Raw genomic sequence first — 144,179 nt, 5'->3', positions numbered from 1 at the left:
GATTTTCGAAAGTGGGGCATCTTCACAGGATGTGTCCACAACGGAGCAAGCATGGTGCGGCTCACCACTGATGAGGACCAGTTTAGTAATGGTCCGGATATGCAACCCGAGGAGGAAGTGAATAGACTGTATTCATTCCTGAGCAAGAGCCAGCTGATAGTCGTTAATGTGAATCTGAATGGCGTGCCTGTATCAATGAAGCTGGACACGGATGCGAGCCAGTCGATAATGAGCCAAAGGACATTCGACAAGCTGTGGGACACTAAGGCTGCGAAACCGAAGCTGAGTCCAGTCAATGCCAGGTTGCGTACTTACACTAAGGAACTCATACCGGTGCTCGGCAGTGCAACAATCAAGGTGTCATATGACAGTGTGGTTCACGAGCTACCATTATGGATCGTCCCAGGTAATGGTCCAATGCTGTTCGGCAGGAATTGGCTCAAGAAAATCAAACTGAACTGGAATGATGTCAAGATGTTGTCCTCGGTGGATGATACTTCGTGTGCTCAAGTATTGAAAAAGTTTTCTTCTTTGTTTGAACCGGGCATTGGTAATTTTACGGGAGCCAAGGTGCAGATTCACCTGGACTCCAATACAAGGCCTGTCTATTCCGTACATGATGAATGAGAAGGTTGAAATTGAGCTTGACAGACTCCAGCGTGAAGGGATCATATCACCGGTCGAGTTTAAAGAGTGGGCTAGTCCCATTGTTCCTGTGTTGAAGAGTGATGGCATTGTCAGGATTTGTGGAGACTACAAGGTTACGATTAACTGATTTTCGAAACAGGATCAGTATCCGTTACCGAGGGCTGATGACCTGTTCGCCATGCTAGCTGGTGGAAAGTCATTCACGAAAATGTATCTGACGTTGGCCTATATGACCCAGGAGCTTGTCGACACTTCGAAGAAACTCACCTGCATTAACACCCATAAAGGACTGTTCGTCTACAACAGATGTCCTTTTGGGATTCGTTCGGCTGCAGCCATATTTCGGAGGAATATGGAGAGTTTACTGAAGTCCGTTCCTAGAACTGTCGTGTTTCAAGATGACATTTTGGTCACAGGTTGCGACACTGCTGAACATCTGAACAATCTTGAAGAAGTCCGACAGCGTCTGGACAAAGTGGGACTCAGGCTGAAACGCTCGAAGTGTGTATTCATGGCACCTGAAGTCGAATTGCTCGGGAGGAAGATTGCAGCTGATGGCATCAGGCCCACTGATTCAAAAAATGAGGCCATCAAAAATGCACCTCAGAATGTGACGGAGCTGCGTTCATTCCTTGGGCTACTCAACTACTTTGTTAATTTCTTACCCAGATTGAGCATTTTACTTGAGCCACTGCATGTGTTACTAAGAAAAGACGACAACTGGGTCTAGGGTGCATCTCAAGATCGAGCTTTTGAGAAAACCAAGAATCTGCTATGTTCAAACAAGTTGCTTGTTCATTATGATTCGTGTAAGCGTCTTGTATTGGCCTGTGATGCTTCACCAAATGGGGTTGGCTGCGTACTCCAACAAGCAAATGAATCAGGCAAGCTACAATCCAATACTTATGCTTTGAGAAGTCCGTCTAAAGCGGAAATAGCTTACAGTATGGTAGAGAAAGAAGCTTTGGCCTGTGTGTATGGGGTAAAAAAAAATGCACCAGTACCTGTTTGGTCTTCGTTTTGAACTAGAAATGGATCACAAGCCACTCATTTCATTGTTTGCGAAAACAAAGGTATTAATACCAATGCATCATCCCGCATTCAAAGGTGGGTGCTGACATTGTCTGCCTGTGATTACGTCACCCATCATAGACCTGGTACCGAGAATTGTGCCGATGCACTGAGACCTCTGCCCTTACCCACAACTGAGGTGGAGACGCCCCAACCTGCAGATCTACTGTTAGTAATGGATGCTTTTGAGAGTGAAGGAACTCCTGTCACTGCTCAACAAGTTAGGATCTAGACCAGCCATGACCCTATTTTATTGGTTGTGAAACGGTGTGTACTCAGTGATGATTGGTCTGCCACACCTATGGAGATGCATGAGGAGACCAAACCTTACAACCATCGCAAGGATGAGCTGTCCATTCAGTCAGACTGTTTACTGTGGGGTAATCGTTTAATCATGCCTAGATCGAGAAAAATTTGTACGTGAACTTCATAGCATTCATCCTGGTATTGTCATGATGAAGTCCATTGCTAGGTCTCATGTATGGTGGCCTGGAATTTACTCTGATTTGGAATCATGCATGCATTAGTGCAATACTTGCATGCAGCTAAGTGAATTACCAGCGGAATCTCCGCTGAGTCTTTGTCGTGGCCATCCAAACCATGGTCGAGGATCCACATTGATTTTGCGGGCCCGTTCCTAGGAAAGATGTTTTTTGTCGTGTTAGATGCATATTCTAAGTGGATAGAGTGTGTTATTACGTCTTCCAGCACGTCTACAGCTACCATTGAGAGCCTTCGTATCATGTTTGCTATTCATGGTTTGCCTGACATTGTTGTGAGCGACAACGGATCTTGCTTCACAAGTCTTGAGTTCCAGGAGTTCATGAAACTCAATGGCATCAGACATGTGAGATCAGCTCCATTCAAGCCTGCTTCTAATGGTCAAGCAGAGCCTGCCATTCAAACGATCAAGCAAAGTATGAAACGTGTAACTCAGGGCTCACTGCAGAGACGGTTGTCATGTATATTGCTCAGTTATAGGTCAAGACCTCATATCTTACTGGGGTTCCTCCTGCTGAATGACTGATGAAGAGAAATCTCAAGACCAGGCTTTCTCTTATTCATCCTGATTTGAATGATCGTGTTGAAAACAGATGTCAAAGTCAGCAATGGTGTCATGATGTGCCACGTGACATCTCGATCAACGATCCGGTTTATGTACTGAACTATGATCAAGGTCCAAAGTAGATCACAGACATTGTTACAGCCAAGGAGGGTAACAGTGTGTTTATTGTCGTGCTCAAGAATGGACAAACATGCAGGAAACACCTTGACCAGGTTAAATTGCGGCACACGGATGAACTGGAACCGAGTGAGGAAGATGCAGTCAGTGACCAACCAACCATTGTTCACTCATCAGAGGACTCTGCTGACATTACTTACTCTGAACCTTCAGTCTCTGATGTGGTCATGACCACTCCCATCAGATCGGCTACTCAGCCCTCAGTCTCAACAGACTCAATGCTCATCCAGAGCCAAAGTTGAACTGAGACGATCAACTCATGAGAGGAAAGCCCCAGACTGTCATAATTTGTTAAAAATAACTGTTGTTAAGATTTTAAAATACTGCAATTCATGCAAATTAATCCTTTTCAGGACCCAACATTCTCAGCATGTTTCCCTCACTGCCCTTCTTGTTATAACAGGAAGCGTGTTTTTCAAGCTAAATTTTAAGTTACTTCTGCATTTCCAACTAATAATTAAAGTAATAATTAAACACTAGCCTCTTGATGCTGGTTATCATCACCTCTGTTCTTCATTATAACCTTTCAGGAATTCCATATTTATAGCCCACATCACATTGATCATTATGTGAATAAGCTTTCATTTCTCTCCAGAAGATACTGCACACCATCGTAGAGGTAGCGTTAAAGGAGATTCAAATTGGCCCATGGGTTGATGTTTCTAAAGTGACCCTGATAGTTACTGAAAGTCCTAAAGTGCCATTAACAAGTCATAGATTCCTATGTGCTGCAACAAGTTGGGTTCAGCGAGTGAGGTTAACTCAGCATTTCACCTTCTGCATGTCTGGGACAAAGCTAAATCAGCTCCTGTGTTCCCGGTTAAGCAATGCCTCGATCATCCTTGTTTTCAAATCCCTCCATGGCCTCTCCCCTCCCTATCTTTGCAATCTCCTCCAGCCCCACAACCCCCCCCCCCACCCCGAGATATCTGCACTCCTCTAATTCTGGCCTCTTGAGCATCCCTGATTATAATTGCTCAACCATCGGTGGCCGTGTCTTCTGTTGTCGAGGCCCTAAGCTCCCTAAACCTCTCCGCCTCTCCACCTCACTTTCCTCCTTTAAGATGTTCCTTAAAACCTACCTGTTTGTCCAAGCTTTTGGTCACCTGCCCTAATTTTTCCTTATGTGACTCACCGTCAAATTTTGTTTTATAATACTCCTGTGAAGCGCCTTGGGATGTTTTACTCTGTTAGAGGCACTGTATAAATACAAGTTGTTGTTGTTATTAGTCTGCACAGCTTCAGACTGCACTCAGTCAAGAGGTAGATTATTTTTTTCTGCACTTCTCAAGCAGGCCTCCGCAATGTCTCATTATTGGATGGCTACAGATTGTGCAGTAAACTAAATCCACCAATGGTTAGCAAACTTTCAACTCTGCTCTTCGAGCTTACTGTTTATTACTGCCATTTATTTACCTGAGTGCAGATGGTTGCCATCCCGCCTCTGGGTCAGAGAGTGCATATTCGAACCCCGCTTCAGACAGTCCCGGCGAGTGGAGACTGCGGCTCTGAATTCTGGGTTGACATTCAGCGGGTAGCTCAGGTCCAGTGGGTGTGGGTGACGCCCCTCATCGGAAGGGTTGCAGGAGCCCATAAACCCTTCCACCCTATCAGCTGGTATAAAGACAGTTACGACAATGGAAGGAGTGTTCATGTCAGACTACTGATCGGCCAATGAGTCCTTCCACTACTTCACAGCATTTTCCTAAGGGGAAGAGCGTGAGGATGAGACAACAACAACCTCCATACGGATGTGAATACAGAGCCATGGAATTGGGTGTCTGTAAATGAAAAACAATTTGCTGATTTTAGTATTAAATCTTCGAAGCATTACAAGAACAGGAATACATTATCAGTATTTGTTAGCAGCTTTACACAAATCATTAGCAGCACCAACACTTTAGTTGTCTCCCAAACTGCTGCGATTATAATAGAAATCTTATTTACAGTTCCAATGACTCCTAGTGATGGAAATTGTGATGAGCATGAAGAAAATTATTTTTAGGGTAAGATTCCTTTTTTTAAGGCATCTTCTTCTGAGAGTTTAGACGTGTCAGGAAAGGCTGAGGCTCTTTTCTCTAAAAAAGAGAAGACAGAGGGGTGACCTAATAGAGGTCTTTAAAATTATGAAGGGGTTTGATAGGGTACATGTAGAGAAAATGTTTCCATTTGTGGGGAGACACAAAAAATGAGATGCATTGCGTAGGTATGAGGGGCGAGTTGGCTAAGAGAGATTGGGAAACTAGATTAAAAGATATGCCGGTAGACGAGCAATGGCAAACACTTAATGAAATAATTGATCATTCACAACAAATATACATTCCCTTAAAGAAACAAATCTCCATGAGAAAAATAGTTCAACTGTGGCTAACAAAAGAAGCTAAAGATAGGATTAGATTAAAGGAAGAGGCTTATAATGTTGGCAAAAAGAGTAGTCAGCCTGAGGTTTGAGAGGATTTTAGAATTCAGCAAAGGATGACTAAGAAATTGATCGAGAGAGAAAATAGAATATGAGAGTAAACTAGCAAGTGACATTAAAACAGATTATAAAATCTTCTAAAGATATATAAAAAGGAAGAAATTAGCAAAAGTAAGTGTGGGTCCCTTACAGGCAAAGCCAAGAGAAATTATAATGGACAATAAAGAAATGGCAGAGATATTAAACAAATACTTGATATTTGTCTTTACGGTAGAAGAACCAAAAAACGTTCCATAAATAGTGGAGAACCAAGGGTCTAGTGAGAATGAGGCCAACAATTCCGGCCTCCCTGGGTCCGTATGGAGTTCCTACGGGACCCGGGAAGGCATCGGTAATGCCGGTTTCCAGCACGTAATGTGCACGCGCTGGAAACCGGCATTTCCGATCTGTCAAGTTTCTGGCTTGACAGATGGCCACATCTCGGGAGCGAAGACACTTGTAAGTGGAAATTTCCAATATTTATGCTTACAAATGTCCTCAAAAATCTTGCGCCTGAAAAAACAGGCGCATAGCCTACTTTTACAGGCGCAAGTGCTTTAAAAAACACAAAAACATATCAAAATAAAGTTATTAAAACATATTTTATCATTAAAAACTCTCCCCACAACAGTAAGTTTATTTTAAAAAGCTTTTTTAAAAATCGGGAAATTATTTTTTTTAAGACATTAATAACTTTAATTTAAATGAATGTAGTGTAATTATTTTCTATTTATTATTAGTGTTTTAGGTGTTTGGGGCTGTGTTTTGGTGTTTCGGGCTCTATTACAATCATAGTAATAGGAGTTTAGGACCCTGCAGAACTCCTATTATTATGATAATTTACCTGATTGGCTGCCCAGAGCCATGTGACTTCAGCTGTAGGCCTGCGCACGCGTCGACGTGCATGTGCTGCGACTGACAGTCAGGAGAGGCCTCAGCATCGGAAAGTCGAATGTGAGCAGCAGCTTAAGGTAGGTGCGTATTTTTTCTCTAAAATGCCCGCGGGAAGGCCAAAATGGAATTTCAGGGCCATTGAAATTAGTATTAGTAAAGAAATAATATTGGAGAAATTAGTGGGACTAAAAGCCGACAAATGCCCTGCACCTGATGGCCTACATCCTAGAGTTTTAAAAGAGGTGGCTACAGAGATAATGGATGCATTTGTTTTGATCTTCCAGAATTCCCTAGATTTTAGAACAGTCCCTGCGGATTGGACGGTAGCAAATATAACCCTGCTATTCAAGAAAGAAGGGAGAGAGAAAACAGGGAACTATAGTCTAGTTAGCCTGACATCAGTAGTGGGGAAAATATTAGAATCTATTATTAGGAACGTGGTAACAGGACACTTAGAAAATCATAAGATTGGGCAGAGTCAACATGGATTTATGAAAATGAAATCGTGTTTGACAAACCTGGTCGAGTTTTTTGAGGTTGTAACTAGCAGGGTAGATAAGGGGGAACCAATGGATGTAGTGTGTTTGGAATTCCTAAAAGCATTTGATAAGGTGCCACACAAGAAGTTGTTACACAAAATTAGGGTTTATGGGATTGGGGGCAACATATTAGCATGGATTGAGAATTGGTTAACGGACAGAAAACGGAGAGTCAGGTTAGCAGGCCGTAACTAGTGGGATACCACAAGGATCAGTGCTTGGGACTCAGCTATTTACAATCTATATCAATGACTCAAATGAGGGACCAAGTATAATGCATCCAAGTTTGCTGATGATACAAAGCTCGGTGGGAAAGTAAGTTGTAAAGAGGATACAAAGAGGCTGAAAAGGGATATAGAGAGGTTTAAATGAATGGCAGATGGAATATAATGTGGTGAAATGTGAAGTTATCCACTTCAGTAGGAAAAATAGAAAAGCAGAATATTTTTGAAATGGTGAGAGATTGGGAAATGTTGGTATTCTAAGGAACCAGAGGGTCCTTGTACACAAATCACAGAAAGTTAGCATGCAGGTACAGCAAGCAATTAAGAAAACAAATGGTATGTTGACCTTTATTGCAAAAGGATTGGAGTATAAAAGTAAGATGCCTTACTACAATTATATAGGACCCTGGTGAAACAACACCTGGCGTACTGTGTACAATTTTAGTCTCCTTACCTAAGGAAGGATATACTTGCCTTAGGGGAAGTGTAACAATGGTTCACCAGATGGGATGAGGAGATTGTCCTATGAGGAGCGATTGAGTAGGCTAGGCCTATATTCCTAGAGTTTAAAAGAATGAGATCACCTCTCATTGAAACATATAACATTCTTAAGCAGTTTGACAGGGTAAATGCTGGGAGGATGTTTCCCTGGCTGGGAAGTCTAGAACTAGGGGTCACAGACTCTGAAAAAGGGGTCGCCATTTAGGACTGAGATGAGGAGACATTTCTTCACTCAATGGGTTGTGATTCTTTGGAATTCTCTATCCTAGTAGCTGTGGATGCTCAGTCATTGAGTATATTCAAGACAGAGATAGGGAATCAAGGGAATATGGAGATAATGCGAGATGGTAAAAGATCAGTCATGATCTTATTGAATGGCGGAGCAGGTTCGAAGAGTTGAATGGCTTACTCCTGCTCATATTTCTTGTGTTCTTATATTATTAAGGGGAAGCTACATAAGTACGTGAGGAAGAAAGGAATAGAAAGAAATAGAAAGATATGCTAATATGCAAAATCGGGCATCAAGACTGGTCTGGATGGATCTATCTGACTTCCTTTCTCCCCGAAGAAGTGTTCGTCCACTACCTGACACCATGACTAAGCCCAAAAGTCTCCTTGAGCACCTCGAATCTCGTCGCCGAGAGCATGCAGAAAACAGGCGCAGGCAGCAGAAGGAGCTTGCGGCAAACCAGTCCCACCCACCCTTTCCTTCAATGACTGTCTGTCCCACCTGTGACAGAGACTGTGGTTCCTGTATTGGACTGCTCAGTCACCTAAGAACTCACTTTTAGAGTGGAAGCAAGTCTTCCTCGATTTCAAGGGACTGCCTATGATGATGAGTGGGTGCAAGCTCACCTTTTACTCCTGGATGGTGTGACAAGTTGAGGCTCAAACAGGCTCTTCATTGGCCAGTTAGTGAGACAATTATTGACATAACATCTATGAATGGGTCCTGAGAAAGGGTAAATTGGCCGCACATATTCATGGATTTTAGATATTCACGTACAATCAAAAGTTAAATGAGACAATTAAAAGATATCAACTTAGTAAAAATGAAAACTTTTTTGGTAATTGTTGTGTATCTGTAAAGCATGCAGTCCCATGTTCTGCCACCAGGGAGTGCATCCCCTGAAGTCCCAAGGAATCCCAGCATCCCTTGGGAGCACTGGATATAAGCTGGCCCCTAAGGCCTGTTCCTCACTCTGAAGTATCTTAATAAAGACTGAGGTCACTGTTACTTTAACCTCCCTGTGTGCAGCCTCACCTGTGTTAGGAACACAACAGTAATAAAATATGTTGCTGATTCAGACTTAGTTCAGTGGTAGCCTTTGAGTCTAAAGGTCGTGGGTTCAAGCCCCACTACATACATAAGCACATAATCTAGGCTGACACTTAAATATAGAAACATAGAAACATAGAAAATAGGTGCAGGAGCAGGCCATTCAGCCCTTCTAGCCTGCACCGCCATTCAACGAGTTCATGGCTGAACATGAAACTTCAGTACCCACTTCCTGCTTTCACGCCATACCCCTTGATCCCCCGAGTAGTAAGGACTTCATCTAACTCCCTTTTGAATATATTTAGTGAATTGGCCTCAACTACTTCCCGTGGTAGAGAATTCCACAGGTTCACCACTCTCTGGGTGAAGAAGTTTCTCCTTATCTCGGTCCTAAATGGCTTACCCCTTATCCTTAGACTGTGACCCCTGGTTCTGGACTTCCCCAACATTGGGAACATTCTTCCTGCATCCAACCTGTCCAAACCCGTCAGAATTTTAAACGTTTCTATGAGGTCCCCTCTCACTCTTCTGAACTCCAGTGAATACAAGCCCAGTTGATTCAGTCTTTCTTGATAGGTCAGTCCCACCATCCCGGGAATCAGTCTGGTGAATCTTCGCTGCACTCCCTCAACAGCAAGTATGTCCTTCCTCAAGTTAGGAGACCAAAACTGTACACAATACTCCAGGTGTGGCCTCACCAAGGCCCTGTACAACTGTAGCAACACCTCCCTGCCCCTGTACTCAAATCCCCTCGCTATGAAGGCCAACATGCCATTTGCTTTCTTAACCGCCTGCTGTACCTGCATGCCAACCTTCAATGACTGATGTACCATGACACCCAGGTCTCGTTGCACCTTCCCTTTTCCTAATCTGTCACCATTCAGATAATAGTCTGTCTCTCTGTTTTTACCACCAAAGTGGATAACCTCACATTTATCCACATTATACTTCATCTGCCACGCATTTGCCCACTCACCTAACCTATCCAAGTCACTCTGTAGCCTCATAGCATCCTCCTCGCAGCTCACACTGCCACCCAACTTAGTGTCATCCGCAAATTTGGAGATACTACATTTAATCCCTTCGTCTAAATCATTAATGTATAATGTAAACAGCTGGGGCCCCAGCACAGAACCCTGCGGTACCCCACTAGTCACTGCCTGCCATTCCGAAAAGTACCCATTTACTCCTACTCTTTGCTTCCTGTCTGACAACCAGTTCTCAATCCACGTCAGCACACTACCCCCAATCCCATGTGCTTTAACTTTGCACATTAATCTCCTGTGTGGGACCTTGTCGAAAGCCTTCTGAAAGTCCAAATATACCACATCAACTGGTACTCCTTTGTCCACTTTATTGGAAACATCCTCAAAAAATTCCAGAAGATTTGTCAAGCATGATCTCCCTTTTACAAATCCATGCTGACTTGGACCTATCATGTCACCATTTTCCAAATGCGCTGCTATGACATCCTTAATAATTGATTCCATCATTTTACCCACTACTGAGGTCAGGCTGATCGGTCTATAATTCCCTGCTTTCTCTCTCCCTCCTTTTTTAAAAAGTGGGGTTACATTGGCTACCCTCCACTCGATAGGAACTGATCCAGAGTCAATGGAATGTTGGAAAATGACTGTCAATGCATCCGCTATTTCCAAGGCCTCCTCCTTAAGTACTCTGGGATGCAGTCCATCAGGCCCTGGGGATTTATCGGCCTTCAATCCCATCAATTTCCCCAACACAATTTCCCGACTAATAAAGATTTCCCTCAGTTCCTCCTCCTTAATAGACCCTCTGACCACTTTTATATCCGGAAGGTTGTTTGTGTCCTCCTTAGTGAATACTGAACCAAAGTACTTGTTCAATTGGTCTGCCATTTCTTTGTTCCCCGTTATGACTTCCCCTGATTCTGACTGCAGGGGACCTACGTTTGTCTTTACTAACCTCTTTCTCTTTACATACCTATAGAAACTCTTGCAATCCGCCTCAATGTTCCCTGCAAGCTTCTTCTCGTACTCCATTTTCCCTACCCTAATCAAACCCTTTGTCCTCCTCTGCTGAGTTCTAAATTTCTCCCAGTCCCCAGGTTCGCTGCTATTTCTGGCCAATTTGTATGCCACTTCCTTGGCTTTAATACTATCCCTGATTTCCCCAGATAGCCACGGTTGAGCCACCTTCCCCTTTTTATTTTTACGCCAGACAGGAATGTACAATTGTTGTAATTCATCCATGCGTTCTCTAAATGTCTGCCATTGCCCATCCACAGTCAACCCCTTAAGTATCATTAGCCAATCTATCTTAGCCAATTCATGCCTCATACCTTCAAAGTTACCCTTCTTTAAGTTCTGGACCATGGTCTCTGAATTAACTGTTTCATTCTCCATCCTAATGCAGAATTCCACCATATTATGGTCACTCTTCCCCAAGGGGCCTCGCACAATGAGATTGCTAATTAATCCTCTCTCATTACACAACACCCAGTCTAAGATGGCCTCCCCCCTAGTTGGTTCCTCGACATATTGGTCTAGAAAACCATCCCTTATGCATTCCAGGAAATCCTCCTCCACCGTATTGCTTCCAGTTTGGCTAGCCCAATCTATGTGCATATTAAAGTCACCCATTATAACTGCTGCACCTTTATTGCATGCACTCCTAATTTCCTGTTTGATGCCCTCCCCAACATCACTACTACTGTTTGGAGGTCTGTACACAACTCCCACTAACGATTTTTGCCCTTTAGTGTTCTGCAGCTCTACCCATATAGATTCCACATCATCCAAGCTAATGTCTTTCCTAACTATTGCATTAATCTCCTCTTTAACCAGCAATGCTACCCCACCTCCTTTTCCTTTTATTCTATCCTTCCTGAATGTTGAATACCCCTGGATGTTGAGTTCCCAGCCCTGATCATCCTGGAGCCACGTCTCCGTAATCCCAATCAAATATAGCACAGAGGGAGTGCTGCACTGTTGGAGGTGCCATCTTTGAGATGAGATGTTAAACCAAGGCCCTCTTTAACCCGCTCAGGTGGATGTTAAAGGTCCCATGCACCATTCAAAGAAGATCGATGAAGTTCTCCCAGTGTCCTGGCCGAGATTTGTCCCTCAAACAACACCACCATATACAGATTAGCTGGTCATCCATCTCATTGCTGTCTATTGGGACCTTGCTGGATGCAAAATGGCTCCTGCCTTTGCCTTAAACACATCAGCAACTCCACATTTACAAAATGACTTTATTGACTATAAAGCACTTTGCAACATCCTGAGGTTGTGAAAGGTCCTATATAAATGCAAGTTCTTTCTATTTCTTTTCATTTTCAAATATGGGCATTATAATTTTCAGCATTCTCAGCGCAGAGCTTCATGTCTTGGGAGCACATATTGGGAATTCAGACATGCAGCTGAGGAACTGAAGGTGAAAATGTATGGAAAGTGAGAAAAGGGAAGTTAAACAGGGCACAGTGTCTGACAGATTGTCGTAAGTCTTGTTTCTTTGTGTCATTGCACCTCAACACAAGCCAACATGGGCAATTAATTGCTCAACATACATCCTGGTTAGTCGGGATGTAAACACAATAAGAATACAAGAAGAAAGAACATGTACAAGAAAGAACAGAGAATAGTGGACCGATGGAGCAGGTTGCTGGCTTGTGCGGTGAACGCTGATTCACTGAATTACTTCAAGCGAGAGCTGGACCTGTTTCTGGTGTAAGATTCAGCGAAAACATCGACAAACAGCAAAAACAAAGTTTTGGACAGTGCTTGGACACATTTTCTGTTACTGCAGAGAGCAGACAGCAGTGACTTTGGACAGGTCCATACATGCCTCACAGGAATACATATCAGGTGGACAAGGAATCAACGGTAGGAATGGTTGGTGGACAGGCCTTTTGTCTTGCAATCAGTGAGACATTAAGTAAAAGTGGCCGGGGTTTCAGGCCATTGAAAGACAAAAGAAAGCTATTTGACAATGGACTCGTTGGAGCCACACATCGAGGTATAGCCCAGTTGACAAAGGAACAGGCCAGAGACTTGATTTTGCTTTTCAGTTATATAGCCTCAGGGGAAGGACAGTTGGACTTTTGGCGCGAGAAGAAGCATCTTGCAGGTATAAGAGAAGCAGTTTTGGCTGCCATCTTGCTCTCTCTCCTCTCTTCTATGCCTGCTTGCTTTGTTCAACGTACAAGGACTGAGCACTCCATCTGGGATGAAGAGAAGAAACACCAGAGAGCCTTGCTACTTCGACTGGGAAGCTGACCTTGAGACTGGACTTGAAGACCCAGAAGATACGCCTCGTCGGGAGAAGCAGCGAATAAGCCAGAGGGGTAATTGGTGAACATTTATCCCACTGCATCTTTAAGACCACTGCATAGTGTGAAAGGGTGTCGTGTGTCCCAACCAAGCCTTAGGGGTTTTAGTGGGGAGATTTTTGCAAGGATCATAAGCGTACACACATTCTGTTGGACAGATTTCTATTTTGGTACAATTTTGAATCCGAGCAGGGGTGTTTTAGACGTGGGTACTTCGCGTTAGGGGCCTGTTTAGACAGGCCAGACTGTGTGTTGTGCTCTATTTGTTTGTATTACACTACCAGAGTGTGCTTTTACTGGGTGCAGATTTGTGCTTTAACTTGAATAAAAGCATTGTGATGGTTGAGACCAAAAAGATCTGTCTATGACTGTATATTACTGTTCACGACTATAATTCCGGTGTCTAGAACTGTTTTAAGAGGGGTGATTGGAAACCACCAAGGGCAAAACCACTTACATTGGCCGGGTCAGAGATCACCTTGTACAAGAGGTAGGCACTTTGTAACAATCAATGTGATCCCCTGGATTAGTTTTAAATCGCCTAAAGTGATTGGGGAGGAAGTTTCTAACTCAAAAGGGAGAGAGGTAGCATTGAGCCAAGCTGACACCACTTCTCTTTTCCAACACTTGTGTGCCAGTACAAAATAAGTTTATACGATGGTAAAAATATAATTTATGACTGTGTATCATTGGATACAATTAGAGACGATATGTGGAAACTCATTTTGTTTATCCCTTGTAACAGGCAAGATGATAATAGTGGGGCCATTTCCTCCACTTACTGCATTGTTTTTACTACGTAGATTTGTCTCAAGACAATCTCTATAATTAGTTTTAGCAAAATCTAATGTTGCCAGAACACCACATGGAACCAGATGTTTCTTGGTTTTACAACAATAAAACATTTAATAAATGTAACCTTTTTTAAAAAAAAATGACTTACACCCTAAGATACCAATTCTCCCACGAGTGCAACAGTTGGTGTTTTTTTAATAATTGAGTGTTATATTTTCCCGCTGCTCAATATCTCGGAGGAATGCCCATTTCTCTTCAGAATTTAACTATCAAAATCAAGAGAATATGCAACTTGGAAGGTTGTGATTCCAAAGAATGGAATTTCATTGGCCGAAATGAAAAGAAAAAGCAAGAGCCATTTACCATGCGGCTGCAGAAAGATCTTCAATGTTCTTCAAGCAGCTGATGAGCCAGCCGCTCAACCATGTTTGTTAATCCAGCTGTTCGACCATGTTTGTTAATCCAGCTCTGGGATGTACAGAATTTGTTGAAGAATATCACAAAAAAACCACGCTAAATGCCAGGATAGTGGAACTATGGAATTCTCTGCCCAAAAAGCTGAGGATGATAGGACAATTCGAGCGGAGAGCAATCGAGTCTTGTTCGGTAAGGATAGCAAGCGATATGGAGCGAAGGCAGGTAAATGGAGTTGAGGTACAGATCAGCCATGATCTAATTGAATAGCGGAGCAGGCCAAAGGCACCTGTTACTAACATTTTCAGACAAGTCTGGACACTGTAGTCGTAAAAAAATGGGCACATTTTTGTTGGGGGACATACAAATTCAGTAAATAGCGTGGTAGTGTGTGACTGAAAAAGTCAACAAAGTCTGACCAACTCAAGGGCTGCCAGGAGATCCCGCAGCATTTACACAATTTAAAAAGAGCACAAGGCAAGCCATGAATGTTACTTTAAAGATAGAGCAGCGATATATATGGCTAGGAAGGATATAGTAGTTGCTAAAGATATATGCTAAAGCACTACACTGACATGGGAAAAAAAATAATCGAGAAGATAGCAAGGAAGGTAACAGTGAAAATTGTAACTTTACCCAAAGCTGCCAAGATGGGAAAGAGAATTATCATGTCCAAACCACCTTATCACAAACTACTGCTCAAGTTTAAAAGAAAACATGCATATAATCATTGATGCATCATGGACTCATACTAAATTACAACATAGTGAAAAATGAATTGTAGATCTATTTAGGGGTTAGAGCGTGGAAGGCAGAGGGATTGCAGGGATTGGAGGAGCACGCAGAACTTGTGGTATCTACCATAATACTCAGATTTATTCTATGATTTTGCACAATATTTAACATCAATGTGTCCATACAAAAGTATACAACCGCATAATAGGCCAGCAATGAGGTACTCAAAGTTGGTCTCCTTACTCGTAATATAACATTAGCTTTTTTCATAGAGTAAGGAGAACTCTGCATCGAGCTGGCCTAAAGAACACCACTTATAAAAGCACTGTCATCACTCCCACTTGAAGCAAGCATAAATACTGTAACACACATTATGGAAGAAGTAGCTAGTGATGGGTCACTATGAGAATGGATAGCAGTAGTGACTGGGGCTCAGCTGTTGAGAATCCTTCCTCTATTATATTGAGATACACAGCAAACTCCCACCAAGAGCAATGTGATAATGACCAGATAATCTGTTTTAATGATGTTGATTGAGGGATAAATATTGGGCAGGACACCAGGGATGACTCCCCTGCTCTTCTTCGAAATAGTGTCATAGGATCTTTTACGCCCACTGGAGAGAGCAGATGGGGCCTCGGATTAACATCTCATCCAAAAGTCCTGCACTGGAGTGTAAGCCTAGATTTTTGTGCTCAAGTGGCTGGAGTTGGACTTGAACCCACAACCTTTGTGACTCAGAGGCGAAAGTGCTACCCAATGAGCAATGACTGGCAGCTTTGGACTCCACCCTCTTGGAGTTATGGAAGGCTCCAAATTGTTAGGAGAACAATTATATGCAATGATGAAGGAGGCATTTTGATGGCTCATAGATGCCCATTGTTCTACACTCAGACGGATGAGATGTCCTTCAGAAGTGGCTGCTTGGAATACCATAAGAGTAGCTGGCTGGCACACAAGTCAACATCAGTTCTGTGACATTGCAAAGTCCTGCATAAGTGATAGTAGATGCTACCACTGAAAGCAATGAGCCCACAGTGAGTTCAGTAAAGGAGACTCCTGGCACTGGTACAGGTGCATCAGGGTTAAGTAGGAGAAATGTCTGTATCTCCTGCAGTTCACCAGTTGCAAAAACAGTTCTCTCTCTCTTCTTAGGCAGTCCCTCGGAGTCGAGGATGACTTGCTCTCACACTAAAAATGAGTTCTCATGTGACTGATGAGTCCTATGCGGGACCGACAGTTTCTGTCACAGGTGGGGCTGATGGTGGTTGAAGGAATGGGTGGGTGGGGTGCTTGGGTTGCCATGTGCTCCTTCCGCTGTTTATGCTTGGCTTCAGCTTGCTCTTGGCGTAGAAACTCGGTGTTCAGCACCTTCCTGGATGCTTTTCCTCCACTTTGTGCGATCTTGGGCGAAGGATTCCCAAGTGTTGGTGGGGATGTTGTAATTTTTCAAGGAGACTTTGCGGGTGTCCTTGAAGTGTTTCCTCTGCCCACCTGGGGCTCGCTTGCTGTGTTGGAGCTCTGAGTAGAGCGCTTGTTTTGGGAGTCGTGTCAGGCATGCGGACGACGTGGCCCGACCAACGGACTTGATCGAGTGTGGTCAGTGCTTCAATGCTGGGGATGTTGGCCAAAGCAAGAACACTGATGTTGGTGCGTCTATCCTGCCAATGGATTTGCAGGATCTTGTAAAGGCAGCGTTGGTGCTATTTCTCCAGTGCTTTGTGGTGCCTGCTGTACATAGTCCATGTCTCTGAGGCATCTAGGCGGGCGGGTATCACTACTGCTTTGTAGACCATGAGCTTGGTGCCGGGTTTGTGGTCCTAGTCTTCAAACACTCTCTTCCTCAGATGGCCGAAGGCTGCACTGGCACACTGGAGGCGGTGTTGGACTTCGTCATCGATGTCTGCCCTTGGTGACAGTAGGCTCTCAAGGTATGGAAAATGGTCCAAGTTGTCCAAGGCCTCGTCATAGATTTTGATAATCGGGGAGCAGTGTTGCATGGTGGGGGCAGGGTGGTAGAGGACCTTTGTTTTACGGATGTTTAGTGTAAGGCCCATGCTCTCGTATGCTTCACTGAAGGTGTTGATGATGGCTTGGAGTTCGGCATCCGTTGTCTGCGTACTGTAGTTCGATGATAGAAGATGGGATGACCTTGGATACGGCCTGGAGGTGGCGGAGGTTGAACAGTTTTCCAGATTAGCTCCACTCCAGCGGGGAGCTTACTGAGGGTGAAATCGAGCTTTACAGCAAGGAAGATCGAGAAGAGCGTTGGTGCGATGACACAGCCCTGCTTGACCCTGGTCCGAACATGAATTGGGTCCATGGTGGATCCGTTGGGCAGGATCATGGCTTGCATGTTGTCGTGAAGCAGGCGAAGGATGGTGACAAACGTTTGGGGGTGGCCAAATTTGAGGAGGACGCACTATAATCCCTCACGGGTGAGAGTGTCGAAGGACTTGTGAGGTCGAAGAAGGCTATGTACAGGAGTTGCTGATGTTCCTTACTTTTCTCTTGAATTTAGCGCGCGGTGAAGATCATGTCCATTGTGCCCCTTAGTGGGTGGAATCCGCATTGCGACTCTGGGAGGAGTTCTTCAGCCACAGGGAGAAGGCGATTGAGGAGGATTCTTGCGATGACTTTCCCTGTCGTAGACAACAAGGAAATTCCTCTGCAGTTACCGCAATTAGACTTGTCGCCTTTCTTGAAGATGGTTATGATTACCACATCTCTGAGATCTCCTGGCATGTTCTCCCCCTTCCAGATAAAAGAAATGAGTTCATGGATTCACACCAAAAGTGCTTCTCTGCCATGTTTTAGTGCTTCGGTGGGGATTCCGTCTACTCCTGATGCCTTGTTGGTTTTCAGTTGTCGGATTGTCTTTTCTATCTTGTGCTGAGATGGTAGCGGGCAGCATGCTGCCGGATGGAGTCGAGGATATTCATGGCAGAGTCTCGGTTGAGGAGATCTTCGATGTGCTCTTTCCAGCGAACACTGACTGCCTCTTTGTCCTTGATAAGTACCTCTCCATTCTTGGGCAGCAGTGAGATAGGGCCTTGGGTGCTTGGGCCATAGGTGCTCTTGACTGCGCTGAAGAATCCTCGCACGTCATGGTTGTCGGCTAGTTGCTGGATCTCCTGCGTTTCTCCACCCACCATCTGTTCTTTAGGTCGCAAGTTTTTTGTTGGACCTCGGCCTTCAGCCGTCTGTAGAGTTGCTTTCCGGCTCTCAAGTTGTGTTGCTGTTTCCAGTCCAAGAATGCCTTGCACTTGCGGCTTATTAGCTCCTGGATCTCCTGGTCGTTCTCGTCGAACCAGTTTTGGTGTTTCTTGTTCGAGTGACTGAGCGTCTCTTCACAGGTGCTGATTATGAAGGCCTTGAGACCAGACATTCAGCATCTCTGGGTCACTGGGAGTTGCCAGGTTGGCAGTGAGGCGCTGGTTCTTAGTCAGGTCATGGAGTGCTCCAGCGTTGATTTTCCTGCGGCACTGTTTCTGTTGTCGTTGCTATTTCGGGGCTGCGTTGATTGTGATGACAGAGTGGATTAGGCGGTGGTCTGTCCAACAGTCGTCAGCTCCTGTCATGGCGCGGGTGATGTGCACGTCCTTGCAGTCCCTCGCTCGGACAATGACGTAGTCTAGCAGATGCCAGTGCTTGGAGCGAGTGTGTTGCCATAAAGCCTTGTACTTGTCTTTCTGACGGAACAGGGTGTTGATTATGACAAGGCCATGTTCTGAGCATTTCGTTAGGAGGAGTGTACCGTTGGAATTGGATTTCCCTACCCCCTCTCTGCCAATCACACCTCCCCAGAGGTCTGTGTCCTTTCCAGATCTGGCATTAAAGTCACTCGTTCGTACTCAGGATAGGTATTGTTCGAGGCTGATGTAGAATTCCTCTTACATAGAAACATAGAAAATAGGTGCAGGAGTAGGCCATTCGGCCCTTCTAGCCTGCACCGCCATTCAATGAGTTCATGGCTGAACATGCAACTTCAGTACCCCATTCCTGCTTTCTCACCATACCCCTTGATTCCCCTAGTAGTAAGGACTTCATCTAACTCCTTTTTGAATATATTTAGTGAATTGGCCTCAACAACTTTCTGTGGTAGAGAATTCCACAGGTTCACCACTCTCTGGGTGAAGAAATTCCTCCTCATCTCAGTCTAAATGGCTTCCCCCTTATCCTTAGACTGTGTCCCCTGGTTCTGGACTTCCCCAACATTGGGAACATTCTTCCTGCATCTAACCTGTCTAACCCCGTCAGAATTTTAAACGTTTCTATGAGGTCCCCTCTCATTCTTCTGAACTCCAGTGAATACAAGCCCAGTTGATCCAGTCTTTCTTGATAGGTCAGTCCCGCCATCCCGGGAATCAGTCTGGTGAACCTTCGCTGCACTCCCTCAATAGCAAGAATGTCCTTCCTCAGGTTAGGAGACCAAAACTGTACACAATACTCCAGGTGTGGCCTCACCAAGGCCCTGTACAACTGTAGTAACACCTCCCTGCTCCTGTACTCAAATCCCCTCGCTATGAAGGCCAACATGCCATTTACTTTCTTAACTGCCTGCTGTACCTACATGCCAACCTTCAATGACTGATGTACCATGACACCCAGGTCTCTTTGCACCTCCTTGGTCTCGTCTGTAGCTTCCAGTGTTGGAGCGTACGCGCTGAAGACCGTAGCGCACTGGTTAGGGTGAGCCGAAGAGTCATGAGGCATTCGTTTATCCCACAGGGGGACTCTCTGAGACGGCCAACTAGTTCATTTTTTATGGCAAAGCCAACCCCATGGAGGCAGCGATCTTCTTCTGGTTTACCTTTCCAGAAGAAGCTGTATCCACCACCTTGTTCCTTGAATTGGCCATACCCTGTCTGCCGGGTCTCGCTCAGGGCGGCGATGTCGATGTCGAAACGTCTGAGCTCCCGGGCAACGATAGCAGTTTGCCATTCCGGCCTGTCGTTGTTGGGTTTGTCCACAAGGGTCCTGACGTTCCAGGTCCCGAACTTCATTTTGAGCATTATCCATTAGTTCATTCATCCAGCAGGATCCTACACTGCCACCATTGTAGTATTTACTAGCTTCTTAAATGATTCCAGTGGTTTTCTTTCCATTACTCAATCAAGACGTTCATTTCATGTGTGAAGAAGTATTTCCTAATATCAGTTCTCAATTTACCTTTTACTAACTTGAACCAGTTCCCCTTGCCCTACAATCACAATTTAATTTAAAGTAATATTTCGGATCTGCCTTTTTCATACCCCAAACTATCTTGTATACCTCTGTCAGATCACTTCTCAGCTGACGTTTTTCCAGGCTAAAAAGTTTATATTTCTTCAGTGCATTTTTGCAACTATGGATCAGCTTACTGGCTCTTCTCTACACTCGTGTTACTTGTCAGCCAGAACTGGACATAGTACTCGAGCTGTGATCCGAGCAAAACCAATTGCAATTTAATCATGACTTCCTCTGACTTATACTCTCCTGTTTTGCCTATGTGGTTTAATATTCCTGGCCTTTATTGATTGCTGCTGTGCATTGGTTGGACATATCGAATAACACATCGACTAAGACTCCGAGGTCTTGCTCAACTGCACCCTTAGCTATTTCAATACCATGCATGTAGTTGTATGTCACTCATTTTTCTTTCCCATGTACAGTACTTAAAAGAAAGGAAAAAAAGAAAGACTTAGATTTATATAGCACCTTTCCACAACCACCGGACATTTCAAAGTGCTTTACAACCAATGAAGTACTTTTGGAGTGTAGTCACTGTTGTAATGTGGGAAACACAGCAACAAGCAAGCTCCCACAAACAGCAATGTGATAATGACCAGATCATCTGTTTTTTGTTATGTTGATTGAGGGATAAATATTGGCCAAGACAGCAGGGATAACTCCCCTGCTCTTCTTCGAAATAGTGCCATGGGATCTTTTATGTCCACTTGAGAGAGCAGACAGGGCCTCAGTTTAAGGTCCGAAAGATGGCACCTCAGCATTGCATTGGAGTGTCAGCCTAGATTTTTGTTCTCAAGTCCCTGGAGTGGGACTTGAACCCACAACCTTCTGACTCAGAAGTGAGAGTGCTACCCACTGAGCCACTGGCTGACACTCATCGGCATTAAATTTCATCCATCATTTTTGTGTCCACATGCATATTTTTTTTCAACTCATTCTGCAATTTCTGAGCTGCCTCCTTTGATTTACCGACCGTTTTAGCTTGATATCAACTACAAATCTGACTACTTGGCGTTGAGTTTCTGAATCAACTTTAGATAAATGAAAAAACTGCTAAAATATAATTTTGTTGCAGCCACATGAAGGCAAGGGTCACATAGAGCGCGGGTCAATCTTCTTGCAGCCACGACAAAGACTGTAGTTATTTCAAAATTTAGTTTTTAATCTTTAAGCAGCTTGCACGGAGCAAAAAAGGAACGTGGCTGGGGAATTTCCCATTTTTCACGTGTCCACATTTTGACAGCAGGAATGATCTCACCAGCCAGTACATATGACCTTATAGAGTGAATCGTTCAACTTTGGCGGGGGGTGGGGGGGTGTGAAACGGGTGTTATCGGATTGGACGTGCATTATAAACCCCACCCAGTTCTCCTTTCCACTGACTTCAATACACAGGAAAATTTGGAGTGTGTATAACTGGTGGCCGATTCCATTTGCCCGGTTCATGCCTCTGCCGAAATTGAACATTACCCAAAGCCTTTGATGGTACATACGGAAGATTATCATCATGCAATGATACTTACCCCTTCATGTATCGAGGTGAAGTCAACAGGAAACTGAAGCCGCTGGATAATAATATTCTTGGAGCAGCCATTACAGTTTTTTCAATGAAGCACTTGGAGTCCAAGTAAGATTACTACAACTTTAAAATGAAACATGAACAAGGTTTACACATCTCGCAGAAGGTAGATTCTATTATCATCACAATGAAGCCCTTTTATTCATGCTTCACAGAAAAGAAAAGGGATAATTGGATGGATAAGTTAGATGGACAGTGCTCGTCTCTTCCTCAAAATATGTTATTATGTTTATTACTTTGTTGAAACTAGTGAACAAATATAGGTCTCAATTTTCCACGAAGCATCGTTTTGGAGTACATGAAGAGTTACGCCCGATTTTTTGGGACCTAAGTACGCCAAAAAAAAATTCTAAAGTTTCCCCGTTGAATTTTTTCATTTTGGCCTGACGTGACCCGACCTTTAGTTTTGGGGGTGGAGTCTTGATCTGCGCCAAAAAGATCGGGCTGCCATGGTAACCAGGGACAGGGACACAATGCGAGCGGAGGCTGCAAAGTGAAGCATACAGCCAGCTCCCAACACATTAAACAAATTGAAAAGCACATATTAGCAATTTACCTCCAACCCTGCCGGAAGGGCTTGCCAGACCAGGACCATTCTCGGTCTCTACATGTTCGATTCTCTGATCTCTCTCTCTCTCTGTATCTGGCCAAGGGGCTTGCTGGTGCGCTCTCCCGCCCCTAGCCCTGGCTGAGTGGTCTTCTGGTCTGCTCCCCCACCCTTAGCCCTGGTCGAAGGGCTTGCTAGTGCGCTCTCCTGCCCCTGGCCCTGGTCGAAGGGCTTGCCAGTGCGCTCTCCTGCCCCTATCCCAGGCTGAGTGGCCTCCTGGTCCACTCCCCCACCCCTAGCCCAGGCCGAGTGGCCTCCCGGTCTGCTCCCCGGCCCCTAGCCCAGGCCGAGTGACCTCCCGGTCTGTTCCCTTGCCCCTAGCCCAGGCCGAGTGGTCTCCTCCCTCCCAGTCCCCCACACCTAATTACACCCGAAAGGCTTCCCCCCACCCCCTCTCCCTCTCCCTCGCCCCACCTCTCTCTTCCTCCTCCACCTCTCTCTCCCCCTTCTTTTACCTTTCCTGCTGCTTACCTGCGCCGATTTTCTTTCCTGCACCGATTTCTTTAACAAGGGTTTTCTCAAGAGACCACATACGCTGGCCTAAGTAGAAATGGAGTAACTATTATCTGGCCAAAGTTGCTTAAATGGCCAGAATTGGCGTAGGTGGCTGGTAATACCCCCTTTTGAAAAAAAAAACTTACCTAAAAAAAACATAACTAACTGAGTTACGCTGGTGCAAATTGATTGGGGAAACTGGGGATTTTTAAGTTAGGCCAGAAAAAGCAGCCTACTCCCAGAAAAACGGCGCAACTGTTGGGGAAAATTGAGCCCATAGGCTTTAATGAGGAAAATGATCTATGGCCATACCAATGTATGAAAATGACGGACAGGAAAGGACCAGCTGATCCATTGAATCTGTCCGAAACAGTTATGTTGCAACTTGATCATTATGAGCCCCCCCAATCCTTCCCATCCACCAACAGCCATGTAAACTCCTGCAATAGGCAAAAAAACAGATTTTAAAATCCTAGGCCAATTCAGGAAAATGGAAATTCTGTGAAATTCCTTTCTGAACCCCGAAGGTGAACAAAGTGAGCTCCAGAAGACCACAGTGACCATGAGGCACATCACTCACACTCTACTTTCCATTTGTATGCAATAAGTCAGCATTTGCTATGAACTCGGCCAGCTCGCTTCTGAAGTGAATTCACACTTACTGCATGAATTGGCGTCTTGTCCTAAAGCTGACCATCTGTGAAAAGAAAAACCTCTGACATCGAATGTGGTTCTTTGCTTATGTAACTGATTTGTTATTATTATTATTACAGGTCTGCCCTCAAGGCCTCCATAATTAGCACTTGTGAAGAAACGCTCGGTCACTCAACCAGGAAACACGTGGAGCTGCATTTTTGGGTGGTTTGCGACCGAGCTTTCGTCATGTTTTGACCCTCAGCGGCGAAAAAACGGTCGCAAAGCCCGGGCGCGATCTCAGCCCCTTGTTTGCGGCGGCGTTTGGAAGGACTGCCGGGGAGAGCTGCGCCGGGGAGTGGAACGACTCAGATTGCATTACCGTCTGAGTTTCGGCACTCACCCAACCCGCGCGCCACGCCCAGAATAGCGGCAGGTCAAACCTGTCGGTGCAGCCCTGCCAGCAGCGGTAAGTTGGAAAACCTGCAAAAAAGTTAAGTTAAAGTTTTTATTTGTTAATATTTTTGCAGCGATTTGTTAACTAAGGTTCTTGGCAATGTTGTTTGAATGTTTTTTTCCTCCCTCCCAAGGGCTCTCTCACAGCGCTCCCGGCCCCACACTAAAGTTGGTGAGGATTGCGTTTTTGCGCCGCAAAATTAGTGCAATGCCCCCACCCCCCCCCCCTTTGCAATGCGCCCCTGGTGCAGACCCCAAAGGCTGAAAGTTAGGCCTTAAAAATTGGTAACACAGCAAAAATGATCATTCTCATGTATCGCCTGTGTTTTCACCCAAAAACCCCAAAATCCAACCCCAAGACTGGTTCGACGAGAACGACCAGGAGATTCAGGAGCTAATAAGCTGCAAGCACAAGTCATTCTTGAACTGGAAACAGCAACACAACTCGAGAGCAAGAAAGCAGCCCTACAAACGTCTGAAGGCCAAGGTCCAACAAAAAGCTCGCGATCTAAAGAACAGATGGTGCATGGAGAAAGCACAGGAGATCCAGCAACTAGCCGACAACCACGACGTGCATGGATTCTTCAACGCAGTCAAGACCACCTATGGCCCAAGCACCCAAGGCCCCACCCCACTGCTGGCCAAGAATGGAGAAGTACTCAGAGAGGCAGTCAGTGCCCGCTGGAAGGAGCACTTCGAAGATCTTCTTAACCGAGACTGTCTTCGACGCAAGTGTCCTCGACTCCATCCCACAGCATGCTACCCACCATCACCTCAGTACAACCCCAGCCCGGCATGAGGTTGAAAAGGCCATTCGACAACTGAAAAACAACAAGGCCTCAGGAGCAGATGGAATCCCCGCCAAAGCACTAAAACATGGCGGAGAAGCACTATTGGTGCGAATCCATGAACTTATTTCTCTTATCTGGAAGGAGGAGAGCATGACAGGGGATCTCGGTGACGCTGTAATCATGACCATGTTCAAGAAAGGTGACAAGTCAGATTGCGGTAATTACAGAGGAGTTTTCCTGCTGTCTACCACAGGGAAAGTTATCGCAGGAATCCTCCTCAATCGCCTTCTCCCAGTGGCTGAAGAGTTCCTTCCAGAGTTGCAATGCGGATTCCGTCCACTAAAGAGCACAATGAAGATGATCTTCACCGCGTGGCAAATTCAAGAGAAATGCAGGAAACAACACCAACCTCTGTACATAGCCTTCTTTGACCTCACAAAGAAAGGCCTTCAACATTGTCAACCATGAGGGATTATGGAGTGTCCTCTTCAAATTCGGCTGCCCTCAAAAGTTTGTCACCATGCTCTGCTTGCTTCATGATGACATGCAGGCCGTGATCCTGACCAATGGATCCACCACAGACCCAATTCTCGTATGGACCGAGGTCAAGCAAGGCTGTGTCATCGCACCAACACTCTTCTCGATCTTCCTTGCTGCAATGCTCCATCTCACCCTCAGTAAGCTCCCTGCTGGAGTGGAACTAATCTACAGAACAAATGAGAAACTGTTCAACCTCCATCGCCTCCAGACCAGATCCAAGGTTGTCCGATCCTCTGTCATTGAATTACAATACGCAGACGATTCTTGCAGCTGCGCACACTCGGAGACCGAACTCCACACCATTGTCAACACCTTCACCGTAGCATATGAGGGCATGGGCCTTACACTAAATATCCATAAGACAAAGGTCCTCTACCAACCTGCCCCCACTGCACAGCACTTCCCACCGGTTATCAAAATCCACAACGAGGCCTAGGACAACATGGACCATTTTCCATACCTCAGGAGTGTACTGTCAACACCCTCAAGGCCTCCTTGAAAAAGTGCAATCTTCCTACTGACACCTGGGAATCCATGGCAAAAGACCGCTCAAATTAGAAGAGAAGAATCCAGGAAGGCGCCGAACATCTCGAATCTCTTCGCCAGGAGCAAGCAGAGACCAAGCGCAAATAGTGGAAGGAATGCACAACAATCCAAGCACCCCAACCAACCAGCCCTTCAACCAACTTCCCCTCAACTACTGTCTGTCCCACCTGTGGCAGAGACTGTAGGTCCCGCATCAGACTCATCAGTCACCTGAGAACTCATTTTTAGTGCGGAAGCAAGTCATCCTCAACTCTGAGGGACTGCCGAAGAAGAGAACTTATTTGTATGACCTTGTTTACCTATCTCATTCTCTGCCTTTGACACGAGTGTCCTCGACTCCATCCCACAGCATGCTGCCCACCACCACCTCAGCAATACCCCAGTACTGCACGAGGCAGAAAAGGTCATCCGTCAGCTCAAGAACAACAAGGCATCAGGAGCAGATGGAATCCCCGCTGAGGCACTAAATTATGGTGGAGAGGCACTATTGGCATGAATGCATGACCTCATCTCTCTCATCTGGAAGGAGGCGAGCTTGCCGGGAGGTCTTAGAGATGCCATCTTTAAAAAGGGGGACAAGTCTGACTGTGGCAACTACAGAGGAATCTCCGTTTTCAGCCACTGGGAAAGTCATTGCTAGAATCCTCCGCAACCGTCTTCTCCCTGTGGCTGAGGAGCTCCTCCCGGAGTCACAGTGCAGATTCCGTCCCCTATGGGGCACAACGGACATGATCTTTACAGTGTGACAACTGCAAGAGAAATGCAGGGAACAGCACCAACCAATGTACATGGCCGCCTTTGACACTGTTAACCGTGAGGATTATGGAGCGTCCTCCACCATTTTGGCTGCCGCCAAAAGTTTGTCGCCATCCTCCGCCTGCTCCACGACGACAATGCAAGCCGTGATCCTGACCAACGGATCCACCACAGACCCAATCCAGGTCCGGACCGGGGTCAAGCAGGGCTGTGTCATTGCGCCAACCCATTTCTCAATCTTCTTCGCTGCAATGCTTCACCTCTCACTCAACAAGCTCCCCGCTGGAGTGGAACTAAACGATAGAACCAGTGGGAACCTGTTCAACCTTTGTCGCCTCCAGACCAAATCCAAGACCATCCCATCCTCTGTCGTCGAGCTACAGTACGCGGACGACCTTTGCGTCTGCGCACATTCAGAGGCTGAACTCCAAGTTATTGTCAACAACTTCACCGAATCATACGAAAGTATGGGCCTTACACTAAACATCCGTAAGACAAAGGACCTCCACCAACCTGATCCCACCACATAGCACTGCCCCCCAGTCATCAAGATCCACGGCGCGGCCCTGGACAACGTGGACCACTTTCCATACCTCGGAAGCCTATTATCATCAAGGGCAGACATCGATGGCGAGGTTCAACACCGCCTCCAGTGCATCAGCGCAGCCTTCGGCTGCCTGAGGAAGAGAGTGTTCGAAGATCAGGCCCTCAAATCTGGCACCAAGCTTATGGTCTACAGGGCTGTAGTGACATCCGCCCTTCTGTATGGCTCAGAGACGTGGACCATATACAGTAGTTACTTCAAATCGCTGAAGAAATACTACCAACGGTGTCTCCGTAAGATCCTGCAAACCCCGTGGAAGGACAGATGCACCAACATTAGTGTTCTCGATCAGGCCAACATCTCCAGCATCAAAGCACTGACCACACTTGACCAGCTCCGTTGGGTGGGCCACATTGTTCTCATGTTCTCGCTCCCAAAGCAAGCGCTCTAGTCGGAACTCCTACACGGCAAGCGAGCCCCAGGTGGGCAGAGGAAACATTTCAATGACACTCTCAAAGCCTCCTTGATTAAGCGCAACATCCCCACCGACACCTGGGAGTCCCTGGCCAAAGGCCGCCCTAAGTGGAGGAAGAGCATCCGGGAGGGCGCTGAGCACCTTGAGTCTCGTTGCTGAGAGCATGCAGGAAAGGAGCGTGCGGCAAACCAGACTCCCCACCCACCCTTTCCCTCAACAACTGTCTGTCCCACCTGGGACCGAGACTGTAATTCCCGTATTGGACTGTTCAGTCACCTGAGAACTCACTTTCCTCGATTTCAAGGGTCTGCCTATGATGATGATCTCATTCAAATAGTCCATTCACATGGACACAGTCTAGTCCCATCATTTTTAAATATCTCAATCAAATCTCTCCAAATTGTATGTTTTTAAAGAGTAAAAAGACCCAGTTCTCCAAGCTTAGTGTGATAAATAAAAGCTTTTAAATTTAATTTAATTAATTTAGTGACTCTCCTCTAAACCTTTACCAGGGCTTATATATCCTCTATCAAGTGAAGAGTCCAGAACTGGACAGAGTATTGATAGAATACATAGGGAGAAATTGTTTCCACTGACATCGGAGTCGGAAACAGAGGACACAGATTTAAGGTAATTGGCAAAAGAGCCAGAGGGGCAGGGAGTTGTTATGATTGTGGTGTATCTAGCACACAAATCACTGACTCCACACGGTCTGGTGTAAATCTAACTGCTGTGACCTTCGTCCTTTATTGTTCAGCTCCAGAGTGCCTCTCAGGTGTGGTGGTCAGCCTTTTATAGTGCCTGTTGCAGGTACTTCCAGGTTTCCCACCACAGCGCCCTCTGTGGTGTAGCATAGTGCTTACATTACATTTAAGGTACCAGGACGATACACACATCAATAGATAACATCACATTTGTCCAACAGAAGGCAGGTAGGCATAGACAGTGCATTAGTATGGTACATGTTATCTGGTACATTAACTAGTTATTGACTGGTAACAGATCCCTGATTTCCTTGTTAGCCCTTTATCATTAATTGTACTTCATATCCATTATTTTACACAAATACAGTGGCCATTCAGCATTAAAAAATTAATTCTTATTATAAATTCGCCATCTCACATTAACATAACTCATTTTAGACTCGCTTTGCCTTACAGAAGTCCTTTGTGGGGACCACCACATGGTAAGGCCTTTTTAAGACTCCCGGGTGCATTTCCTTTTTAAGGCGCCATCTTTGCTGCAGGAGGATTCCACGAGGCTTCTCTTTGGGCGCCGCCATCTTTGATGCTCTGGACCGAGGCCGCCGCCATCTTGCTCTCCGCCGCTCCGGATGCCCTCGGCCACCACCTGACTTGCTGCCTCTCCTGCGGCCGTCGTCGTCGCTTCTCCGGCGGCCACCGTAGCCGCCTCCCCTGTGGCCGTTGTGGCCTCTCCAGCGGCCGCACTTGCCGCCTCCCCGTGGCCTCCCCTGCGGCCGCCGACCTCCAGCTGCTGCCAACGCCCGACTCTCCCTCTGCATGGCCCCCTCTGATCCGCCGGCCATCCTGGATCCCTCGCCCGGCTCACCCGACCCCCACTAGGCCCCTCTCTGCAGGGCTGCTTGCCTGTGGGGGCTGGGGCTGCAGGATCTCTGTGTGAGGTCCGGGCCTGGGACTTGCCTGTGGGTGGATTGAGGCTGCAGCTCCAGCTCGGTCGGCGCTGCTCTCTGGGGACCCGGGGCACGGCAGCACCCTGGGGAGCAGCAGCCTGTGGAGTGGTGAAGTCTTCCCAGCTCCCACGGACCGTCCCCGTCCACCTCCGGCCGAGGAGTGTCGGCCCATCGCCTGCAACAACCCACAAAGGTAAACCGTGCGTCTCGTCCCCATGGGATACCTGCACCATCACTCTGCCGAGAACAGGTATCAGTTCCCTGGTGTAGGTACGCAGCTTCACCGTGACCGGGACCAGCTTGGGTCGTGCAGTCGGGTTAATCCACAGTTTATCAAAAGTTCTCCGACTCATCAACGACGGACCCGAGCCCGTGTCCACTTCCATACTCACAGAGACTCCGTTGATTTTTACTTCCCTTATCACTGGGGGCGAATCGTCGGTACACGTATACAGTCCCAATACCTCATCATCCTCTACCTGCTCCTCGCTGGATGGTGGATCATCCCCCATCTCCTCAGCCACATGGTGAGTCAGATTTCTTTTACACATACGCTGAAGGTAGCCTTTCGTGTGGCAGGTATTACACGTGTACTCCGCAAACCTGCACTGGTGAGCCCCATGGCTTCCTCCACAACGCCAGCATGGTGCTTCTTGATTGGCCCCCCTCAGCGGACTCTGAGTTCCAGGACCCTGAGGTCCGTGCTCTCTGCCTCGGGCAGAGCCACGTTCTGCAGTTTTGTCCGTGGTGGGCGCTATCCTGTGGACAGTGCCTGCCGGGTTCGAGACTGTGTGGATTATTTGCTTGGTGCTGCAAGTCGAGGTCATATGCGCCCGGCTGATGATGATGGCCTTTATCAGAGTGACTGTGGGTTCCGTGGCCAGCAGCTTGTGAAGGAGGCCCTCGTGGCCAATCCCCATAACGAAAATGTCCCGCAACGCCTTGTCAAGGTGTGCACCAAAATCACACGGCGCGGCGAATCTCCTGAGGTCCGCAGCATATTTGGTGATATCCTGGCCCTCAGGTCTGCAGTGATGGTAAAATTTGTATCTGGCTGTGAGGATGCTCTCCTTCGGTTTCAACTGGTCACGAATGAGTTCAGTCAGCTCCTCGTATGACTTGTCCATGGCGCTCCCAGATGCCAGCAAATCCCTGACGAGACAGTAAACCTCATCTCCACAACTGGAGAGCAATATCGCCTTACGCTTATCTCTCATTGCGTTCGTGTCCTCCGTCAGGTCGTTTGCTGTGAAGTAGTACTCGAGCCTTTCCGTGAAGGCCTCCCAGTCATTGCCCATGGTAAAATCCTTTAGCGAGCCCAGAGTAGCCATGGTTGCGTGGAGTTCGTCCCATCCTCGTCGCCAATGTGGTGTATGTAGCACACAAATCACTGACTCCACACGGTCTGGTGTAAATCTAACTGCTGTGACCTTCGTCCTTTATTGTTCAGTTCCAGAGTGCCTCTCAGGTGTGGTGGTCAGCCTTTTATAGTGCCTGTTGCAGGTACTTCCAGGTTTCCCACCACAGCGCCCTCTGTGGTGTAGCATTGTATTTACATTACATTTAAGGTACCAGGATGATACGCACATCAATACATAACAATGATCTGGTATGCACTGCCTGAAAGAGTGGTGGAAGCAGATAGTAACATTCAAAAGGAATTGTTTCAATGCTTGAAAAGGAAACATTTGCCGGGCTATGGGGAAAGAGCAGGGTGAGTGGGACTAACTGGATCGCTCTTTCAAAGAGCCGCACAGATACGCTGGGCTCCTTCTGTGCTGTATGATTCTATGATTCAATGAGGGTTAACCAGATTTTGTACAAGGACACAATAATGCTTTTTGCTTTATATTGCATTGTCCTAGCAATACATCCCAATACTCTTATTTTTTCATTCATTCTTGCACTTCATCAAGCATGGCTTCCTACTGGGAGTGTGAGTGCACAGAATTTACCCTCATAACTTGTTTAGATCAAGACTTCAACGACAATTTTAAAGAAATCTTAATTTAGGGTTGAATAAAATGAATGATGTGCAACTGCCCCGACAACAGATCGATTTATTTTCTTCCTCAGTGACCTGTTCATGTTCTATTTTCAGATTACTCTTGGTCAATTTTTGCTGTTGTGCATTTACCACATTTCAGATTCTGAATCAGATTCAGTTCAGAGCTAGTTCCACTGCACATTGACTTGGTAACAATGGGGCAGAAATTCCGATGTCCCGGACCCGTACGAAGTTTCTACGGACCCGGGAAGGCATCGGAAAAGCCAGTTTTCAGTGCGCAATGCGCATGCGCTGAAAACCGGCTTTTCCGATCTGTCACGCTAGAGCTTGACAGATTGGAGCCAGATCGGGAGCGAGGACATTTGTACGGGCAAGTTTGGGCTATATACCCATATCTTGCCCGGCAAATGTCCTTAAAACTTTTGCGCTTGAAAAAGTAGGCACATAGCCTACTTTTATAGGCACAAGTGTTTTAAAACACACAAAAAGAATTGTAAAATAAAATTTAAAAACACATAGTTTATTGTTAAAAACCCTCCCCACTACGGTAAGTTTATTTTTAACCATAATTAAAAAAACTTTTTTAAAAATTGGGAAAATATTTTATTTAATAACTTTAATTTCAATTAATTTTAAATATGTGTGGTCTGTTTTTTATTTTTTATTATTTTGTGTGATTGCTTTTGTTCCCATTGAGAACTCCTAGATACGTGAGTCTCAGTGCTATTAATGGGAACCTGTGAAATACTTAGCTGATTGGCTGAGCAGTCACACATGACTGCATCTTCTGCGTCGGGACCTTCTGCACGGGAGTGTGCTTCACAGCACGGGAGGAGAAGGCCCCCCCATCGGAAATCAGGACGCCACCAGGTAAATTTGTAAAAAATATCCAGCGAGGAGGCAATTGTCCACGGGAAGACTCCCGGAGGGATTTCTGGGCCAATATATCCCAGCAAAGAAACATCCCTGAAGAGAAGAACCCTGTCCAATGCAGCTTTGCCTCAACTCCACCAATAACTCGCATTTATATCATCATAGGCAGTCCCTCGGGAGCGAGGAAGACTTGCTTCCACTCCTGAAGTGAGTTCTTTGGTGGCTGAACAGTCCAATACGAGAGCCACAGTCTCTGTCACAGGTGGGACAGATAGACGTTGAGGGAAGGGGTGGGTGGGACTGGTTTGCTGCATGCTCTTTCCGCTGCCTGCGCTTGATTTCTGCATGCTCTCGGCGTTGAGACTCTTAAGTGTTGCCCTCCCGAATGCACTTCCTTCACTTAGGGCGGTCTTTGGCCAGGAACTCCCAGGTGTCAGTGGTGATGTCGCACTTTATCAGGGAGGCTTTGAGGGTGTCCTTGTAAAGTTCCCGCTGCTCACCTTTGGCTCGTTTGCCGTGAAGGAGCTCCGAGTAGAGCACTTGCTTTGGGAGTCTCGTGTCTGGCATGCGAACTATGTGGCCTGCACAGCGGAGCTGATCGAGTGTAGTCAGTGCTTCAATGCTGGGGATGTTAGCCTGGACGAGGACACCGATGTTGGTGCGCCTGTCCTCCCAGGGGATTTGTAGGATATTGTGGAGACATCGTTGGTGATATATCTCCAGCGACTTGAGGTGCCTTCTGTACATCGTCCATGCCTCTGAGCCATACAGGAAGGCGGGCATTACTACAGCCCTGTAGACCATGAGTTTGGTGGTAGATTTGAGGTCCTGGTCTTCGAACACTCTTTTCCTCAGGCGGCCGAAGGCTGCACTGGTGCACTGGAGGTGGTGATGAATCACCGCATCAATGTCTGCTTTTGTTGATATGAGGCTCCCAAGGTATGGGAAATGGTCCACGTTGTCGAGGGCCGCGCTGTGGCTTTTGATGACTGGGGGGCAGTGCTGTGTGGCGATGACAGGCTGGTGGAGGATCTTTGTGTTACGGATGTTTAGCATAAGGCCCATGCTTTCGTATGCTTCAATAAATACGTTGACTATATCCTGGAGTTCAGCCTCTGAATGTGTGCAGACGCAGGCGTCGTCCGCGTACTGTAGCTCAACGACAGAGGTTGGGTTGATCTTGGACCTGGCCTGGAGGCGGCGTAGGTTACACAGCTTCCCACTGGTTCTGTAGTTTAGTTCCACTCCAGCGGGGAGCTTGTTGACTGCGAGGTGGAGCATGGCAATGAGTAAGATTGAGACGAGGGTTGGAGCGATGACGCAGCCCTGTTTGACCCCGGTCCGGACATGGATTGGGTCTATAATGGATCCGTTGGTAAGGATCCCGGCCTGCATGTCATCATGGAGCAGGCGAAGGATGTTGACAAACTTTTGGGGGCATCCGAAACGGAGGAGAACATTCCATAGACCCTCGCAGTTGACAATGTCAAAGGTCTTTGTAACCTCGAAAAAGGCCATGTATAAGGGCTGCCGCTGCTCCCTGCATTTTTCCTGCAGCTGTCGCGCTGCAAAAATCATGTCCGTTGAGCCCCGTAGGGGACGAAATCCGCACTGCGACTCCGGGAGGAGCTCCTCGGCCACAGGGAGAAGACGGTTGAGGAGAACCCAATGGCTGATAGCAGGGAGATTCCCCTGTAATTGCCGTAGTCGGACTTGTCTCCTTTTTTAAAGATGGTCATGATCACTGCATCTCTGAGATCTCCCGGCATGCTCTCCTCCCTCCAGATGAGAGAGATGAGGTCATGTATCCGCACCTACAGCGCCTCTCCGCCATACTTTCACGCCTCAGCAGGGATCCGTTCCCATAGCCTTGCTGTTCTTGAGATGTTTTATGGCTTTTCCTACCTTGTGCAACATTGGGGTTTCAGTGAGGTGGTGGCGGGTCGCATGCTGCGGGATGGAGTCGAGAACACTCGAGTCAAAGGCAGAGTCTCGATTGAGGAGATCTTCGAAGTGCTCCTTTCCAGCGGGCCCTGACAGCCTCGGTGTCCTTGATGAGTGTTTCCCCATTCTTGGCCAGCAGTGGGGTGGGGCCTTGGGAGTTTGGACCTTTGAGGTCCTACTTTTTCATTTAACACCTAGTTCCCTAAATTTAACTTGTAGGACCTCATCCCATTTTTTAGCTATATCGTTGGTATTTATATGCATCACGACAACTGGCTGTTCACCCTCCCCCTCCAGAATGCCCTGCAGCCGCTCCGAGACATCGTTGATCCTTGCACCAGGGAGGCAACATACCATCCTGGAGTCTCGATTGCGGCTGCAGAAACGCCTATCTATTCCCCTTACAATAGAATCCCCTACCACTATAGCTCTTCCACTCTTTTTCCTGCCCTCCTGTGCAGCAGAGCCACCCATGGTGCCATGAACTTGGCTGCTGCTGCCTTCCTTTGATGAGTCATCTCCCCCAACAGTACCCAAAAAGGTGTATCTGTTTTGGAGGGAGATGACCGTAGGGGACCCCTGCACCACTTTCCTTCCACTGCTCTGCCTGATGGCCACCTATTCTCTATCTGCCTGAGTAACCTTTACCTGCGGTGTGACCAACGCACTAAACATGCTATTCACGACATCCTCAGCATCGTGGCTGCTCCAGAGTGAGTCCATGCGCAACTCCAGTGCCGTAATGCAGTCTGCCAGGAGCTGCAGCTGGACACACTTCCTGCACACATAGTAGTCAGGGATATTGGAAACGTCCCTGACTTCCCACATAGCACAGAAGGAGCATGGCATGGGTCTGGTACCTCCTGCCATGACTTAACCCTTAAATTAATTTAATTTCCAACAATGACAAGGTTTCTTACTGTTAAGGAAATAAAAAGAAAAAGAAAACGATTAAATACTCACCAATCCACCAGCCAATCATTTACCCACTTGGCTGTAATGTCACACTTCGATTTATTTTTACTTCTTTGTTTACTTTCTGCCCCTGCACCAGCTGGCCTCCTCGACTGCCGCCGCTCCCAGTTGCTGCTGTCGCCTTTTACCCTCCTGCGCCGCCCGCTCTCGCGATGCTGGCCTCCCGGTCTGACCAGACTGAACCAAGTAGGTACAAAGTGCAAAGCGTACTGGCAGCAAGTGAGTTATACCATGGCCTGTGAATGGCGCAGAGGGAGCTCTGGTCACATGATCACATACATAGTCACGAATGGTGAGAATAATATTTGGAGCATGTATTGTAACTAATATTACAAAAACAAACTCTACTTCCATTTATAAAGAGGGACAAAGGAGCACTGAGTACTTTTAAAGCTGGCTTGACGTCCCACTGGTGGTACATGCCACATGATGTGGAGCCCTTGTGGTGTGTGACCGCCGCCTCTCTAAGGAGGGTGGGGGGGGGGGGGCGGGGTGGTCTCATGTAGTTCTATTCTAGTCAGATCGATACCCGAACCTGTTCATTTTGCCTCTCTGTAAGTGGAATCCGTTTCACAGTGTAAGAGTGACAGTATAACTGACCCCTTACAGAGGAACTTGGATATTTCTGTGTCTTTGATATGTGGATTGCGACTATAGAAACCCCATAATTCCCTTGTTCTTCTAAACAGGAGAGATATCAAAACTGTAATACTGGGTCCAAAGCAAGAATTCCAATCATAGTATCATATGACGTTGAAAAAAAAAACCTTACCAATAGAGATCAATGGCAATCAAACCTTTTTCAGTCACTTTCAATGATTAGGTATTCTAGTGCTCAGTGCTTGACAAAATTCATTATTTGTTTTTATTACCCACTGGAGCAGCACCATGATGCTTTCGGCCACATATATCATCCTAAATCTTAATCTGTGTAAGTAAAGCGAAGGAGAATTTGAACAAATTATCGATCTAAATATGGCTGTTAGCAAAAAAACAAAACACAAAATGCTTTTATGTTTGAACTGCCGGGGCTCTGGATTAGCAGAAAGTAAGCCACCGGCCCTCATAACCTTCTGTAATTTAGGAAGAGTACCAATCACTGAATATTTCAAAACACCGCGTTACAATAACCTTTACTGAGGAAGGTTATATAGCCACTTTGGAACCAGATGGTCACAAATTTGCAACCCCAGGGCTATCGAATATCCAATTTACCTGCCACACTGTGACAACATTCTCCTGTTATTGACAGCGAGCTCCGAGACTACAGGATATTACCTCAGGGAAAGAGGAGCAATGAAGATAGCTGCCTCTCTCTCTCTGTGTAAACCCGCTGAAGGTCAAGAATGGCAATGTCACTGTGCTTGGGGTGTCCAACCCACCCAGCAGAAGGAAGGGCCCACCTGCTGTGGGAGCTGAAAGAAGCAGAGAACCTCAAGGAAAGAGGAACGAACTAAAACAAACGTACTGAAACTCATCATCGTGCTCGCTGAAAGTGCAGACTTAGCTAGTTTTCCTAACAAAAGGACTTATGTATGAGTGGTTTGCGTCATTGTTGGCACATTGACGTCTTAGTTGTTACCAATAGCAACCATGCTATCCAGGGAGATAATGGACTGCTTGTCTGTTGACATTTTCTTTTAACAGGGTCTTCTTCTTCACACAGATGCTTCTAGTTAAAAATTGTGCCATTCGAACACTTAAAAAATTGCATTATTGAGAACACTGTATGACATTAGCAGCCTGCCACCATGTTGTTAACAGATTGTCTGCTCAGCTGTATCCATCAGGAAATTCTAGACTGTGGGCCAGTAATTCCCAATTGCAATGGCCCTTTAATTTCAAGATTATAACAAAGGTGCCACCTTCACAGCAGTCTCCCTTGCTTTGATGATGCACATTGTAATAAGCCGTGGAAAAGACAAGGCTCTGTGTTTCTATGTTTCTACTGACAGGAGTGTGATAACATTGAGAGCGTAGAGTGTGAAGATGGGGTAAAAATAGTACAGCGACACATGGAGCCTCGCTGCAATTCTTCAATACTTAGCAGTTACTGACAATGACAACAGTACTTTAATTCTCTCTATTGTAAAGTTTTACCAGTTACCTTAGTAACCTGAAATGAGCTGTGACCAAAAGATGAGACAACTGATAACAAAAATACTGATTCTAAAAAATCTGATCAATTGATAGTTCTGCACCAAAGGCAGTTGCTCACTTGCTTACCCATAATATATTCAAGCTCTTGCAAAGTTTAAACCTTTGAACAGCTAATGCTCTCTGAATTTATAACGAGCCCTGGCTTTCTAAAACTGATTGCTACTTGTTTTTAAAGAGGAAAGTATTGAGAAAGTGGAACTATTGCCTTGCAGTACAGCTCAGGGCTGTCACATCTCAAATTTAGGGATTAATCCCAGCATCGGCTAATATTGATTCTCTGCTGCCACCAGAGCGCAACTTTCACTGGACATCTGCCAGACTGGTGATGGTTCAGAAGAATATAGCAGCCTGACGTTTTAAGCCACATTGTCAAAGAATTTGGTGCAACTCTTAAAAGTGCATCTCACCTCTGCTTGGCAGACGTAGGGGTGGGGCGGGGGCAGGGGAGGGGGTTAATTTTTTCTTCAGACAACAGTGTAAATGGGTGATATTGGGAGAGGTGCATAACAGGCGGCTAATCCAATATCACCGTTACTTAAAGTTAAAATTACACCCACAGATAGTAATTTGCAGTGACTATGGAGAAGTCCAGAAGTCAGGTGGAACAGGCTCGAGGGCCTAAATGGCCTACCCATGTTCCTATGTTTCAGCCATAAAAGCACATCAACTGAGATCAGTTAACTCCACAATTACCAAGATCAAACCTGGAACCTTCCTGGTTTGTATGGCTCAGCTACTCACTGTAGCCCCAATTCAAAATGTGTTGAATAACGTAATATTAATGACTCTTGTTGGGAGCCTATTCCACTTATCTACTATTCTGTGAGAAATAAAAAAATCTTCTAATCTCGAAGTCTCGATTTAAGTTAATAACCTGTTTGCTATTATTCCTCTGTCAGTATTTTACAGACTTGGCTCACATTCTCCCTATATCTTGAGCAGTGAAGGGGTCATTGTGGTTATGCCAGATCCTGTCCTCATCCGATGCCACCCCCAGCTCACTATGTCCACCCCCAGCAGGGGTCGCTGGATAGGGACTAGCAGCGAGTATGTGCGCTGATTCTTCCCTCCCTTATTGGCTGCTACAACTGTCAATCAAGATCCAGATAGTCCTGCTGACCTGGATAAAAGAAGCCACACCTGGAAAATGTTGAAGTACATTCTATAGTTATTTCAACGTTCTTGCCCAGCGCCGCACTGAACAGGTCTGACGCACCACAACGCCCCTCCCCACTGCGGACTTTGCATGGACCTTTGGTGGTCACTACTGGGCCACCACAGGCAATCTGGACCGGACCAGCGGCCCGGCACACAAAGAGGAGTGAGGGCTGCCTGATGGCGGTGCGGTCGACCGACAAAACAAAATGGCGGCCTAGGACACACATGGCCTCTCCTTTAAGGGGCGCCACGGGCGGATGTCCACGCTAGCCTGGCGTCCCAAGGGGCAATTTCCCCCACTGGGCGCAAAGGGGTCCGCGTGGGGCGGAGGGAGGTCGGTGCGCATTGTCCAGGGCGCAAATTGCCAGGCGCGGTGCAAACTACAGGGATTCCCCCCCCCCAATCCTCCCCCCACCGCTCCGCTGCTGACAATCCATCTTAAACGTGTCATTATCGTGCGCACCGCCGATCTAACCCCCTGACGGCAACATTCCCCTTGGAAAATCTTCGGCCCGCCCGGCAGTGTAAAAACAACCTTTTTCCTGGTGGTCCAGTGAGGCTGCAGTTTTCTGCAGCGGTGGTGCGGCTTCCCTTAAAGGGGAGGGCTCAATGCCGTGGCCGGCATGTTTTTTTTATTGTTGTCCGACTGCGTGTTTTGGCCCGACAAATATGCCCCTGGGTTCGGCCGGGCTGCCAACAGGCAGCCTGGCACCCTCCCCTCTTGGGTGCCAGGCTGCTGGCCCGGCCAAAACCTTCCCTGGTGGCCCAATGGGCCAAAGTTTTATAATTGCGGAGACTCCCCCCTTTAACAAAAATATACTAAAATGTTACCACTGCCAGTAAGTGTCTAGGTTCCCTCCGTTGGATCAGATCAGCATTCAGCCTACTGGGGATGAGAAAGACAGGGACATTTTTCATTTATGCACTGCAAAAATCAGAGGCTTTAACATTTCCGTCATAGCCCGAACTAAAATATTAAACATGCTAGTTAAATTATTAATACGGATTTAAGTTCAATATAATCTGATGTCTGAATTTCTGCTGACAGTCTAATTATCTTTTGGTTTCTTTAATGGCACAGATGTCGGTTGTTTTCTCCTTCGGGCTATTTTCGAGGCAAAGCCAAACGGACATTAAATTATTTACTTGAACATAAGCAGAAAATATATAATTAATTGAGAATGAGTTTAGCTCAATCAAAAGCTTTTCTGATAAACACTCTGATGTCTGATGAACACTCACATTGGTGTGGTAATGTAATGGCTGCTTTTATTTCAGACTCCCTGCAGCATTCCTTTTAGATATAACAAACATTATAAGGGTGTAAATGCTACAGGAAGTTTGCTCCCATCAGAGGACCCTCCAGTGTTCAGATTACAATATGTAAGTAAAATGCATAGGAACAGGAGTAGTCCATTATGCCCCTTGAGCCATTCAATGAGATCATTGCTGATCAGTATCCTAACTCCATTTACCCGCTTGGTTACATATCCCATAATACCCTTACCTAAGAAAAACCTATCAATCTCAGTTTTGAAATTTTCAATTGACTGAGTCTCAATTGACCGGTTATTTGGGGGAGAGAGTTCCAGATTTCCACTACCCTTTGTGAGAAAAAGTACTTCCTGATATCACCTTTGAATAGCCTTCTTCTAATTTTAAGTGTCAATATCAGTGTGTGTATGAGCCGAAAATTTTTTTGGACTTTTAAAATGGATCTGTACCCTTTTAACATGGAGACGCACATGGGCTGCGTTTCAAAATGGAGTTTAAACATTTGGACTTTAAAAAGGACTGCTGGCAGAAGCTGTCTTTCTTTTGGGTTGCCATGGGACCAGTCTCAAGGCTGACATCATGAAAGGCAAAGGCCTTTTCATTTCGAACTTTGTGTGATTTGTGGGAAAACACCTTTTGCCCATGGGACCGGGATGTCTGGATGGACAATAAGGCTAAATGTAACACCTCTGGACTCTTTCAATGAAGGAGCAGTCAAGAACTCAACAAACAGTTAGCACTTCGAGAACTGCTCATCTACAGAAATGGCCTACCATTGTTTTCATCAAGTTGACCAATCCAGGACAGAGACGTCACCAGGAAGACCAACTAGCATCTCTGCGACCATGGCAACCAGGAATTGCTCAGCCAGTTTTGTGTATTATAAGGGGTTTAAAGATACTGAACTTTGGCGATTCAATGGCTTACTTTTCCTCTACCATCTGGAACGGGATTTCCCATGGGGCTACGCGTCCATCAACTCTCCAGGAATGCCCGAAGTGAGTGCCTCGCCGTGCCGCCTGAATGTAACTCTCTCGGCCTCATCGCATGCCTCTGTTAGGCAAGGTTTTGTCTTTAGAGTCGAATGGACCCGGGACCGTGTGAATCATCGACAAGGGCTGGTAATTATATCCACCATACACCTCTGGAAATTCCCAAGACCGCCAGCATGTTTAGCTGCTGAGGAACTGCAAGTGTCCAAGACGCAGGCTAACACGTGTGTATGTGTGAGGAGGCTTCCAAGTGTGGGTTCTGACCAAACCGGGAGAGGGGTTTAGTTAGAAGGGCTTCCATTATCTAAGCTTAGATTCTGGGAAGGGGGTTGGTTCGGCGTAACCGACAGGGCGGGTATTTAGTCTAAGCTTTTAAGCTAATGTCCACAGTCACCTACTCTTTAAGCCATTAGCGAGAGGGGTAGGAGTTGTTGTTTTGAGAGTGTAATAAAAAGAATCGATCTTTGACTAACCTGAACTGTTTCGTTTTATCTGAGTCAATTATAATCTATCCATAGTAACTCCTTGTGTCCGAACTTGGGGGTTGTGGGGCTTGTGGTTCGCGGCATAATTCAGAAGACCAACTGGATGTCATCCGCTCACAGCCGGGTTACACAGTAATCTGGGGACGCTACGCATCGGGCATAGGAGAAGACCTATCTGACCTTGGTCTCTCTCTCTCTGTGGGCTTACCTGCTAATCGACGGGCTAGGCAGGAACTATTGGCAAAAGCTCCTGCCGTCCAAAGGGAAACAACCCGAATCGGGGAGTTTTAAAGCATGGGTCAACTCAAGGGAGAGTCATAGAGACACGGGGCACAAAAACACCCTACACTCCCCACCAGAGGAAATAGTTTATTTCTATCGGCCCTATCAAATCCTTCAATCATCTTCAACACCTCAATTACATCACTCTTTAATCTTCTAGACACAAGGGAATACAAGCCTAGATTATGCAACCTGTCCTCATAATTTAACCCTTTTAGCCTCAGTATCATTCTGGTGAATCTGCACTGCACCCCTTCCAAGGCCAATATATCCTTCCTGAATTGCGGTGCACAGAAATGAACTCTACTCCATAGCCTTATATCTCCCTCTGCTTTGTATCTCCAAGTTTGCAGATGACACTAAGCTGGGTGGCAGCGTGAGCTGTGAAGAGGACGCTAAGAGGCTGCAGGGTGACTTGGACAGGTTAGGTGAGTGGGAAAATGCATGGCAGATGCAGTATAATGTGGATAAATGTGAGGTTATACACTTTGGGGGCAAAAACGCGAAGACAGAATATTATCTGAATGGTGACAGATTAGGAAAAGGGGAGGTGCAACAAGACCTGGGTGTCATGGTACATCAGTCATTGAAAGTTGGCATGTAGGTACAGCAGGTGGTGAAAAAGGCAAATGGCATGTTGGCCTTCATAGCGAGAGGATTTGAGTATAGGAGCAGGGAGGTCTTACTGCAGTTGTACAGGGCCTTGGTGAGGCCTCACCTGGAATATTGTGTTCAGTTTTGGTCTCCTAATCTGAGAAAGGACTTTCTTGCTATTGAGGGAGTGCATCGAAGGTTCACCAGACTGATTCCCGGGATGGCAGGACTGACAAGAAAGACTGGATCAACTAGGCTTATATTCACTGGACTTTAGAAGAATGAGAGGGGATCTCGTACAAACATCTAAAATTCTGACGGGATTGGACAGGTTAGATGCAGAAAGAATGTTCCCGATGTTAGGGAAGTCCAGAATCAGGGGACACAGTCTAAGGATAAGGGGTAAGCCATTTAGGAACGAGATGAGGAGAAACTTCTTCACTCAGAGAATTGTGAACCTTTGGAATTCTGTACCACAGAAAGTTGTTGAGGCCAGTTCGTTAGATATATTCAAAATGGAGTTAGATGTGGCCCTTACGGCTAAAGGGATCAAGGGGTATGGAGAGAAAGCAGGAATGGGGTACTGAAGTTGCATGATCAGCCATGATCATCTTGAATGGTGATGTAGATTCGAAGGGCCGAATGGCCTTCTCCTGCACCTATTTTCTATGTTTCTATGTTTCTATGTTTATCCAATTCTCCCATATAAATCTCAGATAGCAAGGCATTCTCAGACAACCCTCTGCATAAAGACATGTCTCCCAACCTCTCTGCTGGCTCCCATTGACAAATTTAAATTGATAGCCCCTCATTACTGACTTCCCAACCAGAAGAAACAGTTTGTCCCTATTCCCTCCAGCAAAACTGTTCATAATTTCAAAAAATCTCTATTAAATCTCCTTTTAGCCTTTTCAGCTCTAGCAGTAATCCAAGTATCCCAAGGCTCTCCTCATAACTATGATTTCCCATCCCTGGCATCATCCTGGTTGTAGCCCTGCAGGAAGATTTCACCAGATTTTAAATAAATCACCGTGTCTCTCTACTCTGTGTCATCTTTGTTGTTGAGGAAGCAGACGGCTGGCCTGCTCTCAGGCTCTGTCAGTGTTGCTATCAGGTTGGTTGCCAGGAAATGGACAAGGAATGACTCAGAATGGCTCACCCTGAAAGGTTCCCGCCCACTCAATGTCTACACCTGTCTCTGATGGTTTGACTGACAGCACAAGTTCACTTTGGAGAAAAAACCCATAATGCTACATTTCCGAAGTTTGGCTTATGTAGAAGTTTAACTTACAGCGTATTCTGTGCTGTGCAATGCATTGCAAATGCCTGGCCCAATTTTATATTATTACACGCACTGGTACTGAACTCCTCTGGTGCAAATGCTGCTCATTCTCATTTGCAGGAAATAATGCTGCCATTTTATACCAATGGGTATAGAATAACAGTCACTGCACTTTGAAAGTAATTCACCTTGTTCAACGTTTTGAGATGTTGACATAACGCTCTGTATAAATTCAGTACCATAACAGTGAACTAGGCAACAATAATCCAACCCATGAAATTGGGAAACAAATAATCCACTTTCCTATTGGTTTTATTCCTGTTGTCACTTGCTGGATTATCTGGTTTTATCCCACCACATCCTTCTCATTCTACAGAATTGAAGAGAGATGTTGTTCCTGAGAGTATGCGAAAGACAGCACCTCTGACAGCGCAACTCTCCCTCAGGAGTGTCAGCCTAGATTTTTATGCTCAAGTCTCTGGAGCGGGACTTGAACCCACAACCTTTTGACTTGTTAAAGTTAACGTGTGATGCATTCCCCATTATCTTTTTGCAAAATCTTTTCTGACAATAATCATCTCTTAAAGGAATCCTCACGGGGCTGGAAGCATCAGGGAATTGTTGGGAACATAATTTATGAACCACAAGAGCAAGACAGCTTGAAACGTATTGAGCTGTGATTATTTTCAGAGCGAAAAGCATCAAGACAGATTGGGCTAGAATTTCGCCGACTTTGCGACCGGGTTTTCGCTGCGATTTGACCCTCCGCGCCGAAAACCCGGTCGGCGGGATCGTTGGAGTACCTTTTTGCGGCGGCGCTTCCACATACTGCCGGCGAGAGGAGCGCCATTGTGTAACACCGCAAATAGCGTTTGCGATCGATTTTTGGCTCTCTTAGGACCCATATTCTGCGCTCAGAATACCGACAGGTCAAACCTGTGGTGCAGCCCTGCCAGCATCAGTAAGTATGAAGACCTGCAACAAAGGTAAGTTAAAGTTTTTATTTTTTAATTATTTTTCAGCGATTTAGTAGGTAAGGGTTTTGTGAATGGTTTATGAATGGTTTTTTTTGTAATTTTTTTTGTTGCTGTTTTTCCCCCCTCCCAAGGCCTCTCTCGCAGCACTACCGGCCCCGGACTAAAGTTGTCAAAATTCGCGGTTTGCGCTGCGAATCCTCGTGCAATGCCGATTTTTACCATTGCGCAAATTAAAGGCCGAAAAACAGGCCGAAAAGCAGTCGCGAAGCAAAAATGGTAATTTTGGCGTAAAACTACCGTTTACCGAAATTCTAGCCCATTATGTTTTAAATGAAAAATAAGCGAGAATTAACGGAGCCCCAAAGATCAGGAATTTCCACAGAACATATCCCTAACAAAATAACATCAATTTGGCAGGATATCAAGAAGGATCAACGACATTTAAGAAAAGTACATATAATTATCATGTCATTATCAAAAAAAATGTATAAAACCAATGGTGATATCTACTTCGATACATAAGCCCTTTCCTTTTCAAGAGAATACTTCATCTTGATGATCTCCGGCTAGAGTGATGAACGCAGCAGCATTATTGACGCAAGTCACGGTTCATTGCCTTGAATATTTAATGGTGCTCAGTGGGCTGCGTCTTGCTTTTGTCTCTGCAGTTCTGAACTGCATTAGTTTCCACACGGTCAAAGTTAGCACTGAGCAGCACAGGTTTCCCACCATATGGAGGGAAATTGGAGCCAGGGGAACCTTCTGAACTAAAGCGAGTCTAACTAGATTAAGTGGATTCGAATAAGCCTCCAAAAAAAAAGCGCAAAGCTGAACAGTAGCACCGTAGGTTTAAAATAAGATTTTCAGAAACATTTGCTAAATGCAGCTGGCAGCTGCAGGATATGGAACTTGGACACCTATAGAAGGCAATCCATAAAAAATAAAGGAGATTTCAATTGTATTTATTTAAAACATTTTAAACTAAAGGATAAACATCTCTGATCAACATCACATTGCAGCTGCACACAACAACTTGCATTTATATAGCGCCTTTAATGTAGTAAAACATACCAATAATGTTATCTAGAGAACAAAAGATTGTGACAAACCTGACACTGAATTTTAAAACCCTATGGGTAGATTGTGCGATAGCGTAAAATGGGTGATAGCGAGTTGGTTGTCATCACATCACCATGTGTGTTGTCTGGGAGTATTATTCCTACTAAAATCTGTCAGACTCTTGGGCGAGCCTTAACTTCGAATTAAACACTGGGGGAGGACTGATGGCATCGTCTTTGGCCCTCACCATAAATTCCTGGCCCATTGGCAGCAGCTCCAAGCTGATTTCTCCAGCAGTATTGATCTACAGTGACCAACGTTACAGGAGATTCCATGATGGTTCCAATGGTAAACTGGCAGACCCCCCCCCCCCACAGGAAAATAGTAAAGACCTGGTTATGCCGAGTCTGTGCCATTCCTGGGAGTTTCCTGATTGCATTGTAAGGGGCAGAACCTCCCCGCCCTCTCCCTACAAGGCAACTCCTGGCTGGGGTGGAGTCAGGGACGGTGGCCCCTCTGCTGGGAGTTCCTGCTCACTAGGCTAATTGGGACTCGGCAGATCGGCAGAACCCTGAATGAGCTGAGGCACCCTGGTTCCACAAGAGTGCATGTGGGCCCTACCGAAGAGAGGATTTTTTTAAAGTTATGGGGTGCAGATGGAACCAAGGCCACAGACCCTTGGATGAGCTGAAGGTTATGGGGTGTGGAGGATGGGAGGCTGGTAAAGAGAGTGTTGGAGTAATCAAATCCAGAGTTGGCAAAGGGTTTCATGTGGCAGCTGGCAGATGGACTGAGGTAGGGCTGGAGGCAGGCATTGCTACAGAGGTGGAAGTAGGCAGTCTTTGTGTTGGAAAGGATATGGGGTCACAAATTCAGCTCAGGGTCGAGTGGGATGCCTAGGTTGCAAACTTTGTGATTCAGTCTGAGACAATGGTTGGGGAAAGTGATGAAGTCTGTTGCAAGGGTATGGAATTTATGGTGAGGGTCAAAGACAATGGCATCAGTCCTCCCCCGGTGTTTAACTCGAGGAAGTTAAGGCTCACCCAAGACTGCAAGTCGGAGAAGCAATCAGACAGTACAGAGGCACTGGAAGGATTGAGAGAGATAGAGCTGGGAGTCATCAGTGTACATGACACTGGCTACATGTCTACAGATGATATTAACAGGGGGCAGCTCATAGATGAGGAAGAGGAGGAGGCAAATGATAGATCACTCAGGAGATGATGGTGCAGGGTTGGGAAGGGAAGCCAGTGCGAGAGATACTCTGGCCATGATCAGATAGGCAAAAGTGGAACCAAGCAAAGGCAGTTCCATTACACAGAAAGGAAAATAAAATGCTTCAAATTCTGAAGGAACATCACTTATTAGAGGATCAAATGTAAACAGCGGGAGCTCTTATGGAACTCTAACTTAATAAAACAGGATTACTGATGGTACCTTATTTGGAAAGACAGTGTCTAGCTCCCAAAAATTTCTGGACTTCCGCCAGGGGCAATATATTGGTGTGCAAAATCAAAGCACATGGTATTGGGGGTAATATACTGATGTGGATAGAGAACTGGTTGGCAGACAGGAAGCAGAGAGTCGGGATAAACGGATCCTTTCCAGAATGGCAGGCAGTGACAAGTTGAGTGCCGCAGGACTCAGTGCTGGGACCCCAGCTCTTTACAATATACATTAATGATTTAGATGAAGGAATTGAGTGTAATATCTCCCAGTTTGTAGATGACACTAAACTGGGTGGTGGTGTGAGCTGTGAGGGGGACGCTAAGAGGCTGCAGGGTGACTTGGACAGGTTAGGTGAGTGGGCAAACGAGTGGCAGATGCAGTATAATGTGGATAAATGTGAGGTTATCCACTTTGGGGGCAAAAACACGAAGACAGAATATTATCTGAATGGCGGCAGATTAGGAAAAGGGGAGGTGCAACGAGACCTGGGTGTCATGATTCATCAGTCATTGAAAGTTGGCATACAGGTACAGCAGGTGGTGAAGAAGGCAAATGGTATGTTGGCCTTCATAGCTAGGGGATTTGAGTAAAGGAGCAGGGAGGTCTTACTCCAGTTGTACAGGGCCTTGGTGAGGCCTCACCTGGAATATTGTGTTCAGTTTTGGTCTCCTAATCTGAGGACGTTCTTGCTATTGAGGGAATGCAGCGAAGGTTCACCAGACTGATTCCCGGGATGGCAAGACTGACATATGAGGAGAGACTGGATCAACTGGGCCTTTATACATTGGAGTTTAGAAGGATGAGAGGGGATCTCATAGAAACATATAAGATTCTGACGGGACGGGACAGGTTAGATGTGGGTAGAATGTTCCCGATGTTGGGGAAGTCCAGAACCAGGGGACACAGTCTAAGGATAAGGGGTAGGCCATTTAGGACTGAGATGGGGAGAAACTTATTCACACAGAGAGTTATTAACCTGTGAAATTCCCTGCCACAGAGAGCTGTTGATGCTAGTTCATTGGAGATATTCAAGAGGGAGTTAGATATGGCCCTTACAGCTAAAGGGATCAAGGGGTATGGAGAGAAAGCAGGAAAGGGGTATTGATGGAATGATCAGCCATGATCTTATTGAATGGTGCTGCAGGCTCGAAGGGCCGAATGGCCTTCTCCTGCACCTATTTTCTATGTTTCTATGTTTCTATAAGTTGCATTGTCAGGATGATTTTTTTTATACCTAGACTGTGGTTATAAATCAGGCGTTAAAGTTGAATTAGTTGAGAAGAGGTCCTTGCCCACCTGGTCTGCATAACCTTTGATCCTACCACCATATCCTTTGAGCCTGCCACCAGAACCTTTGATCCTACCACCATAACCTTTGATCCTACCACTGTAACCTTTGATCCTACCACCTTAACCTTTGATCCTACCACCATAACCTTTGATCCTACCACCTTAACCTTTGATCCTACCACTGTAACCTTTGATCCTACCACCTTAACCTTTGATCTTACCACCATAACCTTTGATCCTGCCATTATAATCTTTGATCCAACCACCATCACCTAGATTCTGCCCTTTAAACCTTTCCCTAATTTTAGTGCCTAAATAATATCCATTGTGAAGAGCATTAATCTGTAAGTAAGTATACTTACAACAGTCTCCAACATCAACAACATAAAAAGAAAACATTGAAATGTACTTCACAAAGGTGCCAGACGTCAGAAGCACCAATACATTAACTACATCAATAATGTATAACTAAGCACCACAGGGATGTAAAGAGAGTAGAGAAAGAGACAGGCAGGAAAGAGAGCCCCCACACGCCAGTAATCGTGTGGAATTCGAATGCAGTAAATCCAGAGCCTGCAAATTGAATTCTCAATATGCTCTCCCAGTGTATGGAGCTCTGCTCCAAAAATGCTAAAGATGAAAATTCACCCCAGCTTGGCCAGGTCTCAATTCTTTAGTGAGCTCTCTGTCACCTATTTCAGAATAAAACATCTTCGACAGTTAATTATAACTAAGACCCGACATATCTTAGTTTACATCACTGCGCCAGCATAACTGTGAGCTGACAATTCTATCTGCACATGTGGATCAATAATCTTCGATACAGCAGGCCACCTTAAGATAGCTCTCATGCCAGAGTGCCAAGAACCAGTATGATATTCCCGACTATTCCAACCCATTAACTTTTCTCATATGTTTTTGCAGCAATGGATGATAGAGAGCTTAGTAAAGAATTGAGATCTGGCCAAGCTGGAGAACAGTAGACAGAAAATTGCATCATCGTCAAGCTGTGAGAGTTGAGTTCATGCTTGGTGACCTCAGAGATCTCCCTTTTTTATTTTTGGCGACAAATTGAAAACAGTGCTGTCTGGGTCAGAAGTAGTTTATAAGCCAGTGAACCATTCCCATTCTGTTTGGCAGAATTAATGTAATATTTTTTCAATGTTGTTCAGAGTTTCCCTGCCTCTTTATGAATACGTCATACCTTTGATTCATGGTACCAAATCCTCTCAAATTATTCATGGCGAAAGCGCAACGCCGAGAAATCGGTTCATGCCCGAGCCCAGTGGTGCCAATAACCACCACGCTGAAAAGTGATGCGCAAGAGGACCATGAAAACCCGGTCATCTTGTGTCATCAAGATATGGCCGACGTACTGGGGACACAGCAGGCCGGCTCTGAAGAGGACAAAATTCCACCAGCGGGGATTCCGGCACCAGGCCCACAGTGAGTCTAGGAGGGGGACTGGAAGATCGAGGGGGACGTGGAGCGGGTGAGCAGGTTAGCAGCGATGGTTGGCAGCAGCCCACGGATTCAACGTGGAGCCGTGAGCAGCGTACCTGCTCTTCCTCGCTCCACATTCAGGCAGGTGAGACATTTGAGGTTTTCTTTTTAACTTCTCTTTTTTGTGGCAGCCCCCAGCGGTCCCTTTAAGGGTTGCTGGTTTGGCTGCGTTAGGCCTGTGAAAACTGACCACAGCCTGCACAGCCTATGGAGGCAGGAGAAGCTAGTTTCAGATGACTCCAGGGCACCCCAAACAATTTAGCATGTGGTGCTCTCCCCGCGCAGAATGAGTGCACGTCGCCATATTGAGTCTGAAAGACGTGTGATGCGCAATCCAATATCTAAGCCCGTGACTTTAGCCTGGGTGAGGTTTGCTTATCACATACACGTGTTAACTCAATGTACACCCAGCTTTAATGCTATTTGTACAGGTCTGTTTCCTTTGTGTGCCAGGAGTACATGCTTCGAATACCCTGCAAAAAGAAGAAAGAAAGAACTTGCACTGATGCAACACCTCAGGACATCCCAAAGCATTTACAGCCAATGAAGTCATTTAGAAGTGTAGTCACTGTTGTAATGTAGGAAACGCTGCAGCCAATTTGCGCACAACAAGGTCCCACAAAGAGCAATGAGATCATCTGCTTTTTAGAGATGTTGGTTAGAGATTTGACCTTCAAAAAAAACAATCCAGCCTAAAAATGGAGACGGGGAGAAGTTAAAGTAGATAAATGAAAATAACTAAGCGGTTAAAAATAATCATATATTATTCATGCGATGTGTGGGTTCTCAGCAGCTACAGCAGATCATTTCGAGAAAACAGCTGATATCATAACACCACCAGCAAAACAATCAATAATGTGGATTTGCTACATATTAATTTCAGTGAGTTGAGAGCAACTATTTCCAGCAGATTGGTCGAAATGAGTCATGCAAAGGTCAGATCATTTTATATCATGCAAAAATAGTTCCATATTTTTGGGGCCTGTGGAAACGAGCAACTTGGTTAGCTGCTGTTTTGGTAAAAATAAGGTTACTTCATGGTTATTTCTGGCCCATCTAGAACAGGAGTAGAAATAGCTTAGCACAGTGCAGTAATAACAAGAACATCAACAACTTGCATTCATAAAACACGTTTAGTCCCAAAGTGCTTCACAGGAGCACGAGCAGACAGAAATTGACACTGGGACAAAGAAGGAGATATTAGGACAGATGACCAAAAGCTTGGCCAAAGAGGTAGGTTTTAAGGAAGGGTTTAAAGGAGAGAGAGGCGGAGAGGTTCAGGGAGGGATTTCCAGATCTTATAGCCTCGACGGCTGAAGGCATAGCCAGGAGATTCCCCCAAAATAGCTCTGCTTGCTTGCACTGCTCTTGCTTTTCTCTTCAAATGTTCATGTCTAGTACTCATTCGGGGGCATCTGTACCTGGTGTTCTAATGGATGCCCAGTTGATGGAAGTGTATCAAGGAGTGTGCACTGATTTTCTGATGTAGTCTATGTGATTTGGATGATGGTGGTGGTAGTGGCAAATGCATACGATCACTGGTCTAGTGGAGAAATTTGCAGCTTGGGTCCAAGGTGGTCTAGTGTTGAGTATGCATCCTTCCTTCTTGGCTATCTACAATAGGGTCTTGGCAGCACAAGGAGGATCATACAACTCCTTCTATGACTTTGTGGGAAAAGATGTCATTTGGTACGGTATTACATAAGAACATAAGAAATAGGAGCAGGAGTAGGCCATTTGGCCCCTCGAGCCTGCTCCAGCATTTGGCTGATCTGATCATGGACTCAGCTCCATTTCCCTGCCCACTCCCCATAACCCTTTTTTCCCTTAGCGCTCAAAAATCTGTCTATCTCCGCCTTAAATATATTCAATGACCCAGCCTCCACAGCTCTCTGCGGCAGAGAATTACACAGATTTACAACATTCGGAGAAGAAATTCCTCCTCAACTCAGTTTTAAATGGGCGGTCCCTTATTCTGAGACTATGTCCCCTAGTTTTAGTTTACCCTATGAGTGGAAATATCCTCTGCATCCACCTTGTCGAGCCCCCTCATTATCTTGTATGTTTCGATAAGATCACCTCTCATTCTTCTGAACTCTAATGTGTATAGTCCCAACCTACTCAACCTATATTCATAAGTCAACCCCCTCATCTCCGGAATCAACCTAGTGAACCTTCTCTGAACAGTTTCCAATGCAAGTATATCATTCCTTAAATACGGAGACCAAAACTGCACGCAGTACTCTAGGTGTGGCTTCAACAATACCCTGTACAGTTGTAGCAGGACTTCTCTGCTTTTATACTCCATCCCCCTTGCAATAAAGACCAACATTCCATTTGCCTTCCTGATTACTTGCTGTACTTTTTGTGTTTCATGCACAAGGGCCCCCAGGTCCCTCTGTACTGCAGCACTTTGCAATTTTTCTCCATTTAAATTATAATTTGCTTTTCTATTTTTTTCTGCCAAAGTGGATAACCTCACATTTTCCCACATTATACTCCATCTGACAAATTTTTGCCCACTCACTTAGCCTGTCCATATCCCTTTGCAGATTATTTGTGTAATCCTCACAATTTGCTTTCTCACCCATCTTTGTAGCATCTTTAACATAGCAAATCTGCCCAGGTGCTTCATAGTTGGGGCTTGGAACTGAGCAGGAGTCGGAGAGGGAGTAGGAGATGTGGTCAGAGAGAGTTATTTTGAAAATAATTTTGAAGGTGAGTTTAGATGGGGAGTTCCAGAGAGTAGGGCTAAATGGCTTAAGATAACACCACTGAGGGGAGAGTAGAGGGAGGAGAGAATGTGCAATATATCGTTGGAAGAGCTGAGGGTTGTACTCAACTGATAATTCTCAACATTTTCATTCCCCAAATAGTTTATACAGATTCTGATAACATTTAAGAACATAAGATGTAAGAGCAGGAGTAGGCCATTCGGCCTCTCGAGCCTGCTCCGCCATTCAATTAGATCAAGGCTGATCATCGACCTCAACTCCACTTTCCTGCCCGAGCTCCATATTCCTTGATTACCCTAGACTCCAAAAATCTATCTATCTCAGCCTTGAATATATTCAGAAACTCAGCATTCACAGCCCTCTGGGGCAGAGAATTCCAAAGATTCACAACCCTCTGAGTGTAGAAATTCCTCCTCATCTCGGTCTTAAATGGCTTATCCCTTATCCTGAGACTGTGCCCCCAAGTTCTAGACACTTCAGCCAGAGGAAACAAGCTCTCAGCATCTACCCTGTCAATTCCCCTCAGAATCTTGTATGATTCAATGGGATCATCTCTCATTCTTCTAAACTCGAGAGAGTACAGGCCCATTTCTACACAATGTCTCATTACAAGACAGCCCTTTCATCCCAGGAATCAATCTAGTGAACCTTTGTTGCACCGCCTCCAAGGCAAGTATATCCTTCCTTAGAAAGTACAGTACTCCAGGTGTGGTCTCACCTAGGCCCTAGACAATTGTAGCAAGACTTCCTTACTCTTATACTCCAACCCCCTTGCAATAAAGAACAACATGCCATTTGCCTTCCGTATTGCTTGCTGTACCTGTATGCTAGCTTTCTGTGTTTCTTGCACGAGAACACCCAAATCTCTCTGAACACCACATTTAAAAGTTTCTCCCCATTTAAAAAATATTCTGTTTTTTTATTCTTTCTCCTAAAGTAAATAACCTCACCTTTCCCTACATTATGCCACCTCACTGCCCACTCACTTAGTCTATCTATATCCCTTTGCAGACTGTGTTCTCCTCACAGCTTATTGTCCCACCTAGTTTTGCACAACTTGTGGACATAACACGCTGTCTTTCTACCCTGTTTGAGGTCAGTTTCACTGACATAATTATTAGCTGGTGTCATTAGTCATGGGGCATTCTCCGTCCGTTAATGGACTAGGTGCAGCACTTCCAAACATATTTGAGCATGCCATGCATCAGGATCCCCAATCACAGCCATGTATACCATTCTACACTGATGCCACACAGAGGCAAATTGAAACAAATACTTCTAAAACTTTTCAAAATAAACCTACACTCTGATTACGCCACTCTGATCGTAAATGTAAATAGAGACCAGGGTGTCTGGGTTTTGTAGATAAATGTCTGTGTCTTAATGTAATAATATACCATTACTTATTATCAATAGCTGAAGTGAAAAGTCTGACAGAGTTCCAGTTAGAGGAGGAAATACTGCAGATCAGGAGCTTGCGTTGTCTCAGGTTGAAGTAAAGCTGAATGTTTAAACAAATAGTCTTTGTTCTGGCTTACTTCAATTTGCTGTCCCGTGCTATATCTGCTATATGTTGGAGAGCAGCTTCACGATTTAGTTCCCCGATACTAGCTTTCACTCTGGCCAATGTAAAAATTGTCCCATTTTATACTTCAAGGCATTTACTGCAAATGTCAGAATTACTGCAACAACTTACATCTATGCAGTGAAGACTGATCTGGTGAACTCCTGCAGTGTTTCCGGCGGGGGTCTGGCAGAACAACACAGAGGTAGGCCAGGACCTGGAATAATAAATCTGTGTTTCTTTCATTTCTTTCATCTTACCCCATCAAAGACTGCAGAGCACCCAAGTGTAAATTGTTGTACGTCAAAAGACACGGGCACGGATTCAGAATTGCTAAAGCTGCTCAGTACCATGTTTTTTAACCTGAGTGCATCGTCACTGAAACGTGGGACGGGAAATACGCTGATGTTTAAGGCTTAACTCTTTTAAAGCTGAAATACAAAAATCATTCTTAATCTCTCCCACTTCACATTTACTTGAACTGCGATCTCCAACTCTGGTTGGATGTATTCCTGAAGATTTCATCACCTACCCAGTCAAACCGCCTTTTTTCCCAGCTCCAATACCTGTATAGTGAATAAACAAGTGTGTTCAAAAAGGTGAAAAGAACACACAAATCTTTTTTAATGCCCTTGCAATTTGTCTCCCTGGTCGCTCGCAGCTGTCTCCAGGAGATTGGTCTTCAATTCCTGGAGACTCCAGGACAATTCTGGAGAGTTCTACCCTGAACTATAGGGCTAAGGCAGGCAACCTCGGGCCATCCAAATGTCATTCTGGAATTGGCGATGAAGAGCAAGAGTGGGACACAGGTACCTGAGTCATTCTTCCTTTGGTTTTCTTGAGGAAAGGGACAGAATCTAAACTTAAGCATCTCCAAACCATGGCTAAGATCAAGGGCTGCATTATCGCTCCTCAATCAAGACTCTGCCTTTGACTCGAGTGTTCTCGATTCCATCCCGCAGCATGCCACCTGCCACCAACTCAGTGAAACACCAATGTTGCACGAGGTTGGCAAAGCCATAAAACAGCTTAAGAATAATAAGGCTACGGGTGCGGATGGAATCCCTGCTGAGGCGCTAAAATATGGCAGAGAGGCGCTGTTGGCGCGGACACATGACCTCATCTCTCTTATCTGGAGGGAGGAGAGCATGCCGGGAGATCTCAGAGATGCAGTGATTGTGACCATCTTTAAAAAGGGGGACAAGTCCGACGACGGCAACTGCAGGGAATCTCCCTGCTTTCAGCCACTGGGAAAGTTATCACTCGAGTTCTCCTCAATCGTCTTCTCCCTGTGGCCGAGGAGCTCCTCCCGGAATCACAATGCGGATTTTGTCCCCTTCGGGGCACAACAGACATGATCTTTGCAGCGCGCCAGTTGCAGGAAAATTGCAGGGAGCAGCGCCAGCCCTTATACATGGCCTTTTTTGATCTTACAAAGGCCTTTGAGACTGTCAACCGTGAGAGTCTATGGAGCGTCCTCCTCCGTTTCGGATGCCCCCAAAAGTTTGTCAACATCCTTCGCCTGCTTCATGATGACATGCAGGCCGTGACCCTTACCAACAGATCCATTACAGACCCAATTCACGTCCAGACCGGGGTCAAACAGGGCTGCGTTATCGCTCCAACCCTCTTCTCTGTAAAGTCCTGTCCCCTCAGCACAGATTCACACGAGGCATGTAGTGAAGTCAAGGTCACACTGGACCTGCATATTTATTTCACAGCTCTGGAATGCTGCACTTGCCTGAGACCTGTCCTTATATACCTGTCTCTTGCAAGTGCACCCCTGGTGGTAAGGTATGCTGGTGGTTACAGGTCATATCTTATTACAGTCATGTATTGCATGTTAGGATACAGTTATATATAATAATGTAAGATACATGACATCACCCTCCCCCAAGGTCTTATTGTCTTTATAGGTTCAGTCTCTCAGGTGGTCTACGCTCTCGCGTGGAGCGTCTGAGTTGTGGTTCAGTTGTTTGCCTTGAAGTCTGTTTTTCTTTGGGTGTGGTTGCTGGTATCTCGCCTGGGCTGTCTGTTTCGATTGGTGTGATTGTTGTTGACTCGCCTGGGCTGTCTGTTGGGATTGCCCTTTCCTCAGGTTGTTCCCTCTGTCTGTCCACCAGGTGTGGTGCGAGTTCCACATTGTAGTCTGCCTCTGGTTCCGCAGTGTTGTTGGTAAATCTGCTTTTGACTTGGTCTACATGCCTCCGGCAGGTTTTGCCATTGTCCATTTGTACTACCAGTAGCATGTTTCCTTCCTTGCCCGTTACTGTCCCTGCAAGCCATTTGGGCCCCCTGCCATAGTTTAGTACAAACACTTTGTCCCCTATCTCATTCCATCTCCCCCTCGAATTTCTGTCATGGTACTCAGTCAGCTTATGGCGCTTTGCCTCAACGATTTCGTGCATGTCTGGGAGGATTAACGAGAGCCTTGTTTTTAAAGTTCTTTTCATCAACAGTTGCGCGGGGGGGATCCCAGTTAGTGAGTGCGGACGAGATCTGTATGCCAGCAGCAGTCGCGACAGGCGACCCTGCAGCGTGGGACCTTGGATTTTAAGCATGCCTTGTTTAATGATTTGCACTGCTCTCTCCGCCTGGCCGTTGGAGGCCGGCTTGAACGGTGCCGTCTTGACGTGATTTATGCTGTGGTCAATTATAAAGTCTTGGAATTCTGCGCTGGTGAAGCACGGACCATTGTCACTGAACAATATGTCATGGATTCCGTGCGTTGCAAACATGGTTTCGAGGTTCTCCACATTGGTGGAGGTTGTGCTCGAGTTTAAAATGGTGCATTCGATCCACTTTGAAAATGCATCTACAACTACGAGGAACATTTTGCCCATGAATGGGCCCGCATAGTCTACGTGCACCCGCGACCACGGTTTGGTAGGCCAGGGGCTCAGTGGATCCTCCCTGGGGGCATTGCTGAGTTGGGCACAAATGGTGCACCTTCAGATGCAGAGCTCCAAGTCCGCGTCAATACCAGGCTACCAGACGTGGGATCTGGCTATGGCCTTCATGAGAACGATCCCCTGGTGCTCGCGGTGGAGCTCCCGGACAAATGCCTCTCTGCCTCGCAGAGGCATGACTACTCGGCTGCCCCACATCAGGCAGTCTGCTTGTAGTGATAGCTCATGCATGCGCCTGTGAAAGGGTTTTAATTCCTCGGGGCAGGCATCGCGAGCCTCTGCCCAGTCACCGGTTAGGACACATCTTTTTACGAAGGATAACGTGGGGTCGCTGGCTGTCCAGGCTCTGATTTGGCGAGCCGTCATGGGCGAACCTGTGGACTCAAAGGCATTGATTGCCATGACTATCTCACAGTCCTGTTCGTCAGACCCTTCCGTGGTCGCCAGGGGTAGCCTGCTGAGCGCGTCGGCACAGTTGTCTGTGCCTGATCTGTGCCTTATGGTATAGTCGTAGGACGCCAGCATGAGTGCCCACTGTTGAATTTGCGCCGAGGCATTGGCGTTTATTGCCTTGCTCTCGGATAGGAGGGACGTGAGGGGCTTGTGGTCGGTTTCTAACGTGAACTTGGCCCCGAAAAGGTATTGGTGAATCTTTTTGACACCGCACACGCACGCGAGCATCTCCTTCTCTACCATTCCGTACCCACGCTCCGCCCGCGAAAGTGACCTGGAGGCATAAGCTATGGGTTATAATTTGCCCACACTATTGACATATTGAAAAACGCACCCGACCCCATACGCTGACGCATCGCATGTGAGAACTAGCTTTTTACCTGGGTCAAAGAAAGTCAAAACACTGTTGGAACATAGAAGGTTGCGTGCCTTATTGAAGGCGCATTCCTGGGCGTCCCCCCAAAACCAATCGCACCCCTTCCTGAGTACCACGTGAAGAGGCTCCAGCAGCGTGCTTAAGTTCTGCATAAAGTTTCCAAAGTAATTGAGTAGCCCGAGAAAGGCGCGCAGTTCTGAGACATTCCGGGGCCTGGGTGCCAGGCGAATTGCTTCGGTTTTGAACTCTGTTGGGCGGATTCCATCAGCGGCAATCCTTCTGCCCAAAAATTCAACCTCGGGTGCGAGAAACAGGCACTTAGATTTCTTGACTCGTAGGCCTACCCGATCCAACCGCTTTAGTACTTCCTCCAAATTACGGAGATGGGAGTCGGTGTCCCTGCCCGTGATAAGTATGTCGTCTTGAAATACAACCGTCCCCTGGAAGGACTTGAGCAGACTCTCCATGTTGCGCTGGAATATGGCAGCTGCCGACCTGATGCCGAATGGGCATCGATTGTATATGAAAAGGCCTCGATGTGTGTTGATGGTGGTGAGTAGCTTGGATTCCTCGGTCAATTCTTGCGTCATATACGCAGATGTGAGGTCTAATTTTGAGAAAAGTTTACCTCCAGCCAATGTGGCAAATAAGTCCTCCGCTCTGGGGAGCGGGTACTGGTCCTGTAGGGAGACTCTGTTTATGGTAGATTTGTAGTCCCCACAGATTCGTACGGATCCATCAGGCTTCATGACTGGGACGATGGGACTTGCCCAGTTGCTAAATTCCACAGGAGATATAATGCCTTCCCACAGAAGCCTGTCTAGTTCGTGTTCAATCTTTTCCCTCATCACATAGGGTACAGCTCTGGCCTTGTGATGGACCGGTCTAGCATCCTGTGTGATGTAGATTTTGACTTTGGCCCCTTTGAAAGTGCCCACACCTGGCTGAAAGAGATGTTCAAATCGCTTTATCACTGTTGAGCAGGAGGTCCGTTCCTCTAATGACATGGCATGGACATCATCCCATTTCCAGTTTAGCTTTGCCTGCCAGCTTCTCCCCAGCAGTGGTGGGGGTCTCCGGGGACAATCCACAGGGGAAGTCGGTTCACTGTCCCTTTGTGTGTGACAGAGAGCATGGCGCTGCCGAGGACTGGTACGATTTCTTTGGTATAGGTCCTTAGTTTGGTGTCGACCCTTGTGAGATTTGGTCTGTTGCTTTTATGCGGCCACAGTTGTTCAAATTGTTGAGCGCCCATGAGAGATTGACTCGCTCCTGTATCCAGCTCCATGTTGACAGATATCCCGTTGAGTAGGACCCTCATCATTATAGGAGGCGTTCTGTTGTAGGAGCAGCGGCCATTGATCGTGTTGACCCGCTGTACATCGGTGTCCCAGGTACTGTCCCCACCATCTTCTGGTCCGCTTTCCGACCCATCCGATTCGTATACCAGCCGAGCTGCCGTTTTTTTGCACATGCGGGCCAATTTTCACAATTTCTGCAAACAGCCTGCTGAAATCGACATCCCCTTGATGAGTGCCCACCCCCACACCTCCAGCACAGACCTGTTCCATTGTTCAAAGTGTTCCCAAAGAATGAGCTGCGTCTGGCTGTTCTCTCTTGAGCTTCTCTCAGTTTGTAGTTGATTGCTCGCATTGTGGGTTGATGAGGTGTGAACGGCCGTTCCTGTGGCCCTTGATGGCTTCTGCCTGCTGTCGAGAGCCTGTTCTCCCGGTTTTGTCTGTGTGTGGGGGTAGCAGCTTGTTTAGTGCTGTGAACTTCTTCTTCCGATATTTCGTTAGTTGTCGTACCTGCATTGTAAATCAACCTCGTTTCTTCTTCCCCTACCAAGAATGTCTGTGCAACCAGTGCTGCTGCCTCTAAGGTCAGGTTCTTGGTCTCTATGAGCTTTTGGAATATGCCTGCGTGGCCTATTCCTTCAATGAAAAAGTCTCTCAGCATTTCTCTCCTCAGTTCATTGGGGAACTCACATAAACTAGCCAACCTCCGAAGTTCCGCCACAAAGTCGGGTATGCTCTGGCCCACACAGCGTCTGTAGTTGTAGAACCTGTGTCTGGCCATGTGTAGGCTGCTCGCTGGCTTCAGGTGGTCTCTTTCCAGTGTGCTCAATTCTTCAAACGACTTGCTTGCTGGTTTCTCGGGTGCCAACAGATCCTTCATTAAAGCGTATGTTTTCGAGCCACAGCTGGTCAAGAGATGGGCTCTTCTCTTGTCTGCCTTATCATCGCCTAACCAGTCTTTGGTTCCAAAGCTTTACTGGAGCCTTTCTATAAAGTCCTGCCAATTGTCTCCCGCATTGTACTTTTCATCTGATCCGTTGTTCACCATTCTGTGGATTCTGTAATCCCGTAGCTCGTCGCCACTGTAAAGTCCTGTCCCCTCAGTACAGATTCACACGAGACATGTAGTGAAGTCAAGGTCACTCTGGACCTGCACCTTTATTTCACAGCTCTGGAATGATGCACTTGCCTGAGACCTGTCCTTATATACCTGTCTCTTGCATGTGCACCCCTGGTGGTAAGGTATGCTGGTGGTTACAGGTCATATCTTATTACAGTCACGTATAGCATGTTAGGATACAGTTATATATAATAATGTAAGATACATGACATTCTCAATCTTCCTCGCCGCCATGCTCCACCTCACAATCAACAAGCTCCCAACTGGAGTGGAACTAAACTACAGAACCAGTGGGAAGCTGTTTAACCTACGTCGCCCCCAGGCCAGGTCCAAGATCACCCCAACCTCTGTCACTGAGCTGCAGTATGCGAATGATGCCTGCGTCTGCGCACATTCAGAGGCTGAACTCCAGGATATAGTCAATGCATTCACTGAGGCCTATGAAAGCATGGGCCTTACGTTTAACATCCGTAAGACAAAGGTCCTTTACCAGCCTGTCATCGCCGCACAGCACTGCCCTCCAAGCATCAAGATCCACGGCGTGGCCCTGGACAACGTGGACCATTTCCCATATCTCAGGAGCCTCTATCAACAAAGGTAGACACTGATGCGGAGATTCAGCATCACCTCCAGTAAGTCAGTGCAGCCTTCGGCCGCCTGAGGAAAAGAGTGTTTGAAGACCAGGCCCTCAAATCTACCACCAAACTCATGATCTACAGGGCTGTAGTAATACCCGCCCTCCTGTATGGGTCTGAGGCATGGACGATGTACAGAAGGCACCTCAAGTCGCTGGAGATATAACGATGCCTCCGCAAGATCCTGCAAATATCCTGGGAGGACAGGCACACCAACATCAGTGTCCTCGACCAGGCTAACATCCCCAGTGTTGAAGCACTGACCACACTCGATCAGCTTCGCTGTGCAGGCCACATAGTACACATGCCAGATACGAGACTCTCTGAGCAAATGCTTTATGCGGAGCTCCTTCATGGTAAATGAGCCAAAGGAGGACAGTGGAAACATTATAGGGACACCCTCAAAGCCTCCCTGGTAAAGTGCGACATCACCACTGACACCTGGGAAACCCTGGCCGCAGACCGCCCGAGGTGGAGAAAGTCCATCCAGGAGGGCGTTGAGCTCTTTGAGTCTCGCCGCAAGGAGCATGAAGAGGCCAGGTGCAGGTAGCGGAAGGAGCGCGCGGCAAACAAGCCCTACCGACCCCTTCCCCCGACGAATGTCTGTCCCACCTGTAACAGGGTCTGTGGCTCTCGTATCAGACTGTTCAGCCATCAAAGAACTCACTTTGGGAGTGGAAGCAAGTCTTCCTCGATTCTGAGGGACTGCCTATGATGATGATGATGGTGGGTACTAGGCCGCAGCCTCCCAACCTCAGGTGCACCACACTCGAGCACCAATCAACTCAAGCTGCTCCATGTTTTACTCCAAAAGATTCCTGAGCTTTTTTAAGTCAGTGCTTTGGAAAACTTTCAATGTAATGATTGTACAATACCTCATGATGTCAAGCTTCTTATCATTGTGACCTAAGTCACCATCAATCAGTTCTGCTTGCGATCTGAGTTTACTGACTAATGCAGAAGTCAATGCAAATAGATCATGCGTGTCAGAATATAAAATTCTCATTTTGTGAAATAGAAAATAATGTGGGAGACAAATGTCTTTCTTTTACAATTACTTATGTCATTTTCTAATCACTTTATGAAACCGTGAAGCTGGAGTCTCTTGGGTCCCTTCTACAGTGATTGTGTGACATGCAGTGCAGAACATGAAATCTGCCCTTTACGAACTGACAAGTCTTACATGTGAATATGGATTTTTCGGAAAACATTTTATTGGGTAAAATTACACTTTCGATTCACAGATCTGTTCTATTGCGAATCCAATAGTGTCATGTCAGGGAACAGATATAGTACAGACATACTGGGGGGACTATTAACCTAAAAAAATGGGTAGGTTTGGAGCATGGGGGTAGTTAACTGTCAAAAATCAGAATCCCGACCTGAACCCACCTCCAATCAGCCCATTTCCGGTTTTATGGAGGCAGGACGGGAGGCGGAATGGGGATGGGTAGCCAACCTGCTCCCAGGACGTGGGACGGTAAGTTAACTATTTTAATGAGGCTATATACCTCTTCTTTAAACTCCATTTTGTTTTTGAATTTAGCTGGTGGGGTTTTATACACCTCGTAAAATCCGGCAGTTACAGCAAGGCAAGGACTGCTAGATCCAGAAGGTAAGTGCCTTTACACCTACATCCTGGATCCAGGATCCCTACCTGACTGCTCTCTCCCCCACCTCTACCCACGCCCCCCACCCCCATGATCGGAGTCTCCCTCATGAGGCCTCCAAGCACCTTCCCGGACCGCCCTTTCCCCTCCCCTGCATGATGATCCTGAGACTGGCCCCGATCCTCCAGTGGTCAGCCATGATCTTACCTCCCCCCACCAATCCTCCAGAGGCTCCTTCCTCCCCGCCCCCGAGGATTATCCTGAAGCTGGCCACTATCCTCCAGTGACCACCCCCGATTTTCCATCCCCCCCCCCCCCACGATCATCCTGGGGCTGAACACGATCCTCCTCCTCCCCCACCCCCACCGCCCCACCACCCCACTCCACCCCAATCATCCTGAGGCCCCGATCTTTCATCCCCCTCCGATCCTCCGAAAGCCGGCCCCGGCCCCCACCCGATCCCTCCCTCCCTCCACTGTGCGGCCTAATGCCGTAGGCCGACCCACCATCTGGCTGGCTGCGGGTGGGAAACAGAGCCTTCAGATGCAAATCAGGCCCTGCCGTTAAAGTCGGCAGGGCCTGCGAGAAACCTGTTCCCAGGTTTCCCATCCACCTCGGAGCCCACCTGCCCCCAACCCGCCTTCCCCGTTAAAATCCAGCCCACAATCTGGAGTGTGTTGGAAGGCAGTAACAAATGGAGTGTACCAGGGACCCCAATACTTCTGTGAAGTCCAGTGATATCATATTATCGTGCACAAATGTGATGTGGCTTAATAAAGCAGAATTAGTGTGTGCTTACAGGATAGAGGATTTCAGTGCAGAGTAATGGAACGCTTTTCTATCTTTCACATTCTGTGATAGTATCACACACTCCGAAGCTCATACAAGGTCGAGAGTTACTCCAATGACACCAACAAGATTCACGCCCGACACCAGCACCTTCTCCAAGGTCACGAGCACCGTGAATTCCTTTGTGAACAATATTTTCGAGCGCGTATCAGGTGAGGCTTCCAGCCTGGCCCATTACAACAAGCACCACACCATCAGCCCCCCCGTGGGGAGCTGCTGCTGCCTGGGAGAGCTGGCCATTTCGGAAGGAGCAAAGGGCTGTGACCATGTACACCAGCTCAAAGTAAAACTCCACAATAAACTGGAAAAAAAGGAACCTTATACACAGCATGGTGTTACAGATTTTGCATCTGTTTTAGATATCCTCCTGCAAACAGATCCATGTCCCTCACAATTAAGTGTTTACTTTTGTTACCCAATATCTAGATGTGCGAGAGCGTAACCTGGCGATGAGATCCCTATCGGATGAACTGTAATCCTCACGCATGCCTTTACGTGTAATTCTCCAATCTTCTGAAAGGTGGACTAACACTTCAATGAGACAGATAATGAATCATTAAGCTGCTTCGTTTTATCATCAGCACGTGAATGTACAGAGTGTGATGGAATACTTTCAACTTGCCTGGCTGGGTGCCCCTGTAACAAAATGTTAGCTGTGGCTCAGTGGGTAGCATGCTCGCCTCTCAGTCTAGTAAGGGTGTGGGTTCAAATCCCACTCCAGGGACTTGAGCAGAAAATCTGAGCTCACACTCCAGTGCTGCACTGTTGGAGGTGCTGTCTTTTGGAGGAGACATTAAACTGAGGTCCCGTCTGCTCTCTTTGATGGATGTAAAAAATCCCATGGCACTATTTCAAAGAAGAGCAGGAGCGTTATCCCCAGTGTCCTGGCTAATATTTATCCCTCAAACAACATAACAAATACAGTTTAACTGGTCATTATCACATTGCTGTTTGTGGGAGCTTGCTGTGTGCAAATTGGCTACCATGTTTCCACATTACAACAGTGACTACACTCCAAAAGCACTCCACTGGCTGGAAAGCGCTTTGAGACAGCCGGTGGTCATGAAAGGCGCTCTATAAATGCAAGTCTTTTTTTATTTTATGGTCGTCAACATCCAGGACAAAGCAGCCTGCTTGATCAGCACCTCATCCACCAGCTTAAACACCCACTCCATCTACCACCGGCGCACCGTGGCTGCAGTGTGGACAATCTACAAGATGCACTGCAGCAACTCACCAAGGTTTCTTCGGCAACACCTCCGAAACCCACGACCTCTACCACCTAGAAGGACAAGGGCAGCAGGTCCTTGGGAACATCATCACCTGCAAGTTCCCTTCCAAGTCTCACACCAACCTGACTTACACATACAATGCCATTTCTACATCATCGCTGGGTCAAAATCCTGGAACTCCCTCCCTAACTGCACTGTGGGAGCACCTTCACCACACAGACTGCAGCGGTTCAAGAAGGTGGCTCACCAATACCTTCTCCAGGACAACTAGAGACGGGCAATAAATGCCGGCCTTGCCAGCGACGCCCACATCCCGAGAATTAATTAAAAAACACAGTTATAGCAAATTTCACATCAATCCAACTTATCTTCAGCCACTCCTCATGAAAAATAAGAAAAAAATACACATAAGCCGCACTGGCCCAGTAACTGGACTAAGGGACATTCACTCCACTTGGACAGTCTTTTCTATGAGGTCTGACTAGTTGGCTAAGCCAAGGCTTGCTTTCCTCTGAAATGAGATTTACCTCCTCTCTGCCTCACTCTGAAGGCTTTATTAGAATTGACCTCGAAAATGTGCCTCCCTCTTCTTTTGTTCCCCGTGTCCACAGGAAATAGGGGAGGGGGTTCGACCTCCAAACCCTTCCCTGCCTAGGGTTTGGTCAGTAGAGCTGCCAATTACGTCGTCCACCAGTCCACTCCACGGATGGAGACCTAGACAATCACCTTGTAATTTCAGCTCCTCTAAACTTCAAGAATCCCACTGGCAGTCTCTGAAACAAGATCCCATATTGTCCCAGATTGTTAGCAGTTTGAATGATTGCACATTGACTCCAGGATAAGCTCATTAGCATACCAATTATCTGGATGTCCCAGCAGCTCCAGCATGTGACTGTAAGATAGATATTAAACAACAACAACTTGCATTTATATAGCACCTTTAACATAGTGAAACGTCCCAGGAGCGTTATAAGACAGAATTTGACACCGAGCCGCATAAAGAGATATTAGGACGTGACCAAAAGCTTGGTCAAAGAGATAGGCTTTAAAGAGCAACATAAAGGAGGAGAGAGAGGTAGAGAGGTGGAGAGGTTTAGCGAGGAAACTCCAAAGCTTAGGTAGGCAGCTGAAGGCACGGCCAGCCGGCATTGGTGGAATGATAAAAATTGGGGATACGCAAGAGGCCAGAATTGAAGGAGCGCAGACATCTCGGAGGGTTGCAGGGCTGGAGGAGGTTACAGAGATAGGGAGGGGGTGAGGACATGGAGGAATTTGAACACAGGGATGAAAATTATAAAATTGAAGCGTTGTCAGTCCGGGAGCCAATGTAGGTCAGCGAGCACTGCCTTTGCAAACCCACTTTAATATAACTCATATCCAAATCCCTTCTATGGAAAAATGGTCAAAAATGCACCATGTGCGCTAGTTGAAGGCTAATATCTCATTTGGTGCACAGGATAGTGGATGCTTTTGTAAATCTGAATTCATTTGGTTCCATATTACAAAGCAACTTTGGTTCTAGTCTCAAAGTACACACCTGACACATTTTGCACTTAGCTTTCAGCACCACAAACACATTACCACCTGCTTAACATTTCACAACTCAATAGCACTCTCAATTTTTTTCTGAGACTGCAAGTGAATGTGAGGAGCGGAAACCAGCACCCAAGAAGGGCGCGAAGAAAGTTGTGAGTAAAGTCACAGCAGTGGGTGGCGAGAAGGGGAGAAGATTGAGGAGGGAGAGTTTCCCGACCTATATCTACAAAGTGATGAAGCAGGTTCACCTTCTACACCAGCATCTCCTCCAAGGCCACAGGCAAGTTGAACTCTTTTGTGAACAATATTTTCGAGCGCAGTGCGGATGAGGCTTCCTGCCTGGCTCATTACAGCGAGCGCCACACCATCAGCTCCCGGGAGAATCATACAATCATACAATCATAGAAGCTTACAGCATGGAAGGAGGCCATTTCGGCCCATTGTGTCCGTGCCGACCAACAAGAGACTATCCAGCCTAATCTCTCTTTCCAGCTCTAAGTCCATAACCCTGCAGGTTACGGCACTTCAACTGCACATCCAAGTACTTTTTAAATGTGGTGAGGCTTTTCTGCCTCTACCACCATTTCAGGCAGTGAGTTCCAGACCCCCACCACCCTCTGGGTGAAGACATTTCCCCTCAAATCCCCTCTTAACCTTCTACCAATTACTTTAAATCTATGCCCCCTGGTTGTTGACCCCTCTGTTAAGGGAAATAGACCCTTTCTATCCACTATATCTAGGCCCCTCATAATTTTATACACCTCAATGAGGTCTCCCCTCAGCCTACTCTGTTCCAAGGAAATCAAACCCAGCCTATCCAATCTGTCCTCATAGCTTAGATTCTCCACTCCCGGCAACAGCCTCGCAAATCTCCTCTGTAGCCTCTCCAGTGCAATCACATCCTTCCTGTAAGGCGGTGACCAGAACTGCACGCAGTACTCCAGCTGTGGCCTAACCAGTGTTTTATACAGTTTAAGCATAACCCCCCCCCGCTCTCATATTCTATGCCTCGGCAAATAAAGGCAAGCATTCCGTATGCCTTCTTAACCACCTTATCTACCTGGCCTGCTACCTTCAGGGATCTGTGGACATGCACTCCAAGGTCTCTTTGTTCCTCTTTACTTCTCAGTGTCCTACCACTTATTGTGTATTCCCTTTCCTTGTTAGACCTCCCCAAATGCATTCTCACACTTCTCCGGATTGAATTCCAATTTTCACTGTACTGCCCACCTGACCAGTTCATTGATATCTTCCTGCAGTTCGCAGCTTTCTTCTTCATTATCAATCACTCAGCCGATTTTAGTACCATCTGCAAACTTCTTAATCATACCCCCTATATTCAAGTCTAGATCATTGATGTATATCACAAAAAGCAAGGGACCTAGTACTGAGCCCTGCAGAACCCCACTGGAAACAGCCTTCCAGTCACAAAAACACCCATCAACCATTACATTCGGCTTCCTATCTCCGAGCCAATTTTGGATCCAACTTGCCACTTTGCCCTGGATCCCATGGGCTTTTATTTCATGACCAATCTGCCATGTGGGACCTTATCAAAAGCTTTGCTAAAATCCATATACACCACATCGTATGCACTGCCCTCATCGACCCAGATCGGCCTGCGTCCAAGGGAGCTGGCCAAGCGCACCATGTCGGAAGGGGAAAAGGCTGTGACCAAGTACACCTGCTCAAAGTAAAACTCCACAGTGTACTGGGAATAAAAACAGACTTTTAAAAATAATTTGTCCTCCCCTTGAGCCTCATTTCTCAGTTTCCAGCAGTTAGCTCGAATGCTGCACGGCAGCCATGTCTTCCATCCTGGAAGCAGAAGCCGAAAATACGGCAGGAATAGTTCTCCCTGCCAGACAAATGGTTCCTGTCATCCGGCCACTGTGCAGCATTGATCGCACTTGTGGAAAGGTTTGTGTCACTAATAAACCACTATGTCTGAATGAGGGAGCAGTGGCAGAGCGCTGACATGAGAAAATAATGAAAATGGAAGGCCTTCAGTTATTGTTTATGGCCATTTTTCAGTTACTACATTAAAACAATAGAGAGTGCAATTTGAATTATTCTTCATCACAAACAAAAATTGGCACTTTTTATATCACCGATGCCAATACATTAGAACAAGCACATGAGTTTGCAATATCTATACAGACTATGAGACTATGATAGAAGCAACAGCAACAACTTGTATTTATATAGCACCGTTAACCGTACTAAAATGTTCCAGGAGCGTTATAAAACAAAATTTGACACTGAGCCACATAAGGAGAAATTAGGGCAGATGACCAAAAGCTTGGTCAGAGAGGTAGATTTTAAGGAGAGTCTTAAAGGAGGAAAGAGAGGCGGAGAGGTTTCGAGAGGGATTCAGAGCATAGGGCCTTGGCAACTGAAGACACGACCACCAATGGTTGAGCAATTAAAATCGAGGATGCTCAAGAGGCCAGAATTGGGGGAACGCCGATATCTCGGGGGGGATTGTGGAGCTGGGGAAGGTTACAGAGATAGGGAGGGACGAGGCCATGGAGGGATTTGGAAACAAGAATGAGTATTTTAAAATCGAGAAGCAAGGCTTTGTTTTGCTTCAAACCGAATCATTTCTGCAATATATTTTGTTCAATTTGTATTTAAGATTTTTTTTAAACCCGGACAGAAGCCAACTGTTTTCTTTAAAAAACATATGGCCTTCCACTTTGTGGAAAAAAAATAAGTCAATACAAAAATATGCCTAGAGATACCCTAGAGGTTTCTGAGGGAGTGGGGTGAGGTGGGGCAGGGGTGGGGGGCGGGGAAGGGTTGGGGTGTCAAGCCAACTTCCTACAGTGCTGTCAACTGCTCATACTTAAAGACAATTATATCAGAAATCCCCTCATGCCTTTGAAATGGTAACAAACTGAGAAACTTGCTGACATCTGTTGCACACTCTAGGGGTTTTTTTTCTCTTGGAACCAAGCTATTTGAAATGTAAATCATATCAAAAGTAAACAAAGCCAACAGACAGCCAAGAGCCTTTTTCAACCTGAATAATAAAATTGATTAGCAACATCACTGCCTGCTGAGTGGGGCAGAACTCCTGCGATCTTGTCTGTTTTTTTTTGCCTTGGAAACCAAAAGGAATGGTAGAATCGTTGTGATTGGTATGTATTTTCCTTCTTTCAACTGTTCAATTTTTAATTTGTAGTGTATGTGGAGTTCATCCAATCCTCGTCGCCAATGTGGTGCATGTAGCACACAAATCACTGACTCCACACGGTCTGGTGTAAGTCTAACTGCTGTGACCTTCGTCCTTTATTGTTCATCTCCAGAGTGCCTCCCAGGTGTGGTGGTCAGCCTTATATAGTCCTTGTTACAGGTACTGCCAAGGTTTCCCACCGCAGCGCCCTCTGTGGTGTGGCATAGTACTTACATTACATTTAAGGTACTGGGACGATACACACATCATTACATAACATAATTCGTGCCTAATGTGACAGCTGGGCTAAATATGGTCAGGGCAGGCATTGGAATCTGTACAGAGAAAATGGATAAGTTAGGATAATTTGATATGAGCAGAGAGCAGTACGGGTAAATACCTTCAGGATGGCTATGGTTACTATGCAGGATCTTGCAGGGGCAACGCTCGTGGTACTTCTCCAGTGCATTGAGGTGTCTGCTGTCCATAGTCCAAGTCTCTGAGCCATATAGGAGGGCAGGTATCACTACTGCCCTGTAGACCATAAGCTTGGTGTCAGATTTGAGATCCTGGTCTTCAAACACTTTCTTCCTCAGGCGACCGAAGGCTGCGCTGACACACTGGAGGCGGTGTTGGACCTCGTCATCGATGTCTGCTCTTGCTGATAGTAGACTCCCGAGGTATGGAAACTGGTCCACGTTGTCCAAGGCCGAGCCGTGGATTTTGATGACCGGGCTCCCTCTGCTGCCTCCGCAAGATCCTGCAAGTCCACTGGGAGGATAGACGCACCAACATCAGTGTTCTCGATCAGGCCAACATCCCCAGCATCAAAGCACTGACCACGCTCGACCAGCTCTGTTGGGCGGGCCACATTGTCCGCACGTCCGACGCAAGACCCCCGAAGCAAGTGCTTTACTTGGAACTCCCACACGGCAAGCGAGCCCCAGGTAGGCAGAGGAACCACTTCAAGGACACCCTCAAAGCCTCCTTGATAAAGTGTAACATCCCCACCTGCACCTGGGAATCCCTGGCCCAAGACCACCCAAAGCAGAGGAAGAGCATCCGGGAGGGCGCTGAGCACCTCGAGTCTCATCGCCGAGAGCATGCAGAAATCAAGCGCAGACAGCAGAAGGAGCGTACGGCAAACCAAGCTCCTCACCCACCCTTTCCTTCAACCACTGTCGATCCCACCTGTGACAGAGACTGTAATTCCCGCATCGTACTGTGCAGCCACCTGAGAACTCACTTTTAGAGTGGAAGCAAGTCTTCCTCGATTTCACGGGACTGCCTAGGATGATGATTGTTACTATGGAGCATTTTTGCATGAAAGTACAGCAATTAGTTCTGAGAGAATATAGGCTGGAGAGAGAAATTGAGACAAGGGAGGCGAAATTCCCCTGTCCTGTTACCGTCACTGAGGAGCCGCGAATGGGGCGCGAAACTGATTTTGCCCGGGGAAGGGGGCGCTACCAGCTCCTGCAAAATTGCACAGGGGTTAGCGGAGACACAGGAATGGTTGCGCTGCGCCTCCGCTGGGAGCGCCCTGGGCTGCTGCGCCTCTGGCGATGATCCCTTTTTGCCCCGCCACAGCCCGTTTCTGCCCCGCAAACCCATCGCAGAACAAACAAAGGGGAGGTGCGCTGCGCCACGCGCCGCCATCTTTGACTTTTCCCCCACTTACCGGTTGGGCCGTCAACACTGCGCTCCACTTCCTTGAGGGGCGGTAAACGGAATTTCGCGCCCGGGGCAGGACATCGGCGCCGGGCGCAGGAAGTCCCGCCTCTCCTCGGTTACCGCCCCCAAACGGTACGTAACCAAATTTCAACCCCAAGGAACTGTAACTACCGGCAACAAATAAGGTTTGAACGCGAGAAGCAAAGACAGCAATTGAGCAATTGGAGTGGGATCCCACCTACTTCTGTCTCAGAGGTGAGAATGCGAACATTGAGCCATGGCTAACACCAGCAAGAACAACAACAACTTGTATTTATATAGCGCCTTTAATGTAGTAAAATGTCCCAAGGCGCCTTACAGGAGTGTTATAAGACAAAATAAATTTGACACCGAGCCACATAAGAAGAAATTACGACAGATGACCAAAAGCTTGGTCAAAGAGGTAGGTTTTAAGGAGCATCTTAAAGGTGGAAAGCGAGGTAGAGAGGCGGAGAGGTCTAGGGAGGGAGCTTAGGGCCCAGGCAACTGAAGGCACAGCCACCGATGGTTGAGCAATTATAATCAGGGATGCTCTAGAGGGCAGAATTTGAGGAGCGCAGATATCGCTGCCTAAATCAAGAATGAATAATAGAATAGATCAGATCATAACGTATGATTTTAATACTATAAGAACTAACATACCGAACAGAAGGAAAGCTAGTTATAGGTAAGTGCAATGCATAACTGAATTTTTGATAGTGAAAGGGTTAACGTCAGACAATTGAAGTGCACAGGGGGCTATGGGTCCTCCCCAGTGTACAGGGGGCTATGGTCCTTCCCACTGCACAGGGGGCTTTGGGTCCTCCCCAGTGTACAGGGGACTATGGTCCTGTCCAGTGTACAGAGGGCCATGGTCCAGTCCAGTGTACAGGGGGCTATGGTCCAGTCCAGTGTACAGGGGGCCATGGTCCAGTCCAGTGTACAGGGGGCTGTGGGTCTTCCCCAGTGTACAGGGGGCCATGGTCCATTCCAGTGTACAGGGGGCTATGGTCCAGTCCAGTGTATAGGGGGCTATCGTCCAGTCCAGTGTACAGGGGGCTATGGTCCAGTCCAGTGTACAGGGGGTTGTGGGTCCTCCCCTGTGTACATGGGGCTATGGTCCAGCCCAGTGTATAGGGGACTATGGTCCAGTCCAGTGTACAGGGGGCTATGGTCCAGTCCAGTGTACAGGGGGTTGTGGGTCCAGTCCAGTGTACAGGGGGCCATGGTCCAGTCCAGTGTACAGGGGGCTATGGTCCAGCCCAGTGTACAGGGGACTATGGTCCAGTCCAGTGTACAGGGGGCTATGGTCCAGTCCAGTGTACAGGGGGTTGTGGGTCCAGTCCAGTGCACAGGGGACTATGGTCCTCTTCAGTGTACATGGGGCGGTGGGCCCTCCCAAGTGCACAGAGAACTTTGGGAATTTGTTAAAATTGAAAGCTGCCTTATAATGTAGTTTGCCTTGCAGCACTACAGCACTACAGTGAGAGCACAATGAAAGGTAGAATAATTTGCACTATAAGCACAATCACCAGCTGGCCTGGGATAAAAGTGATGCTAATGTAAACAAAATAGAATGAAAACACACGTAAGTCTCAATCTCCTTTGCTTTTTAGGTTGAGCCTTTCATGCCTAACCATGCTAACTGATTCCGTTTGTGTGCAGTCAGCACTGAGCAAGGCTTCTCGTAACAGATGGTGACAGGCTACGCTCTGCTGCTTTGGTCAATGTTGCAGCTCCAGCAGAGCTCTCCCTGGTAAGGCAACATCTACTGGGGCTCTCAATACACACAGCAGATGGTGAAAGGCTGCATGTCTCCCCTCCACCATGTGTCACTCACCATCTGCACAACACCTTACCATCTCTCTGTCTCTATTCAAATGTCATTTGTCTCAGTGATGCCAACCACATCGTATCCGTTAACTGCTATCTGCACAGTTAATTCGTCCACCTTATTCCGAATACTCCTCGCATTGAGGCTCAGAGCCTTCGGGCTTGCCTTTTTAATACACTTTGACCCTTTAGAATTTTGCTGTAAAGTGGCCCTTTTTGTTTTTTGCCTTGGGTTTCTCAGGCCTCCACTTTTACTCATCTCCTTTCTGTCTTTTGCTTCTGTCTCCATTTTGATTCCCTCTGTCTCCCTGCATTGGCTCCCACCCCCCTGCCATATTAGTTTAACTTCTCCCCAACAGCATTAGCAAACACTCCCCCTAGGACATTGGTTCTGGTCCTGCCTAGGTGCAGACCGTCCGGTTTGTACTGGTCCCACCTCCCCCAGAACCGGTTCCAATGCCTCAGGAATTTGAATTCCTCCCTGCTGCACCACTGCTCAAGCCACGTATTCATCTGAGCTATCCTGCGATTCCTACTCTGACTAGCACGTGGCACTGGTAGCAATCACGAGATTACTACTTTTGAGGTCCTACTTTTTAATTTAGCTCCTAGCTCCTTAAATTAGTCTCTTAGGACCTCATCCCGTTTTTTACCTATATCGTTGGTACCAATGTGCACCACGACAACTGGCTGTTCACCCTCCCATTTCAGAATGTCCTGCACCTGCTCCGAGACACCCTTGACCCTTGCACCAGGGAGGCAACATACCATCCTGGAGTCTCGGTTGCGGACACAGAAATGCCTATCTATTCCCCTTACAATTGAATCCCCTATCACTATCGCTCTCCCACTCTTTTTCCTGCCCTCCTGTACAGCAGAGCCAGCCACGGTGTCTTGAACTTGGCTGCTGCTGCCCTCCCCTGATGAGTCATCCCCCTCAACAGTACTCAAAGCGGTGTATCTGTTTTGGAGGGGGATGACCGCAGGGGACCCCTGCACTACCTTCCTTGCACTGCTATTCCTGTTGGTCTTCCATTCCCTATCTGGCTGTGGACCCTTTACCTGCAGTAAGACCAACTCGCTACACGTGCTAATCACGTCATTCTCAGCATCGTGGATGCTCCAGAGTGAATCCACCCTCAGCTCCAATTCCACAATGCGGTCCGTCAGGAGCTGGAAGCGGATACACTTCCCGCACACGTAGTCGTCAGGGGCACCGGAAGTGTCCCTGAGTTCCCACATAGTAAAGGAGGAGCATATCACGTGTCGAGCTCTCCTGCCATGACTTAACCCTTAGATACACTTAATTTGGCAACAACAATGTTAACAGGTTACTTACTGATATAAAAAAGAAAAAGAAAATCTACTCACCAATCACCAGCCAATCACTGACCCCTTTGGCTGTGACGTCATCTTTTAATTTCTTTCTACTTCTTTTTTGCTTTTTCTCCCGGCTGGAGCTGCACCGGCTGGGCCTTTTGTTGGCCTCACCAACACCACGAGCTCCCGCCTCTGACTGCCGCCACCTCACGCTGCCGCTGGGCCTTTTGTAGGCCTCACCAACACCACGAGCTCCCGCCTCTGACTGCCGCCACCTCTCGCTGCCACTGGGCCTTTTGTAGGCCTCACCAACACCACGAGCTCCCGCCTCTGACTGCCGCCACCTCTCGCTGCCACTGGGCCTTTTGTAGGCCTCACCAACACCACGAGCTCCCGCCTCTGACTGCCGCCACCTCTCGCTGCCGCTGGGCCCTTTGTAGGCCTCACCAACACCACGAGCTCCCGCCTTTGTGGGGGAGACCAGAACTAGGGGCCATAAATATCAGATAGGCACTAATGAATCCAACAGGGAATTCAGGAGAAACTTGTTTACCCAGAGAGTGTGGAACTTGCTACCACAGCGAGTAGTTCAGGTGAGTAGCAGATACATTCAAGGGGAAGCTAGATAAACACATGAGGGAGAAAGAAACATGTTGATGGGGTTAGATGAGGAAGGGTGGGAGGAAGCTCATGTGAAGCATAAACACTGCCATGGACCTGTCGGGCCGAATGGCCTGTTTCTGTGCTGTATGTATGTAAAACTATGTAAACTTGTAACACTGTAATTCCACTCTTCTGCCAGAAGTGGCACTGTAGCTCCTTAAATCTCCCAGCTACTCAGCCTTTATTGCACAGAAACACCTGTGTTCCAACCAACTCAACTTCTCTGATTCCAAATTGTCCTAAGTTTTACTGTTTAGTTATAAATAATGACATGAAACCAAAGTATTACCCAAGCACAACAGATCTTTTGAGAGAAAAGCAGAGTTAACGTTTCAGGTCGATGACCCTTCATCAGAACTGGTGAGATCTGACCAGTTCTGATGAAGGGTCATCGACCTGAAACGTTAACTCTATTTTTCTCTCCACAGATGCTGCCTGACCCGCTGAGATTTCCAGCATTTTCTGTTTTTATTTCCGATTCCAGCATCTGCAGTATTTTGCTTTTGTATAAGAGATCTTTGTTAGGCAAGGGTATTAAGGGTCATGGAAGCAAAGTGGCTAGCTGAATTTAAGATACGGATCAGCCATGATCTAACTGAATGGCTTGAGGGAGTGAATGACCTACTCCTGTTCCTAGAAGGACAAAAAATATGACTTTAAAATGGGGATTAAATTATATCTGCATTTCGTCGTTAAATTATCCCCTGCCCTCGAGCCACACTTCAGCTGAAGACTATACTTGGTCTTGGCTCCCCATGTGAAATGCTCCAAGAGATCAATTCACTTCATAAGTTGTGCGGCAGTCAGAGTGGCATGCTTCTTTAAACTGGCATTAAATAATTGAAAGCTATACTGTGGGCAGTGTTTCGCTGATTCTTTTCATGAAAACCAGCCAAACACCAAAGGTTATTTGCTGCACATCTCTCACTTCAGTCATGCTTCATCTTGCAGTATCGTCCCCCAGGTCACAGGACGGCACAGTGAGTTGCACAACTGAACAACAGCCAGCCCCCGAGACCTGTGACTCGGAGCTCGGAATGAAGCAGCAAGGCTCCCCGGAGAAAGCAGATGACAAGATAAATGTTCTCTTTTTTTTCAACAAGAGAAGAAATGAAAGAGAGAGAATGCTTGCTATCTTTCCTTGCTTTTTGTGTTCCACTCCAAGCCTCCCGGGGTAAATATCCCCGACTCAATCAGAAATGTCAGCGAACAGATGCTCCTCTTTTACACTGAAAGCAAAGTTGCTGGGAACTGATGTAAAATATACAGATAAGAAAAAAGACTTAACTCTCCTTATGTCAGCAAATACAAACCAAGTAACTCGGTGGACTGGCTGCTGATGGGGAGGAGGGAATGGGGACTGGAGGGGGGGGCAGAGGAAACGAGTAGGGCTGGGGGAGGGGAGGGGAGAGTGGGGCTGGGGGTTGGGGATGAGTGGGGCTGGGGGAGGGGGGCGTGGTGCTAGGGGAGGGGGAGAGTGGGGCTGGGGGAGGTGGGAAGAGTGGGGCTGGGGGAGGGGGGAAGAGTGGGGCTGGGGGAGGGGGGAAGAGTGGGGCTGGGGGAGGGGAGAGAGTGGGGCTGGGGGGAGAGTGGGGCTGGGGGAGAAGGGGGAAGAGTGGGGTGGGGGGCAAGAGTGGGGCTATGGGAGGGGGGAGAGTGGGGCTGGGGGAGGGGGGAGAGTGGGGCTGGGGGTTGGGGGGAGAGTGGGGCTGGGGGAGAGGGGGGAAGAGTGGGGTGGGGGGCAAGAGTGGGGCTGGGAGGGGAAAGAGTAGGGCTGGGAGAGGGGAGAGAGTGGGGCTGGGGGTTGGGGGGAGAGTGGGGCTGGGGGAGAGGGGGGAAGAGTGGGGTGGGGGGCAAGAGTGGGGCTGGGGGAGGGGGGAGAGTGGGGCTGGGGGAGGGGGGAGAGTGGGGCTGGGGGTTGGGGGGAGAGTGGGGCTGGGGGAGGGGAGAGAGTGGGGCTGGGGAAGAGTGGGGCTGTGGGAGGGGGGGAGAGTGGGGCTGTGGGAGGGGGGAGAGTGGGGCTGGGGTTTGGGGGGAGAGTGGGGCTGTGGGAGGGGGGAGAGTGGGGCTGGGGGTTGGGGGGAGAGTGGGGCTGGGGGAGGGGAGAGAGTGGGGCTGGGGAAGAGTGGGGTGGGGGGGAAGAGTGGGGCTGTGGGAGGGGGAGAGTGGGGGAGGGGGAAGAGTGGGGCTGCGTGGAAGGGGGGGAGGGAGAGAACGAGATGGGGGGTAATAATCATAATTCTCCGGCCACCATGGTATGGGGAAGGCTTGATGGACCAGTTGGTCTTTTCCTGCCTGTCATTTTGTATGTTCGTATGCATCTATATGTTAGAAATCCTGCATTATTCAAATATTTTCAGCAATATGAAGGTTTTAAAAGGGACCCCGAGCCGTTCAAGTTATAAATTAGTTGCTAAAACAGAGCTGCCAAATTTGTAATAGTAATTTCAATGAGATTACTTAGATGCCACCTCAACCCTGACATTGGCTGCAATGGGACGTCCGGTGGTTGTGAAAGGCGATATATAAATGCCAGTCTTTCTTTTCTTTCATTCCCAATCCACTGAATTCTTTTATGTACATGGAATTATGAATTGCTACCTTCCAGATGTATTAGGGATGATTTCTCACAATTCCTAAATTGGATCCCATACATTTTTATGTGTATTTATAATACATAGTTATTATGCATAGCTTTGTATGTAAACAAAACATTATTTACAGCTAGTTATAGATCTATAACTAGCTTAATTTACGCTCCATCCACTACCTTAAACACTCACTCCCTTCACCACCGGCGCATCGTGACTGCAGTGTGTACCATCTACAAGATGCACTACACCAACTCGCCAAGGCTTCTTCAACAGCACCTCCCAAACCCACAACCTTTACAATCTAGAAGCGTAAGGGCAGCAGGTGCATGGGGACACCATACTGACTTGGAAATATATCGCCGTTCCTTCATCGTCGCTGGGTCAAAATCCTGGAACTCCCTCCCTAACAACACTGTGGGAGTACCTTCATCACATGGACTGCAGCGGTTCAAGAAGGCAACTCACCACCACCTCCTCAAGGGAAAATAGGGATGGGCAATAAATGTTGGCTTTGCCAGTGATGCCTACATCCCAAGAATGAATAAAAAAAAGTTACCTAAAGAAAGAACTTTATTTATATAGCACCTCAGGATGTCGCAAAACACTTTACAGTGAACTGATCACTTTTGAAGTTCAGTGACTGTTATAAGGTAGGAAACACAGCAGCCAGTTTGTGCACAGCAAAGTCCCAAAAATAGCAATGAGATAATGACCAGATAACCTGTTTTTAATTATGTTTATTCAGGGATAAATATTGGCCAGAACACTGGAGAAAACTCCTCTGTGCTTCTTCAAATAGTGCTATGGGATCTTTTACATCGACCTAAGAGGATAGAAGGAGCCTTGGTTTAAAGTCTTAGCTGAGAGACGGTACATCCAACAGTGCAGCACTCCTTCAGTACTGCACTGAAGAATCAAGCCAAAATTATGCACAAGTGTCTGGAGTGAGGCTTGAACTCACAACCTCTGGACTCAGAGGCTAGAGTGCTGAAACTGAACCGCGGTGGACAAAGCTATCTAAAATTCGACCATTACTTACTTAACAATGGCAGCCTTTGAATTGACCTCCGCATTTACTCAACAGCAATTAGACTTTATAGCCTTCAAAGGACACACTTTACATGATATAATATTCCTAACATAAACTAGCTCATCAGTAACAACTGGGATTTGTATAACAACTTTAACACTTCACAGAGGCGTGCTTCAAAAAACAATCTGACTTACTATGAGCAATTCCATGGGAGATTTGCTATTATTATAAAATGGTACACCTAGCAAGCATTTCCATCTGTCCCACTTCTCTGTTACACTTCAAGTGTCATCCTCAAATTTCAGTGTCACTAAGGAAGTTTACAGGAACACGAAATATCAGGGCCAGCTCTCCATTTTCTATTATCTACAATACATATATCCAATATTGTGCCTTGCAGGAATGTTTTATTGTGGAGCAAACATGGTCATCAAAGGGTTAACCACCCTGTTATCCTCCTACGTTTTGTGCGATTAATGAAATTCTGCATCTGTGTGGCATTCTGTTAACAAAATGCTAATGAAACAGATGACATTCATTATAAATTCGGGGAAGAATTACAAAATAATTACAAGTCAAATGACACATAAAAAACCCTCAAAGATAATTTGATAACAAATCATTACTTAATTTTTCAGCATAATCACATCCTGGTCTGCAGAAAGTTTTAACCAGCTAATGCCTAACGCGGCATTTCTTTGTTGTATCTCGACTGCTACAGTGCTTACAGATTTTAATTTATCAGTTTTCATATAGGTTTTTCACACTGTTTGAAAAGTGCTGGATTTATGATTGACTTTTACCTAAATGTGTTCTGTCCATCTATCTGGAGGTGAATCCTCATTTCCAAAAAAGGGGGATGCACAAGTGGCCAGAATTGAAGGAGCGCAGAGATCTTGAAAGCTTGTGGGTCTAGAGGAGGCAGCAGAGATAGGAAGGGCCGAGGCCACGAAGGGATTTGTAGTCAAGGATGAGAATTTTAAAAGTGAGGTGTTGCTGGACTGGGATCCAAAGCAGGTGAGCGAGCACAGGGGTGATGGATGAACAGGACCTGGCGCGAGTTAGAATACAGGCAGCAGAGCTTTGGATAAACTCAAGTTTATGTTGGGTAGAAGCTGCGAGGCCAACCGGGAGAGGTTTGGACTAGTCAAGTCTAGAGATTACAAAGGCGTGGATGAGGTTTCAGCAGCAGATGAGCTGAGGCAGAGGCGGAGTTGGACGATGTTACGAAGGTGGAAGTCGGTGGTCCTGGAGATGTTGTGTTCAGAAGCTCATCAAGAACGACACCAAAGTCGCGAACGGTCTGGTCTAGCCTCAGACATTTGCCAGGGAGGGGGATGGAGTCGGTGGCCAGGGAATGGAGTTCCTGGGAGAATACTCCACCCATCTGTATTAGTAGGATGCTCATCTCCTCTCTTAAGGCCAAATGTTCCTCATCTACAAATCAATTTAGCGTGTGCTCAATTCTAAGTGAACGGTTAAATAGTGGTTATGTCACTGGACTTGTAATCCAGAGGCATGCACTACTGATCCAGAGACGTGAGTTTAAATCCCACTATGGCAGCTGGGGAATTTAAATTCAGTTAATTAAATAAATCTGGAATAAAAAGCTAGTATCAGTGGCCATGAAACTATCGGATTGTCATAAAACTCCATCTGGTTCACTAATGTCCTTACCCAATCTGGCCTATATCTGACTCCAGGCCCACAGCAATGTGGTTGACTCTTACTGCCCTCTGAAATGGCCAAGCAAGCCACTCAGTTGAAACAAACCGCTACAGAAAGCAATAATAAGAATAAAACAGGACGGACCACCCGGCATCGACCTCAGCACCGACTTCGGACATGACAAAGGCACACCCAGCCCAGTCGATCCTGCAAAGTTCTCCTCATTAACATCTAGGAACTATTGTCAAAATTGAGATAGCTGTCCCACAGAAGAAGCACTGAGGGTAGCAAGGGCACAAAATGTGCTGTGGGTTGGGGGGCTTCAATGTCCATCACCTTGAGTGGCTCGGTAGCACCACTACTGACCGAGCTGGCTGAGTCCTGAAGGATATAGCTGCCAGACTGGGCCTGCAGCAGTGGCGAGGGAAAAACCTACTGACCTCGTCCTCACCAATCTACCTGTCGCAGATGTATCTGTCCATGACAGCATTGGTAGCAGTGATCACCACAGTCCTTCTGGAGAAGACCTCGCTTCACACTGAGAACACTCTCCATCATGTTGTGTGGCACTACCACCGTGCTAAATGGCATAGATTCAGAACAGATCCAGCATCTCAAAACTGGGCATCCATGAGGCACTGTGGCCCATCAGCAGCAGCAGGATTGTACTCCACCACAATCTGTATATCCCTCACTCTACCAGTACCATCAAGCCAGGAGACCAACCCTGGTTCAATGAGGAATGTAGAAGAGCATGTCAGGACCAGCACCAGACGTACCTAAAAATGAGGTGCCAACCTGTGGAAAATGCAACACAGGACTACATGCATGCTAAACAGCAGAAGCAACACGCTATAGCCAAGCAATCCCACAATCAACGGATCAGATCAAAGCTCTGCAGTCCTGCCACATCCAGTGATGAATGGTGATGGACAATTAAACAACTAACAGGAGGAGGAGATTCCATAAATATCCCCTTCCTCAATGATGGCGGAGCCCAGCATGCGAGTACAAAAGACAAGGCTGAAGCGTTTGCAACCATCTTCTGCCAGAAGTGCTGAGTGAATGATCCATATCGGCCTCCTTCTGAGGTCCCCACCATCACAAAAGCCAGTGTTCAGCCAATTCGATTCACTCCATGTGATATCGAGAAACGGCTGTGCACACTGGATAGATCAAAGGCTACGGGTCCCGACAACATCCTGGCTGTTGTGCTGAAGACTTGTACTCCAGAGCTAGCTGCGCCTCTAGCCAAGCTGTTTCAGTACAGCTACAACACTGGCATCTATCTGGCAATGTGGAAAACTGCCCAGGTATGTCCACAAAAAGCAGGACAAATCCAATCTGGCCAATTACCGCCCCATCAGTCTACTCTCAACCATCAGCAAAGTGATGGAAGATATCGCCGACAATGCTATCAAGCGGCACTTACTCAATAATAACCTGCTCACCGATGCTCTGTTTGGGTTCCATCAGGACTACTCGGCTCCAGACCTCATTACAGCCTGATGTGAGGTGAGAATGACTGCCCTTGACATCAAGGCAGCATTTGACCGAGTGTGGCATCAAAAGGAGCCCTAGTAAAACTGAGGTCAATGAGAATCAGGGGGGACATTCTTCACTGGCTGGAGACATACCTAACACAAAGGAAGATGCTTGTGGTTGTTGGACGTCAATCATCTCAGCCCCAGGACAGCACTGCAGGAGTTCCCCAGGGAAGTGTCCTAGTCCCAACAATCTACAGCTGCTTCATCAATGACCTACCCTCCATCTGGAAGATGGCTGCGCCGAACGAATCCCAAAGGGACATCTGTGGTATATGAACAGTCCTCTGTGCATGTTGATGCACGTCAATTTTTTCGAAGGTTCAGCCAGCTCCTGTGTCATGTAAGCAGAGATTAGATCCAGCTTGGTGAACGACTTCCCCCTGCTAGCGTTGCGAACAGATAATCTGTTTTAGGTAGTGGGTACTGGTCCTGTAACGAGACTCGGTTGATCGTTACCTTGTAGTCCCCGCAGATTCTGACCGTCCCATCGCTTTTCAACACCGGAACAATTGGACTGGCCCACTCTTTGAACTCGACTGGCGATATGATCCCCTCTCGTTGAAGTCTGTCCAGCTCGCTCTCGACTTTCTCTCGCATCATGTATGGCACCACTCGGGCCTTGTGATGAACGGGTCATGCATCAGGGACTAGATGGATCTGCACTTTGGCGCCTGTGAAGATGCCGATGCCTGGCTCGAATAACGACGGGAATTTGTTTAGCACTTGGGCGCACGAGATGTAATCCACCGAAGACAGTGCTTTGATGTCGTCCAGTTCCATCGGATCTTTCCTAGCCAGCTTCTGCCGAACAGCATTGGGCCTGGTACAATCCATAGTGGTAAATCATGCACAGCTCCATTGTACGATACCTGCACTGCTGCACTGCCAATGACTGGTAAGTGTGCAGCTTGGTGTGGATCGGGCTTAGTTTTGGCCTTTGTGCCTTGTTGCCCCACAGTTTCTCAAAAGCCTTCTGGCTCATAATTGACTGACTCGCCCCCGTAACCAATTCCATGGAAACTGGAATGCCATTTAATTTGACTTTCAATATTATCGAAGGGCTTCTAGTGGTGAAGGTGTATACCCCATACACTTCCTCTTCAGCCTCGGGTTGACTTGCCTCTCTTACTCGTTCAGCATGATCCGTGCCGGATTGTTCATGTTCTGCCGACTCTGCCACGTGGTGAGTCGCAGCACGTCTGCACATTCGCTGGAGGTGCCCCATTATTCCACAGCCCTTGCACACGTAGTGTTTGAATCAACATTGATGGGCTCGATGATTACCCCCGCAGCGCCAACATGGTGTCAATGGATTTGCATTCACGCCTCACAGCGGACTCTGAGTCATCCTAGGTTTGGCCTCTGCAGGCGTGTCGGCTCTGCCATGTACAGTTCTGCCTGCTGAAGGCATTATTTTATGCACAGTACTTGCCAGTGAGCTTCGATGCTGCAATGATAACTGTTTAGTGTTATCGTTCGTGGACATGAAAGCCTGGGCTATCGTGATGACCTTGCTCAGATCCAGGGAATCGGCAGACAGCAGTTTGCGAAGAATGACTTCGTGGCCGATTCCAAGCACGATAAAGTCCCGCAACACTTCCCCCAAAAAATCCAGCAAATACGCACAGTCCCGCAAAGCGTCCTAGGTTGGCGACATAGCTCGCCACGTCCTGGCCTTCGGAGTGATGGTGCATATAAAAGCGATACCTGGCCATCAAGATGCTCTCCTTCGGCTTGAGGTGTTCCCGAACCAGCATGCACAACTCTTCATATGTCTTCTCCGTTGGCTTCGTCGGTGTTAGCAGATTTTTGATGAGGCCATATATCGTGGACCCGCAAACGGCGAGGAGAATCGCCCTGCGCTTGACCGCGGTTTCTTCCTTTTCCAGCTCGTTAGCCATGAAGTGCTGATCAAGACGCTCGATGAAGGCTTCCCAATCATCATCCTCAACAAATCTCTCAAGAATACCAATGGCAGCCATAGCCGCGTGAAAGTTTGTGATCTGTTACTCGTTGCTAATTGTTATGTTCAGAATAACTCCACAAGACTGTATGCTGTAAGGTCAAACTGTTTTGACCTTGGTTATGACCAAGAAATTAGGGATGTATGCAATAAAGGTACAGCAGTTATCATGGGCGACTTTAATCTACATATTGATTGGGCTAACCAAACTGTGGTGGAGGAGGATTTCCTGGAGTGTATTAGGGATGGTTTTCTAGACCAATATGTCAAGGAACCAACTAGAGGGCTGGCCATCCTAGACTGGGTGATGTGTAATGAGAAAGGACTAATTAGCAATCTTGTTGTGCGAGGCCCATTGGGGAAGAGTGACCATAATATGGTAGAATTCTTTATTAAGATGGAGAGTGACACAGTTAATTCAGAGACTAGGATCCTGAACTTGAGGAAAGGTAACTTCAATGGTATGAGATGTGAATTGGCTAGAATAGACTGGCGAGTGATACTTAAAGAGTTGACGGTGGATAGGCAATGGCAAACATTTAAAGATCACATGGATGAAATTCAACAATTGTACATCTCTGTCTGGAGTAAAAATAAAATGGGGAAGGCGACTCAACCGTGGCTAACAAGGGAAATTGAGGATCGTGTTATATCCAAGGAAGAGGCATATAAATTGGCCAGAAAAAGCAGCAAACCTGAGGACTGTGAGAATTGTATAATACAGCAGAGGAGGACAAAGGGTTTAATTAGGAAGGGGAAAATAGAGTATGAGAGGAAGCTTGCTGGGAACATAAAAACTGACTGCAAAAGCTTCTATAGATATGTGAAGAGAAAAATATTAGTGAAAATAAACGTAGGTCCCTTGCAGTCAGATTCAGGTGAATTTATAATGGGGAACAAAGAAATGGCGGACCAGTTAAACAAATACTTTGGTTCTGTCTTCACCAAGGAAGACACAAATAACCTTCCGAGAGTACTAGGGAACCGAGGATATAGTGAGAAGGAGGAACTGAAGGATATCCTTACAAAGCTGGAAATTGTGTTAAGGAAATTGATGGGATTGAAGGCCGATAAATCCCCGGGGCCTGATAGTCTGCATCCCAGAGTACTTAAGGAAGTAGCCCTAGAAATAGTGGATGCATTGGTGATCATTTTCCAACAGTCTATCGACTCTGGATCAGTTCCTATGGACTGGAGGGTAGCTAATGTAACACCACTTTTTAAGAAAGTAGGGAGAGAGAAAACAGGTAATTATAGATCGGTTAGCCTGACATCAGCAGTGGGGAAAATATTGGAATCAATTATTAAAGATGAAAAGCAGTGCATTTGGAAAGCAGTGAAGGGATCGTTCCAAGTCAGCATGGATTTATGAAAGGGAAATCCTGCTTGACAAATCTTCTAGAATTTTTTGAGGATGTAACTGGTAGAGTGGACAAGGGAGAACCAGTCGATGTGGTGTATTTGGATTTTCGAAAGGCTTTTGACAAGGTCCCACACAAGAGATTGGTGTGCAAAATTAAAGCACATGGTATTGGGGGTAATGTACTGACATGGATAGAGAACTAGTTGGCAGACAGGAAGCAGAGAGTTGGGATCAACGGGTCCTTTTTAGAATGGCAGGCAGTGACTAGTGGAGTGCCACAGTGCTCAGTTCTGGGACCCCAGCTATTTACAATATACATTAATGATTTGGATGAGGGAATTGCGTGTAATATCTCCAAGTTTGCAGATGACACTAAGCTTGATGGCGGTGTGAGCTGTGAGGAGGACGCTAAAAGGCTGCAGGGTGACTTGGACAGGTTAGATAAGTGAGCAAACGAGTGGCAGATGCAGTATAATGTGGATAAATGTGAGGTTATCCACTTTGGTGGCAAAAACACGAAGGCAGAATATTATCTGAATGGCGGCAGATTAAGAAAATGGAAGGTGCAACGAGACCTGGGTGACATGGTACATCAGTCATTGAAAGTTGGCATGCAGGTACAGCAGGCGGTGAGGAAGGCAAATGGTATGTGGCCTTCATAGCTAGGGGATTTGAGTATAGGAGCAGGGAGGTCTTACTGCAGTTGTGCAGGGCCTTAATGAGGCCTCACCTGGAATATTGTGTTCAGTTTTGGTCTCCTAATCTGAGGAAGCACGTTCTTGCTATTGAGGGAGTGCAGCGAAGGTTCACCAGACTGATTCCCGGGATGGCAGGACTGACATATGAGGAGAGACCGGATCGACTGGGCCTGTTTTCACTGGAGTTTAGAAGGATGAGAGGGGATCTCATAGAAACATATAAAATTCTGACGGGACTGGACAAGTTAGATGCAGGAAGAATGTTCCCGATGTTGGGGAAGTCCAGAACCAGGGGACACAGTCTCAGGATAATAGGTAAGCCATTTAGGACTGAGATGAGGAGAAACTTCTTCACTCAGAGAGCTGTAAACCTGTGGAATTCCCTGCTGCAGAGAGTTGTTGATGCCAGTTCATTGGCTATATCAAGAGGGAGTTAGATATGGCCCTTACGGCTAAAGGGATCAAGGGGTATGGAGAGAATGCAGGAACGGGGTACTGTGGTGAATGATCAGCCATGATCTTATTGACTGGTGGTGCAGGCTCGAAGGGCCGAATGGCCCACTCCTGCACCTATTTTCTATGTTTCTATATTTATATAAGGTCAGAAGTAGGGATGTTCGCACAGTGTTCAGTTCCATCCGTAACTTCCCAGATAATGAAGCCATCCATGCAGTAAGACCTTGACAACATTCTGGCTTGGGCTGATAAGTGGCAAGTAACATTCATGCCACACAAGTGCCAGTCAATGACTATCTCTAACAAGTGAGAGTCTAAACACCACCACCATCAACATCCTGGGGGTTACCATTGATCAGAAACTTAACTGGACCAGCCACATAAATACTCTGGCTACAGGAGCAGGTTAGAGGCTGGGTATTTTGCGGCGAGTGACTCACCTCCTGACTCCCCAAAGCCTTTCCTCTATCTACAAGGCACAAGTCAGTATTGTGATTTAATACTCTCCACTTGCCTGGATGAGTGCAGCTCCAACAACACTCAAGAAGTCATTCAGGACAAAGCAGCCTGCTTGATTGGCACCCCATCCACCACCTTAAACATTCACTTCCACCACCACCGGAACACCGTGGTTACAGTGTGTACCATCTACACGATGCACTGCAGCAACTCTGCTTCAAAAGCACCTCCCAAACCCGCGATCTCTACCACCAAGAAGGACAAGGGCAGCAGGCGCATGGGAACACCACCACCTCCACGTTCCTCTCCAAGTTACACACCACTCTGACTTGGAAATATATCGCTGTTCCATCATTGTTGGATCAAAATCCTGGATCTCCCTCTTTAACAGCATTGTGGGAGTACTTTCACCACACAGACTGCAGCCGTTCAAGAAGGCGGCTCACCAACACCTTCTCAAGGGCAATTGTGGATAGGCAATGAATGCTGGCCTTGCCAGCGACACCCATAGCCCACGAACAACATTTTTAAAATGGGTCGCTTTCTTGGAAGTAAGTCCCTGTGGCTATCGCAAGCTGTGTTTAGTGAGCAGCTGTGAGCATGTTACATTTGGAGCAGCAAGTATTATGGATATAGCGCTATAGTGGCTATGTTGCTCACCAGCAACATGGAGGTCATGAATTCAAGTCTCACATGCTCATGGAAATCCGTAAACCTAAATTAAATAAATCTGGTAATTTTGTGGGCTGGTACCCGGAAGGAAAAAAAGGATTGTTGTAAAAAGCACTTGGATGATTAATGTTCTTCAGGGAAGGGAACCTGCTATCCCTATTGTGTCTGGTTTGCATAATACTCTGGTGTTGACTGTTAGGGTGTAATTTTGACTTTGGTTGAGAGTGTAAAACAGGCGACATTGGATCAGATTCCCAGTATACATGTCTCCCGTTTTCATTTCCATCAATGGAGACAGGATTAGCTCAGCTTCAATGGGGCAAAACAAGTCTGAGAGTATTCACTGCAGAGGCTCATGTATGAATGGCCCATTGAATGACACGCTGGCACACTGGTCTAAAACCCAGCATGTTCTGCTACTTTCAGGAGAAAAAAAAGAGGGCAAGATGAGAAAACTTAGGGTAAAAAAAAAAATTTCTAAGTAAATTTACTGCAACTGCATTTACAAAAAAAAGCTTTCCCCTGAATAGAAAGTCATTCTTTCTTCTTGGCATTTTCTGCTGTTAGCTAAATCTTGCGGTATTACAAAGAAATGCTGATACGTCCAAAGATACATGATTCATATCTATTTCACCTTCTGGAGAGCACTTAAGGTGCCTATTCTCTACTGATGGCTGAAAAGCAAGTACATTTTTAAATGGACGGAATCTTCAGGCAGTTCTTTTTCTTACTTCCATATTTGAAGGGACGCTTAATATTGGCAATACAATTTACTTCAGATAGCAGTTCAATTATTTTTTTCCCGAATGACCACACCGATAGGGGTCGCCACCTTTTTCAAAGCCTAAACCAAACAAGGTTGAGGCGGGAGGGTTCTGATGTGTACTTTGCCATGGCTCAGTGGGTCACACTCTTGCCTCTTAAATCAGAAGCTTGTCGGTTCAGGTTCCACAACAGAGACTTGAGCACAAAATCTAGGCTGCCAGTCCAGTCCAGTACTGAGGGTGCGTTGCATTGTCAGTGGTGGTGTTTGGATGAGACATAAACTGAGACTGTGTCTGCCCCCTCAAGTGAATGTAAACTGTCATGTATCTCACATTACTGTATATAACTGTATCTTACCATGCTATACATTACTGCAACTGCATATGACCTGTAACAATAAGCATACCTTACCAACAGGGGTGCACTTGCAGGAGACACTCCATACCTGTCCCACTGAGGTATATAAAGAGAGGTCTCAGGCAAGTGCAGCACTGGAGAGCTGTGAATTAAAGGTGCAGGTCCCGAGTGACCTTGACTTCAGCATATGTCTCGTGTAAGTCAGTACATTAGAGTCAGGACTTAACAGTGGCGACGAGTTACAGGATCACAGAATCCACAGAATGGCTACCAATAGCTCAGATGAGAAATACAATGCTGGAGACAATTGGGATGACTTTATAGAAAGGCTCCAGCAAAGCTTTGTGACCAAAGACTGGCTGGGCGCTGATAAGGCAGACAAGAGAAGAGCCCATTTCTTGACCAGCTGTGGCTCGAAAACATATGCTTTAATGAAAGACCTGCTGGCAGCCGAGAAACCAGCAAGCAAGTCATTTGAAGAGTTGAGCACACTGGTGAGAGACCACCTGAAGCCAGCGAGCAGCCTACGCATGGCCAGACACAGGTTCTACAACTACAGATGCTGTGTGGGCCAAAGCATACCCGACTTCGTGGCAGAACTTCGGAGGCTGGCTAGTTCATGTGAGTTCCCTGATGAACTAAGGAGAGAAGTACGAGAGACTTTTTTATTGAAGGAATAGGCCATACAGGCATATTCCGAAAGCTTATAGAGACTAAGAACTTGACTCTAGAGGCAGCAGCACTGGTCGCACAGACGTTCTTGGCAGGCGAAGAAGAAACAAGGCTGATCTATACTTCGGGTACGACAACCAACGAGGCATCGGAACAAGGGGTTCACATTGTGAAACAAACTGCTACCCCCACACACAAAGGCAGGAGAGCAGGCCTTCAACAGCAGACAGTGGTGCCAGAAGCCATCAAAATCAAGGGCCACATGAACGGCCGATCACACCTCATCAACCCACAATGCGAGCAATCAACAACAGATTGAGAGAAGTTCAAGGGAGATCAGCCAGACACAGCTCATCCTTTGGAAACAATGGAAACGGTCTGTGTTGGAGATGTGGGGGAAGGCACTCAACCAGGGTGTGTCGATTTCAGCATGCCGTTTGCAGAAACTGCAACTACACAGGGCATCTGGTTCGCATGTGCAGAAAAACAGCAGCTCGGCTGGTATATGAATCGGAAGGGTCGGAAAGCGGACCAGAAGATGGTTGGAACAATGCACGGGACGCCGAGGTAAAGCGGGTTAACACGATCAATGTCCACTGTTCTTACACCAAGACGCCTCCAATTATGATGAGAGTTCCACTCAACGGGATACCTATCAACATGGAACTGGACATGGGGGCCAGTCAATCCCTCATGAGCATTCAACAATTTGAACAGCTGTGGCCGCACAAAAGCAACAGACCAAAACTCACAAAGATCGACACCAAACTAAGGACCTCTACTAAAGAAATCGTCCCGGTCACGGATGGTGAACCGATTTTCCCTGTGGATTGTCCTCGGGGATCTCCCAGCCCTGTTGGGGAGAAGCTGGCTAGCAGAACTTAATTGGAAATGGGATGATGTTCATGCCATGTCGTCAGAGGAACGGATCTCCTGCTCATAGTTGTTCCTCGTAGTCGTTGATGCATTTTCAAAATGGATCGAGTGCACCATTTTAAACTCGAGCACCACCTCCAACACTGTGGAGAGCCTTAGAACCATGTTTGCAACGCACGGCATTCTTGACATATTGGTCAGTGATAATGGCCCGTGCTTCACCAGCGCAAAATTTCACGATTTTATAGTTGACCACGGTATAAATCACGTTAAAACGGCACCTTTCAAGGCAGCCTCCAATGGCCAGGCGGAGCGAGCAGTGCAGATCATTAAACAAGGCATGCTTAGAATCCAAGGTCCCACGCTGCAGAGTCGCCTGTCGTGACTGCTGCTGACATACAGATCTCGTCCGCATTCGTTGACTGGGGTTCCCCCCGCGCAACTATTGATGAAACGAACCTTAAAGACCAGGCTCTCGTTAATCCTCCCAGACATGCATGAAATTGTTGAGGCTAAGCGTCAAAAGCTAACTGAGTACCATGACCGAAATTCGAGTGGGAAGTGGAATGAGATAGGGGACAAAGTGTTTGTGCTAAACTATGGCCAGGGTCCCAAATGGCTTGCAGGGACAGTAACAGACAAAGAGGGAAACAGGCTAATGGCTGGACAAATGGACAATGGCCAAACCTGCCGGAGGCATGTATACCAAGTAAAAAGTAGATTCACTGATAACACTGAAGAACCAGAGGCAGACTACAATATGGAACTCACACCACACCTGGTGGACAGACAGGTGGAACAATCTGAGGAAAGGGCAGTCTCAACAGACAGCCCAGGCAAGATACCAGCAATCACACTGAACGAAACACAGGCACCGAGGCAAACAACTGAACCACAACTAAGACGCTCCACGTGAGAGCGCAGACCACCTGAGAGACTGAATCTATAAAGGCAATGAGACCTTGGGGGAGGATGATGTCATGTATCTCACATTACTGTATATAACTGTATCTTACCATGCTATACATGACTGTAACTGGATATGACCTGTAACAATAAGCATACCTTACCACCAGGGGTGCACTTGCAGGAGACACTCCATACCTGTCCCACTGTGGTATATAAAGGGAGGTCTCAGGCAAGTGCAGCACTGGAGAGCTGGAATTAAAGGTGCAGGTCCTGACTGACCTTGACTCCAGCATGTGTCTCGTGTAAGTCAGTACATTAGAGTCAGGACTTAACATAAACGATCCCATGACATTATTTGAAGAAGAGCAGTGGAGTTCTCCCCAATGCCCTGGCCAATATTTATCCCTTAACCAACATCACTAAAACAGTTGATCTGATCATTGCTGTTTGTGGAACCTTACTGTCTGCAAATTGGCTGCCGTGTTTCCTACATTACCACAGTAACTACATTTCAAAAAGTACTTAATTAGCTGTACAGTTTTTTGAGATGTTGTGAAAGGCCCTATATAAATATGTCTTTAATTTTCCTTTTTTTACAACATTCTTTAGTCCTGAAACCAAAGAATGTCCACCTTAGAATCATAGGGCCCGAAATTGGTTGTCTTGCCGTCCGCTGCCGTCGAGTTTTCTCGGCGGTCTCCCTGGTTTCTGGGCGGTCTCCCCTCCGAGTGAGTTTGGTGGAGTCCTCCCGCCTGCGGGGAGAGAAGACTGCTGGGTACCACCCGCTGACGTCCGCTTGCGTGCAACGCCCACAAGAGTCCTGCGGCCTGCCGAGCTACCCATTTGGTCCAGGCGGTCCTCCTCTCCAGCAGCAGGGGAAAAGACCGCCGCATGGAGGCAGGTCTATGATAAGTATGAAGACCTGCAAAAAAAGGTTAGTCCACTTCTTTTCTTAATTTTTTTTGCAGGGTTTCAGGAAGATGGTGGTCCCCTGAAGGATTTCTAGTGGATGTTTCTTTATGTTTTGAAAATGTTTTATTTGATCAGTTCCCCCCTCCCTGGGTCCGACTCAATCCTCGGCGACAGTTTGCCGAGGATTGCATTTGCTGCCGAGAATGGGAGCCACTGCCCGCTGCCGCCCAGAATCGGCGCAAAGTCCCATTTTTGCCGCCGGGCCGTCTTTTCCAGATTTTTCCATGAAACTTTCACCCAAAGTACGGTCAGGATCTGAGCGGTTCTTTGAACAGTACTTGGGCAGAACTTAGCTTTCACCAATTTAAGGCCCATGGAATCATAGGCCAGAATTTTCAGGGGTGGTAGCAGATGTGATCAGTGGCGGGGTCGGGTGGGAAACTTGTTATTTTTGGGAGCAGGTTGGGAACCCACTGTCATCCCACTTTCCCACTGGTGCGTCAGTCAGCGTGGACCCGACCCGACCGGCAAAGGCGATCGACCCAATTTAAATTATTAGTAGCTCGTTGTCAGACCCTTAAGAGTGATTTTAACCTTACCTTTTAAATTTAACTGGATGGCCATGGGAAACACGCTGCTCGGGAACCACGTCTGTCAACCTGAGGCAGGAGTTCAGTGGCCATTGCTCCAGCTGATTAGTTAACAGCATCAAATGTACAGTAAAAGCTCCCACCTGACAGATGATCACTTTCCTCAGCATAAGCTGTTTCTCACTGCATTCCCAGCACAGATTCTGCAGGCTGCAGTCTTTCCAGCAAAGTCTCCATCCAGTCTTACCTCATTGGAAGAACCTCTCGCACCATTGACAGATTACTTTTGTCATCTCTACTTCATCAGCCATCCATTCCATCAGCATGGATGCCGTTTATACTGTCTCACCTTGTTCCTCATAATTGGATCACAATCAGCCCCAACACCAGCCACACCAGACACACCAGCAGCACCAACAACAACACCACCAACCTTCTCCGCAATCACCTGATGCTGCAAAGGACTCAGGGCATCTGCACTCGAACACATCGCTGTCCGGGAGTCCAGGGATGGCCTCACCATGGCCAGATTTACTTCACTTGCAGCTGTACACCCATATGATGCGTCAGGCTGGCACTACCCCACAGCAACACCATAAAGCATCCCTCCAATGCCCAAGCCATTCCTTTCACACTTAGCTCCATTGCTGGAGGTACCGTTATATTTCACGATTCACTGCAACTCACTAAGCCACTTTTAAAAGTGCACACAAATCTGTTCAAGTGTTGAGAATAAAGATTTTTTATGTTTGACAGCACATTAATGGAAACTTTACATAAACAGTTGATAAAACACCCAAATGGCTACCCTTGAGAATCTACTTGCATATTTCTGCGTGCGTCCACGAGGCGCTAGCCCTGTGGCTTCAGCAGCCTGCTACTTCCCTGCTGCCAAGGAGCTGGAGAGGACCTTGCTGCACATCAGTGGAGCCACGTGGACTCACAGCTATGCTGACGCCCCTCCTAGAAAGATCTGTGAGCCTCTGCCATCCATTCTCCATACATAGCCATCTATCCTCCATAGATAACCATATATTTTTTCCCTAGACGCCATGTGCTCATGTGAGTGGTGCATTTGCTGCTCTATGTAGATGGCCAACCTATCAATGGAGCCTATAGTCGGCATCGCCTGTGACACGGTGCTCATGTGGGAAATGGACGCCTCCATTCTCTGAACATTTGTGGACATTGCACTCGCAAAACCTGTCAGATCCCCTTGCACCTTGTCTTGTACCTCCAGGATCGCCCTCTTTCTGATTGGCCCCCAAGGCTCAGCATCTGCATGCAACTGAGCAGAGCTGGGAGCATGCTATGCCCTCCGGCAAGGAGTCTCCACTGCTGTGCCTGTTTCCACCATCTGCACTTGCTCACTTGTGAGTTGTGAGACACCAGGTGACACCACTCTATCTCGCATAGAACCCAATGAGATGTGCGTCTCTGTGCTGGTGCTGGGTGCGCTCAGTTCTGGTGACAGTGCACCCTCAGAGACTGGAGGCTCGTCTGAGGAGCCGTCTTCCTCTTCCTCCTGGACAGTGGAGGGGGTGCCTCTTGATCGAACTGTGAGAGAGTAAAGAGATGAGTTAGATATGTCATACGAAAAATGGATACAGATACCATTATGCACATGATGATCATTCAGCGGCTGCTGACATCAGTCCCCATATGAATGGCTGCTATACATCATGTGGCTGTATAAGATGTAATTCTGTCACCAGGTTGCTGAGATCTCCCCCTCTCTCCATCTCCCACCTCCAGCTGCTCAGCGACTCCAGATATTTCGAAGTCAGCCTGCTCTGCTATTGTAAGGTTTGCACATGATGGAAGGCCACTGCCGGTTCGCCCCCTCTCCCTCTTATTTTGGGCTTTCTTTTCCTGCAAGGATGGAAAGAAGAGAAGGTTGAGTGAGAGTGATGGAATGAGTGTAAAGAATGGATGGGTTAGACCTTTAGAGGGTGACTATGATGGAGTGAGGTGCCAATTCCAAGTGACCTCCTTGTGTAGTGTTAGTTGGTATGATTGCACTAGGATGAGGGTGAGTGTGAGGGTTGGCTAGTGAGATGGAGATGTGACAATGTAGATAGAGAGAGGGATGTGTGGAGGTGCAAGGTAAGTTGGTGTGAGTAAAGATGTGCAGGAGTAGGGTTGGGAAGGCAGAGTGATGGGGATAGAAACAAACATAGAAAATAGGTGCAGGAGTAGGCCATTCGGCCCTTCGAGCTTCACCACCATTCAATAAGATCATGGCTGATCATTCACCTCAGTACCCCTTTCCTGCTTTCTCTCCATACCCCTTGATCCCTTTAGCCGTAAGGGCCATATCTAACTCCCTCTTGAATATATCCAATGAACTGGCATCAACAACTCTCTGCAGTAGAGAATTCCACAGGTTAACAACTCTCTGAGTGAAGAAGTTTCTCCTCATCTCAGTCCTAAATGGCTTACACCTTATCCTTAGACTATGTCCCCTGGTTCTGGACTTCCCCAACATCGGGAACATTCTTCCTGCATCTAACCTGTCCAATCCCGTCAGAATGTTATATGTTTCTATGAGATCCCCTCTCATCCTTCTAAACTCCAGTGAATACAGGCCCAGTCGATCCAGTCTTGCCTCATATGTCAGTCCTGCCATCCGGGAATCAGTCTGGTGAACCTTCGCTGCACTCCCTCAATAGCAAGAACGTCCTTCCTCAGATTAGGAGACAAAAACTGAACACAATATTCCAGGTGAGGCCTCATTAAGGCCCTGTACAACTACAGCAAGACCTCCCTACTCTTAGACTCAAATCCTCTACCTATGACGGCCAATATACCATTTGCCTTCTTCATCGCATGCTGTACCTGTATGCCAACTTTCAATGACTGATGTACCATGACACCCAGGTCTTGTTGCACCTCCCCTTTTCCTAATCTGCCGCCATTCAGATAATATTCTGCCTTTGTGTTTTTGCCACCAAAGTAGATAACCTCACATTTAACCACATTATACTGCATCTGCCATGAGTTTTCCCACTCTCCTAACCTGTCCAAGCCACCCTGCAGCCTGTCAGGCTAATCGGTCTATAATTACCCATTTTCTCTCTACCTCCTTTCTTAAAAAGTGGTGTTACATTAGCTACCCTCCAGTCCATAGGAACTGATCCAGAGTCGATAGACTGTTGGAAAATGATCACCAATGCATCCACTATTTCTAGGGCTACTTCCTTAAGTTCTCTGGGATGCAGACTATCAGGCCCCGGGGATTTATTGGCCTTCAATCCCATCAATTTCCCGAACACAATTTCCTGACTAATAAGGAGTTCCTTCAGTTGCTCCTTCTCACTAGACCCTCGGTCCCCTAGTATTTCCGGAAGGTTATTTGTGTCTTCCTTGGTGAAGACAGAACCAAAGTATTTGTTTAACTGGTCCGCCATTTCTTTGTTCCTCATTATAAATTCACCTGAATCTGACAGCAAGGGACCTACGTTTGTTTTCACTAATCTTTTTCTCTTCACATATCTATAGAAGCTTTTGCAGTCAGTTTTTATGTTCCCAGCAAGTTTCCTCTCATACTCTAGTTCCCCCCTCCTAATTAAACCCTTTGTCCTCCTCTGCTGTATTATAAAATTCTCCCAGTCCTCAGATTTGCTGCTTTTTCTGGCCAATTTATGTGCCTCTTCCTTGGATTTAACAATATCCTTAATTTCCCTTGTTAGCCACAGTTGAGCCACCTTCCCCGTTTTATTTTTACTCCAGACAGGGATGTACAATTGTTGAAGTTCATCCATGTGATCTTTGAATGTTTGCCATTGCCTATCCACCGTCAACCCTTTAAGTCTATTCAAGCCAAATCACGTCTCATACCATTGAAATTAACTTTCCTCAAGTTCAGGACCCTAGTCTCTGAATTAACTGTGTCACTCTCCATCTTAATAAAGAATTCTACCATATTATGGTCACTCTTTCCCAAGGGGCCTCGCACAACAAGATTGCTAATTAGTCCTTTCTCATTACACATCACCCAGTCTAGGATGACCAGCCCTCTAGTTGGTTCCTCGACATATTGGTCTCGAAAACCATCCCTAATACACTCTAGGAAATCCTCCTCCACCGCATTGCTACCAGTTTGGTTAGCCCAATCAATATGTAGATTAAAGTCGGCCATGTTGCACGCATCCCTAATGTTGAACACCCCTGGATGTAGAGTTCCCAGCTTTGGTCACCCTGGAGCTATGTCTCCGTGATGCCAATTACATCATATCCGTTAACTGCTATCTGGCAGTTAATTCGTCCACCTTATTACGAATACTCCTCGCATTGAGGCACAGAGCCTTCAGGCTTGTCGTTTTAACACACTTTGCCCCTTTAGAATTTTGCTGTAATGTGGCCCTTTTTGCTTTTTGCCTTGGGTTTCTCAGCCCTCCACTTTTACTTTTCTTCTTTCTATCTTTTGCTTCTGCCCCCATTCTACTTCCCTCTGTCTCCCTGCATAGGTTCCCATCCCCCTGCCATATTAGTTTAACCCCTCCCCAACAGCACGAGCAAACACTTCCCCTAGGACATTGGTTCCAGTCCTGCTCAGGTGCAGACCATCCGGTTTGTACTGGTCCCACCTCCCCCAGAACCGGTTCCAATGTTCCAGGAAGTTGAATCCCTCCCTTCTGCACCACTCCTCAAGCCACGTATTCATCTGAGCTATCCTGCGATTCCTACTCTGACTAGCACGTGGCACTGGTAGCAATCCTGAGATTACTACTTTTGAGGTCCTACTTTTTAATTTAGCTCCTAGCTCCCTAAATTCGTCTTGTAAGACCTCATTCCATTTTTTACCTATATCGTTGGTTCTTATATGCACCACGACAACTGGCTGTTCACCCTCCCTTTTCAAAATGTCCTGCACCTGCTCCGAGACATCCTTGACCCTTGCACCAGGGAGGCAACATACCATCCTGGAGTCTCGATTGCGGCCGCAGAAATGTCTATTTATTCCCCTTACAATAGAATCCACTATCACTATAGCTCTCCCACTCTTTTTCCTGCCCTCTTGTGCAGCGGAGCCACCCATGGTGCCATGAACTTGGCTGCTGCTGCTCTTCCCTGATGAGTCATCACCCTTAACAGTACCCAAAGCGGTGTATCTGTTTTGCAGGGGGATGACCACAGGGGACCCCTGCACTACCTTCTTTCCACTGCTCTTCCTGTTGGTCACCCATCCCCTATCTGCCTGTGTAACCTCTACCTGCGGTCTGCCCTACTCACTAAACGTGCAATTCACGATATCCTCAGCATTGCGGATGCCCCAGTGCCGCAATGCAGTCTGTCAGGCGCTGCAGGCAGATGCACTTCCTGCACATATAGTCGTCAGGGACACTGGGAGCATCCCTGAATTCCCACATAGTACAGGAGGAGCATAGCACATGTCCGAGCTCTCCTGCCATGACTTAACCCTTAGATTAACTTAATTTGACAACAACAATGCTAAAGGTTACCTGCTGATAAAGGAAAAGAAAAAAAACTCACCAATCACTTACCCCTTTGCAACGCTGGCAGGAGGAAAGACGTTCACGAAGCTGGATCTGACTTCAGTCTACATGACGCAGGAACTGGAGGAATCATCGAAGGCCCTCACCTGCATCAACACGCACAAAGTCTTTTTGTTTATAACAGATGCCCGTTTGGAATCCGATCAGCGGTGATATACCAGAGAAGCATGGAAAGCTTACTGAAGTCGGTCCCGCACACCGTGGTCTTCCAGGACGACATCTTGGTCACAGGTCGGAACACAGTCGAGCTCCTGCAGAACCTGGAGGAGGTTCTTAGTTGACTCAACCATGTGGGGCTCAGGTTAAAATGCTCTAAGTGCATTTTCCTGGCGCCTGAAGTAGAGTTCTTGGGAAGGAGGATTGCGGCGGACGGCATCAGGCCCACCAATGTGAAGACAGAGGCAATCGATAACGCACCGAGGGCACAGAATGTGACGGAGCTGCGGTCGTTTCTGGGACTCTTGAACTACTTTGGTAACTTCTTACCGGGTCTCAGCACACTGCTAGAACCACTTCATGTTTTACTATGAAAAGGGGGCAAATGGGTTTGGGGAAAAAGCCAAGAAAATGCCTTTGTAAAAGCGAGAAAATTGTTATGCTCAAACAAATTGCTTGTGTTGTATGATCCATGTAAGCATTTAGTACTAGCATGTGATGCGTCGTCATATGGCGTCGGGTGTGTATTGCAACAAACTTATGATTTCGGGAAACTGCAACCGGTTGCTTATGCATCCAGGAATCTGTCTAAGGCTGTGAGAGCTGACAGCATGATTGAAAAAGAAGCGTTAGCGTGTGTCTATGGGATAAAGAAAATGCATCAATACCTGTTTGGGCTAAAATTCGAATTGGAAACTGACCATAAGCCACTTATAGCCCTGTTTTCCAAGAGTAAAGGGATAAATACCAATGCATCGACCCGCATCCAGAGATGGGCGCTCACGTTGTCCGCATACAACTACGCCATCCGCCGCAGGCCAGGCACAGAAAACTGCGCCAATGCTCTCAGTAGGCTGCCATTGCCCACCACGGAGGTGGAAATGGCGCAGCCCGCAGATTTAACCATGGTTATGGAAGCATTTGAGAGTGAGCAATCACCCGTCACTGCCCGGCAGATCAAAACCTGGACAAGCCAGGACCCCTTATTATCTCTAGTCAAAAACTGTGTGCTTCATGGGAGCTGGTCCAGTGTCCCATTTGAAATGCAGAAAGAGATAAAGCCGTTTCAGCGGCGCAAAGATGAAATGTCTATACGGGCAGACTGCCTTCTGTGGGGCAATCGAGTAGTGGTCACCAAGAAGAGCAGAGACACCTTCATCAATGACCTCCACAGTACCCACCCAGGCATCGTAATGATGAAAGTGATAGCCATCGTAATACATGCTCTCAGTTAAGCAATGTACCCAGGGAGGCGTCGCTAAATTTATGGTCTTGGCCCTCCAAACCGTGGTCTAGGGTACAAGTCGACTATGCAGGCCCGTTCTTGGGTAAAATGTTCCTTGTGGTTGTAGACGCGTACTCCAAGTGGATTGAATGTGAGATAATGTCGGCTAGCACGTCCGCTGCCACTACTGAAAGCCTGCGTCCATGTTTGCCACTCATGGCTTTCCCAATGTCCTGGTGAGTGACAACGGGCCATGTTTTACCAGTGCTGAGTTCAAAGAATTCATGACCCGTAACGGGATCAAACATATTACATCTGCCCCATTTAAACCAGCATCCAATGGTCAGGCAGAGAGAGCAATGCAAACCATCAAGCAAGGCTTGAAGAGGGTAACTGAAGGCTCACTGCAGACTCGTGTATCCCAAGTCCTGCTTAGTTACCACACAAGACCTTACTCACTCACTGGGATCCCACCTGCTGAACTGCTTATGAAAAGAGCACTTAAGACGATGTCATGTATTCAACTGTCATTGTAACCCATGTATAAATTGACCTAAGTTGTACACCGTGAGAACACTGACCAGTAGGTGGTGAACTTGTGGGAGACACTCCGAACCTGGACCTTCAGGTATAAAAGGGGAAGCTCCAAACATCTTCTCCACTTCAGTGCTGGCTAATAAAGGTTACTGGTCACAGAGTGACTTTCTCTCTAGTATAGGCCTCATGTGCATTTGTACTGTATAGTAAGGACATATTATTGGTGACAAGAAACTGGGATTTAAACCACGCGAGCATGGCCACTAGCAGCATAGACGAGAGGTACTGTGTTGGTGATGATTGGGACGATTTTATTGAGAGACTACAGCAAAGTTTTGTCACTAAGGAATGGCTGGGACAAGACTCGGCCGATAAACGCAGGGCTCATCTCCTGACAGCTTGTGGATCCAGAGCGTACTCCCTGATGAAGGACCTTCTAGCGCCAGAGAAGACGGTGGACAAGACTTTTGAAGAGCTCAGTAAGTTGATCGGGGAACACTTTAAACCGGCGAGCAGCATGCACATGGCGAGGCACCGGTTTTACACGCACCAGCGGTGAGAAGGGCAAAGCGTTCCAGACTTCGTGGCAGACCTCCGCCGACTGGTGAGCCGATGTAAGTTCCCAGATGCCTGCAGAGCGGCGATGCTGCGAGACTTTTTTATTGAGGGCATCGAGCACGCTGGGGTTTTCAGGAAACTGATTGAGACCAAAGACTTGATCCTGGAAACGCCGGCTTTGATGGCCCAGACATTTATCTCAGGGGAGGAAGAGACCAGAATGATGTTTGACAAAAATCTTGGTTTAAATGCAGCAAATGGACAGGGAGCCAACATTGTTAATGCGGCACACAATTCTCCAGGCAGACAGGGGCAATCGGACATGCCCGAGCATGTAGTCGAACCCAAAGGGGGAATTCAACAGAGACAATGGCTAGCTGAACGGCGATTCACGCCGTCGCAAGGGACAATGTGGCCAGTAATGGGGCCATCAACACCTGTTAATGGTTCGTTTAAGGACAGTTACAGAGACAGTCAGAGACGATCGACTGGTAATGGACCTTTTGTTTCCAACAATGGCTCATGTTGGAGGTGTGGAGGCAAACACACAGCCAGAGCTTGCAGGTATCAGCAATATACCTGCAGAAACTGCAATGTCAGCGGTCACTTGGCGTGTATGTGCAGGAAGCCTGCAGCCAGGTTGATGTACGAGGAGGACGGGCTCGATGTAAGCCCTACGAGGCCAAATGAATACTGGGAGAAATCGCTGGAAGCTGAAGTTCAGCAAGTTCATGTGGAGCACATATACAGTTCATACACCAGGATGCCACCGATAATGATGAGAGTGCTCCTCAATGGCATCCCAGTATCAATGGAGCTAGACACGGGGGCCAGCCAGTCCCTGATGAGTAACATACAGTTCGACAAGTTGTGGGTGTCCAAAGTCCGGAGGCCAAAATTATTGCCGATTGACGCACAGCTACGGACATACACAAAGGAGATCATTCCGGTGCCACGGATAGTCGTGACCCACAAAGATTCGGAGAACAGGTTGCCACTCTGGATTGTCCCAGGGGACGGTCCCGCACTGCTGGGGAGGAGTTGGCTTGTTGTCATGAACTGGAAATGGGGCGATGTCAATGCAATTTCTTCTGTGGAGCGAATATCATGCTCACAGATCCTGGACAAATTTGACTCACTATTTCTACCCAGCATTGGCACTTTCATGGGGACCAAGGTAGTGATTCACATAAACCCGGAAGCTGAAGGAAGGCATCATCTCGCCAGTCGAATTCAGTGACTGGGCGAGCCCGATTATGCCGGTGCTCAAGGTGGATGGGTCGGTCAGGATATGTGGTGATTACAAGGTCACTATCAATTGGGTGTCACTCCAAGACCAGTACCCGCTACCGAGAGCAGAGGACCTCTTTGTGACGCTATCCGGTGGCAAACTTTTTTCAAAATTGGACCTGACCTCATCTTACATGACCCAGGAGCTGGCGAGTGAGTCGAAGAAGCTGACCACCATCACGACACACAAGAGGTTGTTTGAGTACAACAAATGTCCGTTCGGGATTCGCTCGGCCGCCGCGATCTTTCAATGAAACATGGAAAGTCTCCTCAAGTCGATTCCAAGGATGGTGGTTTTTCAAGATGACATCCTCATCACGGCTCGCGATACTGAAGAACAGCTCCACAACCTGGAGGAGGTGCTACGCAGACTGGACCGGGTAGGTCTGCGACTGAAAAAGGCGAAGTGCGTCATCCTAGCTCCAGAGGTAAAATTCCTGGGGATGAGGGTAGTAGCAGACGGGATCAGGCCTACTGCGTCCAAAACGGAAGCGATCCAGAGAGCACCCAGACCGCATAACACGACGGAGCTGCGTTCGTTCCTGGGGCTCTGAACTATTTTGGTAACTTTCTTCCCAAATTGAGCACACTGTTAGAGCCGCTGCACGTGATCCTACGCAAAGGTCATGAATGGGTCTGGGGTGGGACAGCCAAGAAAGGGCTTTTGATAGAGCACGCAATTTATTATGCTCCAACAATCTGTTAACACTATATGACCCATGTAAGAAACTTGTTTTAATGTGCGATGCGTCATCCTATGGGGTCGGGTGTGTGTTGCAGCATGTTAATGCCAAGGGTCAGTTACAGCCGGTAGCTTATGCCTCCAGAAGTCTGTCCCAGGCAGAACGGGGCTACGGAATGGTAGAAAAGGAAGCGCTAACATGTGTATATGCAGTAAAGAAAATGCACCAGTACCTGTTTGAGCAGGAAATTTGAGCTGGAGACAGATCACAAACCCGTAACGTCCCTTTTGGCTGACAACAAGGCCATAAATGCAAATGCGTCGGCCCACATACAGAGGTGAGCACTCATGTTAGCCGCCTATGACTACACAATTTGGCACAGACCGGGCACTGAAAACTGCGCCGATGCACTCAGCAGGCTCCCACTAGCCAGCACCGAGGGGGCAACCGAGCATGCTGCTGAGATGGTCATGGCTGTTGAAGCTTTTGAAAGCGAAGGCTCACCCGTGACAGCCTGTCAGATCAAAGTCTGGACAAATAGAGCCCCGCTACTGTCTTTAGTCAAGAAATGTGTCCTGAATGGGGACTGGACAGCCACGTACGGGACATGCCCTGAGGAATTTAAACCATTTCACAGGCGCAAGGATGAACTCTCGATTCAGGCCAATTGCCTACTATGGGGAAACTGAGTAGTCATGCCCCAGATGGGCAGAGAGACGTTCATCCGAGAACTCCACAATGAGCACCCGGGCATTGTCATGATAAAGGCAATTGCCAGGTCACACGTTTGGTGGTCAGGAATAGATGCAGACCTGGAACTTTGTGTTCGCAGGTGCAACACGTGTGCCCAGCTGGGCAATGCGCCAGGGAAGCCCCCCTTAGCCCCTGGTCTTGGCCCGCCAAGCCATGGTCACGCATCAATGTGGACTACGCAGTTCCTTTCATGGGAAAAATGTTTTTGGTTGTAGTCGACGCCTACTCCAAATGGATCGAGAGTGACATTCTCAATTCAAGCACATCCTCTGCCACGGTAGAAAGTCTACGGACAATGTTCGCCGCCCATGGTCTACCGGGCGTCTTGGTCAGCGACAATGGCCCGTGCTTTACAAGCATTGAATTCCAGGACTTCATGGCAGGAAATGGTATCAACCATGTCAGAACGGCACCGTTCAAGCCGGCCTCAAACGGCCAGGCGGAACGAGCAGTGCAGATAATCAAACAGGGGATGCTCAGAATCCAAGGGGGTTCTCTACAAAGCCGCATATCACACCTCCTGTTGGCCAATAGATCCCAACCACACTCACTCACAGGGGTTCCACCTGTAGAGCTGCTAAAGAAAAGGACGCTCAAAACCAGGTTATCCCTTATACACCCCACCATGAAAGAAATTGTTGAGAGCAGGCGCCGGTCACAATGTGTCTACCATGACGGGAATGCGAGGGCACGATGTATTGATGTCAATGACCCGGTCTTTGTCCTCAACTACACTGCAGGGCTCAAATGGCTCACAGGCACTGTGATTGCCAAAGAGGGGAATAGGATTCTGGTAGTTAAACTTACCAATGGACAAATCTTCCGCAAACACGTGGATCAAACTAAAAGGAGGTTCAGCAACCCCATAGAAGAAGCAGGGGGAGAACACGATGTAGCGTTCACTCCACCACAGGTGACCGAACACCGGAACCAAATGGAGGAGAGCCCAGTCACTGTGGGCAGTCCGGACAGGCCTGAGGCACCGCAAACAGTAGACGCTCAGGCCAGCGCCCAACAACCGTAGCCCCAACTCAGGCGCTCTACAAGGGAGCGTAAACCACCAGAGAGACTTAACCTGTGATCCCAATAAGACTTTGGGGGGGAGGTGATGTCATGTATTCAACTGTCATTGTAATCCATGTTTAAACTGACCTAAGTTGTACACCGTGAGAAAACTGACCACTAGAAGGTGAACTTGTGGGAGACACTCCTAACCTGGACCTTCAGGTATAAAAGGGGAAGCTCCACTCATCTTCTCCATTTCAGTGCTGGCTAATAATGGTTACTGGTCACAGAGTGACCTTCTCTCTAGTATGGGCCTCGTGTGCATTAGTACTGTATAGTGAGGACATATTAGACGAGGCTCTCGTTAGTTCACCCTGATCTACATGAACAGGTCGGGAGCAGGCGGCTTCAACAAAGTGCATACCATGATAGCGCAAATGTGTCACACGAGATTGAAATCAATGATCCTGTATTTGTATTAAATTATGGACAAAGTCCCAAGTGGCTTCCCGGCACTGTCGTGGCCAAAGAGGGGAGCAGGGTGTTTCGGGTCAAACTTTCAAATGGATTCATTCACCGGAAACACTTGGGCCAAATCAAACTCAGATTCACGGACTATCCTGAGCAACCCACCTTGGACCCTACCTTTTTTGATCCCCCAACATACACACCAGTGGCAATCGGCACCACAGTTGACCACGAAGCAGAACCCATCATCCAAAGCAGCCCTGCAGGGCCCAACACACCAGGCAGCCCAGCAAGGCCAGCTGCACAGCAGCCCAGCGAGGGCCCAACAAATGATTCAACAACACCAGCTTTCACACCAAGACAACCAACCAGGGCAAGAAGGGCCCCAGATCGACTCACATTGTAAATAGTTACACTATTGACTTTGCGGGGGAGTGTTGTTATATATGTGGACTTGCATTTACTCTGTACAGCCACCAGAGGGCTCATCCCCTGGAGTCCCAAGGGATCCCATAATCCCTTGGGAACACAGGTATTTAAGGAGGCTCCACAGGTTGGAGAGGCACTCTGGAGACCTGCAATAAAAGACTAAGGTCACACTTTACTTTGAGCTCACAGTGTTCAGTCCGATTCTTTCTCCAAACACAACACTGGGGAGGTCTCGTTTGCTCATTGGAAGGGAAGAGGATTTCCCTGTATGCTGTGGCTCTCTCCGTAAGCATATGGAGGGAGTCATCGGAGCACATGGATGCAACCCTCTGCCTCTGTGCAGTCATTGGTAGTGTTTGCAGCACTCCAATGCTGCAGTACACTGACAGCACTATGTTACATTGACATTCAAAACTAATGTGGCCAAGGCCCCTTTAAAGATCCCGGCTGACAACATGTCATCGATGATGTCACCAGACCTGCACCATTTAATTGGGCAGGGTCACATGCAGGTTGGGCTTATTAGGCCCTATTAAGGGAAAGTCATTTTCAGCAGCGGGCTGGAGCCAACAGTGGGGTTGCGACCCACCATGAGCACGGCCCGCACCGGACCCGCCTAGGTCGGCAAAATTCCAGCCATAGAATGGTTGCAGCACAGAAGGAGGCCACTCAACCCGTTGAGCCCGTGCCAGCTCTTTGCAAGAGCATTTCCACTTGTCCCACTCCCCTGCCCTTTCCCCGTAACCCTGCAAATTTTGCCGAACACAAATGAACTAACTCTTTAAAAATGTAGACTGTAGTATTCAAAATTGCTTCATGGCTAAGTGTTTGTGAACGACCACCACATAATTTTAATGTAAAACACATTGGCCGTAAACAACCTCCACTTGCCTTTACTTGGCCACACTCCTGTGTCTTTTAAAATAGATAGCTCAGATCTAAGTAGTACTGACGTGTATTACTCCACAATTCCATTAACCACTTATTGGCCCCATGCTGACGCAAGGCAAAAAAAGTAAAGAATAGAAATTGGAATATGGACTACTTAAAGCGTGTAGCAATCGGTGAAAGGATTTTGCTGACACATGTTAAAATGATGATGCTGCAGTGCTCTGGTCTCATCAGACTGTTACGTCCTGGGAGAGTTGGCAATGAATTCAAAGAGACGAGGTCAAAGTTGAAGCCTATTGTTTCTGACATGGCAAGCACTTTTAATGCAGGCTGGACGGAACAAGGGTCAGCTTGTATTCTGTAGCATCTTAACATGTCTCTCAGAGGCAACCCAGAGCAGAGCACATGGGATGAATTACTTTTTGAAGTGAATTGTCCTGTAGACCAACTCAGCCGCCATTTTTAAATGGCAAGATCCTGCAAACAGCATTAAGTTGAACGCTTGGTTTTTCTAAAGACAACATGGAAAAATTAACTTCCGAAATAATGAAGAAATCATAGGATTAATTCATTATTACCAATGGACCTGGTTTAACATTTCTCACCAGCTTAGTGAGGCAGAGCTGAGTTTGTTAAATGATTATCACTGCTGGGATTCTCACTGAAGCATTAAATTGGTATTTGCAAAAGGAAAAACAAAAACATTTTCAGATATTATAGTCATTTTTCTCCCCAGCCTTAGGCTTTTGCTTGAGATACACAATTATCTGAATCTTGACAACCAGCTGACCCGTTTATGGTTCTCTCATTCAATCAACACGTTTATCAGATTTTTTTTGAAGTTTGTATCCAGCAATCATCCTTTTGAATTTACAAGTGCCTTACTCAATGTAGAAACAGTATCAGATTTGTTTGAATTTGCACATGAATCCAATGTTCATTTATGAAACAGCCTCAATTATAAGGAATTCAGGAGAAACTTCTTCACTCAGAGAGTAGTGCGAATGCGGAACCTGCTACCACATGAGGTAGTCGAAGCGAACTAGATAAGTACATGAAGGAGAAAGGAACAGAAGGATATGCAGATGGGGTTAGATGAAGTAAGGTGGGAGGAGGCCACATTAACACCGGCATGGACCTGTTGGGCCAAATGGCCTGTTTCTGTGTTCTTAATTCTAAGTCATTCTGTACAATTATACTGATTTAGTAATTCACAAATTAGAAGCTGCTCCAAAGATAAGTACAGGGTAATGTCCATTAAACCCAATATATTGTGGAAAGTCAGCAGTGGCAGAAATATTAATATTAGGTTCTGTTATTCCAGCAGTAGACAAAAAAGTCGGTTTTGAAATGGACGTCTGAGCTGTGTGGAATTGCTTCTTCTGAGATTTTTCCTGCACAACCCTAACCCTAAGCCTGCCCTAAATTGCAATGACCATGGGCCAGACAATATTTCATCACGAACTAGAAACACCCATAAACTGGGCCTAAGCAAATTTACAAAAGCAAAATTCTGCAGATGCTGGTATCTGAAATAAAAACAGAAAATGCTGGAAATCTCAACTGGGTCAGGCAGTATCTGTGGAGAGAAAAGCAGAGTTAACATTTCAGGTCCTAAGCTAATTTATATTGATTACTCAATAACAACAACAGTTGCAATTATATAGCGCCTTTAACATAATAAAATGTCCCAAGACCTTTCACAGGAGCGTTATCAAATAGAATTTGACACCAAGGTCACATGAGGCGATATTAGGACAGATGTCAAAAACCTTGGTCAAAGAGGTAGGTTTTAAGGAGCGTCTTCAAAGAGGAGAGAGAGGTAGAGAGGCGGAGAGGTTTAGCGAGAGAATTCCAGAGCATCGGGCCCAGGCAGCTGAAGGTATGGCCACCAATGTAAAATCAGGGATGCACCAGAGGCCAGAATTGGAGAAGCGCAGAGGGTTGTAGGGCTGGAGGTTACAGAGATAGGGGGAAGCAAGGCCATGAAAACAAGGATGAGATTTTTAAAATCAAAGTATTGCCGGATCAGGTGTTATGTAGGTCAGCAAGCACAGGTGTGATGGGTGAACGGGATCTAACAGGATAGCTTATGCATCCAGCTGCTTGCCCATGATGAAAGGGCTCAGAGGCCAACAAGTGAAATATCCACTTGAAGGCCAGAATAGACCAGATATGATCTTGAAATACCCAGTGAGCAATATCATAATTCATCTATGATATTACAAAGGGGACCAGATCTAAGAATAATGGTACATTTTTATGTCATTTGATGTCAATGAAACCGGTTTCCTCACTTTATACTCATCCACATATTTTGTCAACATTAGCAAACAGGAAAACATACCACATCATTACTCAAAGCCAGAGATAATCAGCCACAGGCAAAGGTGACCTTCACAGAGATACCAACCCTACAAATAACATCACGACAAAAGAAAAATACTGCGGATGCTGGAAATCTGAAATAAAACATCACGATCTAAAATTCTATTATTTTACAGAAAATTCCTGGTATGCATAATTCACAGTTTTGAGAATCCAATTCTGAGTGTAATTACAATATCAATTTTAACCTATCTTGGCTGGAAGGACAATCCTCCAGAATATATAAAAAAATAATGCATCAATAATCCAACAGCAGTTTAACAGAAGAGAAAGAGTTGCTGAAATTTTGGGGGTGGCGGTATCACATTCATGTAATAGAGTCATTGGAAGTCTTAATCAGTAGTATAATAGGGATTGACTTTAACAACCCCCCCACCCATCCCCCCCCCCCCCGCCAGCAGGAATGGTGCCGTGGAAGAAGTTAAGTCATTAAGGGGTTAAGTCGAGTTGAAACTGTTCGCAACCTTGGTGTCATATTTGACCCTGAAATGAGCTTCCAGCCACATATCCGCAGCATAACTAAAACTACCTATTTCCATCTCCGTAACATCGCCCGTCTCCGCCCTTGCCTCAGCTCATCTGCTGCTGAAATCCTCATCCCATGCCTTTGTTACCTCTAGACTTGACTACCCCAATGCACTCCTGGCTGGCCTCCCACATTCCATATACATAAACTTGAGGTCATCCAAAACTTGGCAACCCGTATCCTAACTCGCACCAAGTCCTGTTCACCCATCACCTCTGTGCTCGCCGACCTACATTGGCCCGCCGTTAAGCAACACCTCGATTTCAAAATTCTCATCCTTGTTTACAAATTCCTCCATTGGCTCACCCCTCTCTATCTTTGTAATCTCCTTCAGCCTCGCAACCCCCTGAGATATCTGCGCTCTTCAAATTCTGCCCTCTTGAGCATCCCTAATTATATCTTCTCAACCACTCTGGAACTCCCTCCCTCAACCTCTCCACCTCTCTACCTCTCTTTCCTCCTTTAGATGTTCGTTAAAACCTACCTCATTGACCAAGCTTTTGGTCATCTGTCGTAATTTCTTATGTGGCTCGGTGTCAAATTTATTCTTTTGTCTTATAACACTCCTATGAGGCGCCTTGGGACGTTTTACTACTTTAAATGCGCTATATGAATACAAGTTGTTGTTGTTATTGTGTGAGTCCATTTACCGGCCCCGAGGCCACACCGTTCCCGCCTGGAGATGTTTTATCTTCATCTTCACCGGTGTTGAAGTTGGCCGAGGCTCCCACTGTAGGCAGGCGGGTGAGGGGGTGGGGGGGGGGGGGGGGGGTGGCGGTGGGGTGTAATAGAAATCTGAAAGTCACGGCCCGATGACATCATCGGCTCCACCGAGGCATTTTAACTTCTGCATTCGGGAGGCCTGCACAGGACATCATCATCATAGGCAGTCCCTCAAAATCAAGGAAGACATGCTTCCACTCTAGAAGTGAGTTCTCAGGTGACTGTACAGTCCAATACGGGAATTACAGTCTCTGTCATAGGTGGGACAGACGATCGTTGAAGGAAAGGGTGCGTGGGATTGGTTTGCCGCACGCTCCTTCCACTGCCTGCACTTGATTTCTGCATACTCTCGGCAACGAGACTCGAGGTGCTCAGTACCCTCCCAGATGCTCTTCCTCCCCTTAGGGTGGTCTTTGGCCAGGGATTCCCAGGTGTTGATGGGGATGTTGCACTTTATCAAGGAGACTTTGAGGTTGTCCTTGAAACGTTTCCTCTGCCCACCTAGGGCTCGCTTGCCGTGTAGGAGTACCGAGTAGAGCGTTTGCTTTGGGAGTCTTGTGTCAGGCATGCGAACAATGTGGCCCACCCAACGGAGCTGGTCGACTGTGGTCAGTGCTTCGATGCTGGGGTTGTTGGCCTGATCGAGGACGCTAACATTGGTGCGTCTGTCCTCCCAGGGGATTTGCAGGATCTTGCGGAGACTTACACTAAACATCCGTAAGACAAAGGTCCTCCACCAACCTGACCCTGCCACACAGCACTGCCCTCTGGTCATCAAGACCCATGGCACGGCCCTGGACAACGTGGCACAGGACAACCCCAACAACCGAACCATGGCACGAGTCTCAGAGTGGCCAGAAGAAGCCAAGGTAAGTTACAAAATGTTGCTTTGATGTGGAATCCTTGTGGGTCAGGAGGAGCAGATGCATTCCACCTAACCTCACATGGACTTCTTGGGAGTTGGGACAGGATTTGGAAAGACTCAAATATGTAAATATTGAGAATATTTGCAGATGTTAGAGCAGTTCCCTTGGGGTCACGCTCGTTCAATTAAGAGCATGAAAATCCTGCCTCCTACCAAGTCCATGCTTAAACTTGAATATCACCCCAATCTTTGCCTTCTGTTGCCTAGGCCCTAAGCTCTGGAACTCCCTGCTTAAACCTCTCCGCCTCTCTACCGCTCATTCTTCCTTCAAGGGGCTCCTTAAAGCATACCTCTTTGATCACTTTTGCTCATCTGCGCTAATTTCTACTTACGTGGCTCAGTGTCAAATTTTTATCGCACAATACTCCTGTGAAGTGCCTTGGGATGTTTCATTACATTAAAGGCGCTATATAAATACAATTTGTTATTGTTGTTGTTGTTGTGATAACTAACAATGAATTACAGGTCTGGTGAACAAGCCCTTCCCACTGGATAGCATTCGTAGATGTAAAGTGCAGAAAGCATCAACTGGTCATGAATGTCAGTGAATGAATGGATTTGCTATCCACAACTGCACCTAACTAATATCCAGGTCGTGTCGATCGTCTTTTCTTTTTCTTACTTCCACTTACTCCATAAAATTAGCTTTTGATTAACTTAATTCTTTGGTCATTAATAAACCAATTTATTTTTATAGCCAAAGGCCTCATATGAAACGCATTTAGTGGAGTTGCAGGTTCACCCATGGGGCTGATTCCATAGCCCCATCGCAGTTGGGGTGAAGCCACCACACTTTGCATGTAACTCACTCCACTAGAGCACGAACCTGACCTCGCATTTCCTGCACATGTTGGCCCAGGCGCAGGAAGCTCCCTTTGCAGGGGGTGGGGGCTGGGGGGAGAGAGAGAGATTTCTGATGTGGCCCATCATGGGGCTGTTGGGGAAATTTTATGGGATGCAGCCACTTAAAAGATAAGTTATGACATAGGAGGAAAATAATCTTCCAATCTTCAAGGATGACATTGCATTTAATGTTTTTCATTAATGTTTTTCTAAAGACTGCATTGGGGGGAGGAAGTGACAAATCAAAAGTAAGCAAAGATGAATCCAATGGCAAGGCCCTAAAGAGAATCTGTGAGCATGTGGTGGATTGATGTGGCCCCCAGCCCATTGTGCGTGGTCTTCTCCGAACCGTGGAACAGATGTAGTAGAAGACAGCAAATTTTAAGGAGACTGGAAAGGCCAGACTAGCCAACAGTAACATATGCAGGGCATTAGCTGACAGTGAAGTGCTAGCTGGGAATGAGTCACAGGTACAAAAAAATTTTGAGCAGTGGTTACCTCTGCCACCACTGACAGTGCCATCCCTATGTTGTGACTTGGCTGGAGATGTCCTTCCAGCAGATGGCAAAGCTGTGCAGCTGCCTCCCCGCTGACCCAAAGCAAGCTGTGGTCCTCAGTCATCGGAAGGTAGGTGTGCCAACATCTGCACATGAGCTCCTCCTTTCATCTTGTATCACCTCAAATATCACATTCTGTATTTGACGTGTTTCTAAAATACATATGGTGAGTAAAATAAAAACGACCCCCAAATAGGAGGAGCGGAATGTAGAGAAAAAAAAGGGGGAAAAAAAAATAACCTTGAAGAGATTAAGCTTACAACACGGCCTTCCATAATAACTCTTTGGCCGCAACTGGGGAATTGTTTTATTCTCAGTAGGGATGGAGTGTGATGTAAGAAGGGTGAGGGACAGAAAAGCTGGCACTGCTCACTTCACCGCACTTAAATTCAACCTCCTCCTGGGTAATCAAGGATCTGCACAGAAACAGGCCATTCGGCACTGCTGCTGGTCCATGCTGCTGTTTATGTTCCATACGAGCCTCCACCCACCCTTCTTCATCTAACCCCATCAACGTGTCAGCCATGACTTAGTTGGTAGCACTCTTGCCTTGGAGTCAGAAGATTGTGGGTTCAAGTCCCACTCCAGAGGCTTGAGCACAAAAATCTAGGCTGACACGCCAGTGCAGTGCTGAGAGAGTGCTGCACTATCGGAGGTGCCATCTTTCAGATGAGATGTTAAACCGAGGCCCCGTCTGCTCTTTCAGGTGAACGTAAAAGATTGCATGGCACGATTCAAATAAGAGCAGTGGAGTTGCCCCCAGTGTCCTAGCCAATATTTAACCTTTAATCAACATCATTAAAACAGCATATCAGGTCTTTATAACATTGCTGTTTGTGGGAGCTTGCTGTGTGCAAATTGACTGCCGCGTTTCCAATATTACAACAGTGACTGCCTACACTTCAAAATGTACTTCATTGGCTGCAAAGTGCTTTGGGATGTCCTGAGGTTGTGAAAGGGGCTATTTAACGACAAGTCTTTATTTCTGTAACATATCCTTCGATTCCATTCTCCCTCATGTGTTTATCTAGATTCCCCTTAATTACATAAGAACATAAGAACATAAGAATTAGGAACAGGAGTAGGCCATCTAGCCCCTCAAGCCTGCTCCGCCATTCAACAAGATCATGGCTGATCTGGCCGTGAACTCAGCTCCACTTACCCGCCCACTCCCCGTAACCCTTAATTCCCTTATTGGTTAAAAATCTATCTATCTGTGACTTGAATACATTCAATGAGCTAGCCTTAACTGCAGTCCTGGGCAGAGAATTCCACAGATTCACAACCCTCTGGGAGAAGAAATTCCTTCTCAACTCGGTTTTAAATTGGCTCCCCCGTATTTTGAGGCTGTGCCCCCTAGTTCTAGTCTCCCCGACCAGTGGAAACAACCTCTCTGCCTCTATCTTGTCTATCCCTTTCATTATTTTAAATGTTTCTATAAGATCACCCCTCATCCTTCTGAACTCCAACGAGTAAAGACCCAGTCTACTCAATCTATCATCATAAGGTAACCCCCTCATCTCCGGAATCAGCCTAATGAATCGTCTCTGTATCCCCTCCAAAGCTAGTATATCCTTCCTGAAGAAAGGTGACCAAAACTGCATGCAGTACTCCAGGTGCGGCCTCACCAATACCCTGTACAGTTGCAGCAGGACCTCCCTGCTTTTGTACTCCATCCCTCTCGCAATGAAGGCCAACATTCCATTCACCTTCCTGATTACCTGCTGCACCTGCAAACTAACTTTTTGGGATTCATGCACAAGGACCCCCAGGTCCCGCTACACCTCAGCATGTTGTAATTTCTCCCCATTCAAATAATATTCCCTTTTACTGTTTTTTTTTCCAAGGTGGATGACCTCACATTTTCCAACATTGTATTCCATAGCCCATTCGCTTAACCTATCTAAATCTCTTTGCAGCCTCTGTGTCCTCTACACAACCTGCTTTCCCACTAATCTTTGTGTCATCTGCAAATTTTGTTACACTACACTCTGTCCCTTCTTCCAGGTCATCTATGTAGATTGAAAACAGTTGTGGTCCCAGCACCGATCCCTGTGGCACACCACTAACCACCGATTTCCAACCCGAAAAGGACCCATTTATCCCGACTCTCTGCTTTCTGTTAGCATGGATAGAGAATTGGCTAGCTAATACATTTCCTCTGACTCCGTGTACCTTTACCTTCTGCAGTAACCTTTTGTGTGGCACCTTATCGAATGCCTTTTGGAAATCTAAATACACCACATCCATCGGTACACCTCTATCCACCATGCTCGTTATATCCTCAAAGAATTCCAGTAAATTAGTTAAACATGATTTCCCCTTCATGAATCCATGTTGCGTCTGCTTGATTGCACTATTCCTATCTAGATGTCCCGCTATTTCTTCCTTAATGATAGCTTCAAGCATTTTCCCCACTACAGATGTTAAACTAACCGGCCTATAGTTACCTGCCTTTTGTCTGCCCCCTTTTTTTAAACAGAGGCATTACATTAGCTGCTTTCCAATCCCCAGAGTCCAGAGAATTTTGGTAGATTATAACGAATGCATCTGCTATAACTTCTGCCATCTCTTTTAATACCCTGGGATGCATTTCATCAGGACCAGGGGACTTGTCTACCTTGAGTCCCATTAGCCTGTCCAGCACTACCTCCCTAGTGATAGTGATTGTCTCAAGGTCCTCCCTTCCCACATTCCCATGACCAGCAATTTTTGGCATGGTTTTTGTGTCTTCCACTGTGAAGACCGAAGCAAAATAATTGTTTAAGGTCTCAGCCATTTCCACATTTCCCATTATTAAATCCCCCTTCTCATCTTCTAAGGGACCAACATTTACTTTAGTCACTCTTTTCCATTTTATATATCTCTGCTGGTTGCCTCAACTACTCCTTGTGGTGACGAGTTCCACATTTTAACCGCTCTCTGGGTAAAGATGTTTCTCCTGAATTCCCTATTGGGTCTATTAGTGACTACCTTTTACTTGTCACCCCTAGTTTCCCACATTGCAAGAGTGACTACACTCCAAAAGTACTTTATTCACTGTAAAGTGCTTTGAGGCATCCGGTGGTCATGAATGGCGCTATATAAATGCAAGTCTTTCTTTCTTTCTAGTTCTCAATCTTCTGAATTATGGATATTTCTTTAACTGAAGAAATTAAAATCCAAGTACCTCCTGCCATCACAGTACTGAACCCAGCTTGTCTTTATGCAGCCTGCTATGACTCCGTTTTCTTATCATTTAAAACGATTCTCTGAGTTGGCAGAACATTGTTTGATGACTCAGCCAGTTTTGCCAATGTTTTATCCATTTCTGACCCAGGGATTTTCCAATCTGTTTTTACAGATCAACAATACCCAATCACTACCAATATTAAATAAACGGTCCCCACAATGTCTCTGAATAACCAAGGACCCTATTGTAGTGGACGGTGGGCAACACAGTTCATAATTAAATCCTGGGATATTGCTGAAATGTGTCTGAAAAACACGGGCGCTCTTAATTATAAAGCAGCTGTCGGAGAGTGTCAAAAGAGGACGAGTGTTCTGGGCTCCTTGCATCATAGACATCTGTTGTGACATTATCCTGAATCGTACATTGTGACCAATTTAAAAAATAATTCCCCTCATCCCGCCTCTCCAGATGTCCTTGTGTCAGATCAGGGCTGCATAGAGTGACACCACAAGTCCTGTCCAGAATAGGGATGATTGGGTAATTCCCCTGTCAATCACGCTGTAAGGGACTGGGAATAACTTTACACACATTAGCTGACACAGTGATGTCAATGGAAAGTCTGGTCAGAGCAGTTCCGAGGTGTCTTCTGAGAGATGTCCAGTTCTTCGCTCTTTTTTTCCACTTATGCCCCGTGTTCCACTTCCTGTGCATTGTTTCTGCTGCAAAATAGGAGAGAAAGGATATGTTACAGAGGAGTAGTGAATGTAACAAGGAAGAATGCTCTTCCACAGAGTCTTTCTTCCATGGTGTTAGTTGAAGGATAGATATTGGCCAGGACATTGGGCAAGCTCCCCTGCTTTTCTTCGAATAGTACCATGGGATCTTTTACGTTCACCTGAGAGGACAGCTGGGGCCTCAGTGAAACGTCTCATCCGAAGTTAGGAATTTCACAGTTTTGAAGTCTTGTGAAAGATTGAGTTAAAATAGTAGACTATGGAATGAATCAGAGTGAGGATGCAGGGGGGACGAGGAGAAGCATGTAGGATGGAACATTCGCTGCCTGGCGGAAGTGAGGAAAGTGCAGCACGCGGTGTGGTACTGAGCCATACAACAACAACTTGTATTTATATAGCGCCTTTAACGAGGTGAAACATCCCAGGGCACTTCACAGGAGTATTATGAGACAAAAATATTTGACACCGAGCCGCATTAGGAGAAATTAGGGCAGGTAACCTAAAGCCTGGTCAAAGAGGTCGGTTTTAAGGAGCATCTTGAAGGAGGAAAGAGAGGTAGCGAGGCAGTGAGGTTTAAGGAGGGAGTTCCAGAGCTTAGGGCCTAGGCAACGCAGTTCATAATGGCCACTATAGCAGCACAAATTTACTCAGTGATTAATAGAAGACTTGTCCATAAAGCAGTAAGCATTTTCACAATTAATAAAAAATGGTGGCAAATAAAGATTTGATATTAAACCCAGTTAGTCAAAGCTGGTCAAATGTAAAACACAGGAATTCTTGCATTGGCATTGGCAGACCAGCCAATCAAATTACCTTCCACAGGTGTCAAGGAAGTTGCTCAATGACCAGCTTCAGGCCACTCCTTGTCGATACGATAAAGGCAGAGCTGATGTTCAGCAGACAGATCTCCCGTTGGAGATGACAATCACTTTCAATGATCCTTCAAAGGCCTAGCCAAGTAAAAGCTGGGCAGAATCAATAATCCGTATTAGTGATTTCTAACATCTCAGTGGGCTGTGAATCTCCTCTCACTTTGTTGATCAAGCTACCTAGACAGAGGTGAGGTGGAAGTCTGCATATCAACCAGCAATGTGGATTCCCTCCTCCACCGGGAAGTGAAGACAGAAGAGAATTCCCCCTAAATGCAGTATGTAGAGGTCATTTTGAAGGGACAATAAAGCTGACATTTGTTTGTATTCATTCTTGGGATTTGGGCCTCTGTCTCCACAATTGAACAAGTCAAGTTCCTATGAAGTAGATGGTTTGAATATTCTATTTCTTTGTGCAGTGACCTCTATACCCAGTCAAAGCAAAGCAGAATGAGGGAAATAACACATTTAGCTCACAATCAGGGTCCCGAAGAGAGACAAGCATGTCTACTTGCACCTAATTTCTATGTTTCTATGTTTCCAGGGCTACAAGGATTTTGACGACAGAATCTGGCATGTTGGTTTTATAGTAAGAGGGTTGATTTATAAGAGACTTGAAATGTTTATAAAATCTCCACTTTAGTATCAGCTTTTCTATTCCAGAGCATGTTCTGCAATGCTAAGTTGCAATGAAAGAATCTTTGTTATGACTCCTAAGGAAATGATTGATTGGCAACAGTTAACACTCCTTCCAAGACATTTAGATGCCTCTTTCATCTCATCTCTTTTCTTGCTCAATGATTCCCTATAAAACTGCTCCCATATCTGTGGACACCGATCTAATAGTCTTGGACAGGATAAAAGGCACTGTTGGATGGGATATAAAAAGAGGTTTGCCGTCTGATAGGTAACCCCGCATTCGCATCAGGCTTTCAATCACTTTCTCTCTGTGTTACACTTTTCCTCTATCAGTGGACTATTATAGTGCTCTCCTGAACTTTCCTCATTTGCTTCCATCAAGCTGCAAATGTACCATCCTACACACTTCTCCTTCTTCTCTCTGCATCCTCACTCTGATTCAGTCCACAGTCTATTTAATTCAATCTTTCACAGGACTTCACACCTACAAAACTCCTTACTTCAGATGAGACGTTTAACCGAGGCCCCACCTGTCCTCTCAGGTGGGTGTAAAAGATCCCATGCCACTATTCGAAGAAAAGCAGGGGAGTTCTCCCAGTGTCCTGGCCAACATTTATCCGTCAACCAACACCACTGAAACAGATTATCTAGTCATTTATCTTACAGCTGCTTGTGGGCCTTGCTGTGCAGAAATGATCGACCACCTTTCCCAAATGACAACAGTAATTACACTGCAAAAGTACTTTATTGGCTATTGAGCGCTTTGGAATGTCCTGAGGATGTGCAAGGCGCTAGATAAATGCATGTTCTTTCTTTCTCTCTTTGTCTCAGTATTTCCTTTCTTCTAAGATCATAATTCTTTTAAAACCCGAGCTTGGTGGCACCCGATCACTGCATCCCATTTCAAAACCTCGTCATTATAAACGTGCAGCTTACAAAATGGACATTGATTTTAGCATTTCAATTTAGAGAGAGATTTTGGTCAGTCTTCGTAGCTGTCTATATTTTAAAAAATGAATAACCAGATCATATTTTGAGCCCGAACTTGGTGGCCGTGCCGCTGTTGCCGCCGGGTTTTTTGGGCGGTCTCCCCTCAATGATAGCTTCCACTCGGCCCTCCCGCCGGGGGAAGGGAAGGACTGCTGGGAACCACCCACTGACGGCCGCTAGCGCGCAAGGTGCGTAAGTGACCCCCCCGCCTGCCGAGCTGGCAGATTCCTCCGAGCAGGAGTCGGCGGCAGCAGGAGGAAGGACTGCTGCATGGAGGCAAGTCTAACCTCAACGGTAAGTAAGAAGACCTGCAAAAAAAGGTTAGTGAACTTCTTTTATTTAATTTTTCAGTGATTTATGTGGATGGTGTTCTAGTGGGATTTTTTTTGTGTGTTAATGTGTTTTTTTAAGCTGTTCCCCCCTCCCTGGGCCCGACTCAATCCTCGGTGGCACTTTGGCGAGGATGGCATTTGCCGCCGAGATTGGGAGCTCCCGCCCGCTGCCGCCCAGATTCACGGTGTAGGTCATTTTTTTGCCGCCGGGTGGTACTGGCATATATTTTAGAGGCATCTACCTGGCAAAGTACTGCCCGGTCTCTCGGTGGTCCTTTGGGTAGTACTTGGATGGGCCTTAGCTTTCACCAAATTCGGGCCCGACATCACCAGGCACAGTGAGATTGAACCTGCGACACTTTATAAGCAATTGCAACATCCCTTTAAGTACAAGTGGCTTCACTTTACCAGCTCTAGTCATGATCTTGTGCGGCTCATCACGTCACCCTAAATCGTCCATTAATGATTCACAGCCACTTTGGAATGTGTCTATAGTGAATTGTTTTTTGAAGGCAATAGTGCCAACATATTTCAGTGGCAGACTAATATATATAGCACTGCACACTTAATAAACCTAAAGTGCTGCAAAAGAGGTGGAAGTAGTGCCCTGCTGGGAATCACATGATGAAGTACCTGACAGAACGGAATGGGCTGCTCCAAAGGCTCAGTTCGACATGAGCTCCACCCATCTGGACCCGAGCCATACAGACAAGAAAGGGCCTCGGTTCGATCCCTGTTTGTTGAGCTAAGGTGGGAAAGCAGTAGGCACACCACAACTGTCTTCTGTGTCTTGGGCTAGGGAAGGAAGTAATGTGTCAGGCGTTGTGCTCCTGAATGTCATCCCGTGACCTACGTGCACATGTGGATGTCAGGGTCAGGCTTGGCTATGTCACACCACCATAGTCAAATAGCTCACCAACACTCACTGTCTAGGCTTGCACATAAGGAACAGCCACTTTTTGTTTTATTCATTCATGGATTGTCGGCGTTGCTGGCAATTACTGCTCATCTCTAATTGCCCTTGAGGAGGTGGTGGTGAGCCACCTTCTTGAATCGCTGCAGTCCGTGTGGTGAAGGTACTCCCACAGTGCTGATAGGGAGGGAATTCCAGGATTTTGACCAAGCGACGATGAAGGAACAGTGGTATATTTATTTCAGGATTATGTGTGACTTAGAGAGGAATTTGCAGGTGGTTTACCCATGTGCCTGCTGCCCTTGTCCTTCTAAGTGGTAAATTTGGAAGGTGCTGTCAAAGAAGCCTTGGCGAGTTGCTGCAGTGCATCTTGTAGATGGTACACACTGCTGCCATGGTGCGCTGGTGGTGGAGGGAGTGAGTGAATGTTTAAGGTGGTGGATTGGGTGCAAATCAAATGTGTTGCTTTGTCCTGGATGGTGTCGAGCTTTTTGAGTGTTGTTGGAGCTGCACTCATCCAGGTAAGTGGAGAGTATTCCATCACATTCCTGACTTGTGCCTTGTAAATGGTGGAAAGGCTTTGGGGAGTCAGGTGGTGAGACACTTGCCGCAGAATACCCAGCCTCTGACTTGCTCTTGTAGCCACAGTATTTATGTGGCTGATCCAGTTAAGTTTCTAGTCAATGGTGACCCCCAGGATGTTGATGGTGGGGGATTTGGCGATGGTAATGCTATTGAATGTCATGGAAAGGTGGTCAGACTCTCTCTTGTTGGAGATGGTCATTGTCTGGTGCAAATGTTACTTGACACATCAGCACCAGCCTGAATGTTGTCCAGGTCTTGCTGCATGCGGGCGTGGACTGCTCCATTATCTGAGGAGTTGCGAATGGTACAGAACACTGTGCAGTCATCAGCGAATATCCCCACTTGGCCAAGGCACCACAGGGCATGGTCTTTGTCTGTACTACATTGTTGGGGAATTAGTGATGGGGAACATGGAGATGGCAGAAACTTTGAACAAATACTTTATATCTACAGTAGAGGACACTAAAAATATCCCAATAATGGATAGTCAAGGGGCTATAGTGGGGGGAGGAATTTAACACAATCACAATCACTAAGGAGGTGGTACTCAGTAAGGTAATGGGACTAAAGGCGGATAAATCCCCTGGAACTGATGGCTTGCATCTTAGGGTTTTAAGAGAAGTAGCATCAGGGATTGTGGAGGCATTGGTTGTAATTTACCAAAAGTCCCTGGATTCTGGGGAGGTCCTACCAGATTGGAAAACTGCAAATGTAATGCCCCTATTTAAAAAAGGAGGCAGACAAAAAGCAGGAAACTATAGACCAGTTACCCTAACATCTGTGGTTGGGAAATTGTTGGAGTCCATTATTAAAGAAGCAGTAGCAGGACATTTGGAAAAAACATAATTCAGTCAGGCAGAGTCAACATGGATTTATGAAGGGGAAGTCATGTTTGACAAATTAGCTGGAATTGTTTGAGGATGTAACGAACAGGGTGGATAAAGGGCAACCAGTGGATGTGGTGTATTTGGACTTCCAGAAGGCATTTGGCAAGGTGCCATATAAAAGGTTACTGCACAAGATAAAAGTTCACAGGCTTGGGGGTAATATATTAGCATGGATAGAGGATTGGCTAACTAACAGAAAACAGAGAGTCGGGATAAATGGTTCATTCTCGGGTTGGCAATCTATATTAATGACTTGGATGAAGGGACCGAGTGTAACGTAGCCAAATTTGCTGATGATACAAAGATGGGAGGAAAAGCAATGTGTGAGGAGGACACAAAAAAGTCTGCAAAAAGACATAGACAAGCTAAGTGAGTGGGCAAAAATTTGGCAGATGGAGTATAATGTTGGAAAGTGTGAGGTTATGCACTTTGGCAGAAAAAAAATCAAAGAGCACGTTATTATTTAAATGGAGAAAGATTGCAAAATGCTGCTGTACAGCAGGATCTGGGGGTACTTGTGCATGAAACGCAAAAGGTTAGTATGCAGGTACAGCAAATGATCAGGAAAGCCAATGGAATGTTGGACTTTATTACAAAGGGGATGGAGTATAAAAGCAGGGAAGTCTTGTTACATTTATACATGGTATTGGTGAGGCCACATCTGGAATACTGCGTGCAGTTTTGGTTTCCATATTTAAGAAAGGATATACTTGCTTTGGAGGCAATTCAGAGAAGGTTCACTAGGTTGATTCCAGAGATGAGGGGGTTGACTTATGAGGAAAGGTTGAGTAGGTTGGGCCTCTACACTTTGGAATTCAGAAGAACGAGAGGTGATCTTATCGAAAGTATAAGATTATGAGGGGACTTGACAAGGTAAATGCAGAGAGGATGTTTCCACTGATAGGGGAGACTAGAACTAGCGAGTGTAATCTTAGAATAAGGGGCTGCCCATTTAAAACTGAGATGAGGAGGCATTTCTTCTCTCAGAGTGTTGTAAATGTGTGGAATGCATTGCCTCAGAGAGCTGTGGAAGCTGGGACATTGACCAAGATAGACAGTTTCTTTACCGATAAGGGAATAAGGGGTTATGGGAAGCGATTAGGAATGTGGACCTGAGTCTATGATCGGATCAGCCATGATTGTATTCGAAACATAGAAACATAGAAAATAGGTGCAGGAGTAGGCCATTCGGCCCTTCGAGGCTGCACCACCATTCAATGAGTTCATTGCTGAACATGCAACTTCAGTACCCCATTCCTGCTTTCTCGCCATACCCCTTGATCCCCCTAGTAGTAAGGACTACATCTAACTCCTTTTTGAATATATTTAGTGAATTGGCCTCAACAACTTTCTGTGGTAGAGAATTCCACAGGTTCACCACTCTCTGGGTGAAGAAATTCCTCCTCATCTCGGTCCTAAATGGCTTACCCCTTATCCTTAGACTGTGACCCCTGGTTCTGGACTTCCCCAACATCGGGAACATTCTTCCTGCATCTAACCTGTCTAAACCCATCAGAATTTTAAACGTTTCTATGAGATCCCATCTCATTCTTCTGAACTCCAGTGAATACAAGCCCAGTTGATCCAGTCTTTCTTAATATGTCAGTCCCGCCATCCCAGGAATCAGTCTGGTGAACCTTCGCTGCACTCCCTCAATAGCAAGAATGTCCTTCCTCAAATTAGGAGACCAAAACTGTACACAATACTCCAGGTGTAGCCTCACCAAAGCCCTGTACAACTGTAGTAACACCTTCCTGCCCCTGTACTCAAATCCCCTTGCTATAAAGGCCAACATGCCATTTGCTTTCTTAACCGCCTGCTGTACCTGCATGCCACCCTTCAATGACTGATGTACCATGACACCCAGGTCTCATTGCATCTCCCCTTTTCCTAATCTGTCACCATTCAGATAATAGTCTGTCTCTCTGTTTTTACCACCAAAGCGGATAACCTCACATTTATCCACATTGTACTTCATCTGCCATGCATTTGCCCACTCACCTAACCTATCCAAGTCACTCTGCAGCCTCATAGCATCCTCCTCGCAGCTCACACTGCCACCCAACTTAGTGTCATCTGCAAATTTGGAGATACTACATTTAATCCCCTCATCTAAATCATTAATGTACAATGTAAACAGCTGGGGCCCCAGCACAGAACCTTGCGGTACCCCACTAGTCACTGCCTGCCATTCTGAAAAGTACCCATTTACTCCTACTCTTTGCTTCCTGTCTGCCAACAAGTTCTCAATCCACGTCAGCACACTACCCCCAATCCCATGTGCTTTAACTTTGCACATTAATCTCTTGTGTGGGACCTTGTCGAAAGCCTTCTGAAAGTCCAAATACACCACATCAACTGGTTCTCCCTTGTCCACTCTACTGGAAACATCCTCAAAACATTCCAGAAGATTTGTCAAACATGATTTCCCTTTCACAAATCCATGCTGAATTGGACCTATCATGGCACCTCTTTCCAAATGCGCTGCTGTGACATCCTTAATAATTGATTCCATCATTTTACCCACTACCGATGTCAGGCTGACCAGTCTATAATTCCCTGTTTTCTCTCTCCATCCTTTTTTAAAAAGAGGGGTTACATTGGTTACCCTCCACTCCGTAGGAACTGATCCAGAATCTATGGAATGTTGGAAAATGACTGTCAATGCATCCGCTATTTCCACGGCCACCTCCTTAAGTACTCTGGGATGCAGACCATCGGGCCCTGGGGATTTATCGGCCTTCAATCACATCAATTTCCCCAACACAATTTCCCGACTAAAGGATTTCCCTCAGTTCCTCCTTCTTACTAGATCCTCTGACCTCCTTTATATCCGGAAGGTTGTTTGTGTCCTCCTTAGTGAATACCGAACCAAAGTACTTGTTCAATTGGTCTGCCATTTCTTTGTTCCCCGTTATGACTTCCCCTGATTCTGACTGCAGGGGACCTACGTTTGTCTTTACTAACCTTTTTCTCTTTATATATCTATAGAAGCTTTTGCAGTCCGTTTTAATGTTCCCTGCAAGTTTCCTCTCGTACTCTATTTTCCCTGCCCAAATCAAACCCTTTGTCCTTCTCTGCTGAGTTCTAAATTTCTCCCAGTCCCCAGGTTCTGGCCAATTTCTATGCCACTTCCTTGGTTTTAATACTATCCCTGATTTCCCTTGATAGCCACTGTTGAGCCACCTTCCCTTTTTTATTTTTACGCCAGACAGGGATGTACAATTGTTGTAGTTCAGCCATGTGGTCTCTAAATGTCTGCCATTGCCCATCCACTGTCAACCCCTTAAGTATCATTTGCCAATCTATCCTAGCCAATTCACGCCTCATACCTTCAAAGTTACCCTTCTTTAAGTTCTGGACCATGGTCTCTGAATTAACTGTTTCATTCTCCATCCTAATGTAGAATTCCACCATATTATGGTCACTCTGCCCCAAGGGGCCTTGCACAATGAGATTACTAATTAATCCTCTTTCATTACACAACACCCAGTCTAAGATGGCCTCCCCTCTAGTTGGTTCCTCGACATATTGGTCTAGAAAACCATCCCTTCTGCACTCCAGGAAATCCTCCTCCACCGTATTGCTTCCAGTATGGTTAGCCCAATCTATATGCATATTAAAGTCACCCATGATAACTGCTGCACCTTTATTGCATGCACCCCTAATTTCCTGTTTGATGCCCTCCCCAACATCACTACCACTGTTTGGAGGTCTGTACACAACTCCCACTAATGTTTTTTGCCCTTTGGTGTTCTGCAGCTCTACCCATATAGATTCCACATCATCCAAGCTAATGTCCTTCCTAACTATTGCATTAATCTTCTCTTTAACCAGCAATGCTACCCCGCCTCCTTTTCCTTTCAGTCTATCTTTCCTAAATGTTGAATACCCTTGAATGTTGAGTTCCCATCCCTGATCATCCTGGAGCCACGTCTCTGTAATCCCAATCACATCATATTTGTTAACATCTATTTGCACAGTTAATTCATCCACCTTATTACGGATACTCCTTGCATTAAGACACAAAGCCTTCAGGCTTGTTTTTTTAACACCCTTTGTCCTTTTAGAATTATTAAATGGCGGAGCAGGCTCGAAGGGCCGTATGGCCTCCTCCTGCTCCTATTTCTTATGTTCTTATGTCGATAAAGCCTTGGGATGACCTGAGGTTTTGAAAGGCGCTATAGAAATGCAACTCTTTCTTTTTTTTCCATTCATATCCCAATAAGAATCAGCACCTTCAGGAGAAAATCCTCCCTGGTGAAAATTAGTACAATCATTCACACTATCAAGTGATAATTAAGTATATAATTCCATCAATGCTTGTGAACGAGTTAGTGTGCCCCAATAAGAGCATGGTTTTGATGATTCTTTTCTAAAGGGTACGATCACATCATTGTATTTCTATACTGTTTCAAAAAATAACAGTAATGTAAAAAACAATCAGTCCCAATTTCATATAGTTACAAAAATAGAGCCATGTCAAGGTGGTATTATTTGTTTTGCTTTAAGGCTATCAGTCAGCCTGGTTCCCATGCACTTATACTGCAGAGGTAAAACAAACACAGCTTCCTTAAATATGACAGCATCTTAATAATTAAACAGATCGGGGCTGATTTCTTTCTTCGAGTTTGGGTTATTTTTGGAAACACTATATATTTGAAGGAACAGGAGAGGCAACAAATCATTTCTGTTGATTACACAGAATTTTTCTCCATGGTTTTGTTCCCAAAGGAATCAAACACTCGCAGGTAATGGAGGTGTAGTGTCCTTACACCTTACTATAGAATCACACAAGGCATGTACTGCAGACAAGGTCACTACATGACCTGAACCTTTATTCCCAGGACCAAGAAGTGCTGACCCCTGCGTGGAACCTCCCTTTATATACCTGCATGACCAGGTGAGGAGTGTCTCCCACAATTTCACCCCTGTGGTCAAGGTGTGCATTTCTCAGGTGTATACAGTGTATGAGGTTGTTACATAAAAGGTTACAGTTATGTGAAGGTTACAAACATGACATCACCTCCCCCCAACGTCTTTGGGTCAAAGATTGAGTCTTTCAGGCGGTCGACGCTCTCTCGTGAAGCGCCGCAGTTGGGGCTCTGGTGGTTGAGCCTTGGCATGTGTCTCTGTCGCCTGAGGTGATTCCGGCCTATCCAGGCCGGCCGCAGGGACTGTGCATGCTGTTGAATGTCCTTGTTGCTCGTTCACTGACAGACAGTGATGTGGGTAACATCTCATGATTTTCCTCAGGTACCTCAGTGTCCATGCCGAACCTTTTCTTTACTTGGTCCAGATGTTTGCGGCACATCTGTCCATTGTTAAGTCTGACCACTATGACCCTATTCCCCTCTTTGCCAATTACAGTACCCTCAAACCACTTGGGTCCCAAAGCATGATTGAGAACGAATACAGGGTCATCGATTTCTATGCATCTCTCCACTGAGTTGCAATCATGGCACTTGATTTGGGACTGGCGCTTGCCCTCAACAATGTCTGACAGGGCTGGATGAATGAGGGACAGCCACATTTTAAGCATGCGTTTCATGAGTAGTTCCGTGGGCGGGACTTCCGTGAGCGAATGCGGGCGGGACCTATAGGCCAGCAGGAGGCGCGATAGGCAGTACTGAAGGGAGGGTCCTTGAATTTCTTGAATCCTGAGCATGCCCTGTTTTATGATTTGAATCGCACGTTCCGCCTGGCCATTGGAAGCCGGCTTGAACGGTGCTGTCCTGATGTGTTTGATACCATTACCCGACATAAACTCCTGGAATTCATAGCTAGTGAAACACGGGCCATTGTCGCTAACCAGGATGTCCAGCAAGCCGTGGGTCGCAAAGACCGTGCGCAGACTCTCCACAGTGGTGGATGTCGTGCACGAATTCAATATGATGCACTCGATCCATTTCGAGTATGCCTCGACAACAATCAGGAACATTTTTCCCATGAACAGGCCTGCGTAGTCTACCTGAATACGTGACCATGGCTTGGTGGGCCAGGGCCACGTGCTGAGTGGGGGCTCCCTGGGGGCATTTCCCAGCTGAGCACATGTCGTGCATCTGCGAACAGTGTTCCAGGTCTGAGTCAATTCCCGGCCACCATACATGTGACCGGACAATGGCCTTCATTAGCACGATGCCTGGGTGCTCGCTGTGGAGTTCCCTGATGAATGCTTCCTTTCCTTTCTGGGGCATGACTACCCAGCTGCCCCATAGCAGGCAGTCGGCTTGGATGGAGAGCTCATCCATCCGTCTGTGAAACGGTCTGACCTCCTCGGGGCACGCTCCGTGTGCAGGCGCCCAATCCCCAGTCAGGACACATTTCTTTATCAGGGATAGGAGGGGATCTCTGTTGGTCCAGATTTTGATCAGGCGGGCTGTGATGGGGGAGCCTGCGCTGTCGAAAGCCTCAATGGCCATGACCATCTCCGCGCTTTGCTCCGACGCCCCCTCAGTGGTCGCCAGTGGGAGCCTGCTGAGCGCATCAGCACAATTTTCGGTGCCTGGCTGGTGCCGTATGGTGTAGTCATATGCAGCCAGCGTGAGGGCCCATCGCTGTATGAGAGCTGACGCATTGGCATTGACAGCCTTGCTGTCGGACAACAGGGATGTTAACGGCTTGTGGTCTGTTTCTAACTCGAACCTTCTGCCAAAAAGGTACTGGTGCATCTTTTTCACCCCGTAGACACATGGGAGTGCTTCCTTTTCAACCATCCCATATCCCCGTTCTGCTTGGGAGCGCGACCTGGAGGCATAAGCCACAGGTTGGAGTTGGCCCTCATCATTACTCTGCTGCAACACACACACAACCTCATAGGATGATGTATCACACGTTAAACCAGTTTCTTACAGGGGTTGTACAAGATCAACAACTTGTTAGAACAAAACAGGTCCCGCGCCCGATTGAAAGCCCGTTCTTGACAGTCCCCCCAAAATCATTTTCAACCCTTATGCAGGAGCACATGTAACAGCTCCAACAATGTGCTTAAGTTCGGCAGAAAATTCCCAAAGTAGTTCAAGAATCCCGTTGTGTTGCCGGGCCTGGGCGTTTTGGATTCGGTCGGCTGGATCCTGTCTGCGGCAACCCACCTGCCCAAAAACTCGACCTCTGGGGCCAAAAACACACACTTGGACTTCTTTAGTCGCAGGCCTACCCGATCCAGTCGGCGTAGCACCTCCTCCAGGTTGTGGAGGTGTTCCTCGGTGTCTCGACCCGTGATTAGGATGTCATCTTGGAATACGATTGTTCCAGGAATGGATTTAAGCAAGCTTTCCATGTTCCTCTGGAAGATAGCGGCCGCTGAACGAATGCCAAATGGACACCTGTTGTAAATAAATAGCCCCTTGTGCGTAGTGATGGTTGTCAGAAGCTTGGATTCTTCAGCCAGTTCCTGGGTCATGTAGGCTGAAGTGAGGTCCAACTTGGTGAACAGCTTGCCACCTGCCAGTGTGGCAAAAAAATCCTCCGCTCTCGGAAGCGGGTATTGGTCCTGTAGTGACACTCGGTTAATGGTGGCCTTGTAGTCGCCACAAATCCTGACCGAGCCATCCGCTTTAAGGACAGGAACGATGGGGCTTGCTCAGTCACCGAATTCAACAGGTGAAATTATGCCCTCTCTTAGCAGCCTGTCCAACTCACTCTCAATTTTCTCACACATCACATACGGCACAGCTCTGGCTTTGTGATGCACTGGTCTGGCGTCCGGGGTGATGCGTATTACTACTTTGGTGCCTTTAAAAGTCCTGACACCTGGTTGAAAAAGTGACTTGAATTTCATGAACTTGGCTCCACAGATGAAATGGCGTGCACATCCCCCCATTTCCAGTTCATCTCAGCTAACCAGCTCTTCCCCAAGAGCGTGGGACCATTCCCCGGGATAATCCAAAGTGGCAGCCGGTTCTCCGATCCGTTGTGTGTGAACACCAAGTTTGCACTGCCTAACACTGGGATGATCTCTCTGGTGTATGTGGAACTGCGTGTTAATGGGCCTGTTAGCTTTGAGTGGCCATAGTTTTTCAAATTGTTGGGCACTCATAAGTGACTGGCTGGCTCCTGTGTCCAGCTCCATGCATACCGGGATGACATTTAATAGGACTTTCATCATCATAGTTAGCATTTTGGTATATGAGCTGTGGATGTCTGCCACATGAACCCGCTGGACTTCAGCGTCCATAGCTTTGCCCCAAGCATCAACCTGCCTTGCAGACCCCTCGTCTGGTTCCTCTGCCTCGTAAACTAGCCTCGCTATGGGTTTTCTGCATATTCTGGCCAAATGTCCACTGAAGTTACAGTTTCTACAGATAAATTGTTGAAACCTACAGGTTTTCGCAGCATGTCTGCCCCCGCACCTCCAGCATGAGCTGAGATTGTTGTGAACAAAGAAACTGTTACCAGGCATTCCTCTCGGATTGTCTCTTTGATTACTCCTGGGCACTCTGTTGGTGAGTGTCAATGGTCCCATCCCGGGATGCATTGTCCCTTGTGATGGCGTGAATTGCCGATCCCCCTGCCATTGTCTCTGTTGCTGGCCCACCCTAGAGTCTGTTGCTGCCTGGGCAGTGTCGAATTGCCCTTGCCTGCCTGCGGGGTTCTGAATCTCGTTTACAATGTTAACTCCCTGGTCCATCGCCATGTTGGAACCAGGGCTGCGCGCGTAAATTATCTTGGTCTCCTCTTCCCCTGCCATGAAGGTCTGAGCTATCAATGCTGCCCTTTCCAAAGTCAAGTCCTTGGTCTCAATAAGCTTCCTGAAAATCCCGGCATGACCTATGCCCTCAATGAAGAAATCCCTTAACATCTCCCCTCTGCAGGCGTCTGTGAACTTAGAGGCTGGCCAAACGCCGAAGGTCCGCAACGAAGTCCGATATGCTTTGTCCCTCCCGACGCCGGTGTGTATCGAACCGGTGCCAGGCCATGTGTATACTGCTTGCCGGTTTGAGGTGCTCACCGATCAGTGTGCTGAGCTCTTGAAAGGATTTGTCCACCGGCTTCTCGGGTGCAAGCAGGTCTTCTATCAGCGCATACGTCTTGGATCCACAGCTGGTCAGTAGATGCGCCCTCCGCTTGTCAGCCACTTCCTCTCCCAGCCAGTCCTTCGTGACAAAGCTCTGCTGGAGCCTCTTAACAAAATCGTCCCAGTCCTCACCAACACAGTACCGTTCCTCTGTGCTACCGGTGGCCATCTTCTTGGGTCGTCGATTCCCGTTTCTCGGCGCCAAATGTAGTATCCTTACACCTTACTATAGAATCACATGAGGCATGTACTGCAGACAAGGTCACCACGTGATCTGAACCTTTATTCCCAGGGCCAAGAAGTGCTGACCCTGCGTGGGACCTCCCTTTATATACCTGGATGACCAGGTGAGGAGTGTCTCCCACAAGTTCACCCCCTGTGGTCAAGGTGTGCATTTCTCAGGTGTATACAGTGTACGAGGTTGTTACATAAAAGGTTACAGTTATGTGAAGGTTACAAACATGACAGGAGGATAATATTTGTTGAAGGAATTCTGACAAAGAAGACTACAAAGAAACCGAATATGAAGGATTAAACCTTGCATTCGTGTGGGCTCATGATACAATTGTCATCTTTCCCATTTTGAGTACAGACTGTAGGGCTTACCGAAAGTGGAATGTTCTGTATTAAAACATGTAGCTAAAATACATGCATTTATATAGTGCCTTTAAAGTAGCAATATATCCCAAGGTACTTTACAGGAGCGTTATCAAACAAAGTTTGACACAGAGTCACCTAAGGAGCTATTAGGACATGTAACCAAAAGCTTGGTCAAAGAAGTAGGTTTTAGGGAGCGTCTTAAAGGAGGAGAGAGAGGTAGCGAGGCGGAGAGGTTTAGGGAGGGAATTCCAGAGCTTAGGGGCCTAGGCAGCTGAAGGCACGGCCGCCAATATTGGAGCAATTAAAATCGGGCAGAATTGGAGGAGTGCAGTGATCTCAGAGGCCTGTAGGACTGGAAAAGGTTACAGAGATAGGGAGGGGCAAGGCCATGGATGGATTTGAGAACAAGGATGAGAATTTTAAAATCAAGGCGTTGCTGGACCAGCAGCCAATGTACCAATAACCACATTACCACAATTTTAGAAAATCTTACAGTGCTGTTTCCATTAAACAGAGCAGTAGATAGATTGACGCAGGGCTTACTGTGGTGAGATTTAATTTATTTGCAAACATTTATAAACATAAAACCAGTTTGCATCAGCACTGTCTGAATTGTTTAGCGATCCCACAGGCATTTTAATGCATTGCTTGCAGCTGCTCTGAGTCACTGGAGGAACATCTGGCCAGTAACCAAAACTATAGCTAATGTTAAAGGTCAGAGATGGAGAAAAGCAAAAGCTGCAAACACACCACTTGCAAAATCATTTACTTCCTTGAAAGTAGCAGCAAATGCTGGTGTGGTGACCACAAGAGCAAGATAATCTTGAAGTCAACCCATGTACTTTGTCACATAATCCCGCTGTTCAGATTTATTAAATGTCATCAAATTCAGGGAAATTAAGGATAGTGTTATATCCAAGGAAGAGGCATATAATTGGCCAGAAAAAGCAGCAAACCTGAGGACTGGGAGAATTTTGTAAAACAGCAGAGGAGGACAAAGGGTTTACTTAGGAGAGAGAAAATAGACTATGAGAGGAAGCTTGCTGGGAGCATAAAAACTGACTGCAAAAGCTTCTATAGATATGTGAAGAGAAAAAGATTAGTCCCTTGCAGTCAGATTCAGGTGAATTTATAATGGGGGAACAAAGAAATGGCGGACCAGTTAAACAAATACTTTGGTTCTGTTTTCACAAAGGAAGACACAAATAACCTTCCAGAAATACTAGGGGTCCGAGGGTCTAGTGAGGAGGAGGAACTGAAGGATATCCTTATGAAGCGGGAAATTGTGTTAAGGAAATTGATGGGATTAAAGGCCGATAAATCCCCGATGGTCTGCATCCCAGAGTACTTAAGGAAGTGGCCATTGAAATAGTGGATGCATTGGTGATCATTTTCCAACAGTCTATCGACTCTGGATCAGTTCCTATGGACTGGAGGGTAACTAATGTAACACCACTGTTTAAAAAAGGAGGAGAGAGAAAATGGGTAATTATAGACTGGTTAGCCTGACATCAGTAGTGGGGAAAATGTTGGAATCAACTATTAAAGATGAAATAGCAGCGCATTTGGAAAGCAGTAATGGGATCGGTCCAAGTCAGCATGGATTTATGAAAGGGAAATCATGCTTGACAAATCTTCTGGAATTCTTTGAGGATGTAACTAGTAGAGTGGACAAGGGAGAACCAGTGGATGTGGTGTATTTGGACTTTCAAAAGGCTTTTGACAAGATCCCACACAAGAGATTGGTGTGCAAAATCAAAGCACATGGTATTGGGGGTAATGTACTGACGTGGATAGGGAACTGGTTGGCAGACATGAAGCAGAGAGTCGGGAAAAACAGGCCCTTTTCAGAATGGCAGGCAGTGACTAGTGGAGTACCACAGGGCTCAGTGCTAGGACCCCAGCTATTTACAATATACATCAATGATTTAGATGAAGAAATTGAGTGTAATATCTCTAAGTTTGCAGATGACACTAAACTGGGTGGCGGTGTGAGCTGTGAGGAGGACGCTAAAAGGCTGCAGGGTGACTTGGACAGGTTAGGTGAGTGGGCAAATGCATGGCAGATGCAGAATAACGTGGATAAATGTGAGGTTTGGGGGCAAAAACACAAAGGCAGAATATTATCTGAATGGCTGCAGATTAGGAAAGGGGGAGGTGCAACGAGACCTGGGTATCATGGGTCATCAGTCATTGAAAGTTGGCATGCAGGTACAGCAGGCGGTGAAGAAGGCAAATGGTATGTTGGCCTTCATAGTTAGGGGATTTGAGTATAGGAGGTCTTACTGCAGTTGGGTGATGCCTCACGTGGAATATTGTGTTCAGTTTTGGTCTCCTAATCTGAGGAAGGACGTTCTTGCTATTGAGCGAGTGCAGCGAAGGTTCACCAGACTGATTCCAGGGATGGCTGGGCTGTCATATGAGGAGAGACTGGATCAACTGGCCCTTTATACACTGGAGTTTAGAAGGATGAGAGGGGATCTCATAGAAAGTTATAAGATTCTGACGGGACTGAGCAGGTTTGATGCAGGAAGAATGTTCGCGATGATGGGGAAGTCCAGAACCAGGGGACACAGTTTTAGGATAAGGGGCAGGCCATTTAGGACTGAGATGAGGAGAAACTTCTTCACTCAGAGAGTTGTTAACCTGTGGAATTCCCTACCGCAGAGAGTTGTTGATGCCAGTTCATTGGATATATTTAAAAGGGAGTTAGATATGGCCCTTACGGTTAAGGGGATCAAGGGGTATGGAGAGAAAGCAGGAAAGGGGTACTGCGGGAATGATCAGCCATGATCTTATTGAATGGTGGTGCAGGCTCGAAGGGCTGAATGGCCTACTCCTGCACCTATTTTCTATGTTTCTAATCTGTCTTGACTGACCTTATTTGCAAAATGAGTGCTGGAGTCAGAGCAGAATCATCGAATCACATGGCTAGACTTTCCACTTCACATCGGCCATCTATGGCCCATATATTGCCCAAACCATCGGACCGCTATCGCCCATTTTAAGCAAAAAATAGAAACTAGGCCAGAAAGATCGCCAGAAAAATAAGCCCCCAAGTTTCGGCTCACTTCGCCGAACTGATCGCCCACACATGGCCGATTTGAAGTTTCAGCACATCACCATCACATGGCCGGGCTGATCGCTCGCCGAGAACATCGCTGCATAGAACATCGGTTTTCCGGAGCTTTACTGAAGGAAATGGGCACTACGGATACCATTTTGAAGATCGAAGGAAGGATGGAGACAGCTTAAAAAATCGTGCTTAGATAGTCGAGAGTTATTTAAGGGTCCTGTATCGATAGATCTACTCAGATTATTACTTATATTTAATTTTACTAATAGTAGCCTAGTGAATTATGAATTTTTTAGTGAAAAGTGCATTTATAGCAAGTGAAAATTGTTATGTATGTAAACATTGTACCTGTATAAGACTTGCCACCAGAGGGCACAATTGTTGGAGGCCCAAGGGTCACCTGCACGCCTCGTGCAAGGGAGTATAAAAGGTTGTCTGCCATGCTGCTTAGGCACTCTGGATTTGTATTAAAGAGACTCAGGTCACATCAGTTTTAGCTCACAGTACTCAGTCTTGTGGAATTCTTCCATACTTAAAAATAATTATTGAAAATGATGGGGCCTAGTATTAGTCTGGGACTGGAATAGAGAGAGTATTATAGACTAAGACTGGTATACAGTGTTAGACTGAGGCTTGTATAGAGAGAGTAGTTGGATAGATTAGACATTTTTTAGTGAAAGTGCATTTACAGCAAGTGAAAATAATTATTGATAGTGATGGGACCTATGCTTTTTGCGCCATTACTCGTAACTGCTCACAAGCTGGTTTCTGAAAGGATCAATTGAAGAGGTGGAAGAGTACTGCGTAGACAGAGGAGACAGAGGAGGTGAACGTACAGCCGACAAAGGTACAAAGAAATGCAATCTTACCTCAACTTGTCTGAAAACACGTGTCTTAAGAGGCTGCACTTCCGGAAGGAGGTCAATGATGAGATTTGCCAGCTCATTAAGGGGGATCTGCAGCCTTCCAGCACTATCAGAACCGCACTGTCCATTGAGGTGAAGGTTACTGCAGCCCTAGCCTTCTATGCACGCCACACATTGCTGCATTCAGCAGGTGACTGAAGCCCTTTACGGTCGCAGGATAGACTTTATAAGCTTCCCTATGACCAGGGAGGCACAGACTGAGAGGGTTTTGGGTTTCTTGAGAATAGCAGACTTCGAGAATAGCAGGGAGCAATAGATTGCACGCACATTGCCCTGAAAGCCCCTTTAAAGAACGCGGAGTTGTTTCGTAATAGAAAGGGATTCCACTCCCTGAATGTACAGCTTGTTGTCGACCACAACCGAGTAATCATGACAGTAAATGCTACATTTCCTGGCAGCATCCATGATGCGCATATCCTACGTGAGAGTGCTCTCCTACTGACCTGTTTGTCAGTCAGCCAGAAGGTCACGATTGGATGCTGGGGGATAAGGGATATGGCCTTGCCAGTTGACTGATGACCCCACTGCATAGTCCCGTCACTGAAGCAGAGAAACGTAACAATGAAAGCTACATAGCGACACGCAAGATCGTCAAAAAGACAATTGGAGTCCTAAAGCAGTGCTTCAGATGCCTGGACCATTCTGGTGGCAACCTACAGTATCACCCTGACCAGGTCGCTGAGTTTATTGTGGTGTGTTGCATGCTGCATAACCTAACTATAAGGAGAGGACAGACCAGGCTGCAGGTCCACCTCCAGAAGGAGGGGAGACGGAAGAGCCAGCCGACGATGAGCAAGAGGAGGAAGAGGCGGAAGAGACGGAAGAGGAGGCTGGTGAGGACCTGGGGAGGGCAAGCGTCCTGGCGATCCAACCCCCCCGCACCCCAGTACTCAGTGGCAGTTACACGGCTGCTAAGCTGTTGCGTCAGCTTATGAACGCTTTGCATGAATTTACATTGGGGATAGTCACATTTACATTTACAGTTATGGTTAAACAAAAGTTGCATTTGCATCGAGTTACATTTTTGCCTTGCCTGCACTGGCCTGGCATTTGCATTAATGCTTAACTTAAGTAAACTTTTGTTATAATAATAGAATGCACAACAAATGCAGAACAATTGTTAAGATGTTTTGCTTAACGTAACTAAGAGAATGCACGACAATTGTTAAACTCAATAAAAAAATTTATTTATCACAACCAATATTTTTAAAATTATTTTATCAACACCACCCTCTCGCACCCCCCCCCCCCCCGTTGGCAGCCCGGCCGAACCTGGTGGCATATTTGTTGGGCCGGCATGGCAGTCGGCTACCAAAAAAAAAATGTCGACAGCAGCAGTACATCCTCTCCTTTAAGGGAAGCCGCAACGCTGCTGCAGGAGGTCACTGCCTCAGTGGACCACCGGGGAAAAGCTTGTTTTGGCATTGCCAGGCATGCCAAAGATTTTCTGAGGGGAATGTCGCCATCAGGGGCTTAGATCGGTGGTGTGTATGGTGGTGACGTGCTTACCACGGATCGGCAGCAGCGGAGCGGTAAGGCCGGGGGGTGGGATCGGGGCACCGCCGCAGTGTGGCCACCAATTTGCGGTGCTAACAGGCCTCAAGGGGCAATTTCGGACCCCCTGGACTTATATCTGACTGCTTCTGACCATGTCAGACCACCGCCAGATCTTTGAACCCCCGCTCCCCTCTCATACCCACTACCTAGAGTGACGGTATCTCGGGGAGGGTACGCCTTTCCCTGTGGGCATGTCCTTGTATGTGATTACCACAGAGGAGGAGGAGCATCGCAGGAGGTGTAACGGAGAGTCAGGCAGTATCTAAGGAGGATGCATCCTATTAGATATTACCCACCCCATAGAATATGCAGGCCACACCCACAGGTCTCCTCAGTGAGTGCTGCAATGGGAATCATTGGTACATCTCAGCACCCAAATTTTCTCATCTGTGTAATGCAATCTGTCTTTGACACCACCACCATGCCTAGGGTTGCCAACCCTCCAGGATTGCCCTGGAGTCTCCAGGAATTGCCTAGCAACCCGGGAGAAAAATCATAGGGGCAATAAAAATGTTTTTAAATTCTCTTTGAACACTTTTGTTTATTAGTTGTACAAAAGTCGGACATGAGGGAAAAAGGCTGTTTAACAGCCAGTCAAGAGTCATCCAATCGGGTAATGAAGAGTCTATTCACTTTCCAATTGGTGTAGGAATGCGATGGATCATCAGGATGGACGTGTCGGGCAATCAATGGCGGGTTTGTGGAGATTAGAGGCGGTAGATCATGTGATGACACCTCCAGGAATATGTCCAACCAGAAATGGCAACCCTAACCTTATCTTCTTCCCCCCGCCCCCACCCACCCACCCTCACTTTCCAATAAAGGGGCATTAACCCAATCCACTATCCATCCTACAACATGGCATCAGCCCTCTTTGTCCCTACATGAACATGCCAAGAATCATCCCCTGAGTGAATAAGTCAGCCTTTCCTTTGGGTCCTGGATCTGTGTCCCCACTGATCAGCAGGATGGCAGCTTTCAGATCCTGAGCGCCCTGAGAGACAGCGGTGTACATTTCCAGACCGTGGCGATGGTAGCCACGATGAAAGTTGCGACCCTGTTTTCACCAGAGCTGCAGTCTCTGCTTCCATGGGGTATGATAGCATAGTGCTTATGTCACTAGACTAGTAATTCAGAGGCCTGGAGAAGTGATCTGAAGATATTAGTTCAAATTCCACCATGGCAGCTGGGGCAATTTAAAATTATGTTTTTTTAAAATAAATCTGGAATTTAAAAGCTAGTATCAGTCATGGTGACCATGAAACTATCGGATTGTGGTAAAAACCCATCTAGTTCACTAATGTCCTTTAGGGAAGGAAACCTGCCATCCTGACCCAGTCTGGCCCGTATCTAACTCCAGACCCACAATGAGGTTGACTCTTAACTGCCCTCTGAAATGGCCTAGCAGGCTACTCAGTTGTACCAAAGGGCTATGACAAAGTCAGCACTGACTGAACCTTTAATACAAGGACTGCAGCGGTTCAAGAAGGTGGCTCAGCATCACTTTCTCAAGGTCCATTAGGAATGAGCAATAAATGCCGGCCTGACCTGTGATGCCCACATCCCGTGAGCGAAAAATAAAAACTGGTCCCTGGAAACTTCTCAGCTGGGGATCCGCTGCAGTTTCCACTGAAGCTGCCACTTAGAAAGAAAGACTTGCATTTATATAGCTCCTGTCATGACCTTAGGACGTCCTAAAGCACTTCACAGCCAATTAAGTACTTTCTGAAGTTTAGTCATTGTTGTAATGTAAAAAACGCAGCAGCCAATTTGTGCACAGTAATCCCACACACAGCACACACAGCAATGTGATAAAGACCAGATAATCTGCTTTAATGATGTTGGTTGAGGGATAAAAAAAAACACTAGGGAGAATTCCTCTGTTCTTCTTCAATATACAGGTTGAATGTCCCTTATTCGGCACCCTCGGGACCTGGCCTGTTCCCAATGAGGGATTTTGCCGGATGAGGGGAAGTCATGTGTTTGGGTGGACTGGACCTATAAGCGCTGTTGCTGGGCTGCTACTGCGGTCAGTGTGTGTGTGCACCGATTGGCTGGAACAACTGTCAGTCAACCAATTAGCCAGTCAGTGTACAGGGGGCTGAGAAGAGTCGGCGGGCCCCTAAGAGTCAGCCAGACCCCCCGGAGGGGAGGAGCGGCCGGCCCGAGGATTCGCGTTGCAGGAGCTCCAGCAGGGCGACGAGGAGCAGGCAGCCGATCGAGGAGAAAGATTATATTGGTGAGTAGGATTTTGACCAGCTGCATTCTGTGCATGAATGGTGCAGGACGAGGGGTGGTGCTGGATACGGGGGTCCCGGATAAGAGAGGTGCAACCTGTAGTAACATGGGATCTTTTGGCCCACCTGGATGGGTTCTTGGTTCAACATCTCATCCAAAAGACCACAACTCCAAATATGCAGCCTTCCCTCAGTACTGCACCGAAGTGACAACCTAGATTTTGTGCTCAAGTCTCTGGACTGGGGCTTGAACCCACAACCTTCTGACCCAGAGGCGAGTGCGCTACTAACTGAGCTACTGCTGACTTACTCCCATGGTCCCTGCAACAAGGACAGGAAGCAATCTGTGATGTCAGAAAGGAGAGCTGGAGACTTGAGAGTCACACACCTTGCTGTACATCCTTGGACATTGACCTCAGACCCTTTAATATAGGCATGATGGTGATGTTCCTCTCACATCCTTCTGTTTCAGGTGTGTTCTGGGTCCCACAATTCGAAGCTATAGGCACTACCTTGCTGCTTTTTATTAAGAAATCAGCGTAGCTAGCCAGAGATTGGGGGAGGGGGCGGGGAAGAGAGAGCACTAAACACCTTCACTTTTAAAAATAAAGAACCATCATCAATAATAAATGATAAATCAGTCAATCAATCAATCAATAAATCAATGAATAAAAAATAAAAAATAAAAAAATAAAAAATCAATAAATAAGAAATTAAAAGTTCCTACCTCAACCATGCGTTTGGGAGCACCGGGAGCCCTCCAGCAGCACCCACAGCAGTAAACACACGCAGCCCATACATGCAGGCAGCAAGCAGCGGCAGGCCACTCGGCCAGGGATAGGGCCGTCAGCGCAGCAGGAGGGGTGTTGGGGAGGGAGAGGGTGGGAGGGAGAGGGGTGCGAAGGGAGGAGAGGGTGGGAGGGAGAGGGGTGCGAAGGGAGGAGAGGGGTGCGAAGGAAGGGGAGGGGGAGAGGAGGCAACGTTAAACAGACGAGCCTGCCCAGGTCCCATCTTACTCACGTCTTGCCCCCAATCTCTTTGCTTTCCTGCTACCTCCGCCCCTCCGAGCATCTCCGCGACAGTCCCAAGGAACACTCGATGGTCTCAGTCAGTGAGAGCAATCGATATCTTCCTTCTCGATGGTCACTTTTGCCAGCTCCTTCTCCCTTTCTTGTTTGCCGTCTCCAGGTCCGAGCTCAGGATCTCCTTCTCCTCCGCCTAGTCGGTCACCCGCTCCAGGAGCTCATTCGGCCAGGGCTAGGGGCGGCGTGCTTCAGGCCCCTCCCACACAGCCTGCAGCACACGCACACAGAATCTGGGGGGTCAGGAGCTACTGCGCATGCGCGCAGGCGTGCTTTTTATTCCAGGAAATCGGCGGATCTCTCAGAGGTGCGCCGTTCTAATCCTCAACTGAAACTTGGGCCCTACTAGATTTTCACTGCACTGTAGTGTGAGGTGACCAGGATTAATGAAGCACAAGCTTTTGCTATACTCACTTAATCATCAGTTCAAATGTCCCTTTGAGTTTCACTGATTGAATTCATGCACCTGTTAGCCCGAGTTCAATCAGCGAAATTACAGAGGGCAAATTAGATTAAATAGTAATTAAGTCATTATAATTGCAGTTGACGGGGACTGCAATTAAATCGGAGAGAGCGAGAAAAAATATCAGAACCACAACTTGGGCTTATTGATCTTTGTTGTAACAGAGGCTACAGTGCAGCATGTTCAACAATGGCCCTTAAATTACGGTCGAGCTCTTCCCGCGGGCAAACAACAGAAAAAGAGAAAAAAGATGCGCACTTACCTGGTGCTGCTGCGCCCGTTGGAACTTTAGTGTATCCTTGGCATGAAGGAAGAGATATATAATCAACCTGCAGATGCTGGAATGGTCCGACAGGGGCAGGGGGCCTCAGTTGGGGCATTACCGTGATGGGTCCAGAATTATTTTTCTGGCAGACCACACAGCGGTCTGTTACCAGCTGGGCATGTTTTTTAAATCCCCGACCCCACCAGCTTTTCTGGAACCGTGCCGTCATCTGTTGTGAGGCCAAGTGTCCCCACGAGTGGATCTGTTGGGCTAAAAAAGGCATAAGCGCTTGTGGCGCGACTGGCTTGTCGGTAACTCTTTGTCTCCAGACACCATCTTCGCATAGCTTAATTCCTGCCTCAATCCATGTCCATTTTTCCTCTCGGGAGCACTCGCCGTGCATTGTTTGAAGGTCTCGTGTCAGAGTCCTGAGTGCTTTCAATCTGCACATCTGTGTTGGTTCTTCTGGAGGAACGCCCTGTGAGGCGGCATCTTTAGCTGCCTGGTCGGCTAGGGCATTTCCCTGTGCTTCTGTGGTATTTTCCTTGGTATGGGCCTTACACTTCAGGATGGACACTTCCTGAGGTAATTGTATGGCCTCCAGTAAGTCTCGGACTTCTTTTCCATTTCGTATAGGTGTACCAGCAGCAGTGAGGAATCCTCTTTTCCGCCATAACATACCAAAGTCGTGAGCGACTCCAAAAGCATAACGCAAATCTGTGTAGACATTAGCTGTCTGTCCTTCTGCTATTCGACATGCTTCTGACAGGGCCCGTAACTCGGCCTGTTGTACTGACGTTCCTGAGGGTAAACATCCTTTTGCCACTACCTCATATAAGGTTGTAACTGCCCATCCTGCTTTTCTGGTACCATTGTCAACAAAGGAGGAACCATCTGTAAACAGGATGAGGTCTGGGTTGTGCAGAGGCTCCTCTGCTGCTAAGGCTGCTTCTTCTGTTTCTTTTAAAATCTCCACGCAGTCATGCTCTTCACATTCTCCCCCCTCTTGCTCCCTCGATTCTGACATCGGGAGCATAGTTGCGGGATTAACCGGGCTGGCCTGGACGATTTGGAGATTAGGAGCTTCCAAAACCGCTGTCCAGCGGGTCCATCTTGCTGCTGTCACCTGAGACATTCTATTCATAGACAGCAAAGCGTGTACGGTGTAGGGACACTTGACAATCAGCTTTTGGTCGAGGACTAGACCCGCAGTGATCATTACCGCTCGACATATAGCTTCCATGGCCCTTAGGCAACTTCCCCATCCGAGGGCTACCGCATCCACTTTTGCCGAATAATAGCCAATAGGTCTTTGCCGATCCCCATGTTCTTGTGTCAGTATAGCTGTCATATATCCTTCTTTCTCATGAACAAACAGGGTAAATGGCTTACCACTGTCGGGGATTCCCAGAGCCGATGCCGAATACAAAACTTTTTTCAAACTCAGGAAGGCCTCTTGCTGTTCTTTAGTGACGGTGATGGCTTCTTTAGAGGCACGTTTCCCCTTTAAAATATCATTCAGTGGCTGAGCAAGCTGTGTGAAGGAGTCAATCCAATTTCTGTTAAAGTTACACAATCCCAAAAAAGACCTTAGTTCCTGAATAGTGGTGGGTTTTTTTAGCAGCCCGAATGGCTGCAGTTCTATCCTGGGTAAGTTCTCTCTTTCCTTGTGAAATCTTTTGTCCCAGGTATACAACCTCTTCTTGGGATATTTGTGCTTTGTCGATGCTGACTTTATGTCCTTTCAGCCGAAGGTGATCCAGCAAAGCTCGTAAATCTTGTTCATGCTGTTCTTCCGTGTTTGAAGCTAGCAGGATATCATCTACATATTGGATGACTGTGGATGACAGGGGAGGTAATTCTCGCAAATGGCTTTGTAAAGCCATGTGGAATACCGTAGGGCTGTTGTGGAAACCCTGCGGGAACGGGTCCAAGTATACTGTTGTCCTTGGACAGTGAAAGTAAACCACTGTCGAATCTCCGGTGCCAGAGGCACCGACCAAAATTCGTTAGCCATATCTATAACCGAGAAATATTTATGTTCCGGTTTGAGGGCATTAAAAATGGTGGAGGGATCTGCGACCAAAGGAGCTTTTTGATTAATACACTGGTTAGCTTTCCTATAATCGACAGTCAAACGCCAAGTCTCATTAGATTTCTGTACCGGCCACACGGGGCTATTGGAGGAGCTATGCGTTTTAATAAGCACCCCTTGTTTCTCCAATTGCTGAATAACCGGTAAGATTCCCGCGATGGCAGTTGGACTGATGGGATACTGTTTAGTGCATGGAGGCTTGGTCCCTGTAAATGACGCAGGCTCCATCTGGAGTAGGCCACAATCGTTCTTATCTTTAGCCCATATCGGGTGTTCCTTCAATTCTTCTTTCTTCAAAGTTCTAATTGACCATGTCACCCGACCATCCTCGAAATGCAACGATGAATCTATTTGGATTAGAATGTCCATTCCCAAAAGGGGTTGATCTATCCAGACCGGCGTGGTTAGTTCATGTGGACCCAGCCCTATAAGTACCGGTGTTGTCCTTTTAATTTCCATTTTATGGCCCCCAACTCCATAGGCTGTACGTGCCCTACCATCCAACGGCAAAAAGTCTCCATATTTTAGGGGTAAGCATGTTAATTCCGCCCCTGTGTCTAAAAGACAGTCCATATCCTTATCGCCCACCCTCACAGTTATATATAGCCCATCTCCCCTTTGTTGTATTAGTGCGAGGAGGGGGGCCAGGGTGGGCTCTAATCGTTTTTTGCTATCCCAAGTAACTCCTTCTGTTGTTGTATTGTCAGTCGCTTAAATGCTTCTATGAGGTCGTTATCTTGTGACAAGCCTGGCTTGTTGGCTGAATTGTATCCCTGGCTGCGTCCTCTTCCCCAGCCACGACCTTTCTGTTTTGCCCTGCACGTCTTGGCCCAGTGACCTTCTTTCCCACAATAATGACATTTTCCAGGTAATTTTTCCGAATGACTGTTTATCGGAATCCTGGGATTTCCATCCCATAGCCTGTACAGCTCAGACTTTAGCTCCCATATCCCGATCTAATTGGTTACATCGATCCACCAATGCTGCAAAGGTAGTTCCTCTACCTTCCCAGTCCGGCAACACTACCTTAAGCATTTTGGACAGTTCTGGCTTTAGACCTGCCACGAAAGCTGCTTTCAGGGGTCCAAATACTTGTTCATCCATTTCCTCATTCGTATTATTCATACCCGAATGTTCTAGCCATGTGCATCTAAACCGCTCGTCATACTCCAGGACCTCCTCTGTTCCTTTCTGTTGGCAAGCTGCAATTTTTCCCCAGTCTGTCTTAGCTGGACTGAAGGCTTGCAGCCAGTGTTTAATCGCCTCCCATCCTGCGTCTAATTCTTGCTCATTCTGCCCCAAAGCTTCATCTACCTTGTCGTGCAATTTTCTTCCCTGTGTTTTTGGCACCATTATGGTCAAAATTTGCACTCCGTCCCAGGGATGAAGTTGATATATATTTCTTAAGCGGTCCAATTGGTCCCACATTTTTACTCCCCCTTTCTTTGGATTGGGCAATTCCTTGGACCATTTATCAATTTTCTCTGGGTCTGCCGGAGCATGAACTAAGTATTCTGCATACACCCTTCTCTTTGTTTTATTGGTTCCGCCCTCTTCCACAGTCTCTTCTGATTTGATGACAACTCGTCTTTTTTTAAACGGGGCAAAGCGCACCCCTAATTCTTCATCATCCTCCGACACTGTATTGTCGGAGGATTCAGAAACCGTATCTATTCCTCGGTCGTGTCTTCAGGTTTGCGCTTTTAATTTATCCAAACATGGGTACCCTGGGAATTGATCAATACATTTTCCTTTTCCTATTACTGTCTCTTGACCTAATGATTTTTTCCATTCTTTAATTTCACCTTTAAGATCTTTAACTTCCGCTTCCAGCTTTTCAAGTTCAAGCTTTTTCTGTCGCAGCTGTGCACAAACAGCTTGCAATTGATCCTTTGTACTGGTCAGTTCTCGATCATGTTGGGAACGCATTATAATTTCATTCCGGTTTCGGATCTGGCCCATAACCGCTAGGGACCATCTAGTTCGCTCTTTATTTTTCATACG

The sequence above is a fragment of the Pristiophorus japonicus genome, chromosome 15, assembly GCF_044704955.1.
Source record: "Pristiophorus japonicus isolate sPriJap1 chromosome 15, sPriJap1.hap1, whole genome shotgun sequence".
NCBI classification, from domain to species: Eukaryota; Metazoa; Chordata; class Chondrichthyes; family Pristiophoridae; genus Pristiophorus; species Pristiophorus japonicus.
The sequence above is the reverse complement of the archived record's forward strand: the minus strand, read 5'-3'. Positions refer to the sequence as shown.